Source organism: Callithrix jacchus, chromosome X (genome assembly GCF_049354715.1).
Source record: "Callithrix jacchus isolate 240 chromosome X, calJac240_pri, whole genome shotgun sequence".
Taxonomy (NCBI): domain Eukaryota; kingdom Metazoa; phylum Chordata; class Mammalia; order Primates; family Cebidae; genus Callithrix; species Callithrix jacchus.
Window position 1 is genome coordinate 150,052,735 of NC_133524.1, and position 137,744 is coordinate 150,190,478.

The 137,744-nt window shown below is 54.0% G+C and overlaps 5 protein-coding genes and 1 long non-coding RNA gene across 15 annotated transcripts in view; 3 read left to right on the forward strand and 3 right to left on the reverse strand.

Annotated features, from left to right (window-relative positions):
- The first annotated feature begins 535 nt into the window (after positions 1-535).
- Positions 536-15,501, forward strand: LOC100412476 (opsin, longwave 563 nm). The gene is made up of 6 exons (XM_002763410.7): positions 536-685; positions 6,062-6,358; positions 8,924-9,092; positions 10,502-10,667; positions 12,453-12,692; positions 15,289-15,501. The coding sequence occupies exons 1-6, from the start codon at positions 574-576 to the stop codon at positions 15,397-15,399; spliced, it is 1,095 nt and encodes a 364-aa protein (XP_002763456.3). The 5' UTR covers positions 536-573; the 3' UTR covers positions 15,400-15,501.
- Positions 15,502-15,607: 106 nt separating this feature from the next.
- Positions 15,608-36,454, reverse strand: TEX28 (testis expressed 28). The gene is given in 5 exon segments (XM_035288093.3): positions 15,608-16,161; positions 16,777-16,912; positions 27,138-27,561; positions 27,564-27,867; positions 36,391-36,454. Coding segments are annotated over 5 exon segments (1,251 nt in total). The 5' UTR covers positions 36,421-36,454; the 3' UTR covers positions 15,608-15,804.
- A 585-nt stretch (positions 36,455-37,039) lies between these two features.
- TKTL1 (transketolase like 1) lies at positions 37,040-72,636 on the forward strand. 5 transcript variants are annotated; one of them, XM_035288094.3, is made up of 14 exons: positions 37,040-37,218; positions 44,329-44,446; positions 48,960-49,057; positions 50,494-50,685; positions 50,769-50,896; positions 52,179-52,372; positions 56,588-56,752; positions 62,088-62,244; positions 64,685-64,815; positions 66,932-67,015; positions 69,012-69,108; positions 69,262-69,381; positions 71,222-71,336; positions 72,413-72,636. In XM_035288094.3, the coding sequence occupies exons 1-14, from the start codon at positions 37,091-37,093 to the stop codon at positions 72,483-72,485; spliced, it is 1,800 nt and encodes a 599-aa protein (XP_035143985.2). In that variant the 5' UTR covers positions 37,040-37,090; the 3' UTR covers positions 72,486-72,636. The 5 variants fall into 5 exon arrangements, with proteins under 5 accessions (XP_035143985.2, XP_035143986.2, XP_035143987.1 ...); XM_035288095.3 differs by lacking the exon at positions 72,413-72,636 and having other exon boundaries at positions 71,222-72,195; XM_035288096.2 differs by lacking the exons at positions 37,040-37,218; positions 44,329-44,446 and adding an exon at positions 46,834-47,101.
- A 17,411-nt stretch (positions 72,637-90,047) lies between these two features.
- On the reverse strand, positions 90,048-114,947 carry FLNA (filamin A). Of its 5 annotated transcripts, none has more exons than XM_078363688.1 (49): positions 114,822-114,947; positions 113,475-113,697; positions 111,273-111,760; positions 108,281-108,529; positions 108,080-108,177; positions 107,844-107,991; positions 107,231-107,349; positions 107,060-107,137; positions 106,807-106,969; positions 106,523-106,723; positions 105,875-106,012; positions 105,662-105,785; positions 105,391-105,527; positions 105,104-105,297; positions 104,760-104,873; positions 104,523-104,666; positions 103,499-103,622; positions 103,256-103,416; positions 103,086-103,176; positions 102,823-102,992; positions 102,516-102,633; positions 102,143-102,405; positions 101,271-101,868; positions 101,015-101,188; positions 100,768-100,930; positions 100,531-100,691; positions 100,269-100,439; positions 99,795-99,918; positions 99,552-99,708; positions 98,837-99,026; positions 98,654-98,677; positions 96,244-96,491; positions 96,046-96,141; positions 95,811-95,913; positions 95,584-95,724; positions 95,348-95,476; positions 95,005-95,178; positions 94,748-94,909; positions 94,452-94,655; positions 94,225-94,377; positions 94,007-94,129; positions 93,648-93,914; positions 93,354-93,491; positions 93,087-93,202; positions 92,399-92,531; positions 91,506-91,682; positions 91,156-91,374; positions 90,869-91,072; positions 90,048-90,556 (listed from the first exon to the last, which is right to left on the reverse strand). In XM_078363688.1, the coding sequence occupies exons 3-49, from the start codon at positions 111,643-111,645 to the stop codon at positions 90,369-90,371; spliced, it is 7,944 nt and encodes a 2,647-aa protein (XP_078219814.1). In that variant the 5' UTR covers positions 111,646-111,760; positions 113,475-113,697; positions 114,822-114,947; the 3' UTR covers positions 90,048-90,368. The 5 variants fall into 5 exon arrangements, with proteins under 5 accessions (XP_078219814.1, XP_078219815.1, XP_035143989.2 ...); XM_078363689.1 differs by lacking the exon at positions 113,475-113,697 and adding an exon at positions 114,444-114,537; XM_035288098.3 differs by lacking the exon at positions 113,475-113,697.
- A 5,412-nt stretch (positions 114,948-120,359) lies between these two features.
- Positions 120,360-122,677, forward strand: EMD (emerin). Its single transcript, XM_017968711.4, has 6 exons — positions 120,360-120,574; positions 120,699-120,806; positions 120,955-121,032; positions 121,246-121,379; positions 121,815-121,861; positions 121,943-122,677. Exons 1-6 carry the CDS (start codon positions 120,493-120,495, stop codon positions 122,268-122,270), a joined length of 777 nt encoding a protein of 258 aa, XP_017824200.1. The 5' UTR covers positions 120,360-120,492; the 3' UTR covers positions 122,271-122,677.
- A 12,185-nt stretch (positions 122,678-134,862) lies between these two features.
- The window catches only part of LOC128930651 (uncharacterized), a 6,275-nt gene continuing 3,393 nt past the window's right edge, over positions 134,863-137,744 (reverse strand). For both annotated transcript variants that reach the window (XR_013531685.1, XR_008478915.2), the window contains one exon: positions 134,863-136,091. This is a non-coding gene — a long non-coding RNA (uncharacterized LOC128930651). The remainder of the gene's footprint in view (positions 136,092-137,744) is intronic.

Consider the following 137,744-nt stretch of genomic DNA (forward strand, 5'->3'; position numbering starts at 1 on the left):
TACACGCATGTAGTCAGCCTGCCCACCACCCACCTTGGGGGAGGAGCCCCCTGGCACAGATCTCACCCATTTGGGCCCACAGAGATGGTCGGGTCCAGGCCTTGGCCCTGAAAAGTCTCCCTGTGTTTTCAAGAGAAAGGAGGATTCGGGTTCTGGGCTGAGTCATCACCCACCCCCCAGTCTGCAAATCTTGACCCTTGGGTTGACCTGCCCCAAAGGCGGGCACTGGACAGTGGAAGAGAACAGAGGACACGTGAACAGTGAACACAGCGAGGGCCACTTCAGCTCCCACAGGCACCTCCACCTGCCTGGCGGGGGGTGGGTGGGGCATGTGAGTTTGGTTCCCAGCAAATCCCTCTGAGCCGCCCTCAGAGGCTCGCCTCAGGAGCAGGGAAGCAAGGGGTGGGAGGAGGAGGTAAGTCCCAGGCCCAATTAAGAGATCAGATGGTGTAGGGTTTGGGAGCTTTTAAGGTAAAGAGGCCCGGGCTGATCCCACAGGCCGGTATAAAGTGCTGTGACGCTCAGGTGACCAGCCAGGGCTGGCTGCCGTCGGGGACAGGGCTTTCCATAGCCATGGCCCAGCAGTGGAGCCTCCAGAGGCTCGCAGGCCGGCATCCGCAGGACAACTATGAGGACAGCACCCAGTCCAGCATCTTCACCTACACCAACAGCAACTCCACCAGAGGTGAGCCACAGGCCCATGGAGGCCACCCACCTGCCCCGCCCAAGGGAATCTCTCCTCTTCACGTCCCCACCAGCAGAGAAGACCTTCTCCCTTAGCTTTTCTGATGACATGAATGGGGGGTCCTCTCCGAATCTAGAAGGACACCACAAGATCGAGTATGCATTCTCCAGCCACACAGGCTTCCCAGCCCCTTTGCGGATCCGTGGCCGGGGAAGAGTTTACGTGCTGTTTCTTTGCGGCCTGTAAAGACAGCCGAAGCCAAAGGAGGCAACACACTGACACACCCAAGGGAGGCGGGAAGGAGGGGAAGACAGCCGCAGAGGGCAAGAAACTTCTAGAACTTCAGGGTCAGCAGAGACTTAGCTTCCATTTTGTCAAACTCCATGCTTTTGGCTGCACACCTCTGGGGAGAAGAGGCTAGACTGGTGCCTAGGGCTGTCTTTCCATTTGGAGCAGTCCTAGGAGAGAGGGCTGAGGCCCAACAGAAAGCTGAAAGCTCTCATCAGGGCAGCCCGAGTTCTGCCCTTGTGAGTTGCCCAATCCAAAAGCTTTGCTCACAGGCCCTCCAAAGAAGCTGAGGACGCCAGTGACTGCTCCACCCCGGCCCCTCTCCCTGGGTCCCTCGTCGAAACCAAATTCCTGTGGTGCCTTCAAGAACATCGTGCAGGCTGGGTGTGGTGGCTCACGCCTGTAATCCCAGCACTTTGGGAGGCTGAGGCAGGCGGATCACAAGGTCAAGAGATTGAGACTGTCCTGGCCAATATGGTGAAACCCTGTCTCTACTTAAAATACAAAAATTAGCTGGGTGTGGTGGCTGGCACCTGTAGTCCCAGCTACTTGGGAGGCCGAGGCAGGAGAATTACTTGAATTGGGGAGGTGGAGGTTGCAGCAAGCCGAGATCGCGCCACTGCACTCCAGCCTGGCGACACAGCGAGACTCCGTCTCAAAAGAAAACAAACAAAAAGAACATCATGCAGGCTGTGGTTTCCAGAAACCACGCCAGCTCCTTGGCTGCCAGTAAATACCTTGCTATGGGGTGGCGAGAACCAAGTGCCAATTAGTGACAGAGTGCCCAGACCACACCGGCTGAGGATCTTGCAGTTGACCTCGACATGACTGTGCCCAGAATTTCCTTGGTGACGATGCAATGGTCTCTTCCTAGAGGCCCCAGAGATCATCAATGCTTCAATGCACTCTTTTCAAATGTCAGAGTGGGGTTGTGTGCGTGTGTGTGTTTTTCACTAAATGTCAAGCTTCTACTAAAGTAGCGGGAAGACTGTAATGAACCCTGATACACATCACTCAGCTCCCATGGTTTCATCTCATTTCGTCTGTAACCCCTCCAGTACCCTTTTTTCCTGATTCTTGGAAGCAAATCCAAGACATCACATCCTTCCCGCTGTAAATCTTTAGTATGTTCCTCTAGGAGAAAAGGGCTCCTCTCAAAACATAACCACAAGTGTCTCTTTTCTGGGGTGTTGGCAGCTACTGAAACTCAATGCCCAGAGCAATTAAACCACTGGGGCTGGAAAATGATGGCATTCGGACACCTTACCCTGTCTTCACCTATTGGTGACCAAAAACTTAACATCTTAACAGGTCTTCTTACCCTGAGGGTATAGGCCACTAGGTCGTGTAGTCAAACCAGTGTGTTTCAAGTCCCTTAGAATAGTCCCTCTCTAAGTGATTATGCCACTCAGTGGATATGCATTTGGCTTCATTTCTTTTCTTGCTGATTTTCAGAGATTGTCGTTTAAATGTAAATTTTTTAAAATTTATTTTACTTTATTTTATTTTTTTGAGACAGTCCTGCTCTGTTGCCCAGGCTGGAATACAGCGGCACGATCTCAGGTCACTGCAACCTTGGCCTCCTGGGTTCATTTGATTTTTGTGTCTCAGCCTCCTGAGTAGCCAGGACTACAGGCGCCCACCACTATGCCCAGCTAACTGTTGTACTTTTAGTAGAGACAGGGTTTCACCATGTTGGCCAGGCTGGTCTCGAACTGATGACTTCAAGTGATCTGCCCACCTTGGCTTCCAAAAGTGCTGAGATTACAGGCATAAGCCACCATTCCTGGCCTCTTAAATTTTGTCTTATAATTGTGTAATAAAATAGTTAAAAGGTTTCAAATTAAACTCTAGAAAAGAAGGCATGTTTTAGAAGTCTGGCTTCTCTGCGCCATCCTCCCCTTCCCTCTCTCCCTGTATTTCCTAGAATCACTTTAATTCTCTTGCTCATTGCTTTATGAAATCAGTTCCAGAACTTTCAGGAGGCAGAGACAGGCAATGAGGCCAGCTCTAGTTGCACTGGTGGCAGCTCCTGTCCCCTCCCCCTCTGCTGCTGGCCCTGTTCTCTCCTTTACCCCCACATCCCTGCACTGCCCAATTTGGATGGCGTGGGCTGCCAGGGACGGGCACTGGCACCTTGTTTTGAGAGGACTAGATTGCTCTGCGCCCTTGCACTTGCCTACAGGCCAGACGTCCCAAACCCTCCCAGTCTCAGCTGCTCTTCCTCAGTTCACCCCAAGTGCTTTCCAGGGAAGAGTTGCCGACAGTTTGGGGTTCTCTGTTCTTAGGTCCGTCAGCAGCCCCATCGCTCCCCTCTGCCCCCTTCTGAATGGAGACTGACACCACACAGGTCTTCAATTGTCAATGATCTGTCCCTACTGCTCATATTGGGGGTTCCTGGAGAGCCAGTGCCAGGTATCGGGATTGCAGACATTGTCAGTGGGTTTCTGGAAGCTCCTTGTGTTAGGAAGAGGGTCCCATGCACAGAGGGAAGCAGAGGCCTTCGGGGATCCTGCTGTGCTCGGGGTGGGATTTATCTGTCTCTCCTGGCCATAGCAGGAAATCCCCGTTTTTCTTAAGCTAGTTTGAGTCGGGCTTTTCTAACATACAACTAAAGAATCTCTTGATAAATCTTGGGACTCTCCGTGGATGCTTTTGTAAGCATGCCATGAGGCCCATAAGGCAGCAGGTCTGTGGCGTGCAGTCCCTTCAGGTAATCTTCCAAAAACCATGTTACGACAAAGGTCCTCCCAACATGAAAAGTGTAGAGCCCTAGCAAACTCCTGCCACATACAAAAGAGAAGTCATTCATTTGTAGTCCCAGCTACTCAGGAGGCCGAGGTGGGAGGATTACTTGAAGTCAGGAGTTCGAGACCAGCCTAGGCAACATAGCCAGACCCCATGTCTACAGAAATAAAAAATTAGCCATTGCGGTAATGTGCACCTGGAGTTCCAGCTCGAGAGGCTGAGGCAGGAGGATCGCTTGAGCACAGGAGTTCCAGGTTGCAGTGAGCTACGATTGTGCCAGAGCCAGACTCTATCTCTATTTTTTTTTTTTTTTTTTGAGACAGAGTCTCATTCTATCACTCAGGCTGGAGTGCAGTGGCATGATCTTAGCTTACTGCAACCTCTGCTTCCTGGGTTCAAGTGATTCTCCTGCCTCAGCCTCCCAAGTAGCTGGGACTACAGGTGCACACCACCGTGCCCCGCTAACATTTTTGTATTTTTAGTGGACACGGGGTTTCACCATGGCCAGGCTAGTTTTGAACTTCCGACCTCAAGTGATTCACTTGCCTCGTCCTCCCAAAGTGCTGGGATTACAAGCGTGAGCCACAGCGCCCGACCACCTGTATCTCTAAATACATCATAATCATAATCAGGACACCAGTCATATTGGATCTGGGCCCACCCTGATGACCTCATTTAAACTTGATCATCTCTGTAAAGATCCTATCTCCAAAAATGGTCACATTCTGAGGTATTGGGGTTAGGACTCCAACATATGAATTTGGGTGGGGACACAGTTCAACTCATAACACATTCATCGATTAATTTCCTCATTTTCTGAGCATCTATTGTGTGCTGGACACTCTGTGAAGATGAATGAGTCACAGTCTCTGGTGAGAAAGACAAGACTTGTAAGTGTGTCTCAGTACTGGCTGCTATAAGAAATTACCAGTCCAGGCACAGTGGCTCACAGCTATAATCCCAGCCCTTTGGGAGGACAAGGCGGGCGGATCTCTTGAGGTCAGGAATTTGACACCAGCCTGGTCAACATGGTAAAACCCATGTCTGCCAAAAATACAAAAATTAGCTGGGCATGGTGGCAGGTGCCTGTAAATCCCAGCTACTACTTGGGAGGCTGAGGCAGGAGAATCGCTTGAACCCAGGAGACAGACGTTGCAGTGAGCCGAGATCACACCACTGCACTCCAGCCTGGGTGACAGAGCAAGACTCTGTCTCAAAAAAGAAAAGAAAAGAAAAGAAAAGAATTGTAAAAATTACTATAGATTGGGTGGCTTTTAAACAACAAATTTGTTTCTCACTGCTCTGGAGGCTGGAAGTCAGGGTGCCAGCGTGGTGGGCGCCGACGAGGGCCTCTTCCTGGCTGCGGACTGCCGACATCTCGTTGTATCCTCACATGTAGAAGGAGAACTAGAGAGCGTTCTAGGGAGTCTTTAAAAAAAAAAAAAGTTTTAATAAAAAAAATTTTTTTTTTACATGAAGCATTGCCATGTTTCCCAGGTTGGATTCGAACTGGGCTCAAGTGACCCTCCTGCCTCAGCCTCCCAAAGTGCTGCAATCTACAGGCACAAGCCACCGTGCCTAGCTAATTTGGACTGTTCCTAAAGGCTCAAGTGATCCTCCCACGTTGGCCTCCTGAGTAGCCTGTAACCCCAGCTTCTAGGGCCTCTTTTATAAGGGCACTAATCCCATTCACAGGGCCACACTCACTCTGCACACATGACCTAAATCACCTGCCGAATGCCCCACCTCCTAATGCCATCACCTTCGGGGCTGGGATTTCAACACAGGAATTCATGGGGGGGCACACACATTCAGATCATCATGAATGGTTAAATGTGACAAAAGGTGACAGAGGTGGGTGGTGGTCCTCCCCTCAAGGTGGTGAGTTGCCAGTAGCTGGGGAATATGGAAAGGTTTCTGGAAGGCAAAGCCATCTGAGCTGCTCTTTCCATGAGGAAAGTGTTTGTCTATGGAAGGGCAGAGGACTCTGGAAGATAGGCTGGGGCGAAGGGAAGGGGAGCAGGGAAGCAGGGTGACTCTGCACACCAGGAGTGGGGAATCAGATGGGGGAGATGATGAGGAGTTCTGTTAAGGTCCAGGTGCTAGTGCAGTGACTGTCAGGCGATGGCCTCTGGCTTGAGGGACAGGACGGAGGGCAGGCTGTCTGAGGATGGGCAAAGCTGGAGGGACAGAGCCGATTGCAAAGGCAAGGGCAGTGGGCAGGAGAGGGGGAGGGGAAGGGGGAGGCCCTGATGGAACCGGGAGAGGTGGGATCAGCACCGGTGTAGACAGGTGGTACTGCCATCCAGCTCCTCTCTCTCCTCTGCCTCCTGCCCGCAGGCCCCTTCGAAGGCCCCAATTACCACATCGCTCCCAGATGGGTGTACCACCTCACCAGTGTCTGGATGCTCTTCGTGGTCGTCGCATCCGTCTTCACGAATGGGCTGGTGCTGGCGGCCACCATGAAGTTCAAGAAGCTTCGCCACCCTCTGAACTGGATCCTGGTGAACCTGGCGATCGCTGACCTGGCAGAGACCGTCATCGCCAGCACTATCAGCGTCGTGAACCAGGTTCACGGCTACTTCGTGCTGGGCCACCCGATGTGTGTCCTGGAGGGCTACACCGTCTCCCTGTGCGGTAAGCTAGTGGGGCCCAGGCTCAGCGGAAACCATTCACTCACCCTGTGAGCCCCTCCAGCCACCTCAGGATGACCTGGGCCCAGCTTCTCCCGTGGGTCTGCCTCCCCCACATCCATATACTGAAGGGTTTGGAGGCTTCCATCTGAACACGCACATGACATTCAGTTCCCTCGAGTCCAGCACACCCTGAGTTCCTACTCTTGAAGCAGGCTCTGCCCGGGGACAGCCCATTTGGGGCTGTGGGGCTGGTGTGGGAGGAGACAGACACAGAGCCAGACAGTCTCAGAACAGCATGGGAGCGGGGCCTCGGGGCACCCTGGGCAGAGCTCCTGTGCAATCAAGGATGCCGCCCTTCCAGCTCACCCGCATCTGCTTTTCCTGGGGGAGACACAATTCCCAGATCCTCTCCCCATCCCCATCATTCATATCTCTGTGGCCATGATTACGCCCAGGTCAGCGACAGTGGCCAAGAGGTACCCATGTGCCAGGCTCTGCACTAAGGAGGGGTTCCATACCCAGACGGTGACCAGACAGTGCCATCACCAGTCCTCTTCGACAGGAAGTAGCCTGGGGCAGGTGGAGAAGGCACAGCTGGGAGCAGCTGGCGGCTGGGTGGGCAGGCCTAGGTCTCAGAGGCCACGCCCAGGAGCTGGGGCTTTATTTCAGGAGGAGGAGACCCCACACCCAACAGAAGCAGCTCCTGTCCTTGCCTCCCACCACCCTTAGCCCCCTGTTAACTGCCTCAAATTGTACCACAATGGCCCAGACCAGAGAGGGCCCTTGTCCAAGCCCTGGCACTCCCCTGACAGTCTACAAGGGGAGCCAAGGGAAGGTCAGGCAGAGAAGGTCCATCCCCAGGTCCAAGTGCTCTCTGCAGCGGGCATGGCCTCCGTGTTCCCACGGCCCTTCCGGAGTGCCCCCCCCCCACATGTCCGCCCACGTCTGTCTCCATTTCTGCCAGGGTCCCCCGCTCACCCTCGCCTCTGCCCATGGTCTGTTCTCGGGTCACTCCGGGGCCAAGCAGCCAGCACTTCCCCACCAGTTTCAGTCCACGGATGCTCCCGGCCAACTGGGAAGCCTGTGGACCCATCTCAGAAGAATTTTTGCAAACACATAAAATGAGACCCATAGGATTATAAAGGTGGCCAATTATATTGAAAACCAGTTATCAAAGTAATAAATATTCACCAGTAACATAGTCTTTCATTAAAAGCATTCATTGCCCAGGCTCATGCCTGTGATCCCAGCACTTTGGGAGGCTGAAGTGGGAGGACTGCTTGCCTCCAGGAGTTTGAGCCCAGCCTGGCAACATAGTGAGACCTCGTCTCTACAACAAATAAAAACTTAGCTGGCAGTGGTGGCACACCAGTAGTCCCAGCTACCCAGTAGGCTGAGGTGGGAGGATCGCTTGAGCTCGGGAGGTCAAGGCTGCAGTGAGCTGTGATGGCACCACTGCCCTCAGCCTGGGCAACAGAGTAAGACCTGTCTCAAAGAGTAAATAAACATAAAAGCATGTATTAAAAGTATTAGTGACAGCACTCAGCACTAAATATTAAATAACAAGACCCAGCCTGACAACCATTGCTATTTCAAAGTAGCGATGAAGTAACTGACATTCGAACTGTCTGTCCCCTCTGTAAATTGACAGGAAAACATGTGACCTCTCTTGCTGACCAAGTCACGGGTGCTGCTAATACTGCCATGTTCATATTGGAAGGAAATGCCCAGTGTCTGTTCAAGGTTGTTGGAAAGAAAGATGTCATTTTTTCCACCTCAGTGGGCGGAGCCCTGAATTCTGCGTGCAGACCTTTGGGGTCTAGGCAGGACAGTGGGAAGCTGTCTCCACCTACCGCAGAGAGGGAGTGGGGAGAATCTGAGCCGTTTACACTCGCCTAAAGGAACGTGGGTGTGTGCCGGAAGGAGGAGCGCAGGTTACTAGACACAGCCTGATTCCTTGCTCTTGGCTGGGACAACAGCACCTCAGTGTGGCCATGCTGCTGTGGACGTGGCCATCAAGAGTTCCGTCATTAGAGTGAGGGCCGTGGCCAAGAGGGCAGGGGGTGCTAACAGGGCTCCTCTGGGCCAACAGGTGCAGCTATTGGCTCTGCCTGGCTTCCTCGTGGGTGCTGATGTGTGGAGGTTGAGGACAGATCTCCCTGAGTTTGGCTCCCAGCTTCGAGATTCCAAGACTGGTTGGCAAGAAACCCACTGGCCAAACTGGGAGTTTGAAGCTCCTGCTCCAGAGGGAGAGCAATTGAGGCTAAGAGGAAAGAAAGAAACGGAGAGTAGAGGAGGAAAGCAGGGGTCAGTGGGGAAGCAAGGTGGGAGAAGAGTCAGAATGAGATGCGGAAGGAAGTGGAAAGCAGGAGTCAGGGAAACTGACCCAGAGGCCCGCTCGCCCTGGACCTGAAAACATTCTTCGGAGAATGAGGTTTTGCAGCTAGGTGGGCAGACGCCTCCTGATTTTGAAAGCTGTCAGCTGGTCCGGGAAGGAAGCAGTGAGGTCGGAGGCTGTTCCACCTCTGCTTCTGCTCAAAGCCCTCGTCTGTCTGCTCTCCCCTAGGGATCACGGGTCTCTGGTCCCTGGCCATCATTTCCTGGGAGAGGTGGCTGGTTGTCTGCAAGCCCTTTGGCAACGTGAGATTTGATGCCAAGCTGGCCATTGTGGGAGTTGCCTTTTCCTGGATCTGGTCTGCTGTTTGGACGGCCCCGCCCATCTTTGGTTGGAGCAGGTAAGGGGGCAAAGGTGCAAGACAGGGTGTGCAGGGTCAGACTCTGTGACCTTGAGGCAAATCATTCCTTTCTCTGGGCCCCTCTCAGCGTGCAATGTCTATGAATGTATGAATCTGGCTCTGTGGTCCCCAAACCTCTGGAAACATATTTCTCCCAAGCATAATCGGGTCACAGGAGCACACGGAGAAATGCCAGTGAGCTCGGGCCATGAGCAGAGCTGTTGGCGAGCGCGCAGCACGTTTGCATTCCACGCCTGTTTCCTGCACATGTCGCGGCAGCCCCCCTCACCTTTCGGAGGCTGCGTGTGTCATAGATCCACCTGGGCCTGCAGAGCTCATGTCCTGGCCTGGCCAAGCAAGGGGCTCAAACATTTGATTGGGAGGGACTGGATGGGACAGGATTTCACTGTTTTATTGACAAGTTCATGAATAAATTCTCGTGGTGTTTGGAGAGGGAATGTTCTTTCTTCGGGAACATTCCATAATTCTAGGGAAGCTTGTGAAAGCCTGTCTCTGTCTCCCGCCCTCCTCATGCCACCGTGCCCCACACAGCTGCCCACTGTCAAACGTGTGGCAAGCTGACCTGGTGGAGGCTCTCCTCCAGGCCACCCAGTGAGCAGGTCCCTTTGTCTCAGTCATGGTCTAGCTGACCTCAGATAAAAGACTCAGCTCTTCGCAGGTGTTCTTAGAAGGTCAGGGCAAGACAGAACCTCACACACCCTTTCCCTTTGTGAAAAGGAGGCGTGCCTAGGGAGATGAAAATGTTCTGGAAGCAGAGAGTGGAGATGGTTGCACAGGGTCTCACTCTGTCACCCAGGCTGGAGTGCAGTGGTGTCCTTATGGCTCACTGCAGCCTCAACCTCCTGGGCACAAGTGATCCTCCCACCTCAGCCTCCTGAGTAGCTGGGACTGCAGGTGCACCACTTCACCGGGCTAATTTTTGTTGTTGTTGTTGTTGAGACAGAGTCTCACTATGTGGTCCAGGCTAGTCTTGAACTCCTGGGCTCAAGCAGTCCTCCCGACTCAGCCTCCCAACGTGCTGGGATAGGTGTGAGCCATTGTGCCTGGCCTATAATGGCACATTTTATGTTATGTGTATTTTACCACAATTTTAAAAAGAGGAGAGGCATGTCATCTAAAAAAAAAATGGATAAGGATTTACCAAAAACCCAACAGTTTCCTTCTGCGGTGATGAGAATGTTCTGGAAGCAGAGGTGGTGACTACACAGCATTGGGAATGGACCATTCCACAGAGTTGATCACTTCAAATTGAGTAATCTCATGCAACATGAATTTCACCTCAATTTAAAAAAACAAATCCCACCCGAGTCATCGGCAAGCCTGGGCTTGCCTGAGGGTCCTGGGCCACTACACCCTGCATCAGGACTGGCTGCGGCCCTTCTCTCCAGGTACTGGCCCCATGGCCTGAAGACTTCCTGCGGCCCAGATGTGTTCAGTGGCAGCTCGTACCCCGGGGTGCAGTCTTACATGATCGTCCTCATGATCACATGCTGCTTCCTCCCACTTGGCATCATTGTGCTCTGCTATCTCCAAGTGTGGCTGGCCATCCGAGCGGTAAGCGCCCCAGTCCCTCCTGGCCTCATCTGCTCCTATCCCTAAGCTTCTCTGCCCCCAAATCAGTCCACTGAGACTACTAGAAAAAAAATTTTTTTGAGACAGAGTCTTGTTCTGTCACCCAGGCTGGAGTGCAGTGGCGCAATCTCGGCTCACCGCAACCTCCACCTCCCGGGTTCAAGCGATTCTCCTGCCTCACCCTCCCAAGTAGCTGGGATTACAGGCATGCACCACCAGGCCCAGCTAATTTTTTTGTATTTTTAGTAGAGATGGATTTTTGTATTTTTACCATGTTGTTCAGGCTGGTCTCGAAATCATGACCTCGGGTGATACACCTGCCTCGGCCTCCCAAAGTGTTGGGATTACAGGCGTGAGCTACTGCGCCTGGCCTCCTAAACTATTTTTTCAAAAATATTAAGATCCAGCGAGAAGAATCAGGTGATTCCTTTGGGGCAGTACCACCAGCTGCAGTTTTAGCCCCGGCCCGTTTGTTGTCACCTCTGTGGGATAGAAAAGGATGCCCATTCCCTCAGTGGAGGAGTCCACTAGGGGAACAGAGGTGTGCCTTGTGCTGCCCCTGGACAGTTCCCCCCAGGGTGGAAAGGCTGCCTTTCCCAGAGTGGAGTGGAACAGCCACATCAGCAAATGAAACCGGCAAATCAAGGCGTGTTTTTATGAGGCTGCCCGTGGAGTACCCTTGTCCCTTTCATAGGCTGTGGGGCTGACCGAGGAGTGGACTCGAGAATGCCATTTGCTCCTCCGAGCCCACTCTCCACCCTCTGTGTCTGGCCCTCTGCAGCCATCACCCCCCACCCCTAGACTAGGTTGCCACTGGGAGCCCCTGAAGGAAATCAGGCCAAGGGAGGTGAGCAAGGCTGGTTCCGTCTGTTAGCTGCTGGGCCCTGCCTGGCACAGGCAGTGGAAGGCCCTTCAGGGTGGTGGCTTCCTGTATGAAGCCGCCTGTGTCGACAATTGGATGGGCTGCCTGCCAAGTTCTCTCTCTAGGAGTCTGTGAGCCCATGATAAGCCCCTCACCTTGGGCCGAAGGCTCCCACAGGTACCCAAGCATGGCTTGGGCTGCATTAGTCTGGGCTGGAGGAGCCCCAGCTCCAGAATGTGGCCCCAGCCCTGCCGGCCCGGCCCTCCCCGGATTCCAGCCCTCACAGTCCCTCTCTCATCCCCACTCACCTGCGTGCCTCTGTCACCTCCCCAACAGCGCCTCTGCCTGGAGGCCATTCATCTTCTTCCTCCCCTCAGGCATGAAGGAACCATCCCACCACAGCTGCCCTCAGCTGCCTCGCCGTGAGTCCGGGGCAGGATTTAGTCCACAGAGTGGCCAGCCTGGCCTAGGAAGCCTGAGGGAAGTGTATGCATTGCTCTGGCACTGCCATCAGGCACCCACCCCACCAGCCACTGCTCTTGCCTCCCCCGCCAACTCCATCTTGTTTGCTCCCTCATACTCTACTCCCAGAGATCAGTTCAGGCCTCCATGTCAGGCCTGGGTGCAGAAGAGGACAGTCCGTTAAGGAATCAGGTGAAGCAAAGGAGCTTGTTTGGTCCAGCTTTGGGGTCACCTTAGGCCAGGCCTAGCTGCGTGCCACCTCCAATTCTAGAAGAACTCCCCCAGGGCCAGCCCGAGGCTGCTGTGTCTCCCTGAGACCCTGTGCTCGACTCAGGGCTGGAAGCTGGCTGCTGGGCTCCTCTCCTTCCCACAACTCCCTATGCCTGGGTCACCTGCCTCTTGCTGTCCCCCAACCCCCGACTCACTGTTCCTGTCTCCCTCAGGTGGCAAAGCAGCAGAAAGAGTCCGAATCCACCCAGAAGGCAGAGAAGGAAGTGACGCGCATGGTGGTGGTGATGATCGTGGCGTATTGCGTCTGCTGGGGACCCTACACCTTCTTCGCATGCTTTGCTGCTGCCAACCCTGGCTACGCCTTCCACCCTCTGATGGCTGCCCTGCCAGCCTACTTTGCCAAAAGTGCCACTATCTACAACCCCATTATCTATGTCTTTATGAACCGGCAGGTAAGCAACACCATCAGCAGATCCCACTGAAAACGCTGTCTGACCTAGAAGGACCCAGTGATGGCTCTGCCTGGAGTCATGTCTCTGATGAGAAGCCCACAGAGCATCTGGGGGACCCTCCAGGGAAATGATCGGGAAGGCTCGGCATGTGGCCCAGACCCAGCGAGAGCTCCATCTGGCCCTTAGCAGAAGGCTTAGGTGCGCCCTCTGGAATCCTTTATAGTCTCAGCCTGGGGATGGCATTTCCCAAAGCATCTGTGTGCCGTATGCTCTTCCCTTCCGGTGGCCCTAGAACTGTGGCTGCCGAGCTTCAGGGGCTCTCGTGGAGTTGCGACGCTCTAGGAGTTGGTGATCCCTAGGTACATCCAGCCTATGTGTGCCCCTCTTCTGTACAGACTCAACCCTTCTCAGCCTCCATCTCTCCATTTTCGAATCATAACCTCTAAAATGTCTTCCTAGAAGAACAAAAGCTGGCCCTTATTGGCCACACTTGACCAAGAGTTCGGGAACTTTCATGAGTTTGTGGGTTAGTTCAGGCCCAGAGGCAAGCTGCTCACACACCAAAATCCCCCCACCACCGAAGGCTGCAGGTTCCATTCAAGCGCAGCTGAGATGTGACTTGATGGTGACCAGAAGGGTGTGCAGGCACCTCCCATTTCACCCGCGTGAGCCCATCCCGTCCACTCGGCTCTTCTTTGCTCCTCCATCTTAGAGCCACTCAACAGCTCCATCCCCTTTGGCTCGGCCTTGACTCACACAGCCAAGTCTGCAGAGTTCACTGAGGGTTCATTTTCCCTGGTAACTTTCACGCAGTAAGCAGGACAGGCCTGCAGTGGGCTTCCGGGAACTCGCTGTAGCGCACTGATGCCCAGAGTGTAGTTCTATCCCTGACCCCTGTTTCCTGTGTTTCAAGAGGAGCTTTTTTGGGTTTCTGGAATCCTAAACTATCTTGCCAAGTGCTGTCTTTACTGGATTCTTTCCATTCTCCCTTCCAGATGTCCCCTCCTACACAGACGTCTGCACTTCTGGACCTCACCAGGCCTCAAACTTTGTTTTCCCCCTTTCCACATGACTATCCTGTCCTGCCACATTCTGAGAGAATTTTCTGGGATGCAGTTCCATGAGGACAGGAAATTTTGCTCAGGACAGTGTGGCACACAGTGGGTGCTCAAGCAGCAGCTGCTGAATGGATTCCTGAGCCCTGTCTCCCAGCTCTTCAGCCGAGCCGATTCTGTTGTTATGTTATTAATTTCTTTTTTTTTTTTTGAGATGGAGTCTTGCTCTGTCACCAGGCTGGAGTGCAGTGGCATGATCTCAGCTCACTGTAACCTCTGCCTCCCAGAGCGATTCTCCTGCCTCAGCCTCCTGAATGGCTGGGACTACAGGCACATGCCATCACACCCAGCTAATTTTTGTATTTTTAACAGAGATGGGGTTTCATCATGTTGGCCAAGATGGTCTCAATCTCCTGACCTTGTAATCTCCCCACCTCGGCCTTCCAAAGTGCCGAGATTACAGGTGTGAGCCACCACAGCCGGCCTATGTTATTGATTTCAACCATTTTTTTTTTTTTTATTTTGAGAGTTTTGATGATAGCGGGAGCTAGAGGTAGTCAATAGGCCTGAAATATTTAGGAAATGCCTTTGGTCTGGGTCCTCAAAGCACTGTGGTTAGTTCAGCAATCACAAGAGACATGACTTGAGACATTCATATGGCCCAGATCTCTTTGGGGTGACGCAGCAAAGACAGTCCCCTCCTGGTACTGGAAGACCTTGGCTGGAGAGGGGAGGTAGGGGCTATATTGTCATTATCCAGGCTCACCTTGCCCCAGATCCATGGACTGGAAACAAGATGACAACCACGTGCCTTTTCGCTAACATTCCTCTGAGCTGCTCACTAGACAGTGTGGGGATAGGCCCCGACTGCCCCTTAGCTGGCACTGTGGATGAGTGTCCTGGGGTTGCCATCACAGACTACCACAAACTCAGTGGCTTCAAACGACAGATATGGATTCTCTCACCGCTCTGGAAGCCTTGGTCTGAAATCAGGGTGTTGGCAAATGGAAAGGCTCCCTATGGAGGCTGAGAGGGGAAGCAGCCCCAGTCTCTGCTCCCAATGCCAGGGTTGCCAGCAGTCCTCGGCGTTCCTTGACTCCAAGGTGTGTCGCCCAGTCTGTGCCTTCATCTTCACTTCACGTGGGCTTCTTCCCTCTGTCTGTGTCCATGTCCAAGTGCTCCTTTTCTTATTGGGACACGAGTCATTCGACTAGGGCCCACCCTACTCCTGTGTGACCTCGTCTTAACCTGAACACATCTTTTGGGGGACACACTTCAACCCAGTGTAGTCACCATCAACTGCTAAGTCGGATGACTTAGACAGCCATCCCTGCGAGTGAGGGAGAAGTAACCCGAGCCTTCCTCCATCCCCCATGCGAAGGGAAGGCTCGGGTGTGTTCTCAGCACAGGGCTCTGCCCTTCTCCGCTCTGCTCAATCACTTTCTGTCCTCCATCCCCCATGCGAAGGGAAGGCTCGGGTGCGCTCTCAGCACAGGGCTCCGCCCTTCTCCGCTCTGCTCAATCACTTTCTGTCCTTCCAGTTTCGAAACTGCATCTTGCAGCTTTTTGGAAAGAAGGTTGACGATGGCTCTGAACTCTCCAGCGCCTCCAAAACAGAGGTGTCATCTGTGTCCTCGGTGTCACCTGCATGAGGTCTGCCTCCTACCCGTCCCACCCACCGGGGCTTTGGCCAGCTCTTCCTTCCCCCTCCTTCTCCATCCCTGTGAAATAAATGTAATTTATCTTTGCCAAAACCAACAAAGTCGCAGAGGCTTTCACTGCAGTTTGGGGCCGCCTGAGCCTCTGAGTGTGCAGGCACTGCGTCTCGAGAGAGCGCAAGGGGAGTAAAGAGGAGAGAGTGCTTCATAGACTTTAATCTTTCCCGAGCCTCGTGTCTACCACGGGTGTGAAAGAATCCTGGCAAAACAGAAGTGTGAGGCGGGTGGGCGTCTGCATCCATTTCACAGGGGTTGGTGGTTACGTAATCGGGAAGTAAGAGCTGTGGAGGGGAGGAGGGAGCGAGCCAGCAAGCTAAGACAGGTGGCCCTCCTGCCCCCTTAAGGTCCATCGGCTGGAGGTTCAGAGTCCTTGGAGTACAGTCTCCACCTAGAGGGGACCCATGCCTGCCAGTCCATGGCAGGGATGGTGTGCCACCTCTGCCAGGCCAGGACCCCAAGCCCGGTCAGCATCAGCATGCTGCAAGTGCGCAGGCGCGAGTTGACCAGTGAGAAGGGGCAGGCACACAAGGTGGAGACAAAGACCAAGAGGACGGTGGTCAGTGAGAGGAGCGGTCTCAGGAACCTGAACACCACCCGTAGGGGACGGCTTTGGAGGTGCTCCGCTGCCTCCAGCTGGGTGACTTGAGGTAGCGTCTCCAGCTTGGATATTCGGCTCTCGAAGGTCTCCATGATCTCCTGCAGGAGGTGAAAATGCACGCACCGGAAGTCAGCACAGAGCTGTGGTTGTTCATTGAGTTCCTAGGGGCGCGCAGCAAGTACTGTGGAGTGGGTATTCCAGGAGGGGAGCAGAGCTGAGTGCACAGCCACGCAGAGGGTAAGGTGCAGGCGCTCCAGGAACAGGGAAGGCTTCATCTGGTCCGGACGCACTCCCCCACCCACTGTCTCCTGAGGCCAAGGACCTGGTCAGGACACAGCTACCAGGGATGGGAGTAGGTGCTATGGGAATGGAAGAGTGAGGAGAGGGAAGCCAGGTCTAAGGAGTGGTTCTCAGAGGGCACTCCCACACCTGCAGCAGCAGAGGCGGCAGCGCCACCCCAGATCTCCCGAGTCAGAGGCTCACTGGTGAGCACTGCAGCATCAAAGTAGCAAAAGCGGCTAAGCCAGATGGTGAGAAGCGGAGCGTGAGTGTAAAGATCAGACGCTGCTAGCTCTGAAACAAGTGTGTGTGTGGCCACTGAACCTCAGGAGGGGGCAGCTCGACAACCCATGTCTTGCTTTGGTTTGGGGGTATCAGAATGGATTTGCTCATCCCTCCGTCCTCCTCACAAGCCTCCCCCAGGAGGTTCTCACCCATATTTCCTTGGCTCTCTCATAGGATAGATAGGCCATTTTCTCTTCCATGAAGGCCAGATTGTGTTTGAGGTTGTAAATCTCATCCAGGTGTCCCTGCAGGTGAGCGTTCACCTGTTCTTCCAATAACACTTGTCTTGCGAACAAAAGAGAAAGTAAGATTCCTTCAATACCTCGCCCAGAGCTCATGCCCACAGCTAGGAGCCCTGCGCCTAGACTAGATTCGGGTTCGAATTCTCCCCTCCTCCTCCCTCCCCAGGCTCGAGGGAAAGCCTGCCTCCCACTCCAGGTCTGCCTGGGAATGTCCCAAACACACACCAGCCACATGCACACCAATATTCCTATGTATTTTATATGTAGTCACTCTTTTGTAACAGCTTTACAGAAACAGCCACAGACTGGAAGTTGTAGAAATGAAGCTGGGAACTATCTGCGTGTGCTCTCAAATTCCACAAATCTCCCAGGACCAGTGTTTAGCACGAAGTTGAGCCTGCAGTTACTATAGAAATATGGTGATATAGGGATTGAACAAGCACAAAAGACCACAGATTCCACTTCAATTCCATTAATAGGACATGGCCAGAATAGGCAAATCCAAAGAGACTGGAAGCAGATTAGTGGGTGCCAGGGGCTGGGGGTGGGGGGTGGGGAGTGGCTAATGAGTACAGGGCTGCTTTGGGGCTGATGAAAATAGTGCAGATTTCGATAGTGGTGATGGTTGAACAACTGTGAATATACTAAAATCCAGTGAATTGTACACTTTAAATGGGTGAATTTTATGGTATGTGAATTATATCTCAATAAAGCTGTTATTTAAACAAAAAGAAAAAAGTGAATCGTGGCAATAGTTGCACAACTCAGTAAATTTACTAAAAACCATTGAAGTGTAGTTAAAATTGTGCATTTTATAATATGTAAATTATATTTCAATGGAGCTATTAAAAAACCACAAGCAGGCAAGGTGCAGTAGTTCATATTTGCAATCCCAGTGCTTTGGGAGGCCAAGGCAAGAGGACTGTTGGAGGCCAGGATGAATTCAAGACCAGCCCGGGCAACACAGTGAGACCCCATCTCTACAAAAAAAATTAAGCATTATCTGGACATGGTGGCACGTGCCTGTAGTCTCAGCTATTCTGGAGGCTGAGCGGGAGGATCTCTTGAGCCCAGGATTTCCGGGCTGCAGTGAGCTGTCATCACGCCACTGCACTCCAGCCTGGGCAGCAGAGCAAGACCCCATCTTTAAAAGAAAACAATCACTACCTGTTGTGTGTATAATTATATAAGAAGGAAAAGTATAAAACCACACATGGAAAAGATAAGCTCCCATATGAGAATAGCGAGGCCAGCGGAAGGGAGACGGTGCTGGGAAGGAGTAATGAGAGCTTTAACTGGATATTTTAAAGTTTTATTTCCTAAAAAAATAAGATTTGAAGTGAATATGGCCAATATTAAGATTTCAGAAACCTGGAGCTGTTACTTGTATTATCCTGTACACTTTCCCTGGGCTTGAAATACTTCATAATTTAAAAACTTCTTCAAAGTTCCTCATTTGGCACCACAAAGAACAGGCCAGAAAGAAAGAGGCCAGGGGGCCAGTGAAGGGGCTCTGGCCACTGCTTACGTAGAAGACAGAAGGCACCAGAGAGTGATGGAACCCATAGACTGTAGGGCTGTCGGCCCAGGAGGGCCAGGAGGGTGGCGGCAGGCCTGGGGTGCAGGAGGTCTAAACGGTGGTGCTGACAGAGACAAGGAAAACAGTGACAACTTCTATTTGGTCCCCCTCCAAGGATTTGACTGACACCCACAAGAAATGCCCCGGGCGCTAAATAAGCTGATAGCTCATTTGTCAAAAGCCGGTTCCTCACAGCATTTCAAGGAATGTTCCATTTGTCTCTGCCCCAGGTCCCTGTTGAGAAGAGAGTTGGCGGACAACATGGACTAGGCTACTGCTCACAGAGACAGGGAGTGGCTCAGCAGGACGGCCACCCCGAAAATAGATTCCTCATTACTCTTTCCATGCACATGAACGACCTAGCTGCGAGAACACTCAAGATTTTAACTGTCCTCAGGAATACGAAGTCAATCTTCTTCATCAATGTATTTATAAAGATACATGAAGCTATTCTTGAATGCATTCTTAAATAGTCTATTCAGATGTTAGTAAACAATATTTTCATAAGGACATTCTCTCAGTCTCCCCTTCTCTCTGCTCCCCTCCTGGCCCTCTGGCAGCTACGCTCCCTTCTCTTCCTTGGTCACAGACCCCTCTCCATCCAACTCCTATAGTCACAGAGGCAAATGGACAACTATGAAGAATGCTCTTATGAAGACAAAATGATGACCAGTCAAGCCAGGCACCCTCAAGACAGACCAAAGCTGTTAAGACCACCCTCTCCAGCACAACGTGTTCTAAACTTTATTGGAATTGTGTGTGTGTGTGTGTGTGTGTGTGTGTGTGTATAGATAGATAGATAGATAGATAGATAGATAGATAGATAGATTTTTTTTTGGAGACAGATCTCTTTCTGTTGCCCAGGCTAAACTGCAGTGGCACCATCTCAGCTCACTGCAACCTCCGTCTGCCAGGTTCAAGTGATTCTCTTGCCTCAGCTTCCCGAGTAGCTGGAACTACAAGCATGCACCATCACTCCTGGCTTATTTTTGTATTTTAAGTAGAGATGGGGTTTCACCATGTTGGCCAGGCTTGTCTCCAACTCCTGACCACAGGTGATCTGCCCACCTTGGCCTCCCAAAGTGCTGGGATTACAGACATGAGCCATTGTGTCCGGCCACAGAGTATATTCTTGATCATTTCTGAGAATTTGCTTTTGGCAAATTGAGCTAGAACCTAATCATGGCTCGCAACTTGGAGAAAAGGTCTGAGATGGAGAAACAGCTGTAGGTTGGGTCAGTAGCATGGGGGCAATGGGTGCATGTGGCCAGAATCAATGAGCTTGCTCTGAGCAAATGTACCAAAGTGAGGTGCCTTGGGGAGCTGGGTTAAGACCCAACAAAACAGAAGCCTAAGTGGGAGGAAAATCACCAGGAACCCAGGGGATGTAGGGATACAGGTCAAACACACTGGGACTTTAAAAGGGGAGAAACGAGAGACTAGGGCAGAATCAATATTTGAAAATATAATGGCTGAAAATTTCCAAAATTTACGAGAGACATCAAGCCATAAACCCAAGTAGCCAAGCAGGCTGAACGCAAAGAAAACCACACAAAGGGGAGAGTCAGTGGCGCACACAGAAGAGACAACCACACTGAACATCAGAGCAAAACCACTAAACACCAAAGAAAAAGAATCTTAAAAGGAGCCTGAGGAAAACGAAACTGTCATGCAAGGAGCAACAAGAAGACTGGCAGCTGCCTTTTCACCAGAAGGGAATGGTTTGTTCAAAATGCTTATTATTTCAAAAAATTAAGTGCCAACCTACAATTCTATGCCCAGCAAAACATATTCTTCAGAAATAAAAAGGAATGATGGCATGTGTGAGGCAATAAGGTGACAGCGACTGTATATTTAACATTGCGGACTTGTTTTAAAACATTTTTGGTGTGGCATTTAGACTATGTTGACAAAGTGATCCATATTTCAGGTTCACACTGAAATATTTACAGATGAACTGATAAAATGTCTGCGCTTTGCTTCAACACAATAGGGATGGAGGAACCAGTTCAGAGAGTGGCTCAGACCTTGGGTCAGACAACCTCAGAGATCCAAAGATGCAGGATGCTCTGACATGGAGAAATTTGGGAAGAAATGGAAGTTCTTGTGCCTTCAAGTTAACACGACCCGAGCCTGCAACAAAGGCCTAAGCAAATACCTTGAGAAAAGTCAGCCCAAGGCTGGATCCCTGGGGCTGAGAGGTCACAGCAACAGTGAAGCCTCTAGTAACCACAGCCTGTTATCTCTGAGCCTGGTCTCAAAGCGAAACACACCAGAACATTCTTGGGACAGAGCAGCTAGGGTCTGGATGCCCGCAAGGACCTGGTGTCCAGAAAAGAAGGAAAAGCACAGAGACCTGGCATATTTACTTACGGGCCTTTTCAGTATGACGGGAGACTATAAGAAAATTTCACGACTGCCCACTTGAGGATACAGCCAGAAATACCAAGCAAGAGTGAAAGTCTTGCCTGCTCAGCACCTGAGCAGCTTCCTTTTGATTTCGTTTTTATTGAGGCAAATTTCACATAACATAAAATGAATGATTTTAAGGTGAACAATTCACTAACACTCAGCACATGCCGTGTTGTGCAACAAGCACGGCCATTAATAATTCCAAGACATTGGCCTGGGCGACAGAGCAAGACACCATTAAAAGAAAAAGCCATCAACAACTGCTTTTTTTTTTTTTTTTTTATGAGACAAGGTCTTACTCTGTCCTCTGTCACCCAGACTGAAGTACGGTGGCACAGTCATAGCTTACTGCAACACGAAACTCCCAGGCTCAAGCGATCCTCCTGGCTCAGCCTCCCAAGCCTGGATAACACTTTTACATTTTATTTGCAGAAATGTGGTCTCGCTTTGTTGCCCAAGCTAGTCTCAAATTTCTGGGATTACAGGCACACACCACCACATCTGGCTCAATTTTTCTTTACAATCTTTCAAGGACTTAGTTTGCAGATAGGAAGGAGAAAGTAATTGTAAATTCAGTTCCATCAGCATCTACTCGGGGCTTACACACAAGTATTAATTAATTCTCACAACAGTCCCAACAATAGTGGAATCATTATTGCCTCCATTTTCCAGATGTGGAAATCAAGGATTGCCAACTTGAAGCACCTCGTCCAAGGTAATTAAGTAAACACCTGGCAGAGAGGAGGCTGGGCCAGGCCTAAATCCGGAATCAGCCCTCCTGACCCTGTCCTGATGGCCCCAAGACAGAGCAGACAGAGTTCTGATATATGTGGAGGAGAAGGGAGGCAGCCTAGAGGGAGAGCTGGGTCCCTTCAGGAAGGGAGGGCAAGAAGCACCCGGACTGACCCATGAAACAGGTAGTCATAGAACAGCCATCATGTGCCAAGTCTTTAGCAGGGACCCAGACACAGTGGCCTCCCTGAATGTGCTAATATTTTGACGAGAACAATGCAACACAAATGAATACCTACACGCGCGAGCAGTTTAGGTGATGAGTGGCGTGAGAAAAGAGAAAGTAGGGAGTGACAGAGACTGGTCCAGAGTACATAAAGAGCTCTGACAACTCAACAATAAAAAGAATATCCAATTTGAAAACAAGCCAAAGACTTGTCGGCTGATAAGCACGTGAAAAGGGATTCAGCATCATTAACCATCAGAGACAGGGTCACACCCACTAGTTTCATGGTCTAGGATAGTGGTTCTCAACCAGGGGCAATCCCCCCCAGGGACATTTGGCAATCTCCAGAGACATTCTGGTTGTTACAAATAGGTGAGGCATGGTAGACTAAAAAATGCCCACTTAGGCTGGACGCGGTGACTCACGCCTATAACTCCAGCACTTTGTGAGGCTGAGGCAGGTGGATTGCCTGAGGTCAGGAGTTCAAGACCACCCTGAGCAAACTGGTGAAACCCTGTCTCTACTAAAAATACAAAAATTAGCCATGTGTGGTGGCTGGAGCCTGTGGTCCCAGCTACTTGGGAGGCTGAGGCATGAGATACTTGGGTTGCTTGAACCCAGGAGGCGGAGGTTGCAGTGAGGCAAGACTTTCACTCTTGCTTGGTATTTCTGGCTGTATCCTCAAGTGGGCAGTCGTGAAATTTTCTTATAGTCTCCCGTCATACTGAAAAGGCCCGTAAGTAAATATGCCAGGTCTCTGTGCTTTTCCTTCTTTTCTGGACACCAGGTCCTTGCGGGCATCCAGACCCTAGCTGCTCTGTCCCAAGAATGTTCTGGTGTGTTTCGCTTTGAGACCAGGCTCAGAGATAACAGGCTGTGGTTACTAGAGGCTTCACTGTTGCTGTGACCTCTCAGCCCCAGGGATCCAGCCTTGGGCTTCCCCACTCCCCATCCAGGCAGAGCTTCTCTTCAGCACACGGAGGGGAGATTGACCAGGGGCCTCAAGCAACTCCAGCGGAAGCAGCCACAGTCCTTCCAGGGCCCAGAAATGTCCTCTGCAAGGACCCACAAACGCAGATTTCATGAAGGAGACCCCAGGGCCATAACCCAGCCCCAAGGCTCCTGAGTCTAATTGTGGCTGTCATAGAGATCCTGCACTTTGCAGAATCAAAAAGAATATGTTGTGTGGGGTTTTTTTTAACCACGATCCATAAAAAATGCATTTAAAAATAAGAACTTGCCAGGCACAGTGGCTCACATCTGCAATCCTAGCACTTGGGGAGGCCACGACCGGAGAAGGATTCGAAACCAGGTGTTCAAGACCAGCCTGGCAATGTAGCAAGATCCCATCTCTACAAATAATTTTTAAAAATTAGCCAGGCATGGTAGCACACGCTTGAACTTTCAGCTACTCGGGAGGCCGAGGCAGGAAGATCGCTTGAGCCCAGGAGTTCAAGGCTGCAGTGAGCTATGACTGCATCACTGCACTCCAGCCTGGGCAACAGAGACCTTGTAAAAAAAAGAAAAAGAAACGAAAAAGAAAAAAAGAAAGAGGCCTGTAATCCCAGCACTTTGGGAAGCCGAGGTGGGCGGATCATGAGGTTAAGAGACAAGGACCATCCTGGCCAACATGGTGAAACCACGTCTCTACTAAAAACACAAAAATTAGCCGGGCGTGGTGGAGCATGCCTGCAATCCCAGCTACTCAGGAGGCTGAGGCAGGAGAATCACTTGAATCCTGAAGGTGGAGGTTGCAGTGAGCTGAGATCGCACCACTGCACTCCAGCCTGGCAACAGAGCAAGACTCCATCTCAAAAGAAAAAGAAAGAAAGAACTTCTGCCTATTGAAAGACTCAGGAAAAATAAAAAAAGACAGCTCTCATAATAAGATATCACTTCACAGTGACATCGGTTAAAAAAAATAGATAACAACAAACGGTGGCAAGGATGTGAAGAAGCTGGAAGCTTTGTGCATCGCTGGTGGGGAGGCAGAATGGCCCAGCTGCTGTGGAAAGAGTCTGGCAGGTCCTCCAAACATTACACCCAGAGGCACTACAGAGTCCAGCAATTCTACTGCTGATTATAGACCCCAAAGAATTGAAAACCGGTGTTCAAACAAATGGCATGCATGTGAGTGTTAAGAGCAGGGCTTCTCACAATAGCCAAAAGGTGTAAACAACACAAATCTCCATCCACTGATGGACAGATACACAAAATGTGGTCTATCCACGCACCGGAGTATTATTCAGCCGTCAAGAGAATGAAGCACTGATACATGTTACAACATGAGTGAACCTTGAAAACAGTGTGCGCAGTGAAAGAAGCCAGACACAAAAGGCTGCGTATCGCATGGTCCCATTTATATGAAAAATCCAGAAGAGGCGACCCCATAGAGGCAGGAAGCAGATTAGGGAGTGCCTGGAGCTAAGGATAGGAGGGACTAAGGAGTGGCAGCATGGTGAGTCTGGAGGTCTCCTTCCAGGATGGTGAAAGTGTTAGGCAGCTAGACAGAGGTGTGGTTGCACAACGCAGCAGATGTGCTTAATGCCACTCAATTATATGCTTTCAAATGGTGAATTCCACATTACGTGACTTCTACATAAATTATTTTTAAAAGTAAGCTCCTGTCATAAATGTGTTTATTACAGTTGCTGCCCCAGCATCCAACTTTAGCAGTTGTCCCCTGTCACCTTTGCCCTAGATAACACCCCTCCCTCCCTGCCATGTGATTGTTTGCAATATAGCCCACGTGGTCCTCACCTCACTGACCCAAAACCCAACACATCCCATGGCTGCTGAGCACAATAAAGCTTAATGCTCTACACCAGAGTCATGTAAATCAGTTCCTTCCTTTGCGCATGTTTTCTTTAAACCAGCCAATCCACAACCCCTGCAGGAAAGCCTGTAGGATCACATCACACCCGCTGACCCTAACAGGCACAGCTCCGTAGCTTCCCCGCACTTCGGTTCTACGCTTCACTCTTGCACAGCTGATGAGCTCAATCAGCTCTCTGCTGCCCCCAGACTTCCCCTCTGCATTTCATCAGCACACCTAACGTCTCTGCGATCTGACTCATACATTTTTTTTTTTTTTTACACAGGGTCTCGCTCTGTCACCCAGGATGGAGAGCAGTGGTGCAATCATGACTCACCACAGCATCAACCTCCCGGGCTCAAGGGATCCCCACCCCTGCTCAGCCTCCGGAATAGCTGGGACTACAGGCACGTGCCATCGCGCCCAGCTAATTTTTCCATTTTTTGTAGATACGAGGTCTCACTATGTTGCCCAGGCTGATCTCAAACTCCTGAGCTCAAGCAATCTGCCCACCTCGACCTCCCAAAGTCCTAGGATTACAGGCGTGAGCCCCGCGCCCAGTCCATTTCTGCGGTTTCATGCATTTTCATTCTGCCTCCTCACTGGCTCACCTGACACACACATCCCCACCTAACTTCCCCATGGGTCAGGGCTCTCTCGGCTGTGGCCACTCTCAGTCAAGACATGTCAAGACCAATTTAAAAAGAAACTACAACAACCCTTCTGAAAGCAGACGGACTTAACGGTGTGAAACGGCACAGGACTTGCAGGGTGGAGTCTCAGTGTGTGATACACCAGGGGAGACGCAACCGTCACAGGGGCCTGTGGAAACCTGTGTCCAGCTCATGTAAAAGTTTGCAAGAAGATTTTCAGGAAGTATATGTTTTTAAAATGCCATGAATTCCTGTGTCCCCTGCACCTAACTTACTTAGCCACACAGCCAGGGCGTGGTGAAATGCTCTCAGGTCCGTGCTTACGGGCCACCTTGCCTGCTCGTGCCTCTGCGAGACTCCACTTCCCCATCCAGAAAGTGGGCGTCTGAGGGCCACAGAACAATGCCACTTAACCTGGTGCTCCAGAGCTCAGTGATGAGACGGTGACAACAGCGAAATCATCACCAGCCCTTCCTCCATTCCTCCTAGTAGATGTGGGCCCTGCAGACCTGGTTTTCTGCTCACGCTGAGCATCAGTAAGGGCAGGCTCCCTGCTGCAGCAAACAACCAAAAATCCCAGTGGCTGAATGCGATCAAAGTTTGCCTCTCACCCATGTCACAGTCCAATGTGGGGGCGGGTACTGGGTCGGAAATACAGGCTTCTAGAATTTGCAGCAAAAGTCTGAGAGGGGGAGAGACAGAAGTATTGCCCTGCTCCCCTGCAGCCACCCCCGTATCAAGAGGTGGTGAAAGACTGGGATTTGAGAGGGTTAAGAGTTTCTCCAAGCACAGCATTCTCACTGGCCTGTGCGGCTTGGAAACATACAGGGAAGTCAGTAACTGCCAGCACGCTCTCTTGTTGCTTAATAGAAAGCTGACTGGGTAAGTGTGATTTTTGACAAAGTAGTCTTTAATGCTCCCAAGATTTTAGACTTGGTTGCCACGCCCTGTGAAAATAACCTCCAAAATGCAACTCCAACTGGTCATCTCATTGGTAATGGTTTCCCTGTAATGTTCTTTGACTGTCATCTAACAGATTCTTAGGCCATGTAAACACTGACAAAATGTCCCTGGGGAAACTAGAGGATGATTCCCACTTGCTTCTTGCCCTGCACCAAGTAGGCACTAAAAGGACTGTGGGCTTCTTCTTTCCTTGCAAATGCTGGGACTCTTGGCTCACCTAAGAGACTCTTGGCCTCCCTCGCCAGGCCACTAGAGGGACTGGAGTTAATTAGCCACAGACGGAGGTGAGGTGACAGAATGCGGCACCCCCTGAGGGCTCATGGAAACCCAGACAACGCTTCCAGTAAGAATGGAAAGAATCTGTCGAGAGATTGAGCTTGCCTTTTTTTTCTAATTGGTGGGCCCTAGCCCCATCTTAGAGGGAAAGAAAATCGAGCTACTGTACAGTACAGAGCAAGCATTCACCAGAAGGCAGTCATTTTTCAAATAAGTATCTAAGACCCGACCGGTGCCTCAGCTCAGCTAGGTGAAGAGACCAGAGCTGGCGAGGCGACTCTAGTCCTGACCTTCCCAACAGATCGGGGCCAGAGGACGCCGCCTCCCTGACTAGTGCCAGGGGTCTGCTGGACTCTCGCTGCCCCCATGTTGTCTCCTGCCACTGGAGTCTGGGCCAGCCGATGTGCCACTGCAACCACCTGGCAGGGGCCGCTGAGCTGGAGCATTTTCACCAGAAGGGTCAAGGCAGGTGTGGGACTGCAGGGAGGGGGCTGGCTCTTCCAACTGGCCCCTCAGCCTGCTCTCCGGGCCCATGTCCTGGCTCCCTTTCACCCTCTCACAGGTGGTTCCCAGGAGTGGTTCCTCCTCTGCTTCCAGTCCCCAAAGCCTCACCTACACTTCTCCTCCTGAAGGGACTCCAGCAGCAGCTCCAGGTCGGTCAGAGACCTCTCCTTTAGGCTGTGACGCGCCACCTGGAGGCTGGCATGCAACTTCTTGACTTCTTCCAGCTCTTCCTTCACCTTCTGCAACAGCAGCTTTTGTTGCTGGGCCACATCCTTTGCCTCTGAGCGGATATGTCTCTTTGTCCCCTGCTGCAAGCTTGGGAAGCAACTCTCCAGGGTGAAGGGTCTGCTGGCATCAGGCAAGTTGGCGGGCCCGTCTTCCCCACCCGGCTTGGGGCACTCTGAAAGCCGGGGCTTCTCACTGGGCGGCTCGCAGTTGGCTGGTGCCATCAGCAGTAAGCTTTTGGGCCTGCAGCCCTCCTCCATCTCCCGGAGCTGCTGGTGACACCGGTGGAGCCTGGGCTCGATCTGGCAATGGTGGCAGAGGTGCACTGGTTCACGTTCTCGAAGGCCTGCCGGATGTGTGGCACCTGGTACCAGTCTGCCGTGGATACCAGCTTGAGGTAGCTCACAGTATTGTCATCCCGACTGGCCTTCTCTACTCCCAGCTGCTCTCAGAGGTAGAGGATGTGGTGGCTGACACTGTCCTGTAAGTTCTGGGCTAGGCCCCCATCTGAGAGGCTGGACGAGCCACTGGGGCCGTCTTCACTGGATGACAGGGACGTGCAGGAAGGCACACTGGAGGGGAGGGTTGCACTGGGACTCCTGGTGTGTTCCGCCTACATTGGGAAACAAGAAAGCACAGGATGGTGCTCTGTGAGCTGCAAAGTGTGGGAGAATTGGACAAGTTATGACTTCATAAAATTCTTCCACATATGTACGGATACTTAGACACACAAGATTTGTGCATTCAAGACAGGCCTGACACAGACTGGAGAGGCGACGTTCATCTTCAGGGCTCCCTCCCCTCTTTTCGGCGTCTGACTCCTTGCTCTAAATGTGCACCTCACTACGACCCACGGGTGGCCAGACTCCCTTCTGCATCTGCCCTGCACTTCTTCCAAAAATGACCAACTGTGGGTCTCATTTATAAAGAACTGTTCTTGTAAAGTATGGAATAAAGTCATTTCCGTTGACCCTTACAGCTTGCTGTAGTGCTACTCCCGGGGAGACAGGAGAGGTAGGCAGAGAGATTTGCAACCTAACAGGTTCATTCATCCATCCAATCATTCATTCCACACATATTTCCTGACAGCCGACCATGTGGTACAGAAACCAGACACATTCCTTGATCTCATAGAGCTGACAGTCTAGGGTAGAAAATTCTACTGTAACACAAAAGGAGTCTCTCACATGGTGAGGGGGTAACATTGCCTTTGACAAAGAGCCCTGTTCAAATTCTGGCTCTCCCACTCTGAGACCTTGAGCAAGTTAATAAACTACTCTGAGACACAGTTTTCTTACCTCTAAAATAAAAAATGGCAAGAGCAGCATAGCTGGAACCCAGCCCACCAGGGCAGACTGGGGAGCAAGGAGCTAGGAGAGGGAGATGGGGGACAGCTCAGGTGCAGCCTCTGTTCTGTTTCTACTTTTGAGACCGAGTCTCTCTGTCAGCCAGGCTTGAGTGCAGTGGTGCAATCTCAGCTCAATGCAACCTTTGCCTCCTGGGTTCAAGCAATTCTCGTGCTTTGGCCTCCCAAATAGCTGGGATTACAGGCGTGTGCCACCACACCCAGCTAATTTTTGTATTATTAGTAGAGACAGAGTTTCACCATGTTGATCAGGCAAGTCTCAAACTCCTGACCTCAAGTGATCCGCCTGCCTCGGTGTCCCAAAGTGCTGGGATTACAGGTGTGAGCCACCGTGCCTAGCATGTTTCTACTTTGAAACTGTAAGTGCCTTCCAGATAGTGTGTGATTTGAAAATGCTCTCCCAGGGTCAAGTCAGAAGTGATTACACTGTAATAGACAGCTTGGTTCTGGGTATTTTATTGTAAGTAAATCATATTAATACCTCAATTCTTTTTGAGACAGAGTCTTGCTCTGTCTCCCAGGCTGAAATGCAGTGGCACCACCATGGCTCACTGCAGTCTCCACCTCCCAAGCTCAAGCCATCCTCCCACCTCAGCCTCCTGAGTAGCTGAGACTACAGGTGTGCACCACCATGCCTGGCTAATTTTTGTATTTTTTGTAGAGACAGGATTTCACCACGTTGCCCAGGCTAGTGTTGAACTCCTGGGCTCAAGCAATCCACCCACCTCAGCCTCCCAAAGTGCTGAGGTTACAGGTGTGAGCCACCAAGTCTGGCCTATACCTCAATTTTTAGAACACAAAGTGATACCACTATGCACCCAGTAGATTGGTCAAACTTACACAGACTAACAATAATAAGTGTTGGCAAGGATGCGGAGCAAGAAGAACTCTCAGTCATTACTGGTGGGAAGTAAATTGGTACAACCACCTTAGAAAAACACTTGACAGCGTCACCAAGTTGAAGACATGCATACCAAATGATCCAGAAACTTCATTAACAGGCAACACTCCCAGGTACACTGATGTTCCCACCTGCCCAGAACGTGTAAGTAAACTGTAATACATGCAACAATATACTACTGTACAGCAATGAGAATGAACTGCAGCCTTGAAAAACATGAATGTATTTCAGAAGCATAATGTTGAAAAAAGAAACTAAACAGAAAATCCATACTAAATATGGTTCCATTTACAGACATTCCAAGAGCAGCAAAACTATATGATGTTGTGTAGGGATGACTACGCAGGCCAGAAAGCAGAAAGAGCAGTTCAGATGGTGGCAACAGAAACCCCAGGACAATGGTTCCCACTTGGGCAGGAGAAGGGGATTGGGAGAAGGGGATTATGATTGGGGTGACCATGGAGGCTGGAGTGCCTGGCCTGAGTAGTGGTTAAATGTGTGTTCACCCTACCGTTATTTCTTAAAACGTGTCTCAATGTTTTCTGCACCTTTATATACATATGCCAGATTTCACACTTTTGAAACTAAATGTTCAACATAGACCAGGTGTGGTGGCTCATCCCTGTAATCCCAGCACTTCGGGAGGCTGAGGCAGGTAGATCACTTGAGGTCAGGAGTTCAAGACCAGTCTAGCCAACATGGTGAAACCCTGTCTATATAAAAAGAAATACAAAAATTAGTCAGGCGTGGTGGCATGCACCTGCAATCCCAGCTACTCGGGAGGTGAGGTGGGAGAATCGCTTGAACCCGGGGGGCAGAAGTTGCAGTGAGCCAAGATTGTGCCACTAAACTCCAGCCTGGGTGGCACAGTGAGACCCTACCCCAAAAATTAAATTATGAGGCTGAGTGTAGAGAATGATACCTGTAATCCAAACACTTTGGGAGGCCAAGGTTGGTGGAACACTTGAGATCAGGAGTTCGAGACCAGCCTGGACAACATGCCGAAACCCCATCTCTACTAAAAATACAAAAATTAGCTGGTCATGATGACATATGCCTGTAGTCCCAGCTACTCGGGAGGCTGGGGCAGGAGAATCGCTTGACGCGATTCTCAGGAGGCAGAGGTTGCAGTGAGCTGAGATCGCACCACTGCACTCCAGCTTGGGCGGTAGAGTGAACTCCCTCTCAAATATAAATAAATAAATAAATGTTCAATAGATGAATTTAATGGCAGATTAGATATGGCTGGAGAGACTATTAGTAAATTGTACAGAGGAGCTAAAGAAAGTTACCAGAATGCAGCAAAGAGGCACAAAGAAAAATAGAAGACATGGAAGGTAGCATGAGTAGGTCTAACAAAAATCCAATTGTCATGCCAGAGAGAGAAGACAGAGAATAAAGCAGCAGCAATTGTTTTTTAATTGAAATAGAGTCTCACTCTGCTGCCCAGGCTGGAGTGCAGTGGCACAATCTTAGCTCACTGCCAATCTCTGCTGCCTGGGTTCAAGCAATTCTCATGACTCAGCCTCCTGAGTAGCTGGGACTACCGGCATGAGCCACCCTGCCCAGCTAATTCTTTTGCATTTTTAGTAGAGACTGGGTTTTGCCATGTTGCCAAGGCTGTTCTCAAACTCCTGACGTCAGGTGATCCGCCTGCCTGGGCCTCCCAAAGTGCTGGGATTACAGGCGTGAGCCACTGTGTCCGGCTGCAGCAGCAATATTTTAAGAGGTACTCCCTAAGAACTTTCCAGAACTGAAGAAAGACACAAATCCACAAATTCAAGAAGCCCAATAAATCCCAAGCAGAGAAGACAGAAATAGGTCCACACCTAAACACAAGATATTAAAAGCAGCCAGAGGGAAAAAGCTGATCACCTTTAAAACTGTGACTTAGATGGCAGGCTGCCTTCTCAATAGCAGCAGTGCAATCCAGAAGATGGCTAACTGATACCTTCGATACACTGACAGAGAAACTGGCAGAGAGAAAAAACATAGGTCACACTCAAAGCATCAGAAGTCAGAACTAGAAGACAATAAGGTGCTGGCCGGGCGCAGTGGCTCGTGCATGTAATCCCAGCACTCTGGGAGGCCCAGGCAGGTGGATCACTTGAAGTCAAGACTGAGACCAGCCTGGCCAACATGGGGAAACCCTGTCTCTACTAAAAATACAAATATTAGCCGGGCATGGTGGCGGGCACCTGTAATTCCAGCTACTTGGGAGGCTGAGGCAGGAGAATCACGTGAACCCAGGAGGCGGAGGTTGCAGTGAGCCAAGATCACACCCCTGCACTCCAGCCTGGGCAAGAAAGCAAGACTCCATTTAAAAAAAAAAAAGACAAAGAATTGCTACCTTTGAAATTCTGGGGGAAAAATTATTTCCCAGCCTAAAATTCTACACCCAAACTTTAACCATGGGGTTAAAGACATTTTTAGACATGTAAGAATTTAATAACTGTTTAAAAGCAAGTCGTGTCAGGGCAGTGGCATGCACCTGTGGTCCCAGCTACTCGGGATGTGCAAGTAGAGGCTGCAGTGGCCTGTGATTGTGCTCCTGCCCTCCAACCTGGGTGACAGAGTGAGACCTTGTCTCAAAAAAAAAAAAAAGTGGTCTGGCACAGTGGCTCACACCTGTAATCCCAGCACTTTGGGAGGCTGATGCAGGCAGATCATCTGAGGTCAGGAGCTGGAGACCAGCCTGGACAACATGGTGAAACCCTATCTCTACTAAAAATACAGAAATTAGCCGGACATGGTGGCACACAACTGTACTCCCAGCTACTACTGGGGAGGCTGAAGCAGGAGAATTGCTTGAGCCCAGGAGGTGGAGGTTGCAGTGAGCTGAGATTGCACCACTGCACTCCAGCCTCGCCAACAGAGTGAGATACTGTCTCAAATAAAAAAAAAAAAGAAGAGGAGATCGATCCAAGATGGCCGACCACTAACAGCTCAGGATTGTAGCTCCCAGTGAAAGCCCAGAGAACGAGATGACGCCACACTTTTGGACGAATTTTCGTCACTCACTGATCAGCCGATTCCCAGTGGAGGAGCCCCATGGGTCGCCAGCGCGACTCTTGTGGCTGCCGCAGCGGTTTTGCCGGCGTCTCGGCGCAGCAGCTCTTCATGCAGAGCCAACGGGACTGCTTCCCCTACTGACCGGAGTTTGGAGCTCCAGGAAGTCAGAGCCGCTTGTTGCGGACTCAAGAGGGAAGCCAGACCAGAGATTCCCAGGCAGAAGAGCACCATCAGTCTTAACGCTGCTATTTAGGCTGCCACAGTGGGTTGCTCGGATCCCAGCACTGGGAATCAATAAGTCGGACGTCGACTCAGAAACCTAATTAGAAAGGCGGTTCATCTACAATTAAGGGAAAAAAACAGCCTAAGAAGGCCGAGTATACTCAAAATCAGAACCCATCAGCAACGGAACAAGCCCTGATGGAAAAGGACTCATCAGCAACCAAACAAGCCCTGATGGAAAAGGACTCATCAGTAACGGAACAAGCCCTGATGGAAAAGGACTGTGTTCCATTATCTGAAGTAGGCTTTAACAGGTGGATGATAAGAAACTTCTGGGAGTTAAAGGAACTTGTTCTAACCCAGTGTAAAGAAACTAAGAACTTGGAAAAAAGGTTCGATGAAATGTTGAAAAGAATAGACAATATAGAGAGGAATACAAATGAACTTATGGAGTTGAAAAATACAACATGAGAACTTAGTGAAATATGTACAAGCTTAAACAGCCGAATGGATCAAGCAGAAGAAAGGGTATCAGAGGTCGAAGATCAACTTAATGAAACAAAACAACAAGACAAGAATAGAGAAAAAAGGATAAAAAGGAATGAGCAAAGTCTCCAAGCAATATGGGACTATGTGAAAAGAACTAATATATGCTTGATTGGTGTACCTGAATGTGACGGAGAGAATGAATTCAAGCTGGAAAATACTCTCCAGGACATTATCCAGGAAAATTTTCCTAATTTAGCAAAGCAGGACACTATTCAACCCCAGGCAATACAGAGAACACCACAAAGATATTCCTCAAGAAGACCAACCCCAAGGCACATAATCATTAGATTCACCAAGATCGAAACGAAGGAGAAAATATTAAGGGCAGCCAGAGAGAAAGATCAAGTTACCCATAAGGGTAAGCCTATTAGGCTTACAGCAGATCTCTCAACGGAAACCCTACAAGCTAGAAGAGAGTGGGGGCCAATATTCAATATACTTAATCAACAGAACTTTCAGCCCAGAATTTCGTATCCTGCCAATTTAAGCTTTACATTTGAAGGAAAAATAAAATTTTTTAGGAACAAGCAAGTACTCAGAGATTTTATTACCACCAGGCCTACTTTACAAGAACTTCTAAAAGAAGAACTATACACAGAAAGGAACAACCAGTATGACCCTTTCTAAAAATACACCAAAAAGTAAAGAGCATTAACATAAAGAAGAATTTTTATCAACAAAAGGACAAAATAGCCAGTTAATATCAAACGGCAGCAACCCTAAATTTAAATCGACCAAATCTCCCAATCAAAAGATACAGACAAAATCTAACGGTATATCCAAAGATATACATAGACTCAAAATAAAGGGTTGGAAAAAAAAACGTACCAACCAAATGGAGAGCAAAAATAAATAAATAAAAAGCAGGAGTTGCAATTTTCACATTTGACAAAATAGATTTCAAAGCTACAAGGATACAAGGATAAAAGGATTAATGTAATAATAAGAGATCTTAACACCCAGATACATAAGACCCATAATGAGATTTAGATTCAATGAGACAGAAAATTGATAACAATATCCGGGACTGGAACTCAGATCCAGAACAAATAAACTCAATAGAGCTCTCCATTTTAAACACACAAAATATACATTATCCACAAAATCTAACGATATATCTAAAGATATACAAAGACTCAAAACAAGGGGATGGAAAAAAACTCACCAACCAAATGGAGAGCAAAAATAAATAAATAAAAAGCAGGAGTTGCAATTCTCACACTTAATAAAATAGATTTCAAAGCTACAAGGATGCAAGGGTAAAAGGATTAATGCAACAATAAGAGATCTTAACACCCAGATACATAAGACACATAATGAGAATTAGATTCAACGAGGCAACAAATTGATAATGATATCCAGGACTTGAACTCAGAGCCAGAACAAATAAACACAATAGAGGTCTCCATTTTAAACACATAAAAAAAAAAAAAAAGAAGAAGAAGAAGAAGTAACCACTAGAATAGAGATGGCATATGTACATAGCATCCAAATAACCACGGGGAGAAAAAAAAGGGACTTGATTAATAAAAAAAAAAAAAAAAGAAAGAAAGGGGAACAAAAAAAATAAGGGAGCAGACGTGGTGGCTCATGCCTATAATCTCAGCACTTCAGTAGGCCAAGGTGGGTGGATATCCTAAGCCCTAGAGGTCGATACCTGCCTCGGCAACATGGCGAAACCCCCATCTCTATGAAAAAAATTTAATACAAAAATTATCCTGGAGTGGTGGTGCACAGCTGTAGCTCCAGCTACCCAGGAGGCTGAGATGGGAGGATTGCTTGATCCCAGGGAGGTCAAGGCTGCAGTGAGCCATGATCGCACCACTACCCTCTGGCCAGGGAGGCAGACTGAGACCCTGTTTCAAAAAATAAATAAAAGCAACAAAATAAGAAAAAAAAATGCTTGGAATATAGCTAACAGACAAATCAACATAACATATAGAGAACTGCAAATAGTTAACTAAGAGTAAATAACCCAATATAAAGCCATTAAAGGGTAGCCATGGACAATTCAGACAGGACAAAAAATGAAAGGCAATAAACATATGAAAAATTCGTAACTGCAAGGTGATCAGGGAATGGTAAACGAAAACCGATGATTAAATACTATTTTCTCATCCACCGGAACGCCAAAAATTACAAAGCCTAACAATGTCCAGGGTTGGCGAGAATGCAGCGGAATGTGCTGTCGGATATTCCGCAAGTGGGAATCTAAACAGCTTCGGGATTTTTCACCGAACTTACATGGCCTGTTTTTTTTTTGTTTATTTTGGGTTTTTTGACATGGAGTTCCATTCTTGTTGCCCAGGCTGGAGTGCAACGGCTAAATCTTGGCTGACTGGAACCTCCATCTCCCAGGTACAAGCGATTCTCGAGTCTCAGCCTCTCAAGTACCTCGGATTACAGGCATGCCACCATGCCCGGCTAATTTTTCTGTATTTAGTAGAGATGGGGTTTCACCATGTTAGTCAGGCTTGTCTTGAACTCCTTACCTCAGGTGATCCACCCGCCTTGGTTTCTCAAAGTGCTGGGATTACAAGTATGCACCATTGCACCCGGCCATTTTTTTTTAAGATGGAGTTTTGCTTTTGTATCCCAGGCTGGAATGCAGTGGCGTGATCTCGGCTCACTGCAGCCTCCACCTTCCGGGTTCAAGCGATTCTCCTGCCTCAAACTCCTGAGTAGGTGGGACTACAGATGCCCGACACCAAGACTGACTAATTTTTGTATTTTTTGTAGAGACAGGGTTTCACCATGTTGGCCAGGCTGGTCTTGAACTCCTGACCTCAGGAGATCCACCTACCTTGGCCTCCCAAAGTGCTGGGATTACAGACCTGAGCCACCACGGCCTGCCACCCAATTAAAAATGTAAACACTCATTCCCTTTAAGCCAGCATTCAGCCTGTGCCCTGACCAGCTGGCGTGACTTGAGCTCACGCAGAAATTTGGCATTTTTGTACCAAGAAACGGCACTTGGGCTCCCACATGTCTGGACTTGGGCACGGCGGTGTGGAGCTGGAGCCGCTGTGAGCCATTTCGGTTCTGGGTGGGTCACCTCAGAGGCGGGGAGAAGAGCTGACACTTACGTGGGGGCTAGTGCAGGCACGGCCGGACATGGGACATTTCAGACAGAGGGCAAGCACATTCCGCACATTCCCTAGTTACCAGGGTTCACTCAAGTCACCCTGTCACAGGCTGGCAACTGGAGAACCCCACGTCAACAATTACATGGGGCTTGCCTCATAGAATGTTCTAAGATAAAGGAGGCTGGTGCAGGCACCACATGGTCTCAGAACCCTGAGTGCACCACCCGGCAACGCACACACACAGCTCGAGCTGCTGTGGGGGAAGGGTGACCATTTACCACAAAAGAAAATCGCAACAATTAACCCCCCGCCCCCCCCCCCCCCCCCACTACCTTAACGGTTACTGAGGGAAGTGTCACGTGCAGCACCACCTAGTGCCACGTGCAGCACTACGCAGCTGGTGCCGGAACTTTTTGCGCAAGGAAAGGAGACCCTGCACCCGTGGAGGGAGCCCTTTTGGGATTGCTGGCATGAGAGAAGATGACAACGGGACTATTTTCAAGAACGCTGCACAGGCAAGTCACCAACATTCCCAATCCCGTGAATTGCTCGCAGAGGTAGCAGCACGCGGAGGGAGCTGCACGCGGCACGCGGAGGGAGCCGCCGCATCACGTCAATGTGCTGGGCAGCACAGCAGCATCCGCTCTTCAGACGCCGGAGATTTTGCACTTGCTCTTCACACGCCGAAAGGATTGGACTAATGGCGGAGCGGAGTGCTGAGATGCCGCAGGACGCCAGGCCCGATGCGGGTACCTTGCAGGTGTTGCGAGACATGGCCAGCCGCCTGCGAATTCATTCCATCAGGGCCACGTGCTCCGCGAGCTCCGGGTAGGTTCCCTTCGTTCAGGCTCCAGTCGTGGAGGGCCACAGGCCGGGTGGCCATGGGGTCGCGTGGTGAGGGGAGAGCCCTCAGATGTCCAGTGGGCCCTGCCATAGATGCCCTGTTGTCTTGGGCTGTCGGGGCCCAGCCGAGCCTCCCAGACGGCGGCGAGGCACTATTCCCGCCAGCTCAAGGCCGGCCGCAGGCTCTGGAGACCGCTCATTCCCCAGTGGCCGAAGTTCTGGAGGTCCCCAAGATCCCCTGTCAGGAGACAAGGATCCAGACTGGACTGAGGTGGTGGGGGGGATGTCGCTGGGGTCAGACGGGGCTACTGCGGTTTGCATTTTAGCGGGGAGCAGGGCTTCCTGGGTAAGCCGTTGTACTGGATCCCCGCGGGTGAATGAGCGACCCTAACCCAGGACATGAGGGTAAAAAGCAATTAAAATTCCAGCCTGGGCAACATGGTGAAACCCTGTGTCTTACCAAAAAACGAAAATAGAAAATGAGCCGGGCATCGGGGCACCCGCCTGCACGCCCGCCACCCGGGAGGCTGAAGTGAGAAGGTGGCTTGAGCTGCGGGTTTGCTAGCGTGCTGCTGACGGTTTTGCATCAGTATGACGGATGTTGCTCTCTAGTTGTAGTATTTGCTTTTGGTATCAAAGTGTAATACTGGCTTCTTAGAATGAGTTTCAAAGTGTTCCATCTTAAATTTTTTATAGTGGCCACTGTGGTGACTCCGACCTGCAATCCTAGCACTTTGGGAGGCCGAGGCAGGAGACTCGTGTGAGCCTAGGAAGTTCGCGATCAGCCTGGGCAAGATGGCGAGCCTCTGTACAAAATGTTACAAAAATTAGCTGGGGGTGGTGGCACATGCCTATAGTCCCAGCTACGTGGGAGGCCCAGAGGCTCAGGTTGCAGTTAACTGAGATTGTGCCATTGCACTCTGGCCGGGGCAACAGAGTGAGACCCTGTCTCAAAGAAAAAAAAGTTAAATCTAACTGGGCACAGTGGCTCTGGCCTGCCGTCTCAGTACATGGGAGCCTGATTGCTTTAGGAAGCCGAGGCAGGCGGATTGCGTGAGCCTAGAGATCACCCTGGGCAACATGGCGAGCCTCTGTACAAAATGTTAGAAAAATTAGCTGGGCTTGGTGGCACGTGCCTGTAGTCCCAGCTACGCGGTAGGCTGAGAGGCTCATGTTGCAGTGATCTGAGATTGCGCCATTTCGCTCCAGCCTGGACAACAGAGGAAGCAAGACCTTGTAGCAAAGAAAAACAATGTATATATATACATTTCTTGAGGAGTTTCAAGAGGATTGTTCATTTTTCTTTAAATGTTTGCTAGGAATTACCAGTGAGGCTTTTCTTTGTTGGGAGTTTTTTGATGACTGCTTAGTCTTCTTACTAGTTGCTTGTAGGTCTATTCAGATTTTCTTGTCCTGATTAAGTCTTGTGAGTCTTTCTGTTTCTAGGAATTTATCCATTTCTTGTAGATTAACCCATTTGTTGGCTTGCAATTATTCATAGTACAGTCACCTTTTATATTTCTGTAGAAGCAGTAGTAATAACCTCACTTTAACTTGATTGTACTTTTCACCCCCCCCCCCTTTTTTTATGACAGAGTCTCCCTCTGTTGCCAGGCTGGAGTGCAGTAGCGCAGTCTCCGCTCACTGCAACCTCCTCCTCCCAGGTTCAAGCAATTCTCCTCCTTCAGCCTCCCAAGTAGCTGGGACTTCAGGTGGGCACCGCCATGCCCAGCTAATTTTTTGTATTTTTAGTAGAGACGTGCTTTCACCATGTTGGCCAGGCTGGTCTCGATTCCTTGACCTCGAGATCCTCCCGACTTGCAACCTCTGCCTCCCAGGTTCAAGCAATTCTCCTGCTTCAGCCTCCCAAGTAGCTGCAATTACAAGCATGCGCCACCACACCCCGCTAATTTTTTGTATTTTTAGTAGACTCAGGGTTTCTCCATGTTGGTCAGGCTGGACTCAAAATCTCGACCTCAGGTGATCCACCCACCTCGGCCTCCCAAAGTGCTGGGATTACAGGCATGAGCCATTGAGCCCGGCTTTTTTTTTTTTTTTTTTTTTGCTGCAGGGTTTTTCTCTGTCACCCAAGCTGGAGTGCAGTGGTGCAATCATAGTTCACTGCAGCCTCAAACTGTCCTGGGCTCAAGCGACCCACCTGTCTCTCTGCCTCCTAAGTAGCTGGAATTACAGGTGCACACCACGGGTGTCCTGCCCATCTATTAATAGCTAGTTTTGTTGACCTTTTTTAAAGAACCAGCTTTGGCTGGGGGAGTTGGCTCGCACCTGTAATCTCAGCACTTTGGGAGGCGGAGACAGCTGGATCGCTTGAGCATCAGCCTGGGCAACATGGGGAAAACCCCATCTTTACCAAAAATATAATTAGCCTGGCATATGGTGAGCACCTGTAGCCCCACCTACTTGGAAGACTGACACAGAAGGATTACTTGAGGCTGCGGTGAGCCAGGTTTATGCCCTGCACTCCAGCCTGGGTGACAAAGTGAGACTGTCTCAAAAAAACAAAAGGAAAGGAAAGAAACAAATTTGGTTTTATTAATTTTCTCCATTGTTTTCTTAGTCTCTGTTTTATTTGTACTTTGATCTTTTTTTCCTTTCTCTTGCTAGCTTTGGGTTTAGTCCCTAAGTTGTAAAGCTAGGTTGTTGATTTGAGGGGTTATTTATTTACTATTATTTTTTGAGACAGAGTCTTGCTCTGTCACCCAGGGTAAAGATGGGGGTTTCTCCATGTTGGTCAGGCTGGTCTCGAACCGCTGGCTTCAAGTGATCTGCCTGTTTCGGCCTCCTAGAGTGCTGGGATTACACTCGTGAGCTACCACATCCAACCAGATTTGAGAGGTTTTAAAAAATGTCTTTATAGCTATAAATGCCCCACTTAGCACAGCTTTTGCTGCATCCCGTAGGTCTTGGTATTTTGTCCTTCTGTTTTCATTTGTCTCTAAGTGTATTCTCATTTTCTTGCTTTTTTTTTTTTTCCTGAGACAGTCTTGCTCTGTCTCCCAGGCTGGAGTGCAGTGGCGCAATCTCAACTCACTGAAACCTCCGGCTCCCAGGTTCAAGCAATTGTCCTGCCTCAGCCTCTTGAGTAGCTGGGATTGCAGGCGCCTGCCACCACGCCCAGCTAATCTTTTAATTTTTTCGTAGAGACAGGGTTTCACCATGTTGGCTAGGCTGGTCTCAAACTCCTGACCTCAGGTGATCCACCTGCCTCAGCCTCCCAAAGGACTGGGATTACAGGCGTGAGCCACCATGCCCAGCCTCTTTTTAAAATTTTAATAGTTTATGTGGTTTTTGGTTACATGAATAAATTCTGTATTGGTGAATTCTCAGATTTTAGTGCAGCCATCACCCAGGTGTGGTACACACTGTCCCCAATGTGTAGTCTTTTATCCCTCACCTTCCTCCTACCCTCCCCCTACACTCTTCTTCCCAAAGTCCACTATATCACCCCAAAGCTTAGCTCCATTTACAAGTGAGAACATACAGTATTTGCTTTTCCATTATTGAGTTACTTAACTTAAAATAATGGCCTCCAGTTGCGTCCAAGTTGCTGCAAAATGCCTTGTTGTTTATGCCTGAGTAGTATTCCATGTTGTATATACACTGCATTCTTTATCCACTCATTGGCTGATGGCCACTTAGGTTTGCTCCCTATCTTTGTAGTTGTGAATTGTGCTGCCTGTAAACATGCATGTACATTTTTCGTATAACTTTTTTTCCTTTGGGTAGATAGCCAGTAGTGGAATTGCTGGATGGAATGGTAGAAGGTAGATCTTCCACTTTTAGTTAAGGAATCTCTTACTGTTTCCCGTAGAGGTTGTACTATTTTACATGCCCACCAGCAGCGTGGAACTGTTCCCTTTCACCACATCCACACCACCGTCTATTGTTTCTTGACTTTTTATACTTGATCTTAGCCAAAAGGCTGAGAAGCGATGTTTTTTGACTTCTTACTTACAGCCGTTCTTGCAGGAGAAGGTGGTATCATTGTGGTTTTCATTTGCATTTCCCTGATGATTAGTCATGTTGAGCATTTGTTCATGTTTGTTGGCGGTTTTTATATCTTCTTTTGAGAAGTGTCTATTCATGTCCTTTGCCCACTTTTTGATGGACTTTTTTTGTTTGTTTTTACTTGCTGATTTGAGTTCCTTGTAGATTCTGGATACTAGTCCTTTGTTGGATGCATGGTTTGCAAATATTTTCTCCCATTCTGTGGGTTGGCTGTTTACTCTGCTGATTACTTCTTTTTACTGTGCAGAAGCTTTTCTGTTTAATTAGGTCCTATATTTTAATTTCTGTTTTTGTTGCACTTACTTTTGGGGTCTTAGTCATGATTTTTTTACCTTGGCCAATGTCCAGAAGAGTCTCTCCAATGTTATCTTTTAGAATTTGTATGGTTTCAGGTTTCAGATTTAAGTCTTTTATCCACCTTGAGTTGATTTTTATATAAGGTGAGAGATGGGGATCCAGTTTTGTTCTTCTCCATATGGCTTGCCAGTTTCCTGGCACCATTTATTGAATAGGGTGTCCTTTCCGCGGTTTATGTTTTTGTATGCTATGCAGAATATCAGTTGGCTGTATTTGGCTTATACTTCTGGGTTCTATCGCTCAGGTTGGAGTGCAGTGATGTGATCTCTGCTCACTGCAACCTCCACCTCCTGGGTTGAAGTGATTCACCTGCCTCAGCCTCCCGAGTAGCTGGGACTAGAGGTGCGTGCCACCGCACCCGGCTAATTTTTGTACTTTTAGTAGAGATGGGGTTTTACCATGTTGGCCAGACTGGTCTTGAACTCCTGACCTCAGATGATCTGCCCATCTCAGTCTCCCAAAGTGCTGGGATTAGATGTGAGCCACCGTGCCTGGCCTAGGGTTTTCTTTTCTTTTTCTCTTTCTTTCTTTTCTTTTTCTTTTTCTTTTTTTTTGAGACAGTTTCATTTTTGTTGCTCAGGCTGGAGTGCAATGGCACAATTTTGGCTCACTGCAATGTCCACCTCCTGTATTCAAGCAGTTCTTCTGCCTCAGCCTCCGGAGTAGCTGGGATTAAAGGCACTCACCACCACGCCCAGCTAACTTTTTGTATTTTTTTAGTAGAAATGTGGTTTCACCATGTTGGCCAGGCTGGTCTAGAACTCCTGACTTCGGATGATCCACCCACCTCGGCCTCTCCAAAGTGCTGGGATTACAGGCATGAGCCACCGTGCCGGGCCTGCCCTAGGGTTTTCTAGGTATATGATCATATCATCAGTGTTGCTGCACGAGTTTGACTTCCTCTTCTCCAATGTGGATGCCCTTTATTTCTTTATCTCACCATTGCTCTTTGGTTGTGTAAGAGTGTGTTGCTTAATTTTCACAAATTTGTGAATTTTCCAGTTTTCCATCTATTACTGATTTCCAACCTCATCCCATTGTGATTAGAGAAAATACTTAGTACAATATGTCTTTTTAAATCATGTTGGCCGGGCTCGGCGGCTCTCACGTGTAATCCCAGCACTTTGGGAGGCTGAGGCAGGTGGATCACTTGAGGTCAGTCAGGAGTTTGAGACCAGCCTGGCCAATAAGGTGAAACCCTCTTTCTACTAAAAATGCAAAAGTTAGCCAGGCGTGGTGATGCACCTCTGTAATCCCAGAGACTTGGGAGGCTGAGGCAGGAGAATTGCTTGAATGTGGAAGGCAGAGGTTGCAGTGAGCCGAGATTGCACCACTGTACATCTAGCCTGGGCAAGAGTGAGACTGTGTCTCAAATAAATAAATAAATGAAATCTTGCTCCAGAGCCTGGGCTAGATAGTCAGTCAAAAGACGGTGTGAACGCAGTTAAGACCCATATATGTCTGAAATTTTTTTTTTTTTTTTTTTGAGACGCAGTTTCGCTCTTGTTATCCAGGCTGGAGTGCAATGGCGCAATCTCGGCTCACCGCAACCTTCGCCTCCTGGGTTCAGGCAATTCTGCCTCAGCCTCCAGAGTAGCTAGGACTACAGGGGCGCGAAACCGTGCCCAGCTAATTTTTTTTATTTTTAGTAGAGACGGGGTTTCACCATGTTGACCAGGATGGTCTCGATCTCTTGACCTCGTGATCCACCCGCCTCGGCCTCCCAAAGTGCTGGGATTACAGGCTTGAGCCATTGCACCCGGCCTGTCTGAAATTTTTGTACATGTTCGTTTTGTTCCCTTCACCTTCAAAATTAGTAACAGATGGCTGCATTTTCTCAAGGGACCTCTTGTGACTTTTCAATCTCAATCATACACTTAAGGGACATTTGCAAAGCAAGAGGTTTAAGTCCCCCCTCCTTTTTTTTCTTTTTTGAGATGGAGTTTCGCTCTTGTTGCCCACGCTGGAGTGCAATGGCACAATGTTGGCTCCGCAACCCCTGCCTCCCAGGTTCAAGCAATTCTCCTGCCTCAGCCTCCCGAGTAGCCTGGCCTAAGTCCCCATTTTCTTAATGGGGATTTTTTTAGTGGAAATTGAAATTAGAGATTATTCATATGAGCTGGGCCTAACATCTTTTTTTACCTACAGTTGGGGCAGAGCTCCAGGGAGCTGGTTTTGTCCCTCTGTCTTGTCCCCTCCCCCTTTTAATTAATTAAGGCCTGGCTGGACTCACATGCAGGCCGCTTTCTAAGAGCAGCAGTTACTTTGGCGGCATTCAGAAGGCCTGCGTTACCCAACCATGACAGATTGCTCAGTCCCTCACCATTCACTTCCTAAAACTCATTTTTAAAATGGGATCTTCATGGCATTTCTAATTAGCAGTGCTCCTAAAATTTCCTCTGCATATGGAAAGGCCGTAGATGAATTCAAGCACGTTAAAGAAGACTCATGCGGAGGTGTGAGAGAAACCTGACCCGGGAGTGCACAGTGCCCTGCTGTTTAGGAGCTGACCTCGCTGTGAGCAGGGGAGGGGCGGTGAGGTGATTGGGCTTTAAGCATCCAACCCGAGAGCCCTGCATTCCTTGCCCTTGGTGGGATTCTTCCCGGGCTAGGAGAAATGACTGCTTCTGTGAGGATACCATGTGCCAAGGTCATGTCCTAGGAAGTCAGTTTCTGCGAGAAATGACCAGTGTCATGTCTACCTTTCAGCCACCCTACATCATGCAGCAGTTCTGCCGAGATCATGTCTGTGCTGTTCTTCTACATCATGAGGTACAAGCAGTCAGATCCAGAGAATCCAGACAATGACCGATTCATCCTCACAAAGGTATGCTGGCTGGGAGTCCAGGGCTGCTGCAGCACTTGCTTCTTAAGCCCAGTTTGAACAGCCACCGTGTGGGAACAAGGCCTGGAATGGGCCTTGTTGATCATTTTGATTTTTCTTTCTTTGCATCTTAATGCTCTAGGTTTCTAGACCCTAGGAACCATGTGATGGCTTGGAACCATGTGATGGTTTGATTGGAAGGGTGGCTTGGGAGAGCTGGTGGCCGCTTGGAACCATGTGATGGCTTGGTAGGAAAGGTGGCATGGGAGAGCTGGTGGCCCTTCCTTTCCTTTGTCATACCCTGCCTCGCCCCATCTACCACAAAAGCTTTCCCTCTCTGCTCAGGCAGCACAGAGGGTGGGAACAGGGTTATGCTGCTCCCACCCTCTGTGCTGCCTGAGCAGAGGCAGGCAGCCTCAGTGGATCTGACTCTCTGAGCTGGGGTACATGGAGTGTGACTGGGAGGGACATCCCACCCATCAGTCAGTGTCCTTTCCCATGTCTGCAGATCTGACCTGAAACTGATGGAGCACTTCTCATTAGACTGGGCACAATACCAGCTACCTCATGTTGCTGGGGGGTAGGAAAGAAAAGGAACCTTAAAAACAAGGTCAGTCTGAGAGTGTGTGCCTGGTTTGATGCCATCTGAAAGTACACTGTGTCCTGAAGCAAATTAAAACCTGGCTAGGGGCCGGGTACAGTGGCTCATGTCTGTAATCCCAGCACTTTGGGAGGCTGAGGCCAGTGGATCACTGGAGGCCAAAAGTTTGAGACCACCCTAGTCAACATAGCAAAACCCCATCTCTACTAAAAGATAAAAAATACAAAAAAATTACCTGGGCATGGTAGCATATGCTTATAATCCCAGCTACTCGGGAGGCCGAGGCACGAGAATTGTTTGAACCCGGGAGGCAGAGGTTACAGTGAACGGTGACAGAGCGAGACTCCATCTTGAAGGAAAAAAAGAAAAGAAAAGAAAAATCTGGCTGGGGAGAGTACTGTGTCCAAATAGAAGTACCAGATTAGCAGAGTGGGAAGTAAAGACAAAAATCAAACTGTGGGCATGGGTGAAGTGCCTACAGGTCATAGTTGTGACCTTTGTCTTGGTGTCTGAACCATAATGTCAGATGGTTTGGCAAAAAAATAAATAGAATTGACGTGTGTGGAGAGATGAAGTAAATGTTTTCCATTGCTTTCAGTTGGTGATTGGAGGTAAGCAGTATACAGGAAGAAATTCATTGTGCTAGTCTTTAAACATGTCTATAAACTTGAACTTTTTTTACACCTTTTTTTTCCTTTTTGCGGGGAGATAGAGTCTCGCTCTTCCCCAGGCTGGAGTTCAGTGGCTCTGTCTCAGCTCAATGCAGCCCTGACCCCCTGGCCTCAAGCGATCTTCCAACCTCAGGCTCTTGAGTCAGTGGGACTACAGGCATGCACCACCGTGGTCAGCTAATTTTTCTATGTTTTGTAGATACAAGGTCTCATTATGTTGCCCAGGCTGGCCTCAAACTCCTGGGCCCAAGCACCCTCCTCTGCCTCCCAAAGTGCTGGGATTATAGGCAACAGGCTAGTGCTCCCAGCCCCCCTTACAATGAAAGTTGTAAAATATTAGATGTATAAATGCAATGTGGGTGTTCAGATTTCAGGTGTAAAATAAGGGAAGACTGGGTACAGTGGCTCACACCAGTGCTTTGGGAGGCTCCAGCGGGAGGATCGCTTGAGACCAGCCTGGGCAACATAGCAAGACCCCAATCTACAAAATACATGAAAATTAGCTGGTCTTGGTGGTGCGTGCCTGCAGCTAGTCAGGAAGCTAAGGCGGGAGGATCACTTGAGCCTGGGTGACAGAGCAAGGCGCTGTCTCCAAAAAAAAAAAAAAAAATGTCTAGAGTTTTAACAGCTGCCATCAGAGCCATCAGCCTCAGCAGGCGAAGAGGCTTGCTATCAGCAGCAGCACACCAGGCACTGTTCAGCTGCCAGAATTTGTGTGTTCATCAGATTGAGCTGGCAGATAAAATTGGAACAAAAGAGAAAACACAGGAAGCATAGTCCATTGTGGTTTGCCTAGGAACGGGGTAAACAGCCATACTACAGGCAGAGTGGACCTTTATTCTAGCCCTTCACCTCCCAGAATTACCTCCCCCCACAGCATAAGGGTTCTTGAGAAAGACAACAACACCCACGTGGGAGAACTTCTGCCGTAACAGACGTCATACTGATGCCTCGCCAGTTTCCCCTATCTAGCCTCACTTTATCCTTAACCTCCTGCCACCTAAGGGGGCTCTGGTCTCCACTGTACCCATAAAGTCTTTGAGATGGGCCCGCTGGTCTCACACTTCACAGCTAGAGGGAAGCAGAGTTCGTCTGACTGCTGAGCCCAGGCTTGGCCCATTATGTTACAGAACTTCCAAGGGCATGCAAGGCGCCTGGGAGCCAGAGCTTGCTGCATGAATGAGGTGGGCGCCATAGGGAGGCAGATGCGGCTAGAAACATGGTCAAAAGAGACTTGAGGGGGCCAGCTCTGCTGGGCTGGTAATGCAGAACCAAAAGGGAGTCTCGGGGAGGGGTGCACAAAGCATTCAGAGAATGCCGGGGAAGATCAGGAGCACCCAGGGATTAACAGAGGGTAGGAAGCAAGAAGCAGGAGATCTGAGAATCGTAAGTAGCATCCACCCATCTACAGTAGTGATGACCCCACTCATCCCTGATTGAATGGTGCTGGTGTTTGAGCAGAGGAGGGTGACAGGCAAGAAACAAACTTGTAAGTCAGTAGATCAAGTGTCAGGTGGAGCCAAGCATCTGGGATCAAGTAAAAGTGGAAGAGGTAGGCCCTGGTTGAAAAAGAATGGTCCTGAAAACCTCAGTGCTGACGCTTGAGCAGGGATTTGGAAGGGGCAGGAGAGTGGTGGGGAGTCTGGGAGGCTGCTGCAGTGACCAGAGGCCAGGGATGTTTAAGACCAGGTGGAAAAGGTGGCTGCAGAAGCTGTTGGGTAAATTCATTGTGCTTGCCAGTTGAGCCTCTCCTGTCAGTGCAGCAGCTCTTTGGCATGACCTTGTGGCCCACAGAGGGTCACATTTTCTGCTTGGGACAATGATGACCCTGTGCCTGCAAACAGGATGTTGGGAGTGGGGTAGAATGCTGGTGGAAAGGGATTCGTCTGAGGCATGGGCACTTCTAGATGGCCACTTGTAAGATCTCAGCTGACGATGCATCTGCACTGACATATCATAATCACCCAAGAATCCACAGTTTATTTTAGCATTCACATTTGCTGTTGTACAATCTGTAAGATTAGACAAACGTTTAATGACATGTAGCACTATAGAGTATTATACAAAGAAGTTTCTCTGACTTAAAAGTTCTCTGTGCTCTGCCTATTCATCCCTATCTCTTCCCTACCTGAAAACCACTGGTTTTTAAAAATATTTATTTCTTTTAATTAAGTGATCTTTTCTCTGTGACCATAGTTTTGGTTTTTCCAGCATGTCATATAGTTGGAATTACACACTATGTACTTTTTTCAGATTGGCTTCTTTCACTTAGTAATATACATTTAAGTTTAACTCCATGTCTTTTCATGGGTTCATAGTTCATTTCTTTTTAGTGCTGAACAGTATTACATTATCTGGATGTATCACTGTTTATGTATCCAGTCACATACTGAAGGATATCTTGGCTACTCCCAGGTTTTGGCAATTGTAAATAAAAGCTTCTAGAAACATCAAAAAATCTCAGTTGACCTGAGTTTTACAAACCAGGGAACCAGAATATTCTGTTTCCGGTTTCTGTTTAAGAACCCATATCCAGGCCGGGCACGGTGGCTCACGCCTGTAATCCCCAAACTTTGGGAGTTCGAGACCAGCAGATCATGAGGTCAAGAGGTTGAGATCATCCCGGCCAACATGGTGAAACCCCGTATCTACTAACAATACAAAAACCAGCTGGGCGTGGTGGTACACACCTGTAGTCCCAGCTACTCAGGAGACTGAGGCAGGAGAATCACTAGAACCTGGGAAGCAGAGGTTGCAGTGAGCTGAGATCGCACCACTGCACTCCAACCTGGGTGACAAGAGTGAGACTCCATCTCAAAAACAAAAACATCTGATTTGTACATGACCGGGAAAGACCATGCGACAATGGCAAGAATCAGACCTTAAGTTTCTGCTTTGCACTTAGGCAGCCCTTCTCTATTCCCAAAGCTCCACCCACCCCTGCCATACCGTATGCATTACCTGACTCCCTAGGCAGGGATGTGGATGTCTTCATCATCGTAGTCACCCCGGTTTCCAGTCCAGGCTGAGCCCTGGCCTCGACCCATTGCCCCTGGTAACATTGCTCTGAAGCTTGGGGTGTGTGTGGGTGGGGTGAAGAGGAGCTCACCCAGCGGCGGGGAGGGGCTGTTGGGTCGGGACTCTGCCGCACAGCTGACATGAGCAGTCTACGCTCAGTGTGTGAGTCCACCTGATACCATGTCCTGCAGCTGCGTCTGGGTTCACTGGGTCCCTTCTCTTACAGAGACTGTCGTTTGTGGATGTGGCAACAGGATGGCTTGGGCAAGGACTGGGAGTTGCGTGTGGAATGGCATATACTGGCAAGTACTTCGACAGGGCCAGGTAAGGCGTTTACCCACAGCCATTTAACTGCCCTGCCTTCCCCTTCCTAGAGTCTCAAGGGACAGCCAGCCACCTAGCTCCATGGGGCAGAGAGCCCTGAAGGGCCAGTCCCCATCACATCCCGTGCTGACACCTCTGGAAGGCCTTCTCAGACAGCTGCCCCACTCCCTCTCCCACAGGTCTGTTTAAAGATTCCAGCTGCTGTTGCCTTTCCGTTCTTTTCCTAGGGTGGATAGCTTTTTTAAAAATTCCAGCATTTTAGTGGGGTCTGGGATGTGTGGGGGTTTTTGCTTTTCTTTCTTTCTTCGTTTTTTTTGACAGAGTCTTGCTCTGTGGCTAGACTGGAGTGCAGTGGCACCATCTTGGCTCACTGCAACCTCCGCCTCCCAGTTTCAAGCGATTCTCCTGCCTCAGCCTCCCGAGGAGAGCTGAGATTACAGCCATGCACTAGCAGGCCTGGCTAATTTTTATATTTTTAGTAGAGATGGGGTTTTGCCATCTTGGCCAGGCTGGTCTCGAACTCCTGACCTCAGGTGATCCTTCTGCCTTGGCCTCTCGAAGTATTGGGATTACAGGCATGAGCCACTGCACCTGGCCAGATGTGTTTCCTTGATGCAAACACTCAACATCGTTGGTTGTGGAGGAGTTTATTTCATTGCAGAACATGTTCCCAAGGTGGGATTTCTGATTGTTGTGATTATTTTAAATAAGTTGTAAGATCAGAACTAGAAGGTGGCAGCCGGGCACTGTGGCTCACGCCTGTAATCCCAACACTTTGTAACCCCAGCACTTTGGGAGGCTGAGGAGGGCAGATCACCTGAGGTCAGAAGTTTGAGACCAGCCTGGCCAACGTAGTGAAACCACGTCTCTACTAAAAGTACAAAAATTGGCCTAGCATGGTCTTGCAGGCCTATAATCCCAACTACTCCAGAGGCTGAGGCAGGAGAATTGCTTGAACCCAGGAGGCGGAGGTTGCAGTGAGCCGAGATCGCGCCATTGCACTCCAGCCTGGGTGACAGAGTGAGACTCTGTCTCGGGGAAAAAAAAAAATCTTAGAAGGTGGCAATGCTGTAGAAGGAAACTCGGCAGGAAAGTGAATGTGTAAGTGTTTGGGGAACTTAAGGGGGCTGCTTTCCTCCCCTTTCCTTTGGCCCTGTTTGCTAGCTGATGAGGAAAAGTAGAAGAATCTGAAAGTTGCTTTACAGCTAGAATGAGAAAACTATAGCCAAAGGCAAAGCCTGTTTGTGAGGCCTAGGCTTTCCACGCTTGGCTTCCTTAGCTACAAGGTTGGTGCAGAGTTGATGAGGAAAATTGTGCTGGGAAGCCGATGATCTGGAGCAGCCCCTCCAGTTGCTTCCGTTTCTCCTGAAATGCATTTGCTTGGTTGGCCCAGATGAGTCCCCGCAGGGTCCTAAACCTCTTTTGTCTTTTTCCAGCTACCGGGTGTTCTGCCTCATGAGTGACGGCGAGTCCTCAGAAGGCTCTGTCTGGGAGGCAATGGCCTTTGCTTCCTACTACAGTCTGGACAATCTTGTGGCGATCTTTGATATGAACCAGCTGGGATGCAGTAGTGCATTGCCCTCCAAGCACTGCATAGACATCTATCGGAGGCGCTGCGAAGCCTTCGGGTAACTGTATTCTCTGGTGCTTGATTTCCATTCTGTCCCACCCTCTTCATCCCTTGTAACGCAGCCTGCTCCTCTGTTGGCAGGTGGAACACTTACGTGGTGGACGGCCGGGACGTGGAGGCACTGTGCCGGGTGTTCTGGCAGGCCTCTCAGGTGAAGCACAAGCCCACTGCTGTGGTGGCCAAGACTTTCAGGGGCCGGGGCACACCAAGTAAGCAAGTGTTTTCTTCTGTCCGCTCAGCAGAAGAGGCGGGAGAGGCCTACCCGGGCCTAGGCAGATGACTCATTTAGCGAATGCAACTCTGCGCGAGTATATGCTAGAGGTTCCTGCTCCCTTCTTTTCACTAGCTAGTGTCTGCTTAGGATAGGAGGGGACGTCACCAGCCCTAGCAGGTGAACAGTGATGTTTTATCTGCATGAGAGAGTGACTAGGAGTACAGCCCGTCAGAGGACTGACAAGGAACAGTCTCTAGGTTATAGAATCGGAAAGGGCTCTGTGTGAGCAGGTGCAGAAATCCGTGTGCATACGGACACACATGCCTAGACCCACACCATCTGGAAGAACCCTGGGAGCTGGGGAAGAAGGGAGCTTGGAATAATAACCAACTAGCACATTTCAAGGCTGACAGCTGAAATTGTTTATCTCAAGCTTAACTCATTACAAAGAGTATGGTTCCTGGTTTTTTTCAAAAGACTATAGTCATTTTAGAAGAAAACTGTTCTGACTCCTCCCAAAAATACAGTTTTACTCTGGTGCCTTCTGTTCAGTAAATTATTTACCAGTGTGCACCTGGCAGAACCCGGGATGTTGTCCTTGCCTCCGCCTCCCTGGTGCCCACACACACTCAGTCCCTAGCATGCATCTCAGATCCATTCTTTCCTCCCTATCTCTGCTACCATGACTGTTGCCACACCTATCATCTCTCCCAAAGCTCCAGCCAGCCTCCCTCCACAGCAGTCTCTACACTGCTGCCACAGTGATCTTTCTATACTGGATCTCATCAGTCACTTACCCCACTGCAAACCCTTCAGCGGTTTCCAGTCTTGCTTTGGATGAAACGCAAACTCCTTATACCCACAAGACCCACCCTCCATGCTTGGCCATACCTGTCTCTCCAGCCATGTCTTCTCATTCTCCCTTCCACTCACCAGTGGCCCTTAGGGGCATAGCTAGGTGTGGTGGCTTGCACCTATAATCCCAGCTACTTAGGAGGCAGAGGCAGGAGGATCAGTTGAGCCCAAGGAGTCGGAAGCTGTGGTGAGTTACGATCACACCACTGCACTCCATCCAGCCTGGGAGGAGTCAGTGTGAGACTCCCGTCTCAAAACAAAAAGCCTCAGGGCCTTTATCCCAACTATTTTCTCCCTCTGTGCCAGGTATTCGTCCTGGGAGTCCTAAGGTGGCATTTTTTTCATCAGGGTCTTTTTCAGGTGACCTCATAGGTACTTGTTAAATCTTATGGAATGGGTCTTTTTTATTCGTTTCCTTACAGATACGGAGGATGCAAAAAGTTGGCATGGAAAGCCAATGCCAAGAGAAAGAGCAGATGCCATCATCAAATTAATTGAGAGCCAGATAGAGACCACCAGGAACCTTTATCCACAGCCCCCCATCGAGGACTCCCCTGAAATCAACATCATGGATGTAAGGATGACCTCTCCACCTGGTTACAGAGTTGGTGACAAGGTAGGCAGAAAGGGGGATAATTGAGTGAGGCAGGAACATCAGCTGCTTTGTTCGCTAATGTTCCTGTATACACAGGGTTCTTCATTTACTCTGGTCTCCATGGACGAACCAATTAGTAGTGACATATAACTAACAGTTTATAAAAATAGGTTTACCATTTTTAAAAATAGCTTTGGGGTACACAGTGCGGTTGTGTCACATGGATGTCCATTGTGTCATGGTGAGATCTGGGCACCTGAGTAGTGAACGTTGCACCCAGTAGGAAGTACTTCACCCCTCACCACTCCTACCCTGCCTTCCCTTTTATTAGGTCTGATTTTTATTTTTTGCTTTCACACATGCATCTGAATGTTCTGATTGGTCAGTTGCTGTTTCTCAGCTCCTGGGTGGTGTGCCTCTTTCTTGCTTCCTAACTTTGGTTTGTGCACAAAACTGCCACAATTTTGTGTCTGCGCCAAGAATAGTGGCCCAAGGCTGGCTGGTCTTTTGAACTTACTCTCTGAATTACACACAAAAGCAGGCCAACTCATCAAGAACCTCAAAAAGGAATCAAATTATGCACAAAACTCTGAACATCAGGTCCTTTTGGTTTTCAGCACATTTGTCCTGTCTTCTGGTATATCATAGCAGGCCGACATAGGCAGGTTCTCCATGGCCCGGAGGAAGGAAGACGATGAGCCTGGGAGGACAGACGAGCTTTCTGACTCTTCTTAGCCTAGTAGTGAGGGTTTAACAAAAATGAATGGTGAATATTTGAGAAATCAGAAGAAAACAAAACCAGAAGGAAGAAAAAGGTTTATCACGGAAGGGCAGGCCAGGCACAGCAGCTCGCACCTGTAATCCCAGCGCCAAGGAGGGATTACATTAGGAGGCCAAGACAGGAAGACCACTTAAGCCCAGGAGTGCAAGACTAGCCTGGGCAAAGTAGTGAGACCCCATCTCTACATATAATTTAAAAATTAGCTGGGCATGGTGGTATAATGTGGTCCCAGCTACTTTGGAGGCTGAGGCAGGAGAATCACCTGAGCCCAGGAGTTTGAGGGAACAGTGAGCCATGATTGGGCCCCTGCACTCCAGCCTGGGCAACAGAGTGATGTGCTATCTCAAAGAAACAAAGGGTGCTCTGGCACTGTATGATAACACTTTAACTGTTCACACTACAACTTAAAGGAATTTATCCCACAGAAATACCCATCTGCAAATAGGCAGATGTGCCTATGGGAATGAATGCTGATTGCAACATTGGTTATGATACCAAAATGGCAAACAACTCAGCAAGAGAAGATAAGAGCTTCCCCAGTAAGTTAGTAAATTTTTTTTTTTTTTGAGACACAATCTCACTCTGTCACCCAGGCTAGAGTGCAGTGGCATGATCTCGGCTCACTGTAACCTCCGCTTCCCAGGTTCAAGTGACTCTTCTGCCTCAGTCTCCTGAGTATCTGGGATTACAGGTGCCCACTACCACACCTGACTAATTTTTGTCTTTTTTTTTTTTTTTTTTTTTGAGATGGAGTCTCACTCTGTCACCAGACTACGGTGCAGTGGTGTGACCTCAGCTCACTGCAACTTCTGCCTCCCGGGTTCAAGCAATTTTCCTGCCTCAGCTTCCTGAGTAGCTGGGACTACAGGCACCCGCCATCATACCCAGCTAATTTTTTTGTATTTTAGTCGAGATGAGGTTTCACCATGTTGGCCAGGATAGTCTTGATCTCCTGACCTTGTGATCTGCCTGCCTCGGCCTCCCAAAGTGTTGGGATTACAGGTGTGAGCCACCGTACCCGGCCTAACCAGCTAATTTTTATATTTTTAGTAGAGACGGGGTTTCACCATTTTGGACAGGCTGGTCTCGAACTCCTGACCTTGTGATTCACCTGCCTCAGCCTCCCAAAGTGCTGGGATTACAGGCGTGAGCCACCGAGCCTAGCCAGTAAATCTTTTTAGGTTGCAAAACAGCATAGAGTATATTTCTGTTTGTATGTGGGAAATCTTAAAAAGGGGTTATTATACATTATTATAATGCATAGAAAATTATATTTGGAGAAATGACACCAAATTGTTGCGTTTGTCTGTAGAATGTGAAATTATGGGAACTTTAATTTTTTTAAAAGAAGTATGAATAGAGGCCAGTCTCAATGCCTCACACCTGTAATCTCAACACTTGGGGAGGTCAAGGGAGGAGGATCACTTGAGCCCAGGCATTCAAAACCAGCCTGGGCAACATACCGAGACCCTGTCTCTTTAAAAAAAGGTGGGGGTGGGCGTGGTGGCTCACACCTGTAATCCTAGCACTTTGGGAGGCCGAGGCAGGTGGATTGCCTGAGTTCTGGATTTCGAGACCAGCCTGGGCAACATGGTGAAACCCTATCTCTACTAAAATACAAAAAATTAGCCAGACATGGCAGTGTGTGCCTGTGGTCACAGCTATTCAGGAGCCTGAGGCAGGAGAATTACTTGAACCTGGGTGGCAGAGGTTGTAGTGGGCAGAAATCGCGCCACTGAACTCTAGCCTGGGTGACAGAACAAAACTCCATCTCTCCCCTCAACTAAAAAAGATGAAGTATGAATAGGACAAAATTTATTAAGGAAGCAAGCCAGTTTATCAAAAGTTCGTGAATTCGAAAAGAAGTCACGTGAATGGGGTACAGATCTAAGAGTTGGCTCTTTGATTGCTGATACATTAGACAAGCCATTAATCAGTTAACCTACTCAAGAAGGTAAAAAACATAAATATGTGAACTTAGTCATTGGAAAGAGAAGATTACCACAGATGCAGAGAAATTTAAATAATTAGGAGAATACTCAGCCTGGCCAACATGGTGAAACTCTGTTTTTACTACAAATACAAAAATTAGTTGGGAGTGGTAGTGCATGCCTGTAATCCCAGCTACTCAGGAGGCTGAGGCAGGAGAATCACCTGAACCCAGGAGGCGGGAGGAGGTTGCTGTGAGCTCTGCACTCCTGTACTCTAGCCTCAGCAACATAGCGAGACACTGTCTAAAAAAAAAAAAAGAATTTTGAGAAAACTGTGTAACTCCATAGTTGTATGATTGGTATGAAAATGTAAAAAGGGCTGGAGTGTTTTTAGGAATGCATAAAATACCAAAATTGACTAAAAGACGTTCAAAAAACTTAAATGGGTCAGTAGCCCTAGGAAAACTGGAGAAAACTGTCCCAGTGCTATACCCCCAAAGCACCCAGGCTCACTAGGTTAATAAGAGTGACTAACTTTTAACCTTTATGAAAAGAGTGATTTCTAAACTGTTGCGAATTTTTTCCCAGTATGGAGGAAGGTGAAAATGGCATCCTGATTCATTTATGAAGTGAAAATGTGACAGAGCTAGCCTAAAGAAAACTGTAGAGCAATTTGATTTATGAATACCAACATAAAAATTATAAACAGAACGTTAACCCATCTCAGCTGCATTAGTACATTTAAAAAATTAAATGAGTCCGTGAGCTCAAAATAGTAATGCAGATGACTCAAGCCAGGAGACATAGGAATAGAATTCACTGTTCTAGTATTAGGTCAAAGGAAGCGGGGGTCGGGGGAAGTATGATCCTCATCATACACACTAAACAAAAACAGTTCAGGGCATTCAACAATTTTTTTTTTTTTTTTGAGATGGAGTCTCGCTCAGTCACCCAGGCTGGAGTACAGTGGCACAGTCTCAGCTCACTGCAACCTCTGCCTCCTGGGTTCAAGTGATTCAGCTGCCTTAGCCTCCCAAGTAGCTGGGACTACAGGCACCCGCCATTATGCCCAGCTAATTTTTTTGTATTTTAATAGAGATGGTGTTTCACCATGTTGGCCAGACCTAGTCTTGAACTCCTGAGCTCAGATGATCTGCCCGGCTCAGCCTCCCAAAGTGCTGGGATTACAAGTGTGAGTCATTGTACCTTGTCAAGTAATTTGGAAAATATGCTAAGAACTAGTAATGTCAGAAATCTCACTCTAGAGCTGTGAAGCGTTAGCCTGCTTGGGAAGTGGGGGCCTGGGATGGGGGTAACTTGCCACATCAGCCGTTTAGCATGGCTTTAAGATTGACTAACAATCCATGTTTATGACATTAAAGGAAATTTTTGGTAAATCACAAATTTACTTTCTCCAAGAGAGATGATAATATGTCATTCTGCAATATGGTACCTTCCTTCTGTAGTCGTTCCTTCTAAACACATTTGAAGAAACTCTACCACCTGATTCTTTATTTCTTCTAGATAGCTACTCGGAAAGCATGTGGCTTGGCTCTGGCTAAACTGGGCGATGCAAACGACAGAGTCATTGTGCTGGATGGTGACACCAAGTACTCTACCTTCTCTGAGATCTTCAACAGAGAGTACCCTGAGCGTTTCATCGAGTGCTTTATGGCTGAACAAAACATGGTGAGTGTGTAGTGTCTCTTGGGGCTTCTTACAATCCATGGCCCACTGGACACAGAAGGCCCAGCCTGTGCTAGTTTTTCTTTCCATTTATGAAAACAAAGGGACTGGGAAAAAATCTCCAGGGAAACAGGAGGCAGGTAGCCCCATAGAGTCTGAAAAGTGGCTTCTAGGTCTGCTAGGAGGACTGGAATGGACGACTCAGCACTCTGTGAGCACCCTTTCCAAGTTGGCTGAGGGCAGCAGGCCCAAGGCCACAGACAGTGGGTCCTCTAAGCCTAGAACCATCTGAAGCCAGGGCTCTGGGCCTGAAGCATCCCAAGCTCCCTAGTAGCTCCCTCTGCCCAATTCTATAACCACCCAGGGGCACATCAGTTGAGGAGCCACAGAGAATGCAGGGTGTTTTCTCTCCACTGTAGAGGGGCCTAATATATCACAGAAATGCAAACATTGCAGTCACAAAAGTAACAATCCTTAGAGCTGGTGCCTTAGGCAAAGCCACTCTGCTTATCTGTGCTTCAGTCTCTCCCTAGAGTGATACTAATGCAAGGAGTATCTGAAGCACACACACACAAGCACACCCCTCTCAAGGAAGGAGTTAACGCCAGTAAACCCTTTGAATGCTAAAGCTCTGTGCATCGTAGAAGATGATGCCCATCTCCCGTCGTCATGTTGCAAAGGCCAGGACAGCACTGGATACCTCAGTGATTCTAGCCAGAAAACCACAGGCCAGCTGGACTTATTTACAATAAATTTATTTGGAATAAGTATTTAAAATTTTTTTAAAATTAGTTGTCAGCATTTAAAAACCAGGAGATTATAGGTGTGGTGGCACGAGCCTGCAGTCCCAGCTACTTGGGACGCTGAGGCAGGAGGATGCTTGATCCCAGGACTCTGAGGCTGCCGTGTACCACTGCATTCCAGCCTGTTAGACAGCAAGATCCCCTCTCACAAAAGAAACAGGATCGGGAGATCTTATTAGAATATACCTTTCTGGATTCTTTTGAAAAATGGGAAGAAATTCCACCACAGGGTGGCATTCCCTCCTGATGCCAGTTGACTGAAGTCAAACAGCAGCCCTGTTGAGATGGGTGCTCCCAGCCAGCTCGTCGTGCTCCCCACACTCTGACAGACCAGTTGTCCAGCACCGTCGCCAAGGCTGGAGTGCTGTGGCACGATCTCGGCTCACTGCAACCTCTGCCTCCCAGGTTCAGGCGATTCCCTTGCCGCAGCCTCCCAAGTAGTTAGGATTACAGATGTGCGCCACCACACGCTAATTTTTGTATTTTTAGTGGAGACAGGGATTCACCGCTTTGGTCAGGGTGTTCTCGAACTCCCGACCTCAGTTGACCCACCCATCTCAGTCTCCCAAAGTGCTGGGATTACAGGCGTGAGCCCCCGAGCCTTACTCGTTAAGCTGTTTTCATTTTGAATGGAAAACAATGCAATCCATAATTTTCCCTATTGATGCTCCTATCAGAAAGCTGGCTCCCTGCATCACTGCCCTCAGTGCACAGCCGTATAGTCTACTCTGTGCCTGCTGACATGTTCTCACAGTTGGAAAAAACTGTGAAGAAGAGGCGAGCAGGTGCTATGTAGTGCCGTGCTGAAAGAGGTGGCTACAGTGTAGAGCTTGACCAGGGGCCAATCAGGGACAGCCTCTCAGCACAGGTGATACTTAAGCTGCGTCTCAGGTGATGAGAAGTCAGCTGTGCACAGATGTGGGAGACGGCATCCCAAGCAGGGGGCACAGCCATCTGGAGGCAGGCCCAGGCTTGGGAGGTTTAGGGAGCAGAGGGAAAGCCAGGTGGCAGAAGCATGGTGAATGCAGAAAGGTCTCCAGGGCCGGGGCACACGGGGTCTTCAAGGGGCCTTCAAGGGGCCCTGTTCAGCACCTCGGCTTCTCTTGCAGTTTGCTGGGAAGCCACCGGAGGGCTTTAAGCAGGAGAGCAGCAGCTTGCGTTTTCCAAAACTGAAGAGTGGAGAATGGCTTCATTCAGGAAGGGAGGGAAAGGAGAGGGTGGCTTGGACCAGGGCAGTAGCTGTGGAGTCAGAGGAAAGCAGACTTGTCACATATTGCCTTATCAGGAGAGCCAGCAGGATCCCAGTGGCAGGTGTCAGGGCAAGAACCAAGGTTGGCACTCGAATGTGGGCAGCAGTACCTGGGGGAAGGTGGTGTCACCTCTTGAGATTGACAAGACTGAGAGAAGAGTAGACTGGGGACACCAACAGGAGCTCCGTGTGTGCCCAAGGGGATGGAGCACCTGTTAGATGTGCGGAGGGAGACAGTGGTGTCGGATGGCTGGGTAGTAGATCAGTCATTTTCACGTGTTCTGCTCCATACCGCTAAATGCAGTTTTCGAAACCACATATCCCTTGGCCTAGTTTTAAGCTGACATCGTTTTTTGTTTTTATTTTTTGTAGCGTAGAGATGGAGTCTTGCTCCGCTCCGTTGCCCAGGCTGGAATGCAGTGGTGCAGTCATGGCTCACTGCAGCCTCAAACTCCTGGGCTCAAGGGATGCTCTGGCCTCAGCCTCCTGAGGAACTGGGACTATGAGCATGAGCCTGTACACCTGGCCACATCTGAATTTTTTTTTTTTTTTTGAGACGGAGTTTCGCTCTTGTTACCCAGGCTGGAGTGCAATGGCGCGATCTCGGCTCACCGCAACCTCCGCCTCCTGGGTTTAGGCAATTCTCCTGCCTCAGCCTCCTGAGTAGCTGGGATTACAGGCACGCGCCACCATGCCCAGCTAATTTTTTGTATTTTTAGTGGAGACGGGGTTTCACCATGTTGACCGGGATGGTCTCGATCTCTTGACCTCGTGATCCACCCGCCTCAGCCTCCCAAAGTGCTGGGATTACAGGCATGAGCCACCGCGCCCGGCCCCACATCTGAATTTTTAATCACACATTTAAATAGTTGCAAAGGGTAGGGTTGCTCATATGTTGACCTTTTTGATACTTTAATACTCAAATCATGCAATTAAAGATGACATTGACTGGGCATAGTGGCTCACACCTGTCATCCCAGCACTTTCGGAGGCTGAAGCTGGAGGATTGCTGGAGCTCAGAAGTTCAAGACCAGCCTTGAACAACAGTGAGACCTGCTCTCTAATCTTAAAAAAACTCATGCCAAGCCACTTTTCTTTGTCAGAAATTAAATCCCTTTTTCTACCTGGTTTCCAATTTCCATTTGATTCATTTCCCCAATATATCTTTATGCATGAAAACCTTTTATTGATTGTCCTGTCATTTTTCTTTGCAACAAAAGTATGCGTATAAATTGATAGCTTTTTAAAGAAAATTATAGGCCTCTGAGGATTAGATTTTTTTGTGGACTGAGACACAGTTTTTATTACTGGCTTACATGTTAGTGGATGAACATACTTGTAATTTGAATGTGATAACATTCAGAACAGATTCTATTCCTGTTTTTCATTTTAATGATGTAAGTGCTATGAAACCTTACATAAATAAGTAGATGGGGGAAGTTTTGTTGGAGGAATGTCACTCAATTCTTTAAATTCCTTCCCAGTTATAAGCCAAAAAAATCACAATCACATAGCGATCTTTCATGTAAAGTTGTTTATAAAAATTACTTACAGAGGCCCGGCATGGTGGTTCACGCCTGTAATCCCAGCACTTTAGGAGGCCGAGGTGGGCGGATCATGAGGTCTGGAGATCGAGACCATCCTGCCCAACATGGTGAAACCCCATCTCTACTAAAATACAAAAAAAATATAGCTGGGCATGGTGGTGGTGCACACCTATAGTCCCAACTACTTGGGAGGCTGAGGCAGAAGAATCGCTTGAACTCGGGAGGCAGAGGTTGCGGTGAGCCAAGATCACACCACTGTACTCCATCCTGGCTACAGACCAAGACTCCATCTCAAAAAAAAAATGACTTGCAAAGTTGACCATTTCATTAATAAGTTCGTTTTCTCTTCACCAGCATACTTACTTCAAATTTTGTCCTCTTTACTTGGCTCTAGAGGTTCTATACTCCAGGATGATCCTCCTGTGAGAGTCAGGTAGCTGAGAACATGCCCTTTGGGGATCAGGTTGCTAGAACGTGATTGTTAAAAGAGATGGTGGGAGACTTGGGGGTGGTGGCTAACACCTGTAATTCCAGCACTTTGGGAGGCTGGCTGAGGCGGGTGGATCCCCGAGATCCAGGAGTTGGAGATAAGCCTGGCCAACATGGTGAAACTTTGTCTCTACTAAAAATACATAAATTAGCTGGGCACGGTGGCAGGGGCCTATAATCCCAGCTACTCAGGAAGCTGAGGCACGAGAATCGCTTGAACCTGGGAGACGGAGGTTGCAGTGAGCAGAGATCATGCCACTGCACTCCAGCCTGGGAAACAGAGCAAGACTTGCATGTCTCAAAGAAAAAAAGATGAAGGGAACACAGACCCTCTTTTTGGTAAATGAATGTAGACAGAGTTGATCTGGAGTTGGGGACCTTGAGTGGAACACCCACAGCCACATCCCTCTTAGAAAGCCTGTGTCGCCCCAGGGAGGTTTGAGTTCTAGTTTGAAGCCCACTGGGATATTTGAGTCCAGACCTCTGGGAAAGCGGGGCAAGGAATAGCAGTGTAAAGTGGGGGTCATTACCAGAATGCAGATCAGGGGAACACTGGGCCAGAGGTGACTTCCCAACGGTGTACAGGGCCCTGAGGACTTGCCCCAGCAGCACCCATGAGGCGACAGGAGGAAACGATCAGGGGCCAAGTCAAGTCACAGCCAGCCAAGGTCCAGAAGCTTCTTGGTTTTGTGGCTTCGAGGTCCCTCATGGGGATGGTAGCCTAGATGAAGTAGGTTGGTAAGAATGTGGGAAATGAGAAAGCAGGGGCAATGACTGTAGTCAATTTGTGAGAAGTTTACTGTGGAAAACCCAGATGTGGGGCAAGCTCTGGAGGCAGGACAAGGTGGAGGTGGGGTGTGAAGATTAAAAGTGCTGGCTCACTCCTGAATGGAAATTATAAATGATCCAAGAGAAAGGGAAGTAGCACAAGAGGGGGAGGGGAAGCTGCATGGCTGGAGACTCCTGTGAGGAGGCAGGAACAGGACGGGATTCGGGATGACCTGGTGGGGCGTGGACCCTGGAAAGCTGTGGGCACCGGGAGGGCAGGCGGAGGAGACTAATCTCTTGCTCCCTAGGGTCTATGAGGTAAGGGCGCCCAGGTTTTGCGGAAATAAGGGCATGGGAAGGACACATGCTAGAACTGGGAGCAGTTCTGCAGGTGCAGAATAGGGGTTACCATGGGGACTGTGGGGAAAGGGTGGTGGGGGCAGTGCCCAGGGATGTTACTATTTGTGTTTGCTGTGTTGCAGGTGAGCGTGGCGCTGGGCTGTGCCTCCCGCGGGCGGACCATTGCATTTGCCTGCACCTTTGCTGCCTTTCTGAGCCGAGCATTTGGTCAGATCCAGATGGGAGCCCTCTCTGAAAGCAACGTCAACATTATTGGCTCCCACTGTGGGGTGTCTGTGGGTAAGGGTTCTAAATGCCATCATTTTGGTAGCTCTCCTCCTTCACAGAGAAAGATGAACATGGAGTAGGTTAAGCCAGGAATTTCCTTATGGTTCCATGAAGTTTGATTATTCAGGCCTTCTTGTTTGAAAAAGCCATATTGTACTTTAAAGTATCAGGCACTCAGCAACTTTTGAAGTGTGTCTGTTGGTGGTGCTGTTGACTGTCCCACTTTCGGAATGTGAAAAGTGACTGCTGATCCTGAGTGCCCCTTGTGTGTTGAGGTATATGCAGATATGGACAGGGCTAGCAGGGTCGTGGACCCCTTTCTGCCCTCGCTGTGGTGGCAGTCTGAGCGTAAACAGCATGGACAGAGGAAGACAGGAATTCTGGCTGGCTGTACAGCCAGCTCAGGTGGGAGGGGGCCTGGAGCAGCAGGAACCCTGGAACATGACACAAGGCAAGTGACTTGCAAACACGCCCTTCTCAGAATAGTATTAATCTGGCAGGTGGGCTAGAAGGAAACCACAGGCAATGGGAAGCCAAAGAGGGGATTGAAACAAGATGTGCAAGTCGGTCGGGGAGGAAACCGGGAGTGGGGGATCTGAGAGTGAAAGAGGTGAGTGTGTCTGACAGATGGAGAGCTCTGCAATGGTGTGAAAAGCACAAGTCTCCAGGGTTTTCTCACTTGGGAAACATCAGGGAGTCATTTTCTTGAACAACAGAAATAACATGGGAAAGATGAGCCAGCTGGTGTGCTTGTGGCAGGCAGGTGGGCTCAGTAGGTGTGGCTGCACACACTTGCTTCTAGAATGCCGGAGGTGCATACTGGGAAGTCAGCTCAGGGACTCCTTGAGAAAATGAGGCTGGACAAGATGGCTCTAGAGAGACCTGGAATCACGACTGTCTGGGTGAAACTGGAGGCGCAGGTGGTGGCCATGGAGAGGAGGCGCAGTAGCACTGCAGGGGTGGCCAGGGGAGAGGAGGCGCAGCAGCACTGCAGGTGGTGGCCAGGGAGAGGAGGCGCAGCAGCACTGCAGGGGTGGCCAGGGAGAGGAGGCACAGCAGCACTGCAGGTGGTGGCCAGGGAGAGGAGGCGCAGCAGCACTGCAGGGGTGGCCAGGGAGAGGAGGCGCAGCAGCACTGCAGGGGTGGCCAGGGAGAGGAGCCGCAGCAGCACTGCAGGGGCAGAAGGGCCTAGGAAAGGGGCCCTGAGTCCACCTGCAGCTATGCTCAGTGTCAGTTTTGAAATAGTCACATGGAGAAGTGGCTCTAGATCCAATCCAAAGAAGAGGTAGAAGGCTGGACACAGTGGCTCATGCCTGTAATCCCAGCACTTGGTGAAACCCTGTCTACTAAAAATAGAAAAACTAGCCAGGTGTGGTGGCATGCACCTGTATTCCCAGCTTCTCGGGAGGCCGAGATAGGAGGCAGAGGCTGCAGTGAGCCAAGATCACAACACTGCACTCCAGCCTGGAGACAGAACCAGACTCAACTCTCAAAAAAAAAAAGAAAAGAAAAGAAAGTCTGGCATGGTTGCTCACACCTGTAATCGCAGCACTTCGGCACTTTGGGAGGCTGAGATAGGTGGATCACCCGAAGTCAGGAGTTCCAGACCAGCCTGACCAACATGGTGAAACCTCATCTCTGCTACAAAAATTAGGCATGGTGGCTGGTGCCTGTACTCCCAGCTACATGGGAGGCTGAGACAGGAGAATCACTTGAACCGGGGAGGCGAAGGTTGCAGTGAGCTGAGATTGTGCCACTGCACTCCAGCCTAGGCAACAGAGTGAGACTCCATCTCAAAAAAATACATACTTTTTTAAAAAAAAAGAGCTGGGCTGTTAGAGGTTAGACAGTTGTCCTAGGCAAGGCAGTGTGCATGGTGACAGTCCCCTGTCCCCTTCCTAGCTGAGAAGAGCTAAGCTGCCCAGTGCACATTAAGATTTCTTTTTCACATTTCTGGCCAGAAACTCTGTTCCCAGATATACCCTAAAGCACCCTGTAGCACCCCCAGAGTGCCTTAAAAGAGTGCTACCTACTTGAAAGGCCTGGAGAAATGAAAAAGACCACTTTGCTATGCGAAACCCAGTCTCTGGATGTAGAAAAGAGACGTCAGACTTTTGAGAACAAAGCTGAGGACCTTCCAAAAGAGACCAGGGTGTCAGAGACTTAGCAGGGCAAACTCAGGCCACCAATGCTCAGCCGTCGTGGACAGTAGCTTGGAGTGTTCCATCTGAAGAGTCAGCTGGGGCCTAACCTGAGGTGTCAACAGTGTAATCTCAAGGGAGACAGGCGTGCAAGAACACAACGGGAATTAGTTACAAGGATGCAGTCAGACCGTTTATGGGGCTCTGACCACGTGGCAATAGGAAGAATTGCCTCTTCAGAGCTAGAAGGGGAAGGAGGGCAGTTTCTCATGGGGTTATGCTCATGTTTTCATCGGGCTGTGGTCTCTCAGGTGAAGATGGCGCTTCCCGGATGGCCTTGGACGATATAGCCATGTTTCGAACCATTCCCACGTGCACCATTTTCTATCCAAGTGATGCCGTCTCTACGGAGCATGCTGTTTCTCTGGCGGCCAATGCCAAGGTATTTTTAGGGGAACACTAGTTTCAGACAGAAAATGCTTCTGGACTCTACTCTAGTTTCATACTTATGATTGGGGTTTTTTCTCAGCATAAAGGTGGTATTCGTGATAGAAACTTCGGTGATAGAATTCTTTACAAAAACAGGTGATTATGCATACGAATACATTTGCTTTGTAAAAGATTCAAACAGTGCAAGATACTGAACAAAACCTGACCGCCTGTCTCATGAGGGCTCAGCAGAAGAAACAGGGACCATTCTGAGTATTGTCAACAGGAGATGTTTGACAAAAGGGTGCTTTGGAAACAGCAGGAGCAAGCTCCAGGCAGAGTCCAGATTGTATGTAGTATTAGCCCTGGTGGCTGCAGCCAGGGGTGAAGAAGCTCCTGCTGCCCCCAGACATCCAGGAAGCTGGAGAGCAGATGCCACTGCAGATGCACCCTGGGGTAAGAGTGTGTGGGATGTTGCACAAGGGCCTCAGATGTACAGAACCCAATTCCAGTTGAGAAGCGAGCTGCACAGGAGCCAAGGCAGCTCTTGATCTTTCCAGCCTCTCCCACTAACTTTCAGCAAGCGCCCTTAGCACCATGCACCTCACCCATACCCACACAGTTAACCCCTGGCACAGTCAAGGTGGGTACTGTACATTTCATTTCCAAGCACCCATGGTCATTTCTTTGATTTTTTTTAATAAGTGGGCTCCCACTTTACATACTATTCTGTACTTTTTTTTTTGAGACAGAGTCTTGATCTGTCACCCAGGCTGGGGTGCCCCAGAGTGCTAGATTTACAGGCGTAAGCCATAGCACCCGGCCTAATTTTTGTATTTTTTGGGAGAGATGGGGCTTTGCCATGTTGGCCAGGTTAGTCTCAAAATTCCTGGCCTCAAGTGATCCGCCCACCTTGGCCTCCCAAAGTGCTGGGATAACGGGCATGAGCAACTGTGTCTGGCCAATTGTGTACTTCTAAACTTAGTTTATCTTGGAGATTGTTCTGTGATTTCATGCATGGTACAGGATTTCATTTCTAGAAAAGTCAAGAGAGGCAAAACAAGATCAGGTGATAGAAATTAGAAGCCGGGCACAGTGGCTCACACATGTAATTCCAACACTTTGGGTACATCACAGGGTCAGGAGTTTGAGACCATCCTAACTAACACAGTAAAATCCCATCTCTACTAAAAATAGAAAAAATTAGCTGGCCATGGTGGCATGCCCCTGTAGTCCCAGCTACTCGAGAGGCTGAGGCAGGAGAATCTCTTGAACCCGGGAGGCAGAGGTTGCAGTGAGATGAGATCGCTACACTGCACTCCAGCCTGGGCAAGAGAGTGAGACTTCGTCTCAAAAAACAAAACAAAAAAAAATTAGAGTAGAGCTTGCTTCGTAGCCGGGGGAGAGTGACTGGGGAAAGAGGCACCGGGGAACTCTGCTGGCGGCAATGCTGCTGGGCTTCGATGAGGGCTCTGATTGGATGGCGCATTCAGGAAGTGTTGCACTTAGGACGTGCATTTTACTGCAGCTGAGTTATGTTTTGGTGAGGACATTGAATCAAGATGGTTTATAGCGTATTTCTTGATACATTTATTCATAATGCATCCATTAATATGTATATAAATTAACAAATTCTTTAGACACACAAGTGTTGATTTATACTCATAAATGTTTATGTGCTCAAATTGGTCATAAAAATGTATTTACATTTTACTGGGAAAGGAGCAAGTCATCTTGTGTTCAAATAGATGTTTATGGTCTTCCTGAAGATGAAGCATTATAAGCTATTGTGGCAAAAGTTAACATTCTAACGTTCTTTTCTGAGTTTCTAGTTAATGTGAGTCAGTGCTCTGCCGTGAACTAGTGTTCTGTGCAGACAGAGCGAGCCAGTGAGTATTGGGAAATCTTCCAAGGGGATCGGTGTGATGGCACGGGAGCTTGTCCTTGAGGGCAGCCCCAGGGTCCTGCTGGGAGCTGTCGGCTAATGGCTGTAGATGCTCACCCCTTGCTCCAAAACCTACACTTTCAGGAAAAAGAGCTGTCCTGTTGACACCCCTCCATTCTTTCAGTGTCTGTTGTTGGAAATTCGTTGTTTGCTTTTCTAAACCCTGGCTCCGTTTATGCCCTAGGGAATGTGCTTCATTCGGACCACCCGACCAGAAACTTTCGTCATTTACACTCCACAGGAACACTTTGAGATCGGACAGGCCAAGGTAAGGGCTTAAGCTCTCCAGCGTTACTCGGTATCATGACCTGTAAAAAGAACGCTTCTGAATCTATCACCAGGTATCCTCAGAGTTGAGGCATCATCCTTTCTTTGCTCTCATTTAAAAAAAAAAAAACACAGTTGTGACCTTTACCTGCTTTTCCTTGGGAAGGAACATTTTATGAATTTCAGCTTAGCTTGAACTCTTCTGCTTTTCAAATGGAGTGTTTTGTTGTTGCTGTTGTTGAGCTCAAAGATAGTAACATGAAGCCACTTGAGCATCTTGGCTGTTATCTTGGCCGCAAACTAAACAAAACAGAAGTCATCCTGGTGTTGGCACATGCCTGTCATCCCAGAACTTTGGGAGGCAAAGGCCGGGAGGATTGCTTAAGGCCAGGAAGTCCAGAGCAACCTGGGCAACATAGCGAGATTCCCAACTCTACAAAAATTTTTAAAATTAGCCAGGTATGGCAGCGTGTGCCTGTAGTCTCCGCTACTCAGGAAGCTGAGGAAGGAGGATAGGGGAGCTCAGGAATTGAATGCAGCAGTGAGCTATGATGGATCGCACCACTGTACTCCAGCCTGGGTTATCAGCCTATCTGTAGATAAGGATTGGAGAAGGTAAGTGGCTTACTTAAGGGTTTTCAGCCTGTGAGCACCAAGACCAGAATCCAGGCTGGGTGGTGAGCCCAGTCTCCCCAGGCCTGCTGAGCACCCCCTGCTCAGCCTGCCTGTCAGGGCCACGTGTGGGGAACACCAGAAACTTCCATGGAGAAAGTAAGTGCCTCTTCTCATCACGTGGAGAGTGGGGCTTGCAGGCATTTTGTCATGCTTCCTTCCTGTCTTTTCTAGGCATGCATGTATAGTTTACACAGTTGAGATTATACTGTATAGAAAAGTTTGCCCATAGCCACTCTTGAAAGAGCAGCAGGTAGCATCCAGTTTGGTTGCTAAGGACTAGGCTGCTCCAGAATTCAGTTTCAAGTGCTCAGAATGGCCAGAGTGCTGCCTGCCATAAAGCAGGTATTTCCAGAACTGTCCACTGTGTGCCATAGGTGGTAGGTAGCTGGATGGAAAAAGATAGTGTTCACCTTTATTGTTAACTACAGGCTCTGTTTCTGTGGGGAGGGTGTCTGACATTCACATGGTTTGCAGAGCTTGCTTATTTCTGTCTCCTTTTTTCTAATACTTTTCCTGTCCTGAGAAAAGAAAGTAAATTTCCTGGTGGGAAAGGCTGTGGGTTAAATGTGTATGATAGTATGCATGCTTGTGGGTCATTAAAGGGCTAGGCTTTGCAGAGAGGATGTGGATACGTGTGCACATGAGGATGTGTATCTTAAGAGGCCAGGGTATCCTCAAAGAATGGGGTGACTCAGAAACCCTATCTGTATTATCAGTAATGGTTCTTAAGCTACAAGGGCGCCTGTACAGAGAGAGGAAGTGGAGAATAATTCCAGATGCCTCTGGTGGATAGCTTTGGAGGCAACTAAACTATGAAAGCAGCCGAGGAAGTCTGCCATTGCTTGCAGAATAGTACATTACTGAGAGCGAGGGCTTTGATGTCAGCCCCGCCTGCCCTGAGCCGCTCCTCCTGCTCTGAGATTTGCTTTCCTCAGCTGCATAATGGTCGCACCAGTGAACAGATCTTACAGGGAGACCGTGAGGGTTCTCAGAGCTCAGGCGCACAGAGCGTGTTGCCAATGCACAGCATGTTCCTGTGAATGGGTTAGTCATTGGAGTCCAATCTCGGTGTGCCATAGTCAGCTCTCAGACCAGACCCCTGATGGGTACGTAGCATCTCCATGCTGCAGGACAGCTGGGGCAGCATGGTTGCCTGTCAGAAAATATGTGTCCTGGCTTGTAAATGCATGGTGTTTTTTAGTAGTGAATTATTAAGAAGTGAAATTGCTAGAATCGAGATAGTAGCATAGCAGCGTGCATTCCACTTTGAGATGCACTCTGTGTAGTAACCACAGCATTCTGTTTTGCTGGCGCTATACCAGGTCCTCCGCCGCTGTGTCTGTGACAAGGTCACAGTTATTGGAGCTGGAATTACTGTGTACGAAGCCTTAGCAGCTGCTGATGAGCTTGCAAAACAAGGTCAGTTGGTTGTGTCTGAGCATCGAGGTTCGAGCTGGGAAGACAGGACTTCAGCTACCTCCTGCGCCCTGAGTGCTCCTTTTACTTCCATCCCTGCATGTTCTTTATTCTAAGTCTGCTGCTTGTACCAAGCTGGTTTTTGCTGTTCTGCAGGTATTTTTATCCGTGTCATTGACCTGTTTACCATTAAACCTTTGGATGTCACTACCATCATCTCCAGTGCGAAAGCCACAGGGGGCCGGGTCATTACAGTGGAGGATCACTACCCACAAGGTGTGTGTGGGCATTGGGAATGCTCTGAAAAGTTCTGATGGGAAGTGTTTTTGTTTTCCTTTATTATTCACATGGCAGACTCTCAGGTGTCACCTGAGGTTCACGTCTTACCGCCATGCCTTTGTTGTCCAGTACTGACTAAGCGTGAGGCCATGCTCATACACCGGTGTGTCTCCAACAGTGCCAGGCCACCAGGGCGGGTCAGGGGCAACAGGAGCGGCTGTTGCAGGCAAGGGAAGAGGCATGAAAAGTATCACAGTTTCTTTGGGTTTCGAATGATGAATAGTGTGCCCCAGACAAGGCATGGTGGCTCATACCTGTCATCCCAGCACTTGGGGAGGCCAACACAGATAGATGACTTGAGGCCAGGAGTTCGAGACCAGCCTGGTCAACATGGTGAAACCCTATCTCTTCTTCTTCTTTTTTTTTTTTTTTTTTTTTGAGACGGAGTTTCACTCTTGTTACCCAGGCAGGAGTGCAATGGCGTGATCTCGGCTCACTGCAACCTCCGCCTCCTGGGTTCAGGCAATTCTCCTGCCTCAGCCTCCCGAGTAGCTAGGATGACAGGCACACGCCACCATGCTCAGCTATTTTTTTGTATTTTTAGTAGAGACGGGGTTTCACCATGTTGACCAAGATGGTGTCGATCTCTTGACCTCGTGATCCACCCGCCTCGGCCTCCCAAAATGCTGGGATTACAGGCCTGAGCCACCGCACCCGGCCCCAACATGGTGAAACCCCATCTCTTCTAAAAATATAAAAATTAGTTGGGTGTGCTGGTCCATGTTTATAGTCCCAGCTACTCGGGAGGTTGAGTAGCATAAGAATTGCTTGAACCCAGGGTGTAGAAGTTGCAGTGAGCCAAGATCATGCCACTGCACTCCAGCCTGGGCAACAGAGTAAGACTCTATCTCAAAAATAAAAAGCGTGCCCCAACCAGAGAAGCAGGGACAGGATCGTGCAAGTGTAGAAAACAGGTGTGCCAGGAGGAGAGGGCTGGGCAGTGTTTGGGCCTGGAAAGGTTAGGTGGGGCAGATGATGAGATACAAGGAGGAGCATCACGTGTTCATGTGGCAGGGGCCCTTAGCCTGCAGAAGCGGTGCCTGATTCTCTGGAAGGACTCCTGGGCCCCAGAACACAGTCACCCTTACAGCTGAGGTTGATGACAGGGAAAGGGCACAGGACGGGATCCACCAGAGCAGGAACCGTGGGCCAGGTGGAGTTGAAAGAAGTCCTGCTCCAGGCTCCATCCGCCCCCACGGGGCATAGTGAGAAGTGCCTCCCATGTAGGCTCTGTTTCTGCCCAGGGATGCCTGCTAGAGACTTGGCACCCCATGTGTTTACTGGGAGCAGGTCCTGTTGGCACCCTCTGCCAAGCAGGTAACCAAATCCCTGGCTCCCAGCAGGAAAGCAGGTGCTCATGTCAACCACGTTGTTCCTACAAACAGTCCAGGTGCAGGACCGCCCTGTCCAGTAGGGAAAGCGTCACAGCTGCAAGGAGACCTTCAGCCAAGAGCCAGGCTTGCCAATCAGCAGCCTCAAGTCGGCCGGTCACTTTTCTGCACTGTTAACTTGTTAGTTTTAACCATTTTCAGGTCCCTGACAGCTTTGAAAATCGGAGTGCCACAGATCCCCACACTCAAGCAGCCCCTACTGTAGGCTGAGGCAGAGCAGTTTGTAAACCGGCAGTTTAGAATGAGAACTCAGGCCTGTCAGGGTGACTGTTCGCATGAATCACATTTTCCCCTGGGAAGCCATAAATTCAAAGGCCTCTCCATGTTGGGGCTTTAAGACTGACTAGCTGCTTTCACAGAAGGGCCTGATGTCCTTGTTTCCCCAGGTGGCATAGGGGAAGCTGTCTACACAGCCGTCTCCATGGATCCTGACATTAAAGTTCATTCGCTGGCAGTGTCGGGAGTGCCTCAGAGTGGGAAGCCCAAGGAATTGCTGGATAGGTATGGAATTAGTGCCAGACACATCGTAGTGGCCGTGAAATGCATGTTGCTGAACTAAAATAGCTGTTGGCTTTGGTCTTAAAAGGCCTGTTTACCCTACGTTTGTTTGTTCCAAAACCATCATTTAGATCTATACTGTCATGCTTTGTTTCTTAAAAGCAAAGCTAGCTTAACACCTTCCTTCATCCCTAGTTTGGAAATTCAAGCTAACTACTTATCCTTTAAACTGTGACTGCATATGCAAATACCACAATAATTTTTGAATCATTAAAGGGAGTCATACAAGGTTAAGTGAAAAAAATAGGTAGTAAAACAACCACCTCATAGTAAGTCTTTTAATAACACTATAGATACGTGGTAGAGTTAGTAACTTCTTAATGTACTTCCTTCATGAGTAACTAGTAGAGGTAATCTTTTTTTTAATGTATAAGACTCTAGATAAGTGGTAGAGGTAATAAATTCTTCAGTGTATTTCCTCGATGAGTAATTTACATATAAGACTCTAGATAAGTGGTAGAGGTAATAAATTCTTCAGTGTATTTCCTCGATGAGTAATTTACATATAAGACTCTAGATAAGTGGTAGAGGTAATAAATTCTTCAATGTATTTCCTCGATGAGTAATTTACATATAAGACTCTAGATAAGTGGTAGAGGTAATAAATTCTTCAGTGTATTTCCTCGATGAGTAATTTACATATAAGACTCTAGATAAGTGGTAGAGGTAATAAATTCTTCAATGTATTTCCTCGATGAGTAATTTACATATAAGACTCTAGATAAGTGGTAGAGGTAATAAATTCTTCAATGTATTTCCTCGATGAGTAATTTACATATAAGACTCTAGATAAGTGGTAGAGGTAATAAATTCTTCAATGTATTTCCTCGATGAGTAATTTACATATAAGACTCTAGATAAGTGGTAGAGGTAATCCTTTTCTCAATGTATTTCCTTCATGAGTAAAGAAAATGTGAACTGAAGTATAGATTGCAGTAGCCTAAGTTCCACAGCACAATAACACCGTGACACCTGCTGTTCCCACCTTGGGATTCTGTGTGCTGCCATCCAACCTGCAGCCTCCTGGGTAATGGTGTGACTGCAGCTGCCCTGGAATTCAGTTCACTGCCTTCGTGTCCCCTCTGCTGTTGAGAGCCTGTCAGGCAGCAGCGAAAGCTTGTTGGGATGTCCTGTGCTGCTTGTGTGACTGCTCTGTGAAGCGATGAGAGCACGCTAGTTCCGACCTCTATACTGTGCCGTTCAAGGTGGTAATAAAGCATTTCAGAACAGTTGCTTTATTCAGCACATGCTTTCTGTGTGAATCAGTTTCTCGATGGTCAGTTCCTAAATAAGGAAAAAGCTTTTATCTAAACCAGAAGCAGAATGAGCCGCGGCCCACACCAGTAAACCCGGGAAAGAATAATGGGCCACAGCTGAATCACTCACTAGAGAACAACAACGTGGCCTGAAAAGCTGTCCCTGAGCTGATGCCTTCCATCAGCTATAAGCACATAAAACTATGTGGCTAGAGGCGAGGCATATTGGTTCACGTCTCTAATTCCAGCACTTTGGGAGGCTAAGGCTGGTGGATTACCTGAGGTCACGAGTTCTATGTACCCTTCGAGCGTCTGTGGTGGGAGGGGGTGTTCAAACAATTTTGTGAGGAGTCGATGGAGTGATACTGAAGGTGCTGTGCCATCTGAAAGTCATCACTTTAGAGGAAGGTATTCTTTTTTCTTTTGTTTTGTTTTGTTTTTTAGTTCTTTGAGGAAGGCATTCTTAACAGACAAAAGCCATGCTTGCTTGTATTCAGGTGCAAAATGTTGGATTTGGTGAGAGCACAGGATTGGTGCACGGAAGCGCAGTGTGGCAACAAATGGAGCAACTAATTCCATGATGAAAAAGTGCAATTTCTAAACACAGGAAAGAGCCCCCAAAGCCTCGATTCAGTCCCAGAGAAGGTTCTGGGCAGAAACAGGACAAATGAAATTAATGACAGCGCAGGCACCATGATCACCCAGTGAGGGGAGTGAGCCCTGTTGCCAGCTTGGCCTGGCTGTGACTTCTGAGTAAACAAGTGTGTGTGTGTGTGTGTGTGTGTGTGTGTGTGTGTGTGTCTGAACTGTGAGAGCCTGGTGATGAACATTCCCTGGAAGATGCCGTGGACCAGCCCCTCGCCCTTGAGTCCTCCTAACATCTTTCTGCTCTGATTATTTCCCATCAATAAACCACCCAGCAGAGACTCCAGTACCATGTGCCCCAAAAACTTGGCTTGAATCCTGAAATCTGCTTCTTGCCCATGGGGCCTTGAGTAGCTGTAGAAGGGGATGATGGTGCTGATGACAGGGACAGTAGCTATCCCACAGTGCTGGTGCCATCATTTCGAAACACCCGTGCAGGCCTGCTCTGCGTACCTGGCAGTTTCCTACTCCCCAGCGCACCCTCGGCCGGCTCGCCCCATCGGCCCTTCCACAGCCGCCTTACCCACCTCGCTGGGGTTATGGTGAGGTTGGCGGTGACCCACCTGCCTCTCCGCTCCCGAAGTGTGAGCCTGGGCTGAAAGGGCTGACACTGGATGGGCAGGGAGTGCTGGAGGCCTGGCGCAGAGGGCTCACCAGGCGCTACCTGGAGGGCATGGTTCCTACCTGTGGGCCAACAGTGGTGGCAGGAGGAGTCACAGCCTGGGTGGAGAAGGGGACAGAGGTGTGGTGTGGATGGAGGCGTGCAGCTCGGACCCTCCTGGTTGCTGACGCAGCGAGGAAAACCCTGGAGAGCTAGGCACTTGCTTTCAGCCTCGGAGCCCAGCCTCCCCGGGGAAGCCAGGAGAGGTTCTACCACTTCAAGAGGCCTCCTTGCCCTGCCAGGCCGAGGTCAGGTTTAGAGAAGCTGGGACATTAGATTCAAGAGAGCTGAAATGATGTGACGTGTCATTCTGTATTTGGGTGAGGAAGCTGAGCACGCAGAGTTAGAAATCGCTCAGGTCAGGACCTGGGCTGCACCTGGTATCAGGACCCACCTGAGAGGCTCTACCTCCCTAAGTGTACCTGTCCCCTGGAGCATGGTGAGATTGGACGCTAGCTGTGGGTCTAAGAGCAGCAGTCTAGTTGTGGAGGGTCTCCTTGATGATACGAGTGAGTGTCCCCTGGCAAAGCTCTTTCCCAGGTAAGCTTGTGACAGAGTTCTTCCAGACAATGGGGGTCAAGCCACCTACACTACCAAGGGAGGCTCAGAGGGACTAGGGGCTTCTGGAGTCTCACCTTCAACTGAGGCCAAACAGATGGCCCAATTCTAGGATTCAGGGTCCCATTCCTCCGAAATGACTGCCCACGATTCATGTGGGAAGCATGGTAAGGCTGGGAATTCATAACTGTGGGAATCTGTAACTGGCATAGTCAAATGTGTTTGATTGTCAGAGCCGTCAGCCCTGCAGGTACAAGGAGTAAGGGAATTAAGAGGGCTTTCTTGGAAGCACCGTAGTTCTCCTACTGTGGCTCGACCTGAGAGGGAGCCTGAGCTCATTGCGTCTTCATGGTACATAGGCCCACTGAGGATCTTCCATACCGCAGCCCTCACAGCCATCCGACCACGACAGGTGCAGCAGGGACTTGAGCTCCCACATACTTGCTTCCGTTGAGCCATCATCCCAAGCAACCGGAGTGACAGGCCATGGATGACTCGTGCCCCACTTCCCAGTGGGAAAAAATGCTCAACCCTGTACTCCAGCCCAAAGGCAGAACCAGACCAATCCCCAAACTGTGTGCATAGCCCTATCTTCTAGAACCTCACCCAGGGCCAGTTCTAAATTAGGAACCAGTTAGAAGACAAAACTCCATACCTAGTATCTCAAGAAAGGAAAATGAAAGCGTGTTTACTTGGGGTTTGAGAGCTAACAGTGCAAAAGGGACACTGAAGTAACAGAGTTGGTGATGGAAGAAGCTAAAACCCTCAGAGCGAGGGGCAAAAATAAAGATGTTGGGGTGACCGGGAGTCTTGCAGTGAGCCTGGGAACATGGAAGGCTGGGGCTTGGGACTCCAAGGAGGGGCTGCTGCAGGGCATCACAGAAGGAGGAAGCAACGTCGTCTAAGAACAGGGCAGGAGGAAGTGTCTGTGGCATCATCTTCCAGTTCACTCATTCCGTCCTCGGTGGCATTGATGTGTTGTTGAGTCCATCAGATGAGACTTTAATTTCAGTGATGGCTTGTGTACTCTACAAGTTCTGCATGTTGCTTTTTCAAATCTCTCCCTGGATTAAACTAAGTCTTCTGTTTTCTATTCCCCCCCCCCCTTTTTTTGAGATAGAGTCTGGCTCTCACCAGGCTGGAACGCAGTGGCACGATCTTGGCTCACTGCAACCTCCACCTCCCAGGTTCAAGTGATTCTCCTGCCTCAGCCTCCCAAGTAGCTGGGACTACAGGTGCGAACCACCATGCCCAGCTAATTTGTATATTTTTATTAGAAACGGGGTTTCACCATGTTGGCCAGGATGGTCTCAATCTCTTGACCTCGTGATCCACCTGCCTTGGCCTCCCAAAGTGCTGGGATTACAGGTGTGAGCCACCGCGCCCGGCCTGTATCCCTTTCTTCCTACCCTTAGATTGTGTCAGAGAGACTATTAGAAGATCTGAGGAGTCAGTATACAATGCATATATCTGTCAGAACTGCTCTCTGATCTGCTGAGAATCCCAAGGTGGTCAGTCTGTGCTTGCAGAATTCACCCGATTAGGCCCTCTTTATCCTCCTCTTTTTACCCTCCTCTGTTTTTCATGCGATGACCCGAGGCCTGGGAGGTACTGGGCCAGGCTCACCTCCAACTCCTTCCTTTCACACCCATGGCCCTCCACATACCACACACCGTGGGGAATCTCAGAGGGCAGGAGTCAGAGTGGAGCAAAGCTGGGAAAGGGCTCAGGCTCTGGAGCCCAACTTCATGAGTCACATTTCCCTCCTGTCCTTGTCTGAAAATGGGGGTAACACTGGTACCAAGGTCCTAGGGCTGCTGTGAGGAGGAGGTGCATGCTCCCAGCCATTGCTGACAATGACTTGATAGCGCTTTTTGAGGGTTCCACCCTGGAACTGTGACAGGTCCAGCCTTGCTCTCTGACCTGCCCATTGATTCTCCATGATGGTGGCCAGTGCTGTCATCATGAGGCTGTGGGCCCCACTTCAGCTTTACCCCCGGAAGTCCTGTGGAAGAATCCTGGGGTGAAGTGTCCCCTCTAGGGAAGGTAGGTTGTCTCTGCCAGGATCCCAGCAGTATGACCACACTAGGGAGGCGAAGTGATCTCTCACCCAGGGCTCCCAGAGGCCTGAACCTTCTCCCTGTGCCTGTGGACAGGCAGCCTGTGCTGGAGGGTGCTCAGGGTGCCTGCTGGAAGGCAGGCAGACTCCTCCTCTCCTGCTCATGCAGACCCAAGCTGACACGGATCTGCTATCCCTGAGCTCCCTGTGCTGAGGGGCAGAACTCACCCCATCTTTCCTTCATCCCGGAGGGAACCCTGCAGAAACACTGGAATGTGCTGCAGGGCTCCAACATGCTACCATCTGAAGGCACAATGCCTTTTTTTTTTTGTTTTGATTTTTTTCTCTGTATTTAAAAACGGGGTCTCGCCTTGTTGCCCCGGCTGGTCTCCAGCGATCCTCCCACCTGAGCTTCCCAAAGTGCTGTGATGACAGGTGTGAGCCACTGAGCCTGGACCCTTGTTTTCCTTTGTCCTTTGTTTCCTCCCAGGGACTCCCCTCACTCACCTGTGGCCAAGATATGCTTGAAGTGACAAAACTACAAGTTGTATAACTGCTCCTTTCTATGTCTTCTCCCAAACGGCACTAGGAATGCGTGGAGGACAGACCATGGTACCTCACAGGTGCCACACTCAATCCCAGCCTAGTCAGCAGTGGCTGAGTGACCTAGACCACAGACTATAGCTAGACAGTGCTGCCAGGGCAACCTTCCCACCTTGGGTCAATCAGGAATTTCTAATGGGCACTCAGAAATGCCACCTACAACCCGGTGAGGTGGCTCACGCTTATAATCCCAGCACTTTGGGAGGCTGAGGTGGACAGATCATTTGAGGTTAGGAGTTGGAGAACAGTCTGGCCAACATGGGGAAACCCCTTCTCTAACTAAAAACACAAAAAATTAGCTGGGCATGGTGGTGCACTCCTGTAATCCCAGCTACTCGGGAGGCTGAGCCAGGAGAATTGCCTGAACCTGGGAGGTGGAGGTTGCAGTGAGCCGACATCACACCACTGCACTCCAGCCTGGGACCACAGAGCAAGGCTCTGTCTCAGAAAAGAAGAAAAACAAGAAATTCCCCCTACAGTCTCCTCACTCTCTAGTGGGTGTTAAATGAACTTTCTGTAGCCACTTTGGGCAGAGGGAGGACACAGCCTAAGCCTGGGTACCCAAGAAGATTGTGCAGGCTGGATTCTCTGCACAAGGACACTTTCCTGGGGAGTGAGTGGGCTGAAATCCCTCCCGTGTCCTCACCTCCAGCCGCATACCTGCCCAGAGGGCAGAGAGCCTCTTGCAGATCCACACACTAGCCTGCACGGGTGCGTGGGGGCCCTGGAGCCCAGACGGGCACCCAAGGAATCTTGCAGCCCTACACAGTGAGGACAGAGGACTGGCAGCTTTCCACCTGTTGGCTCCTCTCCCTCCTGACCTTCCCACTGGAATCCTTCCAATACATGAACCGTTGGCACAAAGAAATTGAAGTGGGTTTTTTTCCACTGCTACCCTCGCCATCTGGGACTCCGTTTTTTTTTTTTTTTTTTTTGAGACAGAGTTTCACTCTTGTTACCCAGACTGGAGCGCAATGGCACGATCCCGGCTCACCGCAACCTCCGCCTTCTGGGTTCAAGCAATTCTCCTGCCTCAGCCTCCCAAGTAGCTGGGACTACAGGCGGGCACCACCATGTCCAGCTAATTTTTGTATTTTTAGTAGAGACGGGGTTTCACCTTGTTGACCAGGATGGTCTCGATCTCTTGACCTCGTGATCCACCCGCCTCGGCCTCCCAAAGTGCTGGCATTATAGGCGTGAGCCACCGCGCCCGGACTTTTTAAATTTTATTTATTTATTTTTTTATTTTTAGTGGAGACAGGGTTTTTGCCATGTTGGCCAGGCTGGTCTCGAACTCCTGACGTCAGGTGATCCACCCACCTCGACCTCCCAAAGTGCTGGGATTATAGGCGTGAGACACCAAGCCTGGTCTTTTTTATTTTTTAATTGAGACAGGGCCTTGCTCCGTTGCCCAGGCTGGAGTGCAGTGGCATGATCAACACTCACTGCAGCCTGGAACTCCTGGGCTCCAGGAATTCTCCTGCCCCAGCCTCCCAATTGGCTGGGACTACAGGCGCACACAACCATGCCTGACTAATCTTTTTTTCTTTTGCAGAGATGGGGCCTTGTTAGGTTGTCCAGACTGGTCTTGAACTGCTGGAGCCAAGTGATCCTCCCGCCATAACCCTAACCCTAACCCAGAGTTCTGGGATTCCAGGCAAGAGCCAATGTGCCTGGCCGGACTTCACGGTCTCTTACCTGGACCGGGGCGATGGTCCCACCCAGGCCCTCAGAACTGGGGGGTGAGCTGTTTGCTTATGGCTCACCCACGAAAAAGAAACTCCCAGAAGGAAGGGATTGTGTCTGGAGCGCTCTACCTCCAGGCCCCAGACTGCAGGTATCCCTTGCCAGCCGAGCTGAGGCCAGCAGGGCAAAGTCCATTCCTGCCGCCTGGACTGAGGCCTTCGTCCTCTCGAAAGAAGCAATGCTGAGAAGTGGGCTCATCCCGTCACGCCACCAGAGTCTCAGGAAGCCAGGGATGTGGGTGTCAAATGGTCCCGGAGATGATGATGGGAAACTTCACGTGGAGAAGAAAATGCCCAAGAATGAGCGAAGCTGTCTGCAAGGACCCTCGAAGGGAGCTGGCAGGTGCACTAGGTATGGCGAGATGCAAACGAGGCTCATGGCATTGTTCCCCGGAAGGACCAGCGCAGAGGAGACCGCAGATGCCTGCACGTTTAGCGGGAGTACGGCAGTGCGATCATGGGGGAAAGGCTGTGTGTGACAAATGGTATGGAGGAGACCGACAGTGGGAAAGGAGTCGGGCACGGTGGCTCACGCCTGCCATCCCAGCACTTTGGGAGGCTGAGGTGGGTGGATTGATGGAGCCCAGGAGTTGGAGACCAGCCTGGGGAACATGGTGAAACCCCATCTCTAGAAAAAAATTAAAAATTAGCAGGGCGTGGTGGCACCCACCTGTAGTCCTAGTAAGCTGGGGGGCTGAGGCAAGAGGATCAATTCAGCTTGGGAGGTTGAGGCTGCAGTGAGCTCACTGCCCCTTTACACTCCAGCCTGGGCCTCTCTCAGAACAAACAAACAAGCTGGGCGTGGTGGCTCACGCCTGTAATCCCAGCAGTTTGGGAGGCCGAGGCGGGCGGATCACTTGAGGTCAGGAGTTCAAGAGCAGCCTGGCCAACATGGTGAAACCCCGTCTCTACTAAAAATACAAAAATCAGCTGGGCGTGGTGGCACGTGCCTGTAGTCCCAGCTACTTCGGAGGATGAGGTGGGAGAATTGCTTGAAGCAAGACTCCGTCTCAAAAATAAATAAATAGAATTGAACAAACACATGCCAAATGACACCACGTATTTCACAAGGATCTGTAGAAATGGAAGGTCCTAAGCACCACAGCGCCTTTGGGAGGGAGGGGAACAAGACTAGGAAACCGGGAGAAGGAAACAGCAAAAAGCTACTGTTCTCCCAGCCAATTTTCAGACACCTAAAAAGTTGTTAGCCGAAACGGTGCTGGTGAGGCTGTGGGTAAACACGGAGGGTACAGCGTGGGGAAGGGACAGTATCAAAGGTGGGTCTTTCAGGGAGGCAATTCCCTAGTGTCTATTACAATTTTAAATGCAGGCCACAGAAAGTGGCACACAACTGTAATCCCAGCATTTTGAGAGGCCAAGGCGGGAGCATCGCTTGAGCCCAGGGGTTCAAGACCAGCCTGGGCAACACAGTGAGACCCCATCTCAACAAAAAGAAGCTTTCTAAAGAAACCAGGGGTGGTGGTGCACACTTGTGGTCCCAGCTGCTCAGGAGGCTGAAGTAGGAAGATCACTTGAGCCCAGGAGGTTGAGGCAGCGGTGAGCGGTGATCTAGCCATTCCACTCCAGTCTGGGCCACAGCCTGATAACCTGTCTCAAAAAAAAAAAAAAAAAAAAAATGTATGTACATATATCTGGACCCAGCAATTCCACTCACAGGTAATTATCCTAGAGAGAGATGGATGCATGTTCAAGGCTGTGTTCATAGTAAATGGAAGGTAGGAATAATGATGCTTTAAAAGCACATCAAATCGGGGCCAGGTGCAGTGGCGCACTCCTGTGATCCCAGCTACTCATGAGGCTGAGGCAGGAGAATCCCTTGAACCCGGGAGGCAGAGATTGCAGTGAGCCGAGATTGTGCCATTGCACTCCATCCAGCCTGGGCAACAAAAGCGAAACGCTGCTCAAAAAAATTTTTGTTGTTGTTGTTTAAATAAGAGCACATCAGGCTGGCCACTGTGGCTCACGCCTGTAATCCCAGCACTTTGGGAGGCCAAGGTAGGCGGATCACCTGAGGTCGGCAGTTCGAGACCAGCCTGACCAACATGGAGAAACCCCATCTCTACTGAAAATACAAAAAAAAAAAAAAATTAACCGGGTGTGGTGGCACGTGCCTGTAATCCCAGCTACTCAGGAGGCTGAGGCAGGAGAACGGCTTGAACCTGGGATGCAGAGGTTGCGTTGAGCTGAGATCGCGCCATTGCACACTCCAGCCTGGGGGACAAGAGCGAGACTTTGTCTCAAAAAAAAAGTCTGGGCGTAGTGGTTCACACCTGAAATCCCAGCACGTTGGGAGGCCGAAGTGGGTGGATCACGATGTCAGGAATTCAAGACCAGCCTGGCCAAGATGGTGAAACCCCATCTCTAATAAAAATACAAAAATTAGCCAGGCATGGTGGCAGGCGTCTGTAATCCCAGCTACTTGGGAGGCTGAAGCAGAGAATTTCTTGAACCCGGGAGGCGGAGGTTGCGGTGAGCCGAGATCGCGCCACTGCATTCCAGCCTGGGCGACAGAGCGAGACTCTGTCTCAAAAAAAAAAAAAAAAGTCTAATTTATAGGCTGTACGTGGTGGCTCACGCCTGCAATCCCAGCACTTTGGGAGGCTGAGGCAGGCGCATCACTTGAGGCCAGGAGTTCCAGATCAGCCTGACCAACATGGTGAAACCCCACCTCTACTACAAATAGAAAAATTAGCCAGGCGTGGTGGCACACACCTGTAGTCCCAGCTACTAGGGAGGCTGAGGTGGGAGGATCCCTTGAGCCTGGGAGGCAGAGGTTGTTGCAGTGAGCCGAGATGGTGCCATTGCACAGCAGCCTGGGCAACAGAGCAAGACTCTATCTCAAAAACAAAATAAAAAGTTGAAATTATAAAAAACAACAACCACACACACACAAAAAGGAAAGCCACTATAAAATGTGTAGCATAAGGGGTCTTTTTTTTTTTAACGTATTTTTTCATTGCATTTTAGGTTCTGGGGTACATGTGAAGAACATGCAAGATAGTTGCATAGGTACACACGTGGCAGTGTGATTTGCTGCCTTCCTCCCCTTCACCTATATCTGGCATTTCTCCCCATGCTCTCTCTCCCTAACTCCCCACCCCCCGCTGTCCCTCCCCTATTCCCCTCAACAGACCCCAGTGTGTAGTGCTCCCCTCCCTGTGTCCATGTGTTCTCACTGTTCAACACCGACCTATGAGTGAGAACATGCGGTGTTTCATTTTCTGTTCTTGTGTCAGTTTGCTGCACAGGGGTCTTAAACTTCGTAACTATGTGGGTGATTGCGCAGAAAAATCGAGTAAATAACTATATATTTTTTATACATGGGATAACTTGCTTCAAGTTGTTTCAAAAACTTTTTTGTGTGTTTTTTGGTGAGACAGAGTCGTGTTCCGTCACCCAGGCTGGAGTTCAGTGGAGCCATCTCAGCTCACTGCAACCTCTCCCTCCTGGGTTCAAGCGATTCTCCTGCCTCAGCCTCCTGAGTAGTTGGGATTACCGGTGTGTGCACCACCATGCCCAGCTAATTTTGTATTTTTATTAGAGGCGAGGTTTCACTTTGTTGGTCAGGCTGGTGTCGAACTCCTGACCTCCAACGATCCACCCGCCTCGGCCTCCCGAAGTGCTGGGATTATAGGCGTGAGCCACCGCGCCCGGCCTCAAAAGCCCTTCAGTGATTCGCCTGAAGAGTCTGGTGTTTCTATTGACAGTACTCAAGGCCCTACGAGGAGACGGCCGGTGCCTGGAATCCCAGCACTTTGGGAGCCTGGGATGCATCACCTGAGCCCGGGCATTCCAGACCAGCTTCGGCGACAAAGCGAGACCCCATCTCTACAAAAACCTTAAAAATGAGCCGGACGTGGTGGTGGCGTGTGCCTGCTGTAGTCCCAGCTACTTGGTGGCCTGAGGCCGGAGGCGGAGGCCGTCGCTGGGGTGGGGAGGTCAAGACTGTAGTGAGCCCACATCGCGCCACTGCACTCCAGCCTGGGCGACAGAGTGAGACCCTGCCTCAAAAAAACCCATTACAAATACAAATACAAATACAGCTACACATTCATTTCTGCGTGGACTGGAGCGTTCAAGACCGGCGTGGCAACCCGGTAACAGGAAACCCTGCACGTGCGTGCTCCCAGCTGGCTCCTCCGTAAGGGCCACCAGCCACGGGAAGCTGCAACCTTGTCCCTCATCAGGCAAAGGCTCAGCCTGCGGCTCCGCGAGCGTGGACCGTTCCCTGGCCGTGAGCGGGAAGAACAACGGGCCCCGCCCCAAGGGCTGGGATGGATCTCGCGAGCGGTAGGCGGAGGGGACTCGGCCCACCACAGCGGAGGACAGCGCGTGGCTCCGCGGAGATAAAGCTGAGTCCCGGAGCAGAGCGCTGGCTGCGCTGCACCGCGGGAGGGAGGGGGCGTGCCTACCGCGGGCCCACGGGAGGGAGGGGCCGGTGCCGGGGGACAGGAACCCGCGCAAGCGCGGAAATGCCGACGGCCGCGCCCTCCCGCGCGCACCACGGCGACACCCGGGCGGCCCTCGGAGGGCACGGACGTCGCGCCGCGCTCCCGGGGCGCTTCATTTGCGCCCACGGCCAACGCTCCGGCACCGGCCGGCAGGTGCAACGGCCTCTGGACGTTTCTCGCCCCTTCTCGGGAATGGAATGCTTAGAGAAGCACAGGTCCACACCGAAAACACCAGGCGGCAGTGTTGCGCGTGCACGGCTGGACGGTCTCGCGTGATTCTGCGGCCAGCGTCCCTGCCCTCGCCCCGTGGACGCCTGGGAGCCAGAGGGGGACGCACCCCGCCCCGCAGGGCTGCAGCGGCGCTCACGCGACGGGGTGGCGCCCATTGGGCAGCAGGAGCGTCCGTCAAGGGTGAGGGGCGGGAATTCCGTTCAATCTGAGCATGGTCATTGGCGACGACAGGCGAAGAGGAGGCCGGATAGGCGGGGAGGGGCGGAGCTTCCGGTGGGCGCCTGGAGGCTGAGAGGAGCGACGGCAGCGGAGGCGGGGAGCGAGGCAGCTGTGGGCTCCGGTGGGCGGAGGCGAGGGCGGTCCCGCCCCGCCACTCCCCGCCCCCGCCTCGGCCCCGCCTCCCGCGCCTGCGGGTCCTCGGGCCGGCTCTGCGGGGCAGGCGCCGAGTCCTTTTCCGGCGCAGGCCGGTGGTCACTGTCCTCCCCCGGGGACTTGGCGGACAGGCGTCCCCCGAGGTCAGGGCCCGGGAAGCTCCTTGAGCCGCTCTCGCCTGGGCGCCGTCGAGGGGCCGCCCCTCCCTTCCCACTCCACTGTGCTCCGAAAGCGCCTCGGGGCGCGTCTGGGGGGTCGTGGGGAAGCAGGGCCGACCCCACCCGCCCACCGCGCAGCGTCCAGGGAGAGGTGGGCCGAGCGGGCCCAGTCAGGCGTCCTGGGGGAGGTGGCGTCTGGAGGTGTCTGTGCACCATTCCGCGGGTGGCGCGCGGTGGGGTAACAAAGTCTTTCCCGTCCCTTGGCAACCGTGGCCGTCGGGGAGGGAATCCTGCTCTGCTGCAGGCGGCCGTGGGCTGGGGCGCTTCCCGCCATACTGGCTCCTCGGGGAGGTAGGGAAGGCGAGCCCCGCAGAAAAGGCGGTGGCTTCCGTCGACGGAGCCATCCCTCCGGCCGGTCTTCCCGCGGGAGGGTTCCTGGGAACAGCCGCAGGGCCCCGCCCAGGGTTTCCGGGAAAGCCCCGCGTTTCCCGCCGCCCTTCCTGCGCCAGGAGGGTTCCCAGCTGCTGGCGATGCTGCCCAGGCGGCTCCCCCCAGCGCCACCGCCCACCTGGGAGCCGGCCGCTGAGTTTGGCCCGTCTGCTCTGGTTCCTCTTGGCTGGGCTCCGAGGCCTGGCATGACTTCCCGTCTCCGCGGCGGCTCTGGCGACCCTGCTGGGTGTCTTTGCCCCCAGGGGATTGCATCCCGGTGGAGAAGACACTTCCTCCCTCTCCCTTCCTCTCCTCCGCCCCCTTTGGCTCCCTTGTCCTTGCACGCTGCCTCGTCCACTCGTGTGTCTGGCTGTGTGTGTGTGTGTGTGTGTGTGTGTGTGACCGACGCGAGCCCTTAGTCACCTTTTGCTACTATTTTCCCCATGTTATCACTTGTCTCTTGACTGTGTGGTTTGCGGGTTGTGCTTGGTCAGACGGGATTTTAGTTTTCCTGTCATCTGAAGCTCCAGGCTTTCCTGACGGCTTCTGGGGGTTCTTGTCCGTTTGTTTCCTTCTGGCTCACACCGTGTCTTGCCCCCTGGATGCTGGGCACCAGTTCCGGCTGCTGGGTAATAGGCGACCCCACGTTTTGGTCCTTCCCCACCTGGTGCTCCTCATCCCCCAGGGTTCTGAGGGACCGGCTCTGAGAGGGCTCTCGGGGAGCCAGGGACTATGGCCCAGGGGCCCTCTCAGGCTGCGATGAAGGTGTCCACTGGGGCCCAGCCATCCTATCTGACTGAGCGAAGAGGCTGTGGCAGGAGGCCTCAGTTCCTCCCCACCGGGCCTCCCCACAGGGCTGCCGGGCTTCCCGCAGACCTGCAATCCAATCGAACCAGCAGGAGAGGGCGCCCCAGACCCGGCCACAGTCTGTTTACGACCTGGTATCCTAAGTGACCCGCCTCACCTCCTCTCTGCTCTGGTCTTCAGTGGTCTCACAGGTCCACCCTGGAGTGTGCTGCAGAGGGCGCCATGCTCAGGGTGGAGGCTGTTCCTGCGTGCTGCGTGTCAGAAGCGCCCTTGCACGTGTAGACCTGTGTCGGCTGCTGGAGGCCCCAAGAGGGAGGGCCGCCTCAAGAGCGTGTCCTTGGTGTCAGCCGGAGCAGCAGGCCACCTCCTGGGGCTGACACTGGCCGGCCTGCATTTCTGAGGGCGGAGCGTGCTTTGACATCCTGAAAGGGTTGCAACACCCATCCCAGAGAACCCCAAGAAGGGAGACTGTGCCACAGAGACCCCGTGTGTCCCACAGGGTCTGCGCCGTGTGCTCTCTGGCCCTTCGTGGAAGTGTTTCCCAGCCCCGGTCCGGGAGTCCCAGTCCTACATCCCCACGAGCTGGCGGGAAGCCCGTTCTGGTCACCACAGCCCCTTCTGCACGGTGTGAGTGCCCCACGCCAGCCTGGGTGGCAGGATGTGCCCCGCACCTCCAACGCCCTCCCCCCCAGGGGCTCATTCCTGCCCCCGCCCCCTCTCTGCCCCAGGTGGGGCGACCTCGCTCTGCAGACAGAGGAGGCCTCTCCTTCCCCTATGCAGCCCTGAAGGGGAGGAGCTGGGGCTGGGAGGACCGTGCCATGTTGCCATGGTGAAGGCAGAGCGGCTCCTTTTTTCCCTGACGTGTCGGGTTGCCGGATCCTGGGCTGGGGGGGTGGGGGCAGTCCCTGGTCTGGGGGGGTGGGATGTGGAGGGCGGGTGGGTTCCGGAAGGGGCCCCAGGAGGACCTTGGCATCTCGTTTCCCTGGAGACGCGCCCCATCCCTCCCCCTGGGACTGGCAGGTGACCTCCTGATGACGCTCTCTCTCGGCGGCTCTGAATTTGTCACCGAGGTTCTGTGGGCGGCGAGTGCTTTTCCTGTTAGCCTCTGTCGCCTCTGGGCAATACAGGGGCCCTTGGTGACAGCTCCTGGCCCCTTCCAAAGCCGCCTGGCTCTCCTTGAACTGGAGGAGAGCAGGTTGCCGGGCCTTCCCTGAGGAATGTGTTCCTGGCAGGTGGGGACAGCCCCTCCCTCAGGGGTGTTGGGTAGAGGGTCCTGGGGCGCCTCAGGACACGGTCAGGCCCCCTGAACCCCCACACTCTTGGGCCATCTGCCTGCTGGCTGTCCTCTGTGACCCCTCCCTCCCCTGAGCTGAGGCGCCGGCCTGGTGCCCCGGGAAGGAACAGTGAGGAGGGCCAACTCTCCCTGCTGTGGGGGCCTTGGGGGCCTGGACGGGGACTGCATCCTCCCTCCCCCGGCCGCCCAGCGCCCTCGCTCAGGGAATGCTCTTCCAGCAGCCTGTTTGGCAGATGGGCACGGTCACGACAGCAGCCAGACCCTGTCCCGGCCAGTGCACCCACCTGGATGAACCGGCGCCCTCCTGGACTACTGGCTCCATTGAGGGTCCCAAAGGAGCTGCCCCCGAGCACCCTGGGGGACTCCGGTCCCCTCAGGCTGCGGCAGCTACCAGCAGCCCAGGCAGGACCCAGGGGCTTCTGGGCGCAGAGCCCCCGCTCCCTGGCTCGTGAGCCCAGGGCCTCTCCAGCCGTCCCCTGTCGGCGGGCCTCCACTCCTGCTCTGGATCAAGGTCCTGCCCCCAGGGAGAGCTGGTGCCTTCGGGGACCGGGCCCTGGTTACAGTTGGAGAGTGGGCCCAGGGAATGCGCTCCTCTTGGCTGTTGCCCTGCCTCCTAGGGGCCTCCTCAGACCCCTGGCCTCTGGCCTAGGGGGTGTCCCGGTTTGGGAGTGCCCTGCCCTGGACACTGTCTGAGAAGGATACATGCTTGCCCTTTGTTGGGGTCCAGGCACAGGGTGAGGGGCACTCGGCCCCACCACCTGTGTCTCCGGGAGCCCTGGCTGGGTACGGCGCCTCCTCGGAGAGATCCTGCCTCGGGCCTGCCCCTCCCCTCCCCCCAACGCAGCTTGGGGCCCTGGTCGGTCACCTCCTGGCCACTACCTGCTGCTGCCCTAGCCTCAGCTGGGTCCTGCAAGCTGTCTCTGTGCCCGGGACACCCGGCCCCTCTGCGGGTGTTGGCAAACACCCCTAACAGTGATGTCTGGGGGCCTCTCTGGGCCTTTGTGTGCCGAGTTGGGGGTGGGTGGTGGCGGGGGTCTTCCCGTAGTCACCTGCTTCCTGTCCGTCTCGGCCCCAGGTCAGGGGGTACCCTGTCTGCTTGGTTTCCAGCCTGAGCCCCTCCCTGGGCTGGGCCAGTCCCCTAAGCTTCCCGGGCAGATTCCCAGGTCCGCCCGGAGGAGCCCAGCAGAGCCCTGGAGTGGAGCCCAGGCCTCCCTGTGCTGGGGACCACACCGGAACCCCGAGGGACTCCTGGCCAGGGTTCCCAGGGGTGTCTGAGTGCTGGACTCAGTCCCTGGCCGTAGATTTCGGGGAGCCCCGCTCTGAGGGGCTGTTGCTTCCCTTTCCTCTCCAGGCCCCCTCCTAGTTGCCTGGGAGAGTGGGGATGGGGCTGTCAGAAGGCAGAAGGGAAGGTTGGGGTGCCAGGAGTGTGGCTGGGGCGAGGGAAGGCCAGCTGGTCTACTGCCCTCCTTGGACTCAGTCCAGACACATCCTCCAGATTGGGGGTCTGTGCACCCTTCATGTCCTCCTAGTAGCCTGGTGGGTCCTCCTGGGTCTTCCTCAGTGTGGCTGGGTCCGCAGGCCACAAGCCCCAGCAGGGTGAGAGGCCCGTGCTCTTGTTTTTGCTCCTACTTGCCCGGCCTCCCCGGGGAGGCCCCTGGCCAGGACCGTGCCGATCTCTTTCCCTGCTGCCTGCCTGCCTGGGCGGCCTCCAGCTCACTGCCCCGTGAGGCCTGTGGCCTCCCGCCAGGGCAGGCCCCAGGAGCCTGGATCCCCCCAGTTTATCTTCCGCCCTTGCCTCCCCACATGTGTCCCTCCAGCCTGGGTATCATCCGGAGGGTTGGGGGACGGGCACCCCTGGTTCACCTAGCCCAGGCCCAGGGCGGTTCTCCCGGTGGCCCTGCCAGGCATGGGCTTGGGAGAGGATGCGATGGAGCCACCACCGGGAGGGGGCAGGAGGGGACGCCCCAAGGTTCAGAGTCCTGGGCACACCGTGGGCTGAGCCGACAGGTCGGGGCCTCAGGGGGACCTGTCGTCCTCCCCACTGGCACTGGATCTTTCTGGGCCTGGCTCTGCTGCCTCCCACCCCCATTCAGCTGGTGGCTTCTAGAGGCCTCCAGAGCGCGCTTGGCCCCTTTGCCTCTATGCCGTAGGGCCCAGTGGGAGCAGTAGAGTGGCGGGGGCTGGGGGTGGGACTAACCCTTTCTGTGTCTTGCTTGCTCTTGTCTCCCAGTGAGTGCACGCCCGGAGCCTGGGGCCAGCAGCCCAGCCTCAATCGGAAATAAAAGTAGCGATTCTGCCTGAGCTGCTGCTGCCCTTTCTACTCTGCCCCCTCATCAGGGATCAAGGAGGGCACACAGGGTGCTGAGCTCTCAAGAGGCCTGGGGTTGATGTGTGGGATGGCTGTAGGCTATGGCCTGGACCTCTCCTTCCCCTCGCTCATGTGCCTGGCCTTGGGCTGTGCTCTGACGTCACCGGGACCCCTAGGGCTTTGTGTGAGGTGCTGTGGAGCTGAGGGAGGGCCTGGCATGAAAGCTGAGCCTTGCCCCCGAGAGCCTTAGCTCCTGGCCCTTGTCTACAGATGTCTGGGATGGTGGTATCCTTGTCAGGGGCTTGATCAAGGGCCAAAGCCACCTGCAGCCCTTGGCCCAGGGAGCAGGCAGCTTTGTGGGCTGCAGTGGGGATGTCCAAACAGCACGCAGGCGCACCAGGAGCCAGGATGGCTTGAGATGTGTTTGGGGGCAGTCTTCAGAGACATAGGTTGGTGTGGGAATCCATGGCAGGGGCACAGTTGAGCGGTGTTCAGCAGGAGGCCCAAGGCAACTGGGATTGGCACCTTGAATACATCTGCCCACTGCCACCTGTTCACCGAGGGGCCCTGAGACCCAGAGCCTGGGGAAAGGGCTTCATCCCAGTCCATCGTTTCGGGGAGTAGTGGCATGTTCAAGTTACCTGGCAGATGGCCAGGGCCTGTTGTGATTTTTAGGACTGCTTAAAGGGGCCTTGATTATCTGGCCACCTCTACCAGGGAGACTTCCTTGACACCACCCTACCCAGTAATGGACTCTCGTGCCCAGCTCTTTGCGTCCGTACAGCCTGGGCTCCATTCCAGGTTGCCACATGTCCCTCTCCTCGCATTGGCTTGAACCCAGGGAGGCAGAGAGGAAGCAAGTATAGATGGAGCCTTCTGGAGTCAGGGTAGGGTGAAGCAGGAGCCCCTGGGCCATAGAGCAGGAGTGGGCCTCCTGGAGGGAGGTGACCTGTGCTTGGCCCACGCCTTGATCTGCCCATTGCTACCCGTCATGTTGGCCTTGACTGGTCCGCCACCCCCCGCCCCGGCCCAACAAAGCTACAGCTACCCACAGGAGAATATAAGCAAAACTTTATTCCTCTTGGCTGGAGACGAGAACTAGTGGGTGGTCGTGCACAGGACCCACATTCCTCACCCCTCCCAGAGCCAAAGAAGACAAGCAGCGCCACCAAATGGCTCCCTCTGCCCAAGTGAAAGCCGAGAGGTCAGCGGCTGGCTGGGGGAGGCAGGTGAGCGCAGCATGGTGCAGGGCAGGGGTGGCTGCTGTGATGGGCAGGCGACCAGAGTAGCCCAGAGGCTGGGGCAGAGGGGAGGAGGGCAGGGCTGCTTGGGTAGTGGGACAGGCTCAGGGGCTGCTGGATGGCATGGGCCCCAGGCTCAGGGTACCACAACACGGTAGGGGCTGCCTGGGATGTGCTCGTCACCCCACTTGACCACCAGCGTGTACTCCCCCTTGTCCTTGAGCAGGTAGGAGACGCTATAGAGCCGGCTGCCCACATGCTTCACCAGGATCTCCTCACAGGGGGTCCTCGGGCCATGAACCCCCACCAGCAGCATGTTGTTGCCTGAGGCAAGAGGGGCCCTCAGTCACATGTCCCAGTCCCCTTCCTTCCTCTGCTGTCCTCCCTCCTCTCCTCTACTGTCGCTAGCCAGTTCTGGGGTGACAGTTCTCTCTTCCTAAAGAGCTGCCAGCACCTCCCCCATCAAGGCTGGCTTAGCAGATTCCAGTTCCTTCTGGGCCTTTGTTTGAGGGGTCCAGGAGGTGGCTCTAAAAGTGACAGCCATGCCCCAAAGATGGTCCCTGCTCCCCCAGATGCCATCCTGTAATTTTGGCCTCGAGTTGCTGGGAGTCTAGGCTGAGGGCCCGGGTTACCCACCTGCTTTGCTGCAGTCCACTGTGAAGCTGCTTTTCTGGCCTGCATAGGCCTTGCTCAGACCCAAGCCCTTGGCCACCACCTTGCTGGCATCAGTAGGCCCAGGACCTGGGGCCCCATGCTGGGGGGCGCAAGTGGCCTTGGTCAGGGAGTCTACAAACACTGATGATGTCTCGTGGAGGCTGTGGTTACTGACGAGACGGGGACCTGCAGGACAGAGTGGGTGGGGCTAAGAGGTGGCCACAGTGCCAGGCATTGGGCAGGTGCCAACAGCTTGGCCCCAGGCTCACCTGTGACTTTGGCTTTGAAGGGGCTGCCCCCAATGTGGTAGGGGCCGCCATACTTGATGGAGATGAGGTAGCTGCCAGGTGCCATGGGGGTATAGGTGACACGGTAGCCCTCAGGGCACTCCTGGCAATCCATCTTCACCTTGGAGGGGCCGTCAATGGTCACCGACAGGGCACCAGCTCCCGCATTGCTCGTGTTCACGATGAACTCAGCTGGGCTCCCTGGGAGCACAGGAGGTCAGTCAGAGCCAGACTGGCCTGCCTCCCTGTCCCTGGCCAACCAGCACAGGCTTGTCACCTCCAGATGCCTCCTGTTACCACCCAGAGCTTGGAGGCAGGGTCCACAGACTCACCTGTGACACCACCTTCCAGGCCTGCTCCATAGGCAGACACCAAGCCCGGGTCCCCTCCATGCCCAGGCTCCCCAACTCGGATCTTGAAGGGGCTTCCAGGGATGTGGGTGCCGTTGAACTTGACGTCAATCAGGTAAACGCCATTCTCCCGAGGGATAAAGCGCACAGCATACTTATCTGAGGAGCAGAGAGCCATGCTGTGGGCCTGGGGCCCCTCCTCAAACCAGCAAATGGTAATGTGAGGAACAGCCTCAACCCTCACCCTTCCCATATTGCCGGCCCATCAGCGAGCCCAGCAGCTCAGTGGGGCCCACTGTTTCTTCTGGTGCCATGCTGGACACCTGCACCCTGCAGCAGACTTCCTGAGGCCCGAAGCTTTAGAAACTCAAGCCACCCGCTGTCAGGGATCATTGGGACAGAAACCTTAGGCAAGCCACACCCAGGCCTCGCTGCCTCCTAAAGGTTACAGTGAACACCATCTGTGTGATAACAGGCTCAGAGACAGGCAGGAACTTGCTTCAGGTCACGCAGCTGGGAAGGGCAGGACTAGGCTGTGAAACAAAGCCCGCTGGGCTCCTCCTACCCCCAAGGTTGCCCCGGGCCTATCTGCAAGTCCCGTGGTTGCGGCTAAAGGGCCGGGCAGCACTGAGGCTGGACTCTGGGTCTCTCCCTGTGGAGAGAGTACTGTAGGCAGGAGGGCTTCCTAATGGCCATGGCTGACAAGCCACATCCCCAAGGGCTTGGGTCACCAACTGGGAAAGGGTGGCCTGGCAGAGGGAGCCCAGGAGTTGGGGCCCCATCTTGTCTGCTTACAGAAGTGGTACGTTCCTTTTGTACTCTCAGCCTGCTTCCAGCCAGCAGGGCAGGGTGGCCGGGCAGGGACAGGGGCTCACCTTGGTCAATTTCTGTGACATAGCACTCCTCCAGGGCTCCTGAGGGGCTGTGCACCTTGGCATCGATCACCCCCTTGGCCCCATTCAGGCTGACTGCAAAAGAGGCTGGCTGGTTGACCTTTAGCCCTGACTCCTGGAAGCACAGCAGACATGGTTAGATGGGGGGCTTGGGCCAGGGCAAGGGAGGAAGGAAGGCCCCCAGGAGCGAGAGGCCTGAGGTCGCACTTACCCATCTGGCGTCCAACTTGGTTTAAAGAGGGAGAGCCACTCATTTGCAAGAGGCAGCAAGCCATAGGCACAAGTCCATGCTCCTGCCCCCGCCCCCATGCTCTGCCATCGCACACACCCAGATGGCAGGAAGGGAGGGCAGCCCCACCCTGTGGGCAGCACCCAGCAGGCAGCACCCAGCCTTGGAAGGCTGTCCCTCTTTAAACCACAGCCCTGGTGCTCAAGGGGCACAGGCTTCTGTTCAAAGCCTTTAGACCTGAGACACGAGAAAAACTCCACGTGGTGGGCAGGATATTTCCTGCCAACCCCAAGTGTGGGCTGTACCCGGTCAGAGCAGAGGCCTGGAACCCAGAGCTGGGCCAGGGGGGTCACTCGACATAGGGCCTAGGCCTGCTCTGTGGTGGCTCTGGTCTGTCCGGGCCCAGGAGCCCCAGGTGGGCGGTTTCTCTCAGTGCCTCACCTGAAGGCTAGAAACAGTGAGGCGGCGGGCGTCGCCAGACGGAGAGGCCACAGGCACCACGAAGGGGCTGTCAGGGATGTGCTCCTCGTTGAACTTGACAGAGACTTCGTAGTCACCTGGGCAGGGAAAGAGCATCAGACCAGCTCAGCAGCCTGGGCGGCCCTGGGACCTCCAGGTGAAGGCTGGAGGCCAGGCAGGGCTATCTGTACAACCCCTGGGTCCAGTGCCCACCCCCAGGCCCCAACCCCTCCAGCCGGTTCCCAGTACCTGGCTCCTGGACCACATAAGCCACGCCGCAGGAGCCATCCTTGCGGTCCTCGAAAGAGATCTCAGCCTTGCTGGGGCCCTCGACAGCAATGGCCAGGCCTCCGGCGCCGGCTTCCCGGGTCCAGATACTGAATTCGGCTGTGGGAGAAGTGCATCCTCACTGAAGCCTGCTCCACCAGCCTTGGCCCCCTCCAGGCATAGCTAAAGTAGGCATGCCTGCCAGCTCCTTCTTCCACCCCCAACCCCATCCCTGCCAATGCAGGAGAGCAAATGCTCGGGGGTGAGCAGGCCTACCTGGCACTCCAGCTTCAGCCCTCTCCAGGCCAGGGCCCCCAGCTCGGACCTTGTGGGCTCCCCCTTCCCCTAGGGGCCCCACAGTGAATTGGAAGGGGCTCCCAGGCACGTGCTGGCCCTTGTACTTGACGCTGACTGTGTGTGTGCCCATCTCAGCAGGAACAAAGCGGATACAGTAGGTGTGGTTCTCCCCTTCCACGATCTCGGCCTCATGGCTTTTGCCTGATGGGCTGGTCACCTGGGCTGTCATATCCTGGATGCTGATTTCTGCAGGGTGGTGACAGGCTGGTGAGCAGCAGCCCTGGGCTCCACCCCTCCTCTTGGGCCTGCCTGAGCCCCAACCTCCCCACAGCCCCTACCAGGGATCTTCAGGCTGAGGTCACAATGACTGCCAATGTTGGCCACTGAAGGAGCCCGACGCCTGCGTGTGATGCTCTCTTTCACCCGGCCCTCGCCTGTCACCTTCACAGAGAAGGGGCTGCCTGTAGGAAAAAAGCGCAGCCCATGCCCTCCAGTCACACACTGCCTCTGGGCCCTGGTGTGGTGAGGGGCGCTTCGAAGGCACTGCTGCACTCACCGGGCACATGCTGGTCGGCAAACTTGATGTTGATGATGTAGTTGCCAGGCTCTGTGGGGCAGTAGGTAACCCTGCACGTCCCGTCCTCCAGGTCCTCTGTGTTGATGTCCACCTTGCTGGGGCCCTCAATGGACAGGCTGAGCCCACCATAGCCTGGGGGATGGAGACCCCTGAGCTTGGGTGCCATGTAGTGTTCCTGCCCCAACTGGCGGGCAGCAACTGCCTACCTGCATCTCGGGTATCAATGATGAACTCCGCAGGCTCAAAGGTGTGGCCTTCATGGAGGCCCTGGCCAGAGACCCGAACGCGGCTGGCATCCCCGATTTCCGACTGGCTGATCACCACTGGGATGGGGCTGCTGGCCACGTGTTGGCCATTTTTCTTCACGTGCACCAGGTGCTCCCCTGTCTCCTTGGGCACGAATGAAATCCCTGGGCACAGGGAACGACTGTCAGTCGGGGAAGGCGTGGGTCCCCACAGACTGCCTCCTTTCTGAAACCGCTGGAACCCCTCGGCCACTTACCAACGTGGCCATTACGCAGTCGCTTCAGCAAACAGGGCTCCTCCCGTCCTGAGGGTGGGACCACGGTGGCCGTCAGCAGGCTGAGGTCAGTTTCTGAGATGTTGATGGGGATGTCGGCGGCAGAGCCCACCTTTAGGTGGGACATCCGCATGGAGTCGTCACCTGGCATGGAACAGGGCAGCCATCACTGTGTGTCCAGCCACAGGAGACCATGCCCACCCTACCACCTGTTTGTCACTGCTCCCAGTGCCACCCACCTGTGACCCGGGCAGTGAAGGGGCTGCCTGGGATGTGCTGTTCATTGTACTTGACGAGGATGCTGTAGTCACCCGGCAGCACAGGCAGGTACGAGACGCTGCACGTCCCATCCTGGTTGTCGGTGCAGCTGATTTCTGCTTTGGACGGGCCCTCGATGGCCAGAGACAGACCCCCTGGAGAGAGCCATGGGTAAGCATGGGAACTATGCTGGGGACACACCAGTTGTTCCCCAAAAGCCAGGTAGAGGCCAGGGCAGCAGGGTGGGGAGTCCCATTTGGGAGTGTCTCCCGAGTCCAGCCCTTAACCTGGTGAGGGCATCCCAGGCACAGAGCTACTGCTCACCCTCTCCTGCGTCCTTGGTGTTGACGGTGAAGGTGGCGGGCTTGTTCGCTACTCCATGGGTGAGGCCAGGCCCATAGGCAGTGACATGGCCACAGTTGACATAATCCACGTAGAACTGCAAGGGGCTTCCTGAGGCAGGAAGAGGGGCCTTGTGGAATGGCAGCCTTGTGCATCCCCCAGCCCCATCTTTCTGTGAGGTAGTGACAGAGCAGTGGGCGGAGGCAGGGCAGGCCCACCTGGGATGTGCATGTTGTCATAACGGATGTCCATCTCATGCAGGCCGGCCTCGCTGGGCGCATACCGCACGGTCACAGTGCCGTCTTTGTTGTCAGTGATGGCGGGCTGTGCCACCTTGCCTGAGGGCATCCGAACCTCCCCTGTGGGGCAGCGGGGCTGAGGTTAGGGCAGCTTGTCGGCATAGCCTGGCCTCTGGCTTCCAGGGCTTCTTCCCAACCCCACTCACCTGTGATCTCTCCCTTCTTGATGGTGAAAGGGATGACAAGGTCAAATGGCCTCAGGCTGGTCACATCCAACCCGTTGACACCCACCAGGGGCCTCTCTGGGGCCTGCAGTGGAGACACAGGGTCTGGGTGAGGGGCAGTGGGAGTATCTGCGGCCCTTCCTCACACCTGGTATGATAGGACCTCACAGAACACCCAGCTGGCCAGCCCTAGTGTCCCTAGCTGGCCAGGCCATACCCAAGTCTGCTGGCCGCCCTGGGCGTAGGTGTACTGTGGGGCCAGCTGCTGAGACCGTAGTGGGGGCTGCACCGAGGGCTGGTCCCCAGCCAGAGCCTGCAGGGCAAAGCACAGAGCTGTAGAATCTGTTGTCACAGAGAGGCCCCAAGGGGATAGACCAGGACCTGCCAGATGCCCCTGCTGATCTACCCTCCTCACCGTCACTTGGAAGGGGCTGTTGGGCACGTGCTCGCCACCAAAGCGCACGCAGATAACGTATTTGCCCGGCTGGGGGGCTGTGTAGAAGATGTCGAAAGTGCCGTCCTCATTTTCCACCACGTCCACATCTACCTCTGAGCCATCAGGCGTGCACACGGTGCACGTCACTTTGCCTTTGCCTGCTGCCTTCGTGTCCACAGTAATCACCGTCTCTTCCCCAATCTGGATGGTGGGGCCGATGCCAGCACCTGGTGGGGCAGGGTGGGACCCCGAAGGGGGGCCAGAGTATGAGCTGGGGCTCAGGTTGCTCCCATCCGCCTGCCGCCCACACAGGCCTATCACTGCCACCACCAAGCATAGCCAGGCCACCAGGCCTCCTGTCCCGCCCCGCCCCATCCCACCCCACCCCTCCAAGCTGGGATGACAAGTGGTTTCTCAAAAGGCAGGAAGGGTTCTCCTGACCACCTCAAGCACCCACGTGGGAGAGGCCCAACAGCGGCACCCAGGTGCCTGGGAGGAAAAGGTAGAGCCCACTCCAGCCTAAGTGTTCGCAGCCTCACCCAGCCACTCTCTTGCCTACTCAGCCTCACCCAGTACCATGGCCCACACTGCTGAATGCCAGCATCTGGCTGGGCACACAGCTGCCTGTGCCCCTGTGGCCTGGCCCCGGCCCCCATTGCTGTGTGTGGACGCGGTGAGGCGGAGTCCTGCTGCAGCGTGGGGGGACGTGACACTTGCCTCCCCACCCCCCCAGGCCTGAAGGTATAACCAAAGTTTCCTGACAACTGAGAAGGCTCGTGGTGAAAAGCAGCCCGGTGCAGGCAGGAGCAGGAGCGGGGAAGCGGGAAGCAGCGGGGTTAGCACCCGAGCAGCGCAGCAGGCTTGGCAGAGCGGGGGCAGCACCCAGGGAGATAGGGGACAGGAGCCCAAGCTACAGGCACCACTGCTGGGTTGCGAGGGCACAGCAGCTGAGCAGGCTCCAGGGCCCCAGAGTGCCCGAGGAAAGGGGAGGGACAGTGACGTTATGATCTGGGGCTCCGCCGTGGAGGCATGGGGGCTGTGAGGCCTATGAGGCCTGGCAGTGAGATGACCCTGCAGCCTGGCCTCCTGCCAGGGAAGCAGCCAGGACATGAAACCCACTTGAAGGCCAAGTTTGAGGGGCCCTGCCACCAAGTCCCACTGTTAGCCTATGGCTCCTGTTGCACTAGGCTCTATGCTGGCCTGCTGCGGCCAGGCACCTCTCCCGAGCTCCAGACCTGGCTGCCTGCTGCCTGCTGCCCCGGGAGGCTTCACTCATGCCCACCCTGTGCCATCTAGCTAGTGGCTTGCACCCCAACCTCATGGGTACCCAACTCTCCCTGCTTTCCCGGCCCAGCCCCCAGCCCAGCCACAGGTCTCAGCCATTCCATTCTCAAACTGTGCCTCCTAATCTGGCGCTCACTGAAGCCCCATGGCCACCAAGCCAGCCCTCTGGCTTGCCTGAGAGCAACTTCAGCCCTTCGCTGGGCTTCCTGTCTCCCTTCTGCACACAATAGCCAGGGAAACTGAGGCTACTGAGTCTTGCTCCCACTCCCTGGCCCTCAAGGCCCTGCCATCAGCAACCCCCAGCCTCCCCTGCCCTGCACACACACGCCTGTCACCTCAGACCCCACGGCCTGCTCTATAAAGCCACCTCGCTCCTGCCACAAAACTCTAGCCACCCTCTAACCCTCTCCTTGGCCACCTTGCCCAAGTGCCAGGCCTGCAGACTCTTATCAGCATCCCTGGGTGTCCCTGTTGAATGTCTGAATAACGTCACTGCTGGGGGATCAGGGAGGGGGAAGGAGGGAGACGGGCCACAGAATGCACTTTGGGGCTCTGAGGCTGGGCTGCGCCCCGCCATGCTGGCCGCCCAAGCAGTCAACACTGGTGCTACTGCACTACCAGCCAGCCCCACCCGCTCATGCACCTCCCCCAGCCCGGGACACAGAGGCCCCTGGAAGGTGGGGATGGGAGTCTGTGGATCTGGCCAGGGCTGGGGCTCCCATTGTGTTGGGGAGACCCCTTGTTCCCTCAGCCCACGCAGGAGCCCTTGTGTTTCCCTGGGTGCCAAGATCCCGAGACCCCAAAGTCCCCAGTGGGGTGCCTCTCAGGATGCACCTCACCCCAAAGCTCTCAGCTGCAACCCGAGTTCTCAGATGGGGAAATAGAGGCCCAGAGAGGGGAGGGCTGGAGCGATCATGCTCAGCTCCGGAAGCCTCCCTGGGCCCTCGCCCTCCCGCCCATGGCCTCATCTTCTGTGCCCCCCACCCCCACTCTATCCCTGCCTAGAGCTGCAGCTGGAACTGTCCTGGGAATTGGCCCCAAGAGGAAAGGAAGCTGCCCCTCTGGACAGGAGGGGCATTGGGAGTGGCCCCAGCAAGCAGCTTACCTAGCCCGTGACCTCCGATTGACACTGAGGTGAGAGGGCAGAGAGCAAGGAGAAAGGTCAGGTGAGTCACTCAAGGGGGCGGCCCCCACTCCCACACGCCGCCCCAAGCAGCGAGCCCTTGCACACAGGCACAACCCAAGCCCCGTGCCGAGCACAGCGGCGGCCAACGGCAGGCTGGCTCACCTGTGACTGTGCACTTGCTGGCGTCCCCGGTGGGCACGGCGCGAACGCGGTATGGGGAGAAGGGGATCTCATCACCACCGTACTTGATGAGGATGGTGTAGCGACCCGTCATGTCTGGCACATAGGCCACTGTGTAGGTGCCGTCATGGTTGTCTTGAATGTGTGTCTTCTTTGGCTTGCCCTCGGGGTCCTGTGTGGCAGAGGCAGGGGAGACAGTTGGCCTCCCGGAGTGGCCAGCGCCGCTGCTACAGGGATAGCCTCTGGGCCCCAGGCCTCTCAACTGCCCTTTATTTCCCTACAGGCAGAGTCCACAAGGGAGACTAAAACATCCAACACCCCCCACTGACAACAGGCACGGCCAGGGAGCCTGGCACCCATCCTCAGCCCCAGGTCCTGTCCAGCACACCCAGGTGATCTCAGGCTTCTCCCTGCCCCATGAGAATGTTACAGGTAGGGACACTGAGGCACAAAAGGCTTTGGTAATGTGCTCAAAGTCAGCAGTGAGCAAGTGCATGTCTGGGGGAGCCCAGGCCTATCGCCACCATCCTAAGTTGGTTACAACCTTAGCAAGCCAAAGGCTGTGGCCCTGTCCTTCCCTGCCCTCCTTGGTGCAGTGCCCCAGGGAGACCAGACGCCAGCCTGCGCCACCGGCAGCCCACACTCCAGCCACCCAGGCCCAGACCCCTTGCCTCCCCTGCCTGTGCCTGGAGCTCACCGTGATCTGGACAGCCAGCAGGCCCTCCCCGGCATCCTTTGCATCGATGGTGAACTCCACGGGCAGGCTGGCGGGCACGCCAGTAGTGTTGAGCCCAGGGCCACTGGCCTTCACCTTGCTGGCATCATGAGTAGGCAGCACCTTGACCTTGAAGGGGCTGTGGGCAAGGGTGTCGTGAGCAGTTAGATAGGCTCTAGGCATCCAGCCTGGACCTCCCCTCAGGCAGCGGGCCCTGCCTCTTACCTCCGGGGTACCTCTTCATCTCCATACAGTACTGAGATGCTGTAGGGCCCTTCTCGGCTGGGCACGTAATTGACGGTCTGGGTGCCATCAGCATTGTCCACCACATCCACTGGCTCCACCAGGCCTAGCCCCAGGCCCAGGGACACAGCCTCAGCTCATATCCTGGGCCTCCACTCCTACCCCGCCTCTCAATGGCCAAGACTCAGCCCCAGGCCTAGACCTTGCTTCATCCCCATCAGCCCGACCCTGGGAATGGCCCTGACCCTCTCTGGCACAAAAGACGCCCATCTGGGTGCCAGCTGGGACCCTTGCCTGCGTGCCGTCCTGCCACATCTGCTAAGTGACAAAGTCCTATCTGTTCTACCTCCTCCCAGTCCCCCTCCTGGCTGCACTGTCATGTGAGGCTCTTCCAAGAACACCTGCACACTAGCAGTCTCCTTCCCGACTCCCAGCTCCAGGCATGCAAACACTCACCTTTGGGCCCTTGCACTTTGACCTGCAGTGGGGCCACACCAGCCTTGCTTGTGTCCACCTGGAAGGACTGAGGAAGGTTGGCACGAACCATGCCAGGACTCAGGCCCGGTCCAGAGCACTTGACCTTGGATGCATCTGTCACATCATGCACAGGTACCTTGAAAGGACTGCCTGAGGGGTGGGGCAAAGGCATGGTGGCTATATGAGACAGGGTGGGGACAAGCAGATAGTCCCAGCCCTGCGCTGGCCGCCACCTCCTCACCTGGCACTTGATGGCCACCATAGGTGACGTTGAGGCTGTAAGTGCCAGGCTCATAGGGGATGTACTCGACTGAGCAGCTGCCGTCCTTGTTGTCCATACAGGACATCTTGGCCTCGGAGGGGCCCTCTACAGCCAGGCCCAGGCCTCCTGTGCCAGCTCCCCTGGTCCAAAGAGACAGCTGCTCATTCTCGGGGTTCCCAGGTCCAGCGGCCACACGGGCACCCGGGGCCCCCTCACCTGGTCTCCACAGTGAACTTGTTGGGCTTGTTGGTGGTGCCGCTTTGGATGCCCGGCCCATGGACACGCACCCGGGAGGGGTCACAGCCCTCGGTCACAGGCACCTGGAAGGGGCTGCTGGGCACAGGGCTGCCATCGTAGGTCACGTCCACAGAGTGCAGTCCTAAAGGAGTGCAGGCCAGGTCAGGAGGAGTCCGGGCTGCGATACCCACCCCGCCCACCGGCCTGCAGGAGCCCCGGCACGGACCCTCCTCATAAGGGGTGTACTCCACTTTGTAGGTGCCGTCGCCGCGGTCCTGCACATAGGTCTCTGTCAGGTTGCCTGACGGGTTGGCCACACGGGCCTTGACGTGTGGCCCTCCAGTCTGTGTGAGGGCCCGGGCGTCCACACTGAACTCAGTGGTGGCCTCTCGGAAGACGCCTGCAAAGGGACACAGGGAGGAGACTTGGGGCTCTGGTCCCTATATCCCCACTGCCACATACCGCACAGCAGGGCCACTCACCCTGGCCCTCAATCCCAGGCCCGTAGCACTGGACGCCGGAAGTGTCCACTGCAGGCTCCACCTGCAGCTTGCTGGGGAAGTTGGGCACAGGCTGGCCTCCATACTTGATGGTGACAGTGTAGGCCCCAGGGCAGAGGGGAATGTATGTGATGGTGTGCGTGCCATCGCCATGGTCCTGGATGTACACCTCGGCTGGTAGCCCTGCCTCTGAGCAGATCTCGATGGTCAGCTCTGCACTGCCCGCGCTGGAGCAGTCCACTTGGAATTGGCCCATCTCCCCAGCGGTGGCCCGCTCCAGCCCAGGGCCTGAGCACTTGACCTTGGATGCATCAAAGCAGGGAACCACGTGGGCCTTGAACGGGGAGCCAGGGATGTGGGTGTCAGCAAAGAGGATGTTGATGTTGTAGTCCCCGGGCTCAGTGGGCACATACGACACAGAGCATGTGCCATCCCCATTGTCCAGGCACTCGAGCTGTGCCTCGCAGGGGCCCTCCACCGTCAGGCCCAGGCCACCTGTACCGGCGCCCTTGGTGTCGATGGTGAAGCGGGCAGGGGAGCCTGCGCTGCCCCCCTGCAGTCCCGGCCCAAACGCCTTCACCTGGGGGAAGAAGGCAACAGGAGTCAAGGCCATGCTATGCCCAATGCCAGGCCTCCTGCCTGACACTCCGCCTGCCTCCCCTTGCCCTGGCTTCCTGTCCCCACCACACAGGGACACGGGGACACGGGTGGGCCCAGGCTGCCTGTCGGATGGGCCATCCAGTCATAAGGACAAAAAGGAGGATGAGGGCAGGTCTGGAGAAGATGGGGTGCCCTCTGGGCACTCAAGAGAGCACAATGGGGTGTACCCCTAGGAACTCCCACACCCAAATTACCTTGCTGGGCTTGGTAGGGGCCACAGCTTCCAGAGGAAAGGGGCTGCCAGGCACAGGCACGCCGTCATAGGTCACCTCCACCTCGTAGGGCCCCTCCTCACGGGGCACAAAGCGCACTACACTGTTGTCAGCCCCCAGACCCGGCTCCACCTTGCAGGGCACCGTCGCCCCCGAGGGGCCCACTATCTTGGATGCCACTTTGCCTTGACCACCAGCACCCTTGGATTTGACTGCAAACTCCTGGTCTTTGCCAACATCCACCTCTGTAGAAGCGATGACAGAAAGGGGACAGCCATGATACCCTGCTCAGCCAGTCTGTGGGACGAGACTTGGGCTGGGGGGTCCCTAAGTGACAAGGGCCCCAACTACTTACTCTCTCCCAGGCCAGACACCTTAATCTTGGTGAGGTCCAGGCTTGGAGATACTGCCACTGAGAAAGGGCTCTTGGGGATGGGATCCCCTCCATAGGTGACATTGACACCTACTGGACCCTGGGAAGGGTGTAGAAGGGAAGGTGTGTTTAGAGACACTAGAATTGCTCCCCAAACCCCTCCTGGGCCTCCAAGCCAGCCCTCTCCCAGGTAAGGAATGAGAGTGGGCAGGAGTCCCTCAGAGCTGTCCCCCAGACCGCTGTGTGAGGAGGCTGGGGACGGGGTGACTGCAATGCAGGGCATGGCTACCTGCTGCACAGGCGTGTACTTGACCGTGTAGGTGTTGTCATGGTGGTCGATGACGTCCACGTCTCGCACTGCGTCCCCCTTGGTGATCCCCGAGAATTGGACATCCAGCTTGCCTTTGCCAGCGGCTTTGGCATTGACCGTGAAGTGGGTGGGCTTGCCAAGCTCGACACCTGAGGAACACACACTGACCGTGTAGGGGCACCCTGCCCCTGTCCCTCCTACCCTCAATGCCCCACAACCTGCTACGGGGTACCTGTCCTCACCAGTGCGACTGAGGCCAGGGCCCTCAGCCTTCACCTTGCTGGCGTCATGCGAGGGCTCCACTTTGACCCGGATGGGGCTGGTGGGCGTGGCCTGTAGGCGGTGGGAGGAGGTCTTAGAGGAGGGCAGCCATCTGCAGTGACATCTTAGGGGCCGGAAGTGCAGCACCCACCTGGTCAGCAAAGAGGACCATAATGGTGTAGCTGCCAGCCCCCCGCGGTGTGTACTTGACCGTGAAGGTGTCGTTGTCATTGCGAATGATGTCGAAGTCGATGTCAGCCTCAGCGGGCCCTACCACTCCAGGGGCACACTTGATGCCGATGCTGACGTCCCCTGTGATGGGGACAGGCGTGCAGGCTGAGACCTCGCAGGGACACCCCACCCACCTGCCCTCCCGCCCACAGCTAGGCCTCACCCTGGCCGGCCTCTGTGCAGTCCACAGTGAAGTAGGTGGGCTCGTGGGCCTTGAGCCCTGACTTGGCTACTCCTGGGCCGTACACCTTGACCTTGTTGGGATGGCTGCCAGCTCCCACACTGACCTGCAGGGCACAGGGGCAAGGGCAAGGGCAAGGGCATGACCAGCCTGGAGGAGAGTCAGAGGCTCCCTCGGCCACGCTGGCAGGTACACATAATGGTCCAGCTGCCTTGGAAAGAGTCTGGCAGTTCCTTAGTCGACCACAGAGAGACTATGTGATGCTCTGGTTCACTCCGAGGTAACTACCCAAGAGAAACAAAAGCAAATGTCCATGCAAACACCCGGACCCTCTGTTCACGGTCACCAGAGCCAAGCTCATCCTCAATGTCTGCTAGCAAGTGAGCGGACAAACAGAATGTGGTCTGGCCACACGACGAAGTACTATGCAGCCATAAAAAGAAATGAAGCAGCTGGGCGCGATGCCTCATGCCTGGAATCCCAGCACTCTGGGAGGCCGAAATGAGTGCATCACCTGTGGTTGGGAGGTCGGGAGCTCGAGACCAGCCTGACCAACGTGGCGAAACCGCATCTCTACTAAAAATACAAAATTAGCTGGGTGTGGTGGTGTAGGCCTGTAATCCCAGCTACTTGGGAGGCTGAGGCAGGAGAATTGCGTGAACCCAGGAGGTGGAGGATGCAGTGAGCTGAGATGGCGCCATTGCACGCCAGCCTGGGTGACAGAGTGAGACCCCATCTCAAAAAAAGAAGGAAAACCCTGAAAACTTTGTGGTAAGTGGAAGAAGCCAGACACAAAAGGTCACATGGCACGTGAGTCTGTCTCCAGAATGTGTGTAACAGAGGCAAAGCCACAGTGGAAAGCCGGGTAGTGTTCACCAGGGGCTGTGGGATGATGTAAATGTCCTAAACTTAGGTGGTTATGGTCACACAACTCTGTGAAAGCGCTACAATCACTGACTTGTCCACTTGAAATGGATGAATCATGTGCCCGTGGAGGTTGGCTCACCCTGAAGGGGCTGTTGGGGATACTGACGCCACCCCAGGACACCATGGCTGTGTGCTTCACCGGCTTCCTGGGCACGTAGGAGCAGCTGTAAGTGCCGTTGCCGTTGTCCTTGACCAACGCCTCCACAGGGCAGCCTTCATTGTCCTGCCAGGTGGGTAGGAGCAGGCGGCCTGCTGCTCAGTGCCCAGGCCTGGGTACCCATGCCTGCCCTGCCCCCAACACCCACGGGCGCTGTACCTGGACTTGGACCCGGAGCGGGGCCTTGCCACCGTGCTTGGCATCCACTGTGAACTCTGCCGGCTTGTTGACGGCCACACCTGTCTTCTCCAATCCTGGCCCACGTGCCTTCACCTAGTGGGAGACCAGCCAGATCTTAGGGGAACAGATCTAGGCCACCAGAGCTACAACCCAGGCAGGGTGGCCAGAGACACAGTGCCAGGAACACTGCTGGGAATACCAGCCCAGGGCCTGTACCCAGGACCCCCCGCCTGGCTGATTGGAAGGGGCTTGTGCCACCCTCACTGGGCCCCCCAAGCAGAAGCAGCAGGCTGAGACTGAGGCCATCACTGGCTGCCCTTTACCCTGTCTGGGTGGAAGTCCTGGGGTGCGTCGCGGATGTCAGCCATGAAGGGGCTGAGGCGGATGTCCTCACTGTTGCACAGCACGTGAACAGCATACTCGCCAGCCTCCTGCGGCCAGTAGCGCACGTCACAGGAGCCGTCACCCTTGTCATCACATTCGATCTTGGCCTGAGATGGACCTTCCACCGAGAACCCTGACAACAGCCACCAGTCCCCTCAGTGCCCTGGAGCCTCAGGGTGGGCTGTCCTCGCCACCGTCTGTGCCCATGCTGCAGTCTCCAACTTACCCAGGGTGCCCACGTCGTCCCCAATAGCCTCCACCACAAAGTCTGCTGACTTGCCAGCAACGCCGCCCTCCAGCCCAGGGCCCCAGGCCCGCACCTTCTGATTGCCACACTCCGTGCCCACCTTCACCTCACAGGGACTGCGAATGGGAGAGCCACACAGGGAACACCGAGGATCACCACGCTGCTGGACAGCCCACCTGGGCTCATCAGGTGGGGAGGCAGAGGAAGAGACAGTGCACAGAGCTGTGAGAGGGACGCTTGGGGTTCTCACCTGCGCCCGATGTTCTGACCGCCCCACGTGATGGTGACGATGTAGGTCCCAGGGACCATGGGGTAATACTCGAAGCCATACACACCATCCCCCAGGTCCTTCTGCTTCACACGCTCCTCTCCCTCTGCCAAGACAAGGAGGACCTCAGGCCTGCACAGCAGTGACCCTGGGGGCTGCCGCCACCCACCCTGGCCTAGCTCCAGGCCAACTTACTGGGGCCCTTCACAGTGACCTTCAGCTCCCCACTGCCAGCACCCTTTGTGTACACCTTGAAGTCAGCTGTCTCCTTCACTCGAACACCCTTGGGCTGAAGGCCCCGGCCAACAGCCCGGCAGGCACTCGGGTTACAGGCTGTAGGCAGAGGGGCCAGCTGAGCGCTGGCAGCTGGGCTGGGCACCCCTTCCCCGGCCTCCCACAGGGCCAGGCTGTCAGGATTGGAGAGGGACATGCAAGAAAGAACTGGAAGGGACTGTGACCCCAGGAACTGTGGCTTGGGCCAGGCCTCCTCCCACCTGCCCCATGCCAGCCCAGAGGCCCCAGCCCTCCCCTCCAAGAAGAAGACAGATCCAAGTACCGTTGACCCTGTGGGCAGAGCAGAGGGCAGCAGGTAGGTTTCTAGACAGCTGGAGCGAGCTCTTCCGAAGGTGAAAGCATGGAGAGGAGAGAGATGGAGGGGCGAGGAGCCGAGAGGAGAGGAGGAAGGGCCCCAGCAGGGGAGGAAAGACAGCAGGTGCCCAGATAGTGAAGCTCAAAGATGGGGTCCCGGGGTGGGCTGCAGCAAGACTGGCCCAGGGGGCTCCCCCTCATGTGGGAGGCCCAGGCTGCAGTGCCACAGCAGAGGTTGTCCAGGGCCAGGCCTACCTTGGCCAACAGTGACAGTGTAGGGGCTGCGAGGGATGGGCACACCGGCGAATGTGACGTGCACCGTGTGGACGCCCTCCATGGTGGGCTGGTAGCTGCAGCGGTAGGTGCTGTCACCCCGGGCCTCCAGCTGAGGCTCCACGGTGCTCTTCTGTCCCATGGGGTCCTGGATTACAACCTCGACCTCGCCCGTGCCAGCGCCTGCCATGAGGCACCCACTCAGCTCCCAGGCCCCAGTGCAGCTCTCCCCAAAGACCAGCCAGGCCTTGGCAGCCTCCCCTCACCTGCTGTGAAGATCTCGAAGTAGGTGGTCTTGTTGGCAATGTTGCCACTGGGTTCCAGGCCAGGGCCTTGTGCAGTCACTTTGCTGGCGTCACCCTGTGACTTATCCACGGACACCTCAAAGGGGCTCTTGGCAATGTGCTGGCCAGCAAAGAGCACAGTGACCTATCCCCAGAAGGGTGGGCCGTGAGCGTGGGGCTGGGGCCTCGAGCCACCGCCTGAGGTCACAAGCCTCCCCACTATCCAAGGGCTCACCTTATGAGTCCCCGTCACCTCGGGGACATACCAGACGGAGAAGGTGCGGTTTTTGTCGTTATTGGCAGTCACTTTGGCCTGCGGTAGGAAGGAGCCCATGAGCCTTTGCTAAGAGCAGTCCCACCGAAAGGGAGCACTGCTGGGCCCTCAGCTGCCAGCAGGGGGCCCTACCTCCTCCTGGTGTCCTGCCGGGTCCTCCACATACACCAGCACCTCTCCCTGGCCGGCACTTCTGGTCTCCACAGTGAACTCAGCCCGCTTCTTCACCATGATGCCTGTGGGCTCAATGCCTGGCAGGAGAGTGTGAGCCAGCCACGGGCCAGCTGTTAGGGTCACAGCCTCACCCCTCCACCCAAACGTGAAGGCAGACGGGTAGAGGACCAGTGCTGTACCAGCCCCCAGGCCTCTGCAGGCTCAATGCCCCTCCCTGCTGGCCCCCAAGTCGGGCACATTCCAAACTGGGCAAGTTCATTCAGTGTAAGCCGTGGCACAGAGCCTGGCCTCGGGACCCAGCTGTGCTCTTGCTGCTGGGACAGGCCCGTGCCTGTTTTCTGGAACACTGATTCTCACCGCACTGGGCCCTGTTACCGAGACCTGCTTCAGCTCCATTTATAATAAAGCCCACTGGACCCCATGCAGCAGGCTTCTATGACTGAAGGAACCTCTGGTATTCTCGTGTCTACTCAGTGGAGTGTTTTTAGTCCCAACCTCCTCTTGTCTGACTCTCGGGTGGCTTGATCACCTAGCTGCCATGTAACCCAAGACTTCTCGGGACCTCACTCACCTGGCCCATAGGCACGGGCTTTCTTCGGGTTCAGCTTGGGCCGCAAGGGAGCCCCTGGCTTCAGCTTGGCCTTGGGGAACTGGGACAGGTAGGTCATGACAGAGTGTTCGTCCACATTGGGGTCCACAATCTCCTCGGGGGTGATCACCTGTCAGGGGCAGAAAACAGCATCCTTCGAATCTCTCCCCGCTACCGATTGGTCCCCTACAGCCGCAGGCAGGGCCCAGCGGGTATACCTGAGGGATGCCCAGCCAGTCGTCAGCCTGCTGCATAGCCTCCCGCGCATTGTTCACAGGCTTGCTGGCATCCCAGGAGTCCCAGTCAGGACACAGGCCTGCAGCACAAGGAAGGCTGTGAGTCTGGGGTCCACAGAAACCCCTCAAGGGCCATCCATGGGCAACCCCAGCCCAGTCTCCCCTGCCTCTGCGCCCCCTTACCTGGTGCACAGCTGTCGACCAGGGCACCCAGGGCCCGGCCACTCTGCCAGTCGCGGCTGAAGTTGGTGATGGGCAGCTGTGGCAGCTTGTTCTGGATCCAGCCCAGGAGTCTCTGCTTGGGGGTCTGCTTCTTGGCCTCCTCATCCTCCTCCTCATCCCACATGGGCATGGAGATGGAATAGTGCAGGATCAGAGTCCAGATGAGGCCCAGGATCAGCTTCAGGTTCCCGTCCACGATGGCCTTGCTGTCTGTGAGTAGAAGAGTGGCAGTGCCAGGAACCCAGCTGTGCGGGAAGGGCCGCTCACAGGCTGCAGGGTCACGGTCTGGCAGCTCGGGGTGGGGTGGGGAGCAAGGAGGAGGGAGACACCCACTCTTGGCCAGTGGTAGGATGCAGATCAGGCCCTCTCTGTCCAGGGACCCAGGGGGTGTTCAGAGGTGAAGAAGACTTTGGGGTGAAGGGAGACACCCACAGACACATGATGATAGCAGGGCGTGATTACTGCCAGAAGCCCCAGCCCAGAGGAAGGGCAGAAGGCAGACCCAGCCTGCAGATGGGCAGCTCTGGAGAACAGCTAGATGAGTTTGCTCCACAGCTGCCACAGCAAAAGTCCACCACCCACCTTGGGGGCCTATGGGGAACCAGGAGGAGGCTGGCTCCAGCTGGCCCAGAAGCGAGGGCCCATGATCTGGAGCAGGGCTGGGACTGAGGAAGAGGAAGGCTGGGTAGCCCTGGGTGGTTGGGAAATACAACCACTGTTCCAAGGTGGGCGGGATGACGCAGGGGAAGTGGAGGAGTTGGGCAAATACCCTTTGGGTGAAGGGGTGTGACCCCCGCCTCCAACCCTGTTTCCTCCCCCATCTCGAAGAGCCAAGCTTGGAGTCGGGAGGCCACAGATCTGGCCAGGGGAGGGGCCCAGAGCCCAAAGGAACCAGCAGTTGGCCACATGGCCCTGATTCACTGGGGCCCATCAGGAGGCAAGAGACATTGTGGGAAGCCCCCTTGCCACCCACTGCCTGCCCCACTTGCCACCTAACGGGCCTCTGGGCGTTGGCAGGCTCGCCACAGGGGAAGTGGTTAGGGCAGGTCCCTGGCACCCCCCCATCGCCATGGCAACCCTGCTGGGCTCAGGGCCCCACCCAAGGCTACTGCTGGGCCTCAGGCTCCTCAAGGCAGAGCAGCTTGGGCTTTCTAAAACCTCATCTTTAGAAACCCTGTCGGCCTCCCCTGTAATCAGAGAAAATTCTTGTCTGGTGAGTCAACTAGGGGGTGGGCCTCTGAGGAGGGGCTGGGGCTGTCAGCCCAGCAGGCAGCACCTGAGGGCCAGGTGAAGTGCTCAAAGTAGAGCGGCCTTCCCAGTTCCCAGGCTGGTCCTGGCCCCAAGAGGCTGCTTTTCACTCTTCCCAGATAGCAGCAGGGAGGGGGGCTCAGAGAGGACGGAGGGTGCAAGGCCAGGGAACAAGGCGAGCCAGGCCTTCCCATCAGGCCCCCACCCCAGTCCAGCCTGAGACCCCTCAATGACCTCAGCAGGGGGAGCAACCAGGCCCACCAGCACTGGGAGGTAGGGCCGGGCCCTCCCCCTGGTCCATGTTAGGCCAGCCTACACCATCCCCATCCCCCTCCCAAAAGAGGGTGGAAAGGACCAGGGCCTAGGCCTGGGAGACTGCCTGGTTGCATGGCCCCGCCCCATCCCAACCCCTTTCCCCAGCCCCTGGGCCAGCCAGCCCCCTCCCTCCCCTAATCACTGCTGCTTTCCAACATTTTTTTGCCTTATATGGCAAAGCTCTGGGAACTAGGCCTGCTCCAGCCAGCTCACAAGGAGGGGAGCTGGGAGGAGGGAGGAGACCCCCCCCAAAGAGCTGGGGTGTGGCCTGCCTCCCCACATCCGGTCGCCCCCCCCATCCAGGACTCCGAGATGACTCAGCTTGGCTAGAATGAGGCTGGGACTTGAGGGGGTGGGCCTGCGCCATTCCAAAGAAAGAACTTCGGCTCTTGGGACCTGCCCTCTGAGTGGCTGGGGGCACCCAAGTCTTGGTCCCTCAGTTTCCTGGGTTCAGCAAGGGCCATTCCAGGGCTGCAGGGATAACTGGAAGTCCTCTCAATTCTGAAGAACAGAGGATTCATCCCTTTCCTCCCCCTGTTCGACATCACCCCCAAGTCACCCGTTCTGGTGCCTGCCCTCCCAAGGAGCCCCTATCCTGAGAAAGAACTGGGATGCTGCAGCAGGCCAGGTCAACGCCAGCCTCTCCAGTCCAGTGACACAGACACAGAAAAGCAAGGCCTACATGGAAGCCAGAGTTTGGCCCAAGATGAACAGAACAGTTGGCGTCCAAGTAGTCTACAAACCAGGTCCCTCAGTCAACCACGCCCAACTCACAGCGGGTGCAGTTTTGCTAACGGCGCCCAAGTTAGCGTAGTTTAGCTAACTATGCCCCCAAGTTTCCCTGCGGTGGGGGTAGATCTAAACTGGGGGTTGGAGTCATCTCCGATGGGCGACCCATCCTCCAGGGGCAGAAAGAGCCCAGAGCCCTAGACAATGGAACACACGAGTTCCAACCCACACTTGAGAACCAAAGGGGTTTCTGAAGGCCAGAGGGCCCTCTTTAAACCGCTGTAAGGGGAGAGCCAGGGCCTCCTCCTCCTCCGGGATGAGACTCAGGGCGAGGAGCCTGCCCAGTGCCCGACCTCCCAGGCCTTCTTCCACCGCGAGCGCAGCCGCGGGGGCGCGGCCTGTGGAGGATGTGAGCTCAGCCTGGGCGCGGGCCAGCCGGGGCGCAGCGGGAGGGGGTGCGTAGCGGTTTGCCTGCCCGGTCGGCCAGGCAGCTCGCGCGCCTTTGTTCTCCAGGCCCGCGTGGAGCAAAGTAGCCGGGGGCCTCGGGAGTTGCGCCGCGGCCTAGAAGGGGGTGGTTTAGAGGGTCTGCAAAGAGGGAGATCGAAGGACGTATGGCGTCCCAGCCCCCGCCCGCCCGCGCTGCAGGCGCCAGCACCCTCACCTATGGACACCAGTTTGATGCTCTCGCGGTCCAGGAACTCCAGCGCCACCGACACATTCTCGAGCTGCATCTGGCGGAAAGTGGGCCGCTGGTTGTGCTTGCGGTGCATCTTCTTCTGGCTGAGCACCTCGAGCAGCGCGATGAGCCGCAGCCCGTCGCTCAGGTCCGTCTGCAGGTTGGCGATGCGCTTGCTCACGCACTTCAGGTGCTCGTTGCACCAGCGCGTAAACGTGTTCTGCTGGATCTTCTTCCACGGCGCATCCTCCGCCAGATCCTTCTCTGTGGCCGGCATATCGGCGTCCCGCGTGTCAGCGCCGCCGCCCGGAGCAGCGCCCGCCGAGCTCTGGCCAGCCCGAGAGTGGGAGCTACTCATTTTGAGGCAAGAGAAGCCGGGGGGCGGTGCTGCAGCCTCGGCGAGGGGACGGCCCTTTAATTAAAGTCGCAGGCACCTCGGCGCGCGGGAGGCGAGGCAGGGAGCAGAGGTTGCACTGCGGAGAGAGCGAGCCCTTTAAATGCGGGCGGAGGGCGGTCCTCCTGTGGGGAGGGGCCGTGGGGGTGGGGCTTCGGGGGCGCGCCTGCCCCACCCCGCCCCGCCCGTTGGAATGCCCCCACTAGGCCCCCCGCTCCGGCTGATCAGAGACGAAACCCGGGCTCCGGGGTGGGTCGCTGGGCCCTGGAGTGGGCAAGGATGCTCCCAGCTCCGCGGCCTCGCGTCGGCGCTACAGGAAACGCGCCCCAGAGCGAGGAAAGGCTGAGCAGTCTCTGGCGCGGGATTGCTTGGCTTGCAGCCGGCGGGCCTTACAAGGGACTTTCCTTCCCCGAAGCCTCTGAGGGGGGTGGTGGCTCTGGTCCCTAAGTCACTTGGGCTCCTCCCCGTCCCTGCACATCCCTATCCCCTGCCATCGTCCCCCTTCCCCGGGCCCCAGGGCCTAGGGTTCTCCGGCCGCATCCCGGTAGGCCAGCCCGGCAGCGGCGGGAAGGGGCAGACCCCAAAAGCGAACCATTGGAGAGTGTCGGCCCCAGGCCAGGCACTGCCGAGCGTGCTTTGTGTGCGCATCACCTGGGAAGGGGCTGCGGGGCAAGGCCTGCGCCTACCCGGGCCCCGCAGACCCCTGCCACGGACCCGCCTTCCCAGTCTGCAGGGCACTCGCCCAGGCACCTGCGCCCGCTGCTTCCCACCGCCTCCCTCTCTACTTCCCTTCACCTGGGAGGAAATGGGGCACTGGGCTAGGAGGTCGCCGGCACTCCAGTAGCAAGCAGCCTTCGAAGGGGCCAGGGCCTGCCAACGGGTACGCCAGTGGGCTCGGGCAGAGGGCGCTGTGCAATGCTTGTAGAGATTACCTGTGCCCGCCTAACCCTTGATGCCGTTCACCCGGGGCACTTGTGGGGGCTGAATTGGGGCGTCCTCTCCGGTCGGAATGACCCCTGAGCCCAGCGTGGCCAGGCAAGGGGCAGACGGGAATGGCATTCTAGACCTAGAGGGGGCTGGGTGGGTTTCAGGTGTGGTGGCAGGTGCAGAGGAGGCCTGGGGGATTGTGTCCCCCAGATCAGTGGGGACTATTCACCCAAAATTTTCTGGTAGATAACTCGAGATGGTGCAGAGGCTGCTGTGCTGAGATGGAGACCGGAGCCAGGGGACTGTTGGGGACGCTGACTGCTAACCTCTTCAGTCAGAAGAAGCCAGACTGCCTATGGCTTCCTCTCCAGCTCTGCACTCCCTCCCTCTTAGTCCTGGGTACATCCTGTCTCCGGAATGTTTCCTCCTTTATGTGTTTTTTTTCTAGGAAGGCAGGTCTGTGTTCCTTCTGCTCAATTCTAGTAATAATTAATTTATCTGCTAAAGACCAGTGAGAGGAGGAGGCCTTGGGTTGGCCACCACGTCATGCCCAAATATGGTTGGCTATCCTGTCGAACTGGGTGTCCACAAGACATGTGGTGGGGCTGTGGTCCGCCCAGCACATTCACTTCGGGGCTGCCTGTGGCCCCACTGGTTTTTCCCACTAGTGGTGGTGGTAGGGTGGGCAAATGGCATTTTCCAGTACCAAGGCCAACCCCTGTAAATTGGCCCCTCTCCTGATCACTTGGAGACACACCTGCACCAAGTGCACCTCCGCGTCTGGGAGCTGGGGTGGAGGTGGGAGGGGGGCTGGGAAGGGGGATGCCATACAGACGCCTCCCTCCCAGGCCCCATTCAAGACTGACTTGAAGTTGTCCTTCCGGTCCCCCTGTCCCGCTGGAAAGCAAGTTCCCAGGCATGGAATTCCATCAAGAAGTGACTCTCCACTAAGGGCCATTGAGCTGGGTTGTCTGGGCTCATTCCTTAATCTTCAGAGCTCAAGGAAACTGAGTCAGAGTGACCAGGAGTCAACTGCAGCAGAAAGGGTGTCAGGAGGTGGGTGTCCTGTCTTCCAGCCCTAGCTTTTCCCTATTTAGAGGAAACAAGGAATGGGCGTGTAGAGGGTACTTGTCCCTAGGAGGACATAGCATTACCACCAGATGTCGCCCAATCCCAAAGCCCCCAGATCCGGCAGCCCTGGGAAGCCAAAATCCAGCTCTTTCATATTTTCCCTTATTTGGAGTAGATTCTTGGATGCTAGACACACCCCGCCCACCACACTACCCCTGGCCCTCAGACCCAAGGGCAGACTCTCCCACTGGGAGGTAGAGCCCAAGCCCAGAGGCTGTTCAGTTGGATCCCTAAGGAGCCGTTTCCAGGCCTGCGTAGCCAGGGGGCGCCGGAGGGAAGGAAGCCGGATTGGCAAGGTGAGAAGAAACCTGTGCTGGCAAGTCCAGGTTCGGCAGGTGAGGTCGCTCGTTCCCAAGCTCCCACCTTGACAGTGCAGTTTGGACCACTTACAAATGGGTCTGCCAGTGGATTTTCACCTACTTTGGCCCCAGGTGGCATGGGAATCTGGGGACATTGTTGGTCTCATCCTGGCTGGCGGTGCGAATCCAGCTCAGAGCCAGCCTGTGATAGGGCCTAGGGCCCAGCCAAGGAACCTAGCCTGGCCTCATCCTCACCGTGGCCCTGATGGAGTACAGCAGCCCCAGAGCCAGCTCCCCTGTGCCCAAAGCAGCTGGTGCCCTGTGGACTCGATCCAGCAAGGCACATGCTGTCCCCCTCCCAGTGGGCACACTGGCTAAGAAGTGTTCTTCTAGGTGGCCACTCACCCTAAGTCCACACAAGTTCCTGTTGTCAGGGCCCTTCTCTCTCAGATAGGCATGCAGTGGTCCGTTCATGGGCACCCATGCAGTCGCCAGTCTCCTGCCAAGTGCCCAGACACCCTGTCTCTCGGGGACCCCCATGGCCTCAGGCTCCCACACTCGTGGGCACAGACATGGCTCGTGGGTCAACTAGGGGAGACATTCTCTGGACACCCACTCCCAGATGCCAGAGGCGCCTCCATCGGCTCACGCACCCCAGCAGAACCTGGCCAGGACCTGGGTGCGAGCTGGAGCCTGACTTCTCCCGCCTCTCTGCCCGCCTTCTCCAATCTCGCCCTCGACCGACCAAGAGCGCGGCGACCCTACCGGCCGCGGAGACCTCACCTGCTGTCCCTGAGGGTGACCGGTGACCGGTGACCGCGGGGTGGCGCCCGGATCGCTTTCGCGCCCGCGCCAGGCGCCTCGGGGTTCCGTCGGCGTCCGCTGCGTGCCGCGCGCCTCCACGCGAATGGGCCGCCGTCGCTGCCCGCCTTCTTGTTGGCTGCACCCCCGCCCCGCGCCCGCCCCGCGCCCGCCCCGGCCTGGCGAGAAAGCCTTAATTGGTAAAATTGCCCAGGAGCCTGGGACGGGTGCGGGAGGGAGGGTGCGGGGGCGCGCCTTTAGCTCCAGCGACCCGCTGCCAGGAGACACCGCCCCTCTAGATGAGCTCACCGCCACTGAGGGCCGCCAGGCCCTGGGGGAGGGGGGACTTAGCGGGGAGTCGCCTCCAGCGCCCGCAGGGTCTGCAGGGCCCACGTCTAGGCCCAATCACAAGGATGCTGTATGTCTGAGTCTGGGGGAGCCAAGCACACCCCAGGTGGAAAAGCCCAGGACCAAGGCCACCTTCTCCAAGGAGCCACCCACAATCACAGCCCCACCGGGATCGTGTCCCCTGGGGTGGGGGCAACAGGTTGTTGCAGGTGTTTGCTGGGTACCTACCTCAGCCAAGGGCTCCAAGCCCTGGGATGAACCCGACTGCCACAGATCCGGCCCTGCCAGGTCTGGCCTGGGGTGGGCAGCAGAAACAGCACGGCTCAGGGGCAGTCCCAGAGCGTGGGGGTGTGCAGCAGAGTGCAGCTAAAGAGCCAAGTGTCTGTGAACATGGTGGCCACAGCCACGCCCTGGCACTGCTAGGCTCTCTCTTCCTTTTCTACAGGCCCATTTCCTGGTAGTTTCAGATTCAGCTCAAATGTCACTTCCTTGGGGAAAGCGGCATCAGGCAGTGCTGTGTAACATCTTGCCCACGACCCCGAATAAGAACTACAGTTGCCACCGTGACCTCCTGAAACAAAAGTTTTACAAAACGATACTTTTCCTTACTACCTGCAAAGAGTAGGCTGCTATTTTCAATTCTATTCCAAACAGGGAAGGCCCGAAGGGAGGGAGGGAAGGAGGCAGGGAGGGAGGGAGTCTGGTGGCACCTGCTAAGTTAGTTCTGCAGCCCCAGTTTAACACTGTGGCAAGGCATTGGTTGCCCTCTCTGTCTTGCTGCCTGTGCTGCCCCGAGGAAACCTCCCAACAGTCAGGTCCAGGGTCTCGTCTCTAGCCGCTCCATTCAGTGTGTGTGCCCCGATAGGGAGGCCACTTGCTAGATGAGAAGCCTGAGCTCAGGCCCAATAGGTAGCTGTACTGGGGTTCACAGCCAAGGCTATCCCTCAAGGCACTGTACCAGGTGAAAGGAGCATGAAAGAGGAAGTGGCTGCTTGGCTCCATCTCAAGAGCCTATGTTTGAACCCTTTCTTTGCACTGCTACCCCTCCACACTCTAAACAGAAGCCATTCTTTGTGTCTACTTTCTCCAGGTTGCAGTGGGGACAGCGGTTTCTCTTCTTTTCTTTCTTTTTTTTTGAGACAGAGTCTCGCTCTGTCGCCAGGTTGGAGTGCAATGGCGCAATCTCGGCTCACTGCAACCTCCGCCTCCTGGGTTTAAGAGATTCTCCTGCCTCAGCCTCCTGAGTAGCTGGGATTACAGGCGCGTGCCACCAAGTCCAGCTAATTTTTGTATTTTTAGTAGAGACAGGGTTTCACCATGTTGGCCAGGATGGTCTCAATCTCTTGACCTCGTGACCCACCTGCCTTGACCTCCCAAAGTGCGGGGATTACAGGTGTTAGCCATCGTGCCCGGCCTAAGAGACAACGGTTTCTATAGCACCAGCCTTTCCCTGCGAAGATCATAAAAACTAAAGACATCTCCTTACACCAGCAGTAACCAGACAAAGCAGTGTTCTAGGGTATGAGCGGAAGACTTTTCATTAGCTAACTATTCATTGTTGAAGACTGATTGTGACAATCTTCAAGACATTAATTTTCACAGTAATCATGACTCTTTGTGTTTGACCATCTGAGTGGGTGTTTCAAAGCATTTGAGTACAAGTCAAAACCGAAAAGATCTTTAATATCCTTGAAGCAAAAGGTAAGAATTGTTTAGTATTAAGAAGATTCTGATCTTAAAGAAAACGTCGGCTGGGCATGGTGGCTCACACCTATAATCCTAGCACTGTGGGAGACCAAGGCAGGTGGATCAACTGAGCCCAGGAGTTTGAGACTAACCTAGGCAACATAGCAAGACACTGTCTCTACCAAAAATGTAAAAATTAGCTGGGCGTGGTGACGTACACTGGTAGTCGCAGCTGCTGAGGAGGCTGAGGTGGGAGGATCGCTTAAGCCCAGGAGTTGGAGGCTGCAGTAAGCTATAATTTCACCACTGCACTCCAGCCTGGACCACACAGTGAAACCCTGTCACTAAAAAATAATAAAATAAGCTGGGCGCGGTGGCTTACACCTGTAAGTGGGCGGATCACAAGGTCAGGAGTTCAAGACCAGCCTGAGCAAGATAGTGAAACCCCATCTGTACTAAAAATACAAAAATTAGCCGGGTGCGGTGGCAGGTGGCTGTAATCCCAGCTACTCTGGGGGCTGAGGCAGGATAATCGCTTGAATCCAGGCCACAGAGGTTGCAGTGAGCTGAGATTGTGCCACTGAACTCCAGCCTGGGTGATAAGAGTGATACTCTGTATCAAATAATAGTAATAATAATAAATTTTAAAAAATAATTTTAACACCTCAGTGAACGATCATCTACTTGTCCGTAGATACTGCTGAATGTTTCCATGTTGGGACTGCACGTTCTACAACACATACTGCTTGCAAGCCATTCCATCTGTAAGGACACTGACTCAGTGTTCTTATTCTTGACTTAGAATTGGTTGCACCCCGATGTTGTCTCTGCCTGCCCTTCCCAGGAGGAACCCCCTGGAGACCCTCAGATGTTCCTGTACACACCCTTCCCAGACCCTCTGATGACTACAAATCCCACCCTACCCTTGGCAGGGAACTCTCTGAGGCTGGGCCACAGCCTTCCAGGTGATCATGTTCCATGAATGAATTGCTGTGCTTGGGGCTCTTGGACAAGCCTCCCCTGATCGTGGAGTCCTGACTCTTCCTGTACAAGTGGTCTGGAGTGGAGCTGCACTGCAATGGGGCTGGACTGAAGCTCCAGGTACACACAGGGTGGGTGCAGGAGGACCATCACAGTTCAGCTTCCTGATGCCATCTGTGGTGGGACCTGATTGTGTGGCAAAAGGGTGGGACATAAAAAGTAGAGTGCCAAGGCAGGTGCAGAACTGTGGGGGGGGGGTGCTCCTTAGGGAGAAGGCAAATCTAGAATTCCTTGACCTCATAAGGAAACAGCTTGGATCTGCATGGGGAGGGGTGGCATGGGGGAGGATGGAGCAGCTCTTAGTACACAGAGGCCTCTGGGAGAGGGGCCAGGATTGCAGAAGGCTTGCAGAGGTGCTGGGGAATCTGATTTTGTCAAAACTAAAAAATCCATGAGGCAGCCTCTGAGTAGCCCAGAGTCCAAACTGCCATCTGTCCCCCTGAGCTCTGAAAGATGAGGTGCAAGCCCCTGCCCTCCCAAGGCTCTCCTGCTGCACACTGCCAGGCACCGTCTTCATGGACATACACTTCTTCCCATATTTCTGGGGACAGAGCGGGGCCACACCAACAGTGATTCCTGTCAGGGTCTTTGTGTATAGTCAGAACAGGGCCCCATGTCACTACTCCCCCAGCTGTCGACCTTTTCTCACCCCGTGGGCAAACCTCCATGGATGACTGGTATGTGATCCTAACCAGTTGGGTCAGACATTTTGGACATGACCAGAGTCCTCCCCTCTTCTTACATTGTCAGCAGTCCTCATCTGTGAGAACATGGATGGCATGTCACCTGTTCATGCTCCCAGTTTGGGGCCTGCCCAGTGAGGGTCACACTAGTTGGTCCCATACACCCTCAGCTGGTTTTGTTTAGAATATGAATGTCACAGCTGTATGCAGTGGCTCATGCCTGTAATCCCAGCACTTTGAGAGGCCAAGGTGGGCTGATCACTTGAGGTCAGGGTTTGAGACCAGCCTGGCCAACATGGTGAAACCCCATTTCTACTAAAAGTACAAAAAGTAGCCAGGTGTGGTGGCATGTGATTGTACTCCCAGCTACTAGGGAGGCTGAGACAGGAGAATCACTTGAACCTGGGAGGTGGAGGCTACAGAGACTCAAGATTGCGGCTCTGCACTCCAGCTTGGGTGACAGAGCGAGACTCTCTCAAAAAAAAAAAAAAAAAAAAAAAAAAAGAATATCACCTCTTCTCCATTCTCCGTAGGGCAGCCCTTATCTGATCAAGGTCCTGGGAATCCTAGCCACAGTCCAGGCTCCTGAGCAGGCCTTGGCAGCCCTTCCATAGCTCGACACCCACGTCTGCCCCCTGCCGGGCTATGCTGGGCTCAGGGGCCATTCCGACAGAAGAGGAAGCCCCACTTCAGCTCCCGCCAGTGCCCCGGGTGAATGAACGACATGAAGCGTTAGGCTGGACACACGTCATCTCTGCACACATCGCACAGCGCCCTCTGTCCGCGCTCACTGGCGTGCTCGCTGGCTTGCCCGGGCCCCTTCGAAGGCTGCTTGCTCCTGGAGTGCCGGCGGCCTCCTGGCCCAGTGCCCCATTTCCTCCCGGGTGGAGCGAGGTAGGAGAAAAGGAAGGAGGGAGGCGGTGGGAAGCAGCGAGCATATGTGCACGGGCGACAGCCCTGCAGACTGGGAAGGTGGGCCCGTGGCAGGGGGTCTGCGAGGACCGCGTAGGCGCGGGCCTTGCCCCACAGCCGCTTCCCAGGTGATGCGCACACAAAGCTCCCTCAGTAGTGCCTAGCCCGGGGCCGGCGCTCCCTTAGGGTTCAGACCCTTCCCGCCGCTGCTGGGGCGGCCGACCCGGATGCGGCCGGGGAATCCTACGCCCTGGGGCCACGGGAAAGGGGACCAGGGCGTAGAGAAGGGATGTGCTGGGACGGTGGGGAGCCCAAGTGACTTAGGGACCAGAGCCACCGCTAGCGCCCACTTAGGCCGCTCTCACTTCCCGGCCGGCAGATGCCGGGTGTTAGACACACAGGCCCCGCCCCTCTCTACCGACTGGCTCACGCACGCCTCAAGGTGACGTCTAGGCTCCCAGCCGCACCGCCCAGACTCCCGTGCGGGCCCCACCCCCAACAGCTCCGGGCGTTAGTGACGTACGGACTCGCGACCCCGCTCGCTCCCACCGCGACACCTTCTGCTCCGCTCCCGCGCGGGCCCCGCCCCCTCCATCGCTAGCCAATCCGTGTGTTTGTGACGTTGGGCTTGCGGCCCCGCCCACTCCCACCGCGAGACTGATTCCCACTGTCCTGACTCTCGGCGCGGGCCCCGCCCCGTCCGCCGCTAGCCAATCCGTGCGTTTATGACGTTTGGACTCACTGCCCCAGCCTCCCAGCTCCCAAGGCCCGGCCGTTCTGCGCCTGCTGCTCCCGCCGTTAAGCCCCTCCCCGCACAGCGCGCGCAGCCTGCGGAGCCCGAGGCCGTGACGAGACAGTGATTTGGCTGTGACGCGAGCGCGATCGCTCCCGAGGCGCTCGTGCCGCCCCCGCCGTGATCCTCGGCAGCCGCTGCTCGGCGGGTTTTGGCAGGGGCCCGGCTTCCGCCCGCGCCCGCACCCGCCATGGACGACTACGCGGGTCTTTCGGATACCGAGCTGGCCGCCGTGCTGCGCCAGTACAACATACCTCACGGGCCAGTTGTCGGTACGCGGCGGCGGGCAGGACCTGCCCCCGGGCCCCCTCCCCGCGCTCTGCCCCGCGCCCTCCCCGCCACCCTACCCGCGCGCCTTCCCCGGCTTGTGGCCCTGACCGCCTCGTGTCCGGCCAGGGTCTACTCGTAAGCTTTACGAGAAGAAGATCTTCGAGTACGAGACCCAGAGGCGGCGGCTCTCGCCCCCCAGCTCGTCCGCCGCCTCCTTCTCCTATCGCTTCTCTGGTGAGAGCCTCGCTTGTGGGGACCGGGCCTGGGATGCGGGGAGATCGGGGTCGCGAGGGTGTGGCAGGGGCGCCGGTCGAGAGCGGCACCGGGGAGAGGGGAGGGAAGCCTGGGGGGCAAACAGTTCTGTCGCCTCCCTTCAATCCAGACTTGAATTCGCCGTCAGTGGATTCAGATATGTATGATCTTCCCAAGAAAGAGGACGCCTTACTCTACCAGAGCAAGGGTAAGGCAGGGGTGGGGTGGGCACGCTGGCACGTTCACCTGACTGCGTCAGGGACCCCGCTCACAGGGAGGACCTGAGACCTCAGCCCCAACCACTCCAGCAGCCTTAGGAGGGAGAAACTGTCACAGGTCCCGAAAGAGATTCAGATTAGGGCCAGCAGGCCAGGTGGGGCACACCGATGCCCCCTCTGCTACCGCTGCCCCCCTTCCCAAGGCTACAATGACGACTACTATGAAGAGAGCTACTTAACTACCAGGACTTATGGGGAGCCCGACTCTGCGGGCCAGTCCAGGGGCTTCCGCCAGTCTGCGACTTCACTCCCAGATGCTGACACTTTCCACCACCAGGTGAGCTGGCTGGCAGGTGCCCTGTACTTGAGTACAATCTAGGGGATGGCGGCTGTGTTTGGATAAATCCAGGGGGCCACTGGATACAAATGGTGGCTTCTGTGCTTCTGGGGAGACTGGCTCAGCAGACGCCTGTTTGGCCAGGTCCCTACTTTGGGGAGCCATCAGAACTGTGACTAGAGCACCCTGGTCTGCAATCTAGGCTCAAGCTTTTCCTGAGACTCCTGGGGGCAAAAGGGAATAGCAGGGCATGAGCACAAGTGACAAGACCCCACAAACAAAAGACTGAACACCAAGAGCCATTCGGGAGGGTGTGGGTCCCTGGCCTCTAACCAAAGGTCAGAGGGCACCAGCTGGGGAAGTTTGGACTGAGGGATGTGGCAGGGCCATGGTGGCCCTGCCAGTCGGTCCACTCACCCTGACTCTCTTCTGCAGGTGCGTGATGACAATCTTTTGTCTTCTGAAGAGGAGTGCAAGGATAGGTACGTAGAGGGCAGGCCCAGGAACAGGGACTGGTTCTGCACCCAGGCTCCTGGCCCACCTGCTCCCCTCTTTTGCCTCAGGGAACGTCCCATGTACGGCCGGGACAGTGCCTACCAGAGCATCGCGCACTACCGCCCTGTTTCAGCCTCCAGGAGCTCCCTGGGCCTATCCTATTATCCTACCTCCTCCTCCACCTCTTCTGTGTCCTCATCTTCATCTTCCCCTTCATGGCTTACCCGCCGAGCCATCCGGCCAGAAAAGCATGCTCCTGGGGCTGGGCTTGGCCATGATCGCCAGGTCCCGCTCTGGGGCCAGCTGCTGCTTTTCCTGGTCTTTGCGATCTTCCTCTTCTTTGTTTACTACTTCATGCAGGCGGAGGAAGGCAACCCCTTCTGGAGGGAGCCCTGAGGGTCTGGGCTTCAGAGCCAGCTCTTCTGGGGAAGTCCTGGCTGATGGCCTTAGCAGTGAGGGTGGGGGTGGGGGTGGGGGTGGGGGCTTTTGTGTGTGTTCTCGCTTGGGGGGCGCTGGCCCAGCCCAGAGTAGTGCTTGCTCCCCTGCCTTGTCCCACCAGGGAGGCAGCAGACTCAAGCCCTCCATGATCTGGGGGACCTGGGTGTGCTTTCCTCTCTAGCCTCCTGGCCCTGCTTGCCTGTAACCCTTAGGGTCCAGGAGGGCAAGGCCTCGCTCCATCAGAGAACATGGTTATTGTTGTTGTCATGCATGCCTCCTTTTAGTTGTCATCTTGAGGGGATTAACCAAAGGCCACCATGACTTTGTTTTCGTGGACACACAATAAAAACCCCATTTATTTTTAATGTGTTGACTCTTCCTGGAGGAGAGGGTTGGGTTCCCATGGCAAGGGCATCTGGCCTTGCTGGGTCTGCATTTTGGCTTTGGTCTGGGGATAGGAATCAATTGCTACCCAGAAATGTTTGTGTTTTGTTTGGGAGTTTTATTCCCTGACTCATTCCCCAAAGCACGTGTAACTGCTTATACATATAATTGTGGTACAACAAGGTATATACAGAGAACCCACTTGGAAATTCAGGCAAAGCTGCATGCACGCCACCAGCAGTCTGCGGGTGTTTTAACTGGAAAAAGCTGAAGTCCACCCGATTGTCCAAAGGCATGGGGACAGAAAGAAGATGAGGCGTCTCATTGGCAGATCATCCTTGGCTCCTGGAACTGCTGCTTGTTTACCATGGGAGAAAAGCTCCAAAGGCCGCATCATCCCTGGGTGGTAGAATTCACCTGCCTATATTCTCACTTAACTCCCAGATTTTCTGCCCTGGGTATGTATTTCATCTTTGAAGTTTTTATATATGTATAACTTTATATATATATATATATATACACACATATATGTAACTATATATATATATATATATATATATACACACACACATATACACACACACACACATATATGAAGTTATATATATATATATTTTTGAGATGGAGTCATGCTCTGTCACCCAGGCTGGAGTGCAGTGGCACGATCTTGGCTCAGTGCAACCTCTGCCTCCCAGGTTCAAGGATTCTCCTGTCACTGGGCATGGTGGCTCACGCCTGTAATCCTAGCACTTTGGGAGACTGAGGTGGGTGGATCACCTGAGGTCAGGAGTTCAAGACCAGCCAGGCCATCATGGAGAATCCCCATCTTTAAAATAATTTTAAAAAGTAAAAAAAAATTAAAATAAAAAAGTAAAGTGATTCTCCTGTCTCAGCCTCCCTAGTAGCTGGGACTATGGTCATGCGCCACCATGCCTGGCTAATTTTTGTATTTTTAGTAAAGATAGGGTTTCACCATGTTGGTCAGGCAGGTCTCAAACTCCTGACCTCAGATGATCCACCCATCTTGGCCTCCCAAAGTGTTGAGATTACAGGTGTGAGCCACCACGCCCACCCAAAGTTGACATATTTTTAAAAGTGGAAAGCAGGTACTAAAGAAACCCAAGACAGAATCCCACATGTTGCTGTGCATGCCTGACTCTGCGCTGCCGGCAGAGGGCAGGAAAGCAGAGGGGCTGTCATCCACTGCACACAGGGAGGTGGGAAGCAGACGCCCAGCAAGGGGTAGGGTGCTGACATCAGTCCCCCTCGCCTTTGGTTGGCTCCTTGCTGCAGGTAGTGGCACAGCTCCCAGCAAGTGCCTGCACATGTACCCATCAAGCCAGGGCTGGGGCTGGGAGCTGCTCCTGACCATTTATCTTGGCTACATCCTAGTCTCACATATATTTTTGGTCTAAAATACTGCATGGTCCTTGTGCATTGAAAACATGCAGAAAAGAGTGGATCACTTCTAATTTTCTTACCACTCACAGTTTTAGCCTTTCTTGTTTGACTGCTATAAGCTCCTCCTACCTGGCTCACCCTCAGTGCCCAGCCACTTGCTGTGTAGACTCTCCAAACCCCTGCCCGCTGGCCCTGCAGCAGGCAAGAGACCTGAATGGTCCATGGCGGGTGGTAGACATGGGCAGGGGATGCTACCTCCTCACAGGTCTACCTTAGAGACCTAATGGTCCCATTAATGAACCTGTACCTGGGGGCAGAACAAGCAGTCAGTTTGCTACCGCGAGGACCCTAGAAGGACGCAGTGACAGAGCCTCATGTTTCAGCAGCTGATAAAAACCAAGTACATTGACAGCAAGAACCGAACTCACCTCAGTCCAGTTCCCCCAGGAAGCACTCTACCTGGGACTGTGGCTGGACTGCAGCCCAGTGGGGACTGGACAGAAGCAGATGAGGCCTAGCAGGGACCTAAGTGGGGCCTGGGGTGGTGGCAAGATTGACATCCCAAAGCTCTGGAGTAATGGCCGGTGTCAGGGAGATGGGGGATGTGGAGTTGGGTTTGGAGCATCCCAAGGAGGAAAAAGAGATCTGGGCATCAGGACAAAAAGGGCTTTCTAGGCCTTAGGTCAGGTCCTGGATCTGTTCCAGGTGAGGAGAAAAGAGGAAACTAGGTGTGCTTGGCACCACTGTGGTGTGTGCCATGAGGGAAGAGAGGGAAGGAAACAGCTGCCACCCCTCACATAGCTTGCCCCTTTTCATTCATTCCAAAAGGGCTCCCAAGACTGGATGGAAGAGGGCTCCCAGAGTCCCCACCCCAGTTCCCCAGGGAAGGACAAGCACTACAAGACTCCTACCCCAGGTCTTGGAAACTCCCCCAGGGCTGTGCTCCTGCCACCTCCCTGAGCTCCCCCTGGACTCCTGAGGCCTCCCACTTGGGCTTGGTCACCAATCCCCAGGGCTCCGTGGGCCCTGGAGTACTCCCTGTTCCAGTGCTCCTCAGGGCTCTGACCACCCAATCAGGTGATCTGTCCAATCCCCAGGACTTCAAGCCCCACGAGGGATCCCAACTGCTCTGGACACAGCAAAGTGCGCTGGGTGCCCCAACTAGAACCAGAAGGATTAAGAAGGTTCCGTGGGCCTCAAGGGGCTCCAGGCTTCCACTTAAATGTGCTCCAGAGCTCTGAGAGGCCGCTGTGGCCCCACTTTAAGAACCCTCCAAGGAATCTGGAGTCCCCCACAGGGCTCCAGCAGTGCTTAGAGACAAAGCAGGGGACGGCAACTGCCCAAGGTCCCAGTGGGAGGCCACTCTGGACACTGTACAAGACACTGGATTTTTTTCCTTCCCTGCCACCAGGCCCTGCCAGACCAGGAAGGAGAACCAGCTGAGGGGGCTAGGAGAGTGTCGAGGTGGCCAGTGGAGAAGGGGACTGTGTAGAGGGCCCCGCAGGGCCAGGGTCCAGAACCCATGGTCCTGGCAAGGCCCTCAACCTCAGCCCCAAAAGGTCCAAAAGAGGTGAGAGCACAAAGGCTGGTCAAGGACACTTGCCTTGACCCTCATCTGGGGTGGAGTTAGGGTGTCTGCTGAGTCACCACCAACTTCAAGAAGAGAACACCAGGGGTGTAGAACCTGCGATTTCATGAAGATGGCCCATCCCTGACTCTGATGGCCTAAAAGACAGGAAAATGGCAAAGGAGCCCTCCCTAATTTCCACCTGGGGCTGGGCTGCTGGCCCCAGGCTCCGGGCGTGCACTCACTGGGAGACAAGAGCAAGCAAGACACAGAAAGGGTTAGTCCCACCCCCAGCCCCCGCCACTCTACTGCTCCCACTGGGCCCTACGGCATAGAGGCAAAGGGGCCAAGCGCGCTCTGGAGGCCTCTAGAAGCCACCAGCTGAATGGGGGTGGGAGGCAGCAGAGCCAGGCCCAGAAAGATCCAGTGCCAGTGGGGAGGACGACAGGTCCCCCTGAGGCCCCGACCTGTCGGCTCAGCCCACGGTGTGCCCAGGACTCTGAACCTTGGGGCGTCCCCTCCTGCCCCCTCCCGGTGGTGGCTCCATCGCATCCTCTCCCAAGCCCATGCCTGGCAGGGCCACCGGGAGAACCGCCCTGGGCCTGGGCTAGGTGAACCAGGGGTGCCCGTCCCCCAACCCTCCGGATGATACCCAGGCTGGAGGGACACATGTGGGGAGGCAAGGGCGGAAGATAAACTGGGGGGATCCAGGCTCCTGGGGCCTGCCCTGGCGGGAGGCCACAGGCCTCACGGGGCAGTGAGCTGGAGGCCGCCCAGGCAGGCAGGCAGCAGGGAAAGAGATCGGCACGGTCCTGGCCAGGGGCCTCCCCGGGGAGGCCGGGCAAGTAGGAGCAAAAACAAGAGCACGGGCCTCTCACCCTGCTGGGGCTTGTGGCCTGCGGACCCAGCCACACTGAGGAAGACCCAGGAGGACCCACCAGGCTACTAGGAGGACATGAAGGGTGCACAGACCCCCAATCTGGAGGATGTGTCTGGACTGAGTCCAAGGAGGGCAGTAGACCAGCTGGCCTTCCCTCGCCCCAGCCACACTCCTGGCACCCCAACCTTCCCTTCTGCCTTCTGACAGCCCCATCCCCACTCTCCCAGGCAACTAGGAGGGGGCCTGGAGAGGAAAGGGAAGCAACAGCCCCTCAGAGCGGGGCTCCCCGAAATCTACGGCCAGGGACTGAGTCCAGCACTCAGACACCCCTGGGAACCCTGGCCAGGAGTCCCTCGGGGTTCCGGTGTGGTCCCCAGCACAGGGAGGCCTGGGCTCCACTCCAGGGCTCTGCTGGGCTCCTCCGGGCGGACCTGGGAATCTGCCCGGGAAGCTTAGGGGACTGGCCCAGCCCAGGGAGGGGCTCAGGCTGGAAACCAAGCAGACAGGGTACCCCCTGACCTGGGGCCGAGACGGACAGGAAGCAGGTGACTACGGGAAGACCCCCGCCACCACCCACCCCCAACTCGGCACACAAAGGCCCAGAGAGGCCCCCAGACATCACTGTTAGGGGTGTTTGCCAACACCCGCAGAGGGGCCGGGTGTCCCGGGCACAGAGACAGCTTGCAGGACCCAGCTGAGGCTAGGGCAGCAGCAGGTAGTGGCCAGGAGGTGACCGACCAGGGCCCCAAGCTGCGTTGGGGGGAGGGGAGGGGCAGGCCCGAGGCAGGATCTCTCCGAGGAGGCGCCGTACCCAGCCAGGGCTCCCGGAGACACAGGTGGTGGGGCCGAGTGCCCCTCACCCTGTGCCTGGACCCCAACAAAGGGCAAGCATGTATCCTTCTCAGACAGTGTCCAGGGCAGGGCACTCCCAAACCGGGACACCCCCTAGGCCAGAGGCCAGGGGTCTGAGGAGGCCCCTAGGAGGCAGGGCAACAGCCAAGAGGAGCGCATTCCCTGGGCCCACTCTCCAACTGTAACCAGGGCCCGGTCCCCGAAGGCACCAGCTCTCCCTGGGGGCAGGACCTTGATCCAGAGCAGGAGTGGAGGCCCGCCGACAGGGGACGGCTGGAGAGGCCCTGGGCTCACGAGCCAGGGAGCGGGGGCTCTGCGCCCAGAAGCCCCTGGGTCCTGCCTGGGCTGCTGGTAGCTGCCGCAGCCTGAGGGGACCGGAGTCCCCCAGGGTGCTCGGGGGCAGCTCCTTTGGGACCCTCAATGGAGCCAGTAGTCCAGGAGGGCGCCGGTTCATCCAGGTGGGTGCACTGGCCGGGACAGGGTCTGGCTGCTGTCGTGACCGTGCCCATCTGCCAAACAGGCTGCTGGAAGAGCATTCCCTGAGCGAGGGCGCTGGGCGGCCGGGGGAGGGAGGATGCAGTCCCCGTCCAGGCCCCCAAGGCCCCCACAGCAGGGAGAGTTGGCCCTCCTCACTGTTCCTTCCCGGGGCACCAGGCCGGCGCCTCAGCTCAGGGGAGGGAGGGGTCACAGAGGACAGCCAGCAGGCAGATGGCCCAAGAGTGTGGGGGTTCAGGGGGCCTGACCGTGTCCTGAGGCGCCCCAGGACCCTCTACCCAACACCCCTGAGGGAGGGGCTGTCCCCACCTGCCAGGAACACATTCCTCAGGGAAGGCCCGGCAACCTGCTCTCCTCCAGTTCAAGGAGAGCCAGGCGGCTTTGGAAGGGGCCAGGAGCTGTCACCAAGGGCCCCTGTATTGCCCAGAGGCGACAGAGGCTAACAGGAAAAGCACTCGCCGCCCACAGAACCTCGGTGACAAATTCAGAGCCGCCGAGAGAGAGCGTCATCAGGAGGTCACCTGCCAGTCCCAGGGGGAGGGATGGGGCGCGTCTCCAGGGAAACGAGATGCCAAGGTCCTCCTGGGGCCCCTTCCGGAACCCACCCGCCCTCCACATCCCACCCCCCCAGACCAGGGACTGCCCCCACCCCCCCAGCCCAGGATCCGGCAACCCGACACGTCAGGGAAAAAAGGAGCCGCTCTGCCTTCACCATGGCAACATGGCACGGTCCTCCCAGCCCCAGCTCCTCCCCTTCAGGGCTGCATAGGGGAAGGAGAGGCCTCCTCTGTCTGCAGAGCGAGGTCGCCCCACCTGGGGCAGAGAGGGGGCGGGGGCAGGAATGAGCCCCTGGGGGGGAGGGCGTTGGAGGTGCGGGGCACATCCTGCCACCCAGGCTGGCGTGGGGCACTCACACCGTGCAGAAGGGGCTGTGGTGACCAGAACGGGCTTCCCGCCAGCTCGTGGGGATGTAGGACTGGGACTCCCGGACCGGGGCTGGGAAACACTTCCACGAAGGGCCAGAGAGCACACGGCGCAGACCCTGTGGGACACACGGGGTCTCTGTGGCACAGTCTCCCTTCTTGGGGTTCTCTGGGATGGGTGTTGCAACCCTTTCAGGATGTCAAAGCACGCTCCGCCCTCAGAAATGCAGGCCGGCCAGTGTCAGCCCCAGGAGGTGGCCTGCTGCTCCGGCTGACACCAAGGACACGCTCTTGAGGCGGCCCTCCCTCTTGGGGCCTCCAGCAGCCGACACAGGTCTACACGTGCAAGGGCGCTTCTGACACGCAGCACGCAGGAACAGCCTCCACCCTGAGCATGGCGCCCTCTGCAGCACACTCCAGGGTGGACCTGTGAGACCACTGAAGACCAGAGCAGAGAGGAGGTGAGGCGGGTCACTTAGGATACCAGGTCGTAAACAGACTGTGGCCGGGTCTGGGGCGCCCTCTCCTGCTGGTTCGATTGGATTGCAGGTCTGCGGGAAGCCCGGCAGCCCTGTGGGGAGGCCCGGTGGGGAGGAACTGAGGCCTCCTGCCACAGCCTCTTCGCTCAGTCAGATAGGATGGCTGGGCCCCAGTGGACACCTTCATCGCAGCCTGAGAGGGCCCCTGGGCCATAGTCCCTGGCTCCCCGAGAGCCCTCTCAGAGCCGGTCCCTCAGAACCCTGGGGGATGAGGAGCACCAGGTGGGGAAGGACCAAAACGTGGGGTCGCCTATTACCCAGCAGCCGGAACTGGTGCCCAGCATCCAGGGGGCAAGACACGGTGTGAGCCAGAAGGAAACAAACGGACAAGAACCCCCAGAAGCCGTCAGGAAAGCCTGGAGCTTCAGATGACAGGAAAACTAAAATCCCGTCTGACCAAGCACAACCCGCAAACCACACAGTCAAGAGACAAGTGATAACATGGGGAAAATAGTAGCAAAAGGTGACTAAGGGCTCGCGTCGGTCACACACACACACACACACACACACACACAGCCAGACACACGAGTGGACGAGGCAGCGTGCAAGGACAAGGGAGCCAAAGGGGGCGGAGGAGAGGAAGGGAGAGGGAGGAAGTGTCTTCTCCACCGGGATGCAATCCCCTGGGGGCAAAGACACCCAGCAGGGTCGCCAGAGCCGCCGCGGAGACGGGAAGTCATGCCAGGCCTCGGAGCCCAGCCAAGAGGAACCAGAGCAGACGGGCCAAACTCAGCGGCCGGCTCCCAGGTGGGCGGTGGCGCTGGGGGGAGCCGCCTGGGCAGCATCGCCAGCAGCTGGGAACCCTCCTGGCGCAGGAAGGGCGGCGGGAAACGCGGGGCTTTCCCGGAAACCCTGGGCGGGGCCCTGCGGCTGTTCCCAGGAACCCTCCCGCGGGAAGACCGGCCGGAGGGATGGCTCCGTCGACGGAAGCCACCGCCTTTTCTGCGGGGCTCGCCTTCCCTACCTCCCCGAGGAGCCAGTATGGCGGGAAGCGCCCCAGCCCACGGCCGCCTGCAGCAGAGCAGGATTCCCTCCCCGACGGCCACGGTTGCCAAGGGACGGGAAAGACTTTGTTACCCCACCGCGCGCCACCCGCGGAATGGTGCACAGACACCTCCAGACGCCACCTCCCCCAGGACGCCTGACTGGGCCCGCTCGGCCCACCTCTCCCTGGACGCTGCGCGGTGGGCGGGTGGGGTCGGCCCTGCTTCCCCACGACCCCCCAGACGCGCCCCGAGGCGCTTTCGGAGCACAGTGGAGTGGGAAGGGAGGGGCGGCCCCTCGACGGCGCCCAGGCGAGAGCGGCTCAAGGAGCTTCCCGGGCCCTGACCTCGGGGGACGCCTGTCCGCCAAGTCCCCGGGGGAGGACAGTGACCACCGGCCTGCGCCGGAAAAGGACTCGGCGCCTGCCCCGCAGAGCCGGCCCGAGGACCCGCAGGCGCGGGAGGCGGGGCCGAGGCGGGGGCGGGGAGTGGCGGGGCGGGACCGCCCTCGCCTCCGCCCACCGGAGCCCACAGCTGCCTCGCTCCCCGCCTCCGCTGCCGTCGCTCCTCTCAGCCTCCAGGCGCCCACCGGAAGCTCCGCCCCTCCCCGCCTATCCGGCCTCCTCTTCGCCTGTCGTCGCCAATGACCATGCTCAGATTGAACGGAATTCCCGCCCCTCACCCTTGACGGACGCTCCTGCTGCCCAATGGGCGCCACCCCGTCGCGTGAGCGCCGCTGCAGCCCTGCGGGGCGGGGTGCGTCCCCCTCTGGCTCCCAGGCGTCCACGGGGCGAGGGCAGGGACGCTGGCCGCAGAATCACGCGAGACCGTCCAGCCGTGCACGCGCAACACTGCCGCCTGGTGTTTTCGGTGTGGACCTGTGCTTCTCTAAGCATTCCATTCCCGAGAAGGGGCGAGAAACGTCCAGAGGCCGTTGCACCTGCCGGCCGGTGCCGGAGCGTTGGCCGTGGGCGCAAATGAAGCGCCCCGGGAGCGCGGCGCGACGTCCGTGCCCTCCGAGGGCCGCCCGGGTGTCGCCGTGGTGCGCGCGGGAGGGCGCGGCCGTCGGCATTTCCGCGCTTGCGCGGGTTCCTGTCCCCCGGCACCGGCCCCTCCCTCCCGTGGGCCCGCGGTAGGCACGCCCCCTCCCTCCCGCGGTGCAGCGCAGCCAGCGCTCTGCTCCGGGACTCAGCTTTATCTCCGCGGAGCCACGCGCTGTCCTCCGCTGTGGTGGGCCGAGTCCCCTCCGCCTACCGCTCGCGAGATCCATCCCAGCCCTTGGGGCGGGGCCCGTTGTTCTTCCCGCTCACGGCCAGGGAACGGTCCACGCTCGCGGAGCCGCAGGCTGAGCCTTTGCCTGATGAGGGACAAGGTTGCAGCTTCCCGTGGCTGGTGGCCCTTACGGAGGAGCCAGCTGGGAGCACGCACGTGCAGGGTTTCCTGTTACCGGGTTGCCACGCCGGTCTTGAACGCTCCAGTCCACGCAGAAATGAATGTGTAGCTGTATTTGTATTTGTATTTGTAATGGGTTTTTTTGAGGCAGGGTCTCACTCTGTCGCCCAGGCTGGAGTGCAGTGGCGCGATGTGGGCTCACTACAGTCTTGACCTCCCCACCCCAGCGACGGCCTCCGCCTCCGGCCTCAGGCCACCAAGTAGCTGGGACTACAGCAGGCACACGCCACCACCACGTCCGGCTCATTTTTAAGGTTTTTGTAGAGATGGGGTCTCGCTTTGTCGCCGAAGCTGGTCTGGAATGCCCGGGCTCAGGTGATGCATCCCAGGCTCCCAAAGTGCTGGGATTCCAGGCACCGGCCGTCTCCTCGTAGGGCCTTGAGTACTGTCAATAGAAACACCAGACTCTTCAGGCGAATCACTGAAGGGCTTTTGAGGCCGGGCGCGGTGGCTCACGCCTATAATCCCAGCACTTCGGGAGGCCGAGGCGGGTGGATCGTTGGAGGTCAGGAGTTCGACACCAGCCTGACCAACAAAGTGAAACCTCGCCTCTAATAAAAATACAAAATTAGCTGGGCATGGTGGTGCACACACCGGTAATCCCAACTACTCAGGAGGCTGAGGCAGGAGAATCGCTTGAACCCAGGAGGGAGAGGTTGCAGTGAGCTGAGATGGCTCCACTGAACTCCAGCCTGGGTGACGGAACACGACTCTGTCTCACCAAAAAACACACAAAAAAGTTTTTGAAACAACTTGAAGCAAGTTATCCCATGTATAAAAAATATATAGTTATTTACTCGATTTTTCTGCGCAATCACCCACATAGTTACGAAGTTTAAGACCCCTGTGCAGCAAACTGACACAAGAACAGAAAATGAAACACCGCATGTTCTCACTCATAGGTCGGTGTTGAACAGTGAGAACACATGGACACAGGGAGGGGAGCACTACACACTGGGGTCTGTTGAGGGGAATAGGGGAGGGACAGCGGGGGGTGGGGAGTTAGGGAGAGAGAGCATGGGGAGAAATGCCAGATATAGGTGAAGGGGAGGAAGGCAGCAAATCACACTGCCACGTGTGTACCTATGCAACTATCTTGCATGTTCTTCACATGTACCCCAGAACCTAAAATGCAATGAAAAAATACGTTAAAAAAAAAAAGACCCCTTATGCTACACATTTTATAGTGGCTTTCCTTTTTGTGTGTGTGTGGTTGTTGTTTTTTATAATTTCAACTTTTTATTTTGTTTTTGAGATAGAGTCTTGCTCTGTTGCCCAGGCTGCTGTGCAATGGCACCATCTCGGCTCACTGCAACAACCTCTGCCTCCCAGGCTCAAGGGATCCTCCCACCTCAGCCTCCCTAGTAGCTGGGACTACAGGTGTGTGCCACCACGCCTGGCTAATTTTTCTATTTGTAGTAGAGGTGGGGTTTCACCATGTTGGTCAGGCTGATCTGGAACTCCTGGCCTCAAGTGATGCGCCTGCCTCAGCCTCCCAAAGTGCTGGGATTGCAGGCGTGAGCCACCACGTACAGCCTATAAATTAGACTTTTTTTTTTTTTTTTGAGACAGAGTCTCGCTCTGTCGCCCAGGCTGGAATGCAGTGGCGCGATCTCGGCTCACCGCAACCTCCGCCTCCCGGGTTCAAGAAATTCTCTGCTTCAGCCTCCCAAGTAGCTGGGATTACAGACGCCTGCCACCATGCCTGGCTAATTTTTGTATTTTTATTAGAGATGGGGTTTCACCATCTTGGCCAGGCTGGTCTTGAATTCCTGACATCGTGATCCACCCACTTCGGCCTCCCAACGTGCTGGGATTTCAGGTGTGAACCACTACGCCCAGACTTTTTTTTTGAGACAAAGTCTCGCTCTTGTCCCCCAGGCTGGAGTGTGCAATGGCGCGATCTCAGCTCAACGCAACCTCTGCATCCCAGGTTCAAGCCGTTCTCCTGCCTCAGCCTCCTGAGTAGCTGGGATTACAGGCACGTGCCACCACACCCGGTTAATTTTTTTTTTTTTTTGTATTTTCAGTAGAGATGGGGTTTCTCCATGTTGGTCAGGCTGGTCTCGAACTGCCGACCTCAGGTGATCCGCCTACCTTGGCCTCCCAAAGTGCTGGGATTACAGGCGTGAGCCACAGTGGCCAGCCTGATGTGCTCTTATTTAAACAACAACAACAAAAATTTTTTTGAGCAGCGTTTCGCTTTTGTTGCCCAGGCTGGATGGAGTGCAATGGCACAATCTCGGCTCACTGCAATCTCTGCCTCCCGGGTTCAAGGGATTCTCCTGCCTCAGCCTCATGAGTAGCTGGGATCACAGGAGTGCGCCACTGCACCTGGCCCCGATTTGATGTGCTTTTAAAGCATCATTATTCCTACCTTCCATTTACTATGAACACAGCCTTGAACATGCATCCATCTCTCTCTAGGATAATTACCTGTGAGTGGAATTGCTGGGTCCAGATATATGTACATACATTTTTTTTTTTTTTTTTTTTTTGAGACAGGTTATCAGGCTGTGGCCCAGACTGGAGTGGAATGGCTAGATCACCGCTCACCGCTGCCTCAACCTCCTGGGCTCAAGTGATCTTCCTACTTCAGCCTCCTGAGCAGCTGGGACCACAAGTGTGCACCACCACCCCTGGTTTCTTTAGAAAGCTTCTTTTTGTTGAGATGGGGTCTCACTGTGTTGCCCAGGCTGGTCTTGAACCCCTGGGCTCAAGCGATGCTCCCGCCTTGGCCTCTCAAAATGCTGGGATTACAGTTGTGTGCCACTTTCTGTGGCCTGCATTTAAAATTGTAATAGACACTAGGGAATTGCCTCCCTGAAAGACCCACCTTTGATACTGTCCCTTCCCCACGCTGTACCCTCCGTGTTTACCCACAGCCTCACCAGCACCGTTTCGGCTAACAACTTTTTAGGTGTCTGAAAATTGGCTGGGAGAACAGTAGCTTTTTGCTGTTTCCTTCTCCCGGTTTCCTAGTCTTGTTCCCCTCCCTCCCAAAGGCGCTGTGGTGCTTAGGACCTTCCATTTCTACAGATCCTTGTGAAATACGTGGTGTCATTTGGCATGTGTTTGTTCAATTCTATTTATTTATTTTTGAGACGGAGTCTTGCTTCAAGCAATTCTCCCACCTCATCCTCCGAAGTAGCTGGGACTACAGGCACGTGCCACCACGCCCAGCTGATTTTTGTATTTTTAGTAGAGACGGGGTTTCACCATGTTGGCCAGGCTGCTCTTGAACTCCTGACCTCAAGTGATCCGCCCGCCTCGGCCTCCCAAACTGCTGGGATTACAGGCGTGAGCCACCACGCCCAGCTTGTTTGTTTGTTCTGAGAGAGGCCCAGGCTGGAGTGTAAAGGGGCAGTGAGCTCACTGCAGCCTCAACCTCCCAAGCTGAATTGATCCTCTTGCCTCAGCCCCCCAGCTTACTAGGACTACAGGTGGGTGCCACCACGCCCTGCTAATTTTTAATTTTTTTCTAGAGATGGGGTTTCACCATGTTCCCCAGGCTGGTCTCCAACTCCTGGGCTCCATCAATCCACCCACCTCAGCCTCCCAAAGTGCTGGGATGGCAGGCGTGAGCCACCGTGCCCGACTCCTTTCCCACTGTCGGTCTCCTCCATACCATTTGTCACACACAGCCTTTCCCCCATGATCGCACTGCCGTACTCCCGCTAAACGTGCAGGCATCTGCGGTCTCCTCTGCGCTGGTCCTTCCGGGGAACAATGCCATGAGCCTCGTTTGCATCTCGCCATACCTAGTGCACCTGCCAGCTCCCTTCGAGGGTCCTTGCAGACAGCTTCGCTCATTCTTGGGCATTTTCTTCTCCACGTGAAGTTTCCCATCATCATCTCCGGGACCATTTGACACCCACATCCCTGGCTTCCTGAGACTCTGGTGGCGTGACGGGATGAGCCCACTTCTCAGCATTGCTTCTTTCGAGAGGACGAAGGCCTCAGTCCAGGCGGCAGGAATGGACTTTGCCCTGCTGGCCTCAGCTCGGCTGGCAAGGGATACCTGCAGTCTGGGGCCTGGAGGTAGAGCGCTCCAGACACAATCCCTTCCTTCTGGGAGTTTCTTTTTCGTGGGTGAGCCATAAGCAAACAGCTCACCCCCCAGTTCTGAGGGCCTGGGTGGGACCATCGCCCCGGTCCAGGTAAGAGACCGTGAAGTCCGGCCAGGCACATTGGCTCTTGCCTGGAATCCCAGAACTCTGGGTTAGGGTTAGGGTTATGGCGGGAGGATCACTTGGCTCCAGCAGTTCAAGACCAGTCTGGACAACCTAACAAGGCCCCATCTCTGCAAAAGAAAAAAAGATTAGTCAGGCATGGTTGTGTGCGCCTGTAGTCCCAGCCAATTGGGAGGCTGGGGCAGGAGAATTCCTGGAGCCCAGGAGTTCCAGGCTGCAGTGAGTGTTGATCATGCCACTGCACTCCAGCCTGGGCAACGGAGCAAGGCCCTGTCTCAATTAAAAAATAAAAAAGACCAGGCTTGGTGTCTCACGCCTATAATCCCAGCACTTTGGGAGGTCGAGGTGGGTGGATCACCTGACGTCAGGAGTTCGAGACCAGCCTGGCCAACATGGCAAAAACCCTGTCTCCACTAAAAATAAAAAAATAAATAAATAAAATTTAAAAAGTCCGGGCGCGGTGGCTCACGCCTATAATGCCAGCACTTTGGGAGGCCGAGGCGGGTGGATCACGAGGTCAAGAGATCGAGACCATCCTGGTCAACAAGGTGAAACCCCGTCTCTACTAAAAATACAAAAATTAGCTGGACATGGTGGTGCCCGCCTGTAGTCCCAGCTACTTGGGAGGCTGAGGCAGGAGAATTGCTTGAACCCAGAAGGCGGAGGTTGCGGTGAGCCGGGATCGTGCCATTGCGCTCCAGTCTGGGTAACAAGAGTGAAACTCTGTCTCAAAAAAAAAAAAAAAAAAAACGGAGTCCCAGATGGCGAGGGTAGCAGTGGAAAAAAACCCACTTCAATTTCTTTGTGCCAACGGTTCATGTATTGGAAGGATTCCAGTGGGAAGGTCAGGAGGGAGAGGAGCCAACAGGTGGAAAGCTGCCAGTCCTCTGTCCTCACTGTGTAGGGCTGCAAGATTCCTTGGGTGCCCGTCTGGGCTCCAGGGCCCCCACGCACCCGTGCAGGCTAGTGTGTGGATCTGCAAGAGGCTCTCTGCCCTCTGGGCAGGTATGCGGCTGGAGGTGAGGACACGGGAGGGATTTCAGCCCACTCACTCCCCAGGAAAGTGTCCTTGTGCAGAGAATCCAGCCTGCACAATCTTCTTGGGTACCCAGGCTTAGGCTGTGTCCTCCCTCTGCCCAAAGTGGCTACAGAAAGTTCATTTAACACCCACTAGAGAGTGAGGAGACTGTAGGGGGAATTTCTTGTTTTTCTTCTTTTCTGAGACAGAGCCTTGCTCTGTGGTCCCAGGCTGGAGTGCAGTGGTGTGATGTCGGCTCACTGCAACCTCCACCTCCCAGGTTCAGGCAATTCTCCTGGCTCAGCCTCCCGAGTAGCTGGGATTACAGGAGTGCACCACCATGCCCAGCTAATTTTTTGTGTTTTTAGTTAGAGAAGGGGTTTCCCCATGTTGGCCAGACTGTTCTCCAACTCCTAACCTCAAATGATCTACATGTGGCCCTGTAGGCAGAAGTTTATGTGCCTGTCAGCCCCACCAGCCCAGTCAAGTGTGGCTTGGGGTCCAGGTCACATGAGCCAGCACTGACTAGGCAACTGGTGAAGCTCCCAGTCTCCCAGCCTCCCTTGGTGGTGAAAGGGACTCAACCTTCCACATCTGGGGGGACTGGTGTTTCTTTGCTGGAAAACTCTGTCACAACCTTACCTGGGCAGGAACCTTGGGAGGGGATACTCCCTCCTCATCCGTGAGACACTCCGCAACTAGAACATGAAACCCTCCATTAGACCCAGAACGAGTGTCCAATCTC

Coding starts and splice junctions, on each gene's coding strand:
- TKTL1 (XM_035288094.3), top strand. CDS start 37,091: ATGGCGGAGCGGAGTGCTGAGATGCCGCAGGACGCCAGGCCCGATGCG. Junction 56,753..62,087: donor TTATGGCTGAACAAAACATG/GTGAGTGTGTAG, acceptor GCTGTGTTGCAG/GTGAGCGTGGCGCTGGGCTG. Junction 62,245..64,684: donor CCACTGTGGGGTGTCTGTGG/GTAAGGGTTCTA, acceptor GTGGTCTCTCAG/GTGAAGATGGCGCTTCCCGG.
- LOC100412476 (XM_002763410.7), top strand. CDS start 574: ATGGCCCAGCAGTGGAGCCTCCAGAGGCTCGCAGGCCGGCATCCGCAG. Junction 686..6,061: donor CAACAGCAACTCCACCAGAG/GTGAGCCACAGG, acceptor TCCTGCCCGCAG/GCCCCTTCGAAGGCCCCAAT. Junction 6,359..8,923: donor CTACACCGTCTCCCTGTGCG/GTAAGCTAGTGG, acceptor GCTCTCCCCTAG/GGATCACGGGTCTCTGGTCC.
- FLNA (XM_035288098.3), bottom strand. CDS start 111,645: ATGAGTAGCTCCCACTCTCGGGCTGGCCAGAGCTCGGCGGGCGCTGCT. Junction 101,189..101,270: donor GCCTGGGATTGAGGGCCAGG/GTGAGTGGCCCT, acceptor GTCCCTTTGCAG/GCGTCTTCCGAGAGGCCACC. Junction 93,915..94,006: donor CCTCAGCCTGAAGATCCCTG/GTAGGGGCTGTG, acceptor ACCACCCTGCAG/AAATCAGCATCCAGGATATG.
- EMD (XM_017968711.4), top strand. CDS start 120,493: ATGGACGACTACGCGGGTCTTTCGGATACCGAGCTGGCCGCCGTGCTG. Junction 121,380..121,814: donor CTGACACTTTCCACCACCAG/GTGAGCTGGCTG, acceptor TCTCTTCTGCAG/GTGCGTGATGACAATCTTTT. Junction 121,862..121,942: donor GAAGAGGAGTGCAAGGATAG/GTACGTAGAGGG, acceptor CTTTTGCCTCAG/GGAACGTCCCATGTACGGCC.